Source organism: Lycorma delicatula, chromosome 12 (assembly GCF_047948215.1).
Source record: "Lycorma delicatula isolate Av1 chromosome 12, ASM4794821v1, whole genome shotgun sequence".
NCBI classification, from domain to species: Eukaryota; Metazoa; Arthropoda; class Insecta; order Hemiptera; family Fulgoridae; genus Lycorma; species Lycorma delicatula.
Genome location: NC_134466.1, coordinates 75,933,650 through 76,077,828, shown reverse-complemented (window position 1 = coordinate 76,077,828; position 144,179 = coordinate 75,933,650). Strand labels below are relative to the sequence as shown.

Genomic DNA, 144,179 nt, shown 5'->3' with positions numbered 1-144,179 from the left:
TAGAGAGATAGTTAAATAAATCACTGGACCAATCTTTTACCTTCAGAAAATTTAAATAAATTGCTCTGTGTTTCATCCTTCCAGGACCAATAGTTTTTTAGTTATTTTTTTTTCTATAAAGCCTTACAATCACAAAAATAGGCGTGCACACCATAACAAAATGGTCACCACAGGTAAACTGCTTAAATAAAGAATTTAAAAAAAATAGTTTTAAGGTCAGGATAAAAGTGGGTAATTTTCAATTTTTGTTGAACTGGTCAAGCAACCAGATTATGTTTTTTTGGGACACATTTTTTATATATATATGTGTGTGTGTGTGTAATAAAAATTATTACAAAAATAATTGTTACAGAGATGATCAAACATTACATGTACTTCTTTATATGTTGGGAAGGAGCACATGTGCTGATATTCAGTCAATATAACAGGTAGCATTTAAGGCGTAGGTAGTTGCCAAATTGTAATAAAACATTAAATCCAGTGCATTACGAAACAATCCCCCTGTCTTCTGAAATGAGTATAAAAAAGATCTTGACACTTAAAATATTTTATTAACTCTTCTAATTTTTATTTTTTTCCTTTAATTTTGATGCCATCATCTATATTGATGTATAATATCCAATAAATATTCTGAAATATTGATTTCTTGATTATATCATGATGTATAATAAAGCTTTCAAAGAGCTTTAATTCATTATAGGAATTGTTTATTTCTATCTATGCTATTTTATCCTGGAATTTAGAAATTTTAACTTCAGGTTTTGATAGAGCATCAAAAAATGTAAAAGAAAGGGCCTTTTTTTTATTTATTTTTTATTACATCAAGAAGTTGGCCAAAATGGTGATCAACTGTAAAGTCTAATCAATTTTTTTTTCTAATTAAAAATTTTGACAGTGCATTCTTAACGATTATCAAAAAGGTGATTAGAAATGTGAATAAACAACCTTCTATCTCATCGAGAAGTTGTTAAAAATAGAAGCCAAATTATACACGTATTTATAACAATAATCTACAAAATTAATTAAAGTTTTTCTAGCAATACAAGCTTGCACATTATCAGTTTTCTATTATGTCTTTTAGTTCTTGATCATATTTATTTCTTTCTCTCTTTTAGTTTTTTACAAGATTAATTTCTCCATGAAGTTCTCATAAAGGTAATTTCTAGTAATAAAAATTTCTTCTACTTCTATCTTACTCATTATGCTATCGTACACAGCTTATTAAGGCGCTAAAGATTATTATAAATCCATCAACATGTTTGTTTATAGAAAAACTACTATTCAACTGAAATGTCACAAAATTTCATGCTTCTTTTCAATTACACATGTAACAGAAAAAAATAAATAAATTCACTGAATTTCAACTTCCACTATTAACTGAACATAGTATGTTCAGTTAATTTTTTACCTCTCAGCAACAATGTGACATATATTTTTTACTTTTCCTGAGTTACTATTATCAAGGATAAATTCCACAACTTTTCAGGTATTTTATGTTATCCTGTAACATTCTCTGACCATCAATTCTCTTAATTTCTTTAAATGTGGACACCCTGTAAAATAATTATAAATATTTTATAATAATATATAAAAAATAAATACCTTACCGGCTTCTTTACTGAATCTACGCATACAGACTCTCCAAGATAATTATTATTACAAATCACACGTGTAATTTCAAAATCATCATCAGTAGTACAACTTCGATCAGAGATTTTAATTACTTCTTTATCATTATCATTACAACTAAAATTTTGTTCTGGTGATATGATAAAATTTGATAAATTTGAACTAATATCTTTTGATACATCACTATTGTACTTTGTAAGTGAAAGAGATGAAGTCACACATGAACTTGTTGAATTAAAACTGATATTGCTTAGGTTTTTATTTTGATTGCTGTTAAGAGTAGATGACAAATACCTTATAACACTTTGTTCGTAATTATCTGAATCACAATCTTCTTCTGATATTATTAATTCCTATAAACACAAATGTGTAATATTAATTTTAAATCGACAAAAATTATAGAATAAAATTATTAAAGTTATAAGGTCATAAGCTACCTTAAACAAAAACATTCAAAAAATAAAATAAAATAAAATAAAACTGGGGTATTGAGCTGGAATGATTGTTAGTCTCTGGTATAGCAGGAAGAGAACAGCGCCCATTCATAAACAAGCAAGAATAACTCTTACTATTCAGATAATGAACATACATGATCGTTTTTTTTTAATTCACTTTTGCACTTTCTTGATGACACTTGTAGCATTCAGATTAGTATACAGCTTGCAACTGCATTTTCTTTCTATTACAGTACCGATTGTAATTATAATTTTGCCTAATTGTAATATAATTCTGATTGTCTTAATTATAATGACTGGTATATTCTTTTTATTTCTTATATTCTTTGTCCTTGGGGGAAAAATTTGTCATATAGTTATTATAGGCATTTTTATTTAAATTTATCATTTAATTACTGTAATTTACAAAATTACATTGAAACAAAAAAAAAGCAGACATTGCATAGTGAAGCCAGGGATATACAAAATTAATTGATAAATGTGATGAAGAGGATCATCTACGAAAAACTGAGCAAATATTGAAAAAAAGAAACTTGCATAGATCGACTTATACCGGAATATCTGTGCAAACAATAACCACAATAAATAAAGAAGGAACTGAGGCCAGGTTATCTAAATTGTCAATGCCAGGGAAAATTTGCCCAAGAAATGAAAATCTGAAATTTTCCTGTGATAATTTTGTTGGTCAGTAATCAGTAATCCAAAATACAGTCTCTGAATTTTATACGATTAGAAAAATAATTCCCACTTTATGAAACTGTTACCGGCCATAGGGGAAAAAGTTAATTTTCACTATGGAGTCCATCCATTAACCATTAACAAGACTGCTGCAGCAAATGGGTTTTCGGTAGAGAAAGTGCACTAAATGAAGAAAAGTAATTATTGAGTGACAAGACATTGTGAACTGGCGGGGTAGATTTTTACATTCTATTAAGAAATAGAGTGGGAGGTAAATCTATCATTTACCTAGACTAGTCGTGGGTTATAATAATTTGACCTTCAATAAATGCTGGCAAAGTGAGGACATAGAAGATGTAGTGACCGATCCTAGTTCATCGAACAGGCTTATTATTTTTCATGCCGCCACAAAAATGGATTTATTGAAAGTGCAGAACTTATTTTTAAAGAGGGTCAATCAACTGGCAATTATCACAGCCATATAAATTCAGTGAATTTTGAAAAATGGCTTAGTGAAAATATAATGTCAAACACTCCGGAGAAAAGCATTATCATTTTAGACAACACACCATCCAAATAAATAAGAAGCTATCAAAGAATAGCTGAAATGAAAAACTAGCTTTCAAAGAATGACCTCCTGTTCTGAGAAGGTATGTGAAAATTTTAGCTACACTCAATAATTGAACAATGCCAGAATGAAAAGACGTACAGGATCAATGAAGTATTAAAACTGAATGACCATTCTGTATTGGGACCTCCACTGTACATGTGCAAGTTAAACGCCACCAAACTCATTTGGATAAAACTAAAATGATTACCGAAAGAGAAAAGTGTGTCCAGAGATTTATCTCTGACAGACTTGGAAGATGTAACATGAGAAGCCATTAATTCTGTGAACAAAGAAGACTGAAATAAAAATTTTAGACATGTGGAACACATTGAAGAAGATTACTGAATGAAGATGATCTAATGGAAGACATTGCAAATTTTGTCAAATCAGTGAATGATTCCAGCAAAAAAAACACTACTGACTGTGATGATGTCTATAGTGATGTCAATGATGTAACTAGTGAAAGCAACCCACTTGCAGAAATTCTTTTCGAACAAGAGCCTAAACAAAGAATACTGGCGACACCTTTCTCATTCCTTTCCCTCATAATCATATCTTTTTCTTGATTAAAAAAATTAAATTGTGTAATACATAAAAATATAGACTAATAAAAAATTTAATTTATTAGAAATACTAAAAAAGAAAAAAATATATAAATATAAAAACGTAAATAATACATTAACAATATTTATTTATTTTGTGTGTGTGTGTGTGTGTGTGTGCTATACCTGCACATAGAATGGTAGAATGAGGAAGTCTGATAGAGAAAAAGAGAGAGAGAGAGAGAATGATAGAGACCTGAATGGTAGGGATAGTGTGTATGAAAGAAAAGCTGATGATTTTATAAATGTACGATAGGTAATGGTTTTGTCACATAACCTTCATGCACACAGGAATTAGCTGCATTCCATAGCCTGGTAATCATTCCAGCTCGCAACAATAAATGGTTAAGAGAGAAAAAAATTATATAATTGTGTAATACTGCATAATGTTCATTTAAACATAAATATAAAATAAATTAATATTCTACTAACTACTTGATTATACCAGGAGGAAGGTGATATGTTTTTTGTGCCTGTAAGTTCAGAATGGCTGCACTAATTTCATGAAATAGGTATCAAACAAATCATTACAAACACACAATTACAATATGAGGGGTGTTTGATAAGTATGTCAAGAGATGACATTTGTAGTACAATATTACATCATTATTAGCTTACCGAATCTTTGCAGGAGCGTGTGTGTGCATGTGCACACACGCTCCTGTAAACACACATACAATTTCAATCATTCTGTTTTCGGTAATCATTTAAATCAAACAAGCATTGTGATTTGTGAAATATTAATGAAAGAATTTTGTATGGTGATCAAACATTATTTTTTGAAAGGTAAAAAAATAGAAAACTTAAACCAAGCTGGATAAATATTATGATGAGTCATAATACACAGAGCTAAATATTATAATGAGTCATAATACATTTCTGCAATTGACTGTGGTCGACTGCTTAAGACTAAGTTGCTGCACTAACATCATCTTATACGGATGGAATTTCAGGTCAGCATGAAGAATTCATCATACACTTCAATCAGAAATGGATGTCTCGCTGCTGAACGTCGTGGAGATCGCGTAACAGCTAACCTTACAGCGTTAATGTTTTCAGGCGCTCAGTCCGTTTTTGTCCTGTGTTTTGACGATGTGTACCTAAAATTCTTCACCCATAATAATATCGTATTCCTACTAGGAACAGACGCATGTCGATTTAAATTGAAATGGCTGCGAAATAAATGCTGTGTTACAATAACGGAATCATTATTTTTAAAATAGGTTTCAATCACAAACGCTCGTTGTTCACCTGACCACGACATACTGGCTACTGAAATAGCATGAATAGACCTGTCAATGTACAACACTCCCGTCTTCTCATTGACAGAGATGCCAACATAACAATTACTAAAAAATCGTCAGATTTAGATGCCAGACCCTGTATTATTAAGAGTCAGCACTATCGATTCAAACAGTTTATAAGTAGTGGTTTGGTTGTTTTCATTGTGATCATTTGAGCACAAATGTAAATGAACATTTCAAATGGCCAGTTGATATTACTACTGGAAAGAATATTGAAAAAATTCATAATATGGTGTTGAAGATTCAAAGTATGTAAAATTTCTAAGACATATCAAATGATTGGGTCATAATATTTTACATGAATATTTACAACGTGAAAACTGTTTGCAAGGTGGGCAACATGTTCGCTTATGATCAACCAAAACTGTAAACAAGTAAACATTTCTAAGGACAGTTTGGGAGCTATTTCAATGTACTCAAGAGATCTGTTTGCATGATTTCATAACAGTTTATATAATTACTGAACTGAAACCTTGACTGAGTATTACAGTCCAACAACGTGCTCCCAGTTAGACGAAAGCCTTTCTATCAGTAGGAAAAATTATTCCCATTATTTTTTGGAGTGCTTGTGACATAATCTTCATCATCTTTCTTGACAAAGATAAAATCATAACCAGATAATATTACTCATGTTTTGTGGATCATCAAAATGAGGAAATAAAAAGCAAAAAACCTAATTTGTGGACGTTGTGAAAATGATGGTTCTTTTCATAAAGACAATGCATCGACTCACCTTTCTGCAAGTAAAACGGGAGAATTGTTTGAATTGCATTATCAAATTCTTCTCCATCTCCCTACTCACCAGATTTAGTGTATCTGGACTATTATTTGTCTCCAAATTTTATAAGTGGCTTGCTACTTCTTCAGAAAGAGATAAAAAAAACCGATGTGAGGTGATGAATTCATCTGCCAATTTTGAAGAATTATATAAATCATATTATAAAGATGGGATCAAAAAACTTGAAAATCATTGGACTAAGTGTATAGACTTGAAAGGAAATTGTTAAGAAATGAAAGATTTTGCCTTAAAAATTTGAATGTTCTTTATATATGAACACCTCTTATAGGCAATTGGAAATGACATGTAAATGGAATTTTCTCAAATTCATACAATTTTTAAAGTTATCATAAAATGTAAAAAATAAATGCACTTTAAAAATAATTTCAAAACATAATGAAGACTAAAAGTATACATTACAACTGACTAAACTCATTTTATAAGAGATAGATACATGGTTCCTGAGATTATTATGAAATGAGGTGAATTTTATTTTTGTGTCATACATTAAAATTAAGTTAACTATCCAGAAAATAACTTTTATAAGAAAATTTTATTGCACTAGAGTTTTTTAAAGTAGAGAAGTGAAGTTGTTTACATGTTTACGCAAACACTACCTTTCCTCTCTCTCTCTTTCTCTAATAACCAATTAAATCTGCAAATATTTGATAAAATGTAATTTATGTTCATATTACTTTTGAGTTACATGTTACATCAATCTTAAGTCTATTTTACTGGTTTTATGGATTATGCATGAACGTAAAATGTTTTAATGAAACTTGTTCAGTGAACTCATTTTAAATAAACGTAGCCATTTACATGATTGAAATATGCAAAAAGCTGCTACTATTTTTATGCTGAATTATCAGTGAGTGAACCACCTACTGTTGGAGAAAAATAAATTTTTAACATTTGTTTAAGATGTGCAAACAAATGTACAAACAAAAAAAAAAAAAGGTAAAAAATTATACTTGCTATTATTATTTTTTGCTCATGGTATATTTTTAATAAAAAATTACAATAATAATTATTAATAAACATAAAACACTATACATCTTTTAAAGTAACTTTTTTGAAATATCAAACAACAGTTCCTTCCTCTAGCTTGTAAGAACAATTTTTACTTTCCCGCTTATAGCTTTATTGTTGCTGCAGCAACATAACTATAAAAAGAAAATATAGTAATAGGCCAAAATTTTAGATACTGAAGTTTATACAAGTGTTAACATTTCAAAACACCCTTACTCCAAACAACAAAAAAAGTTATAGAAATTTTTGGGTGATGGTATGTATATTCATGTGTTGACCTGTATTAAATAATTAATAATATCTCCACACTGGTTTAATATAAGTTTTTAAAAAATAGCTAAAACATTTTCTATACGTGGTGGGGGGGGGGGGGGAACTGACAACATTAAATTTTGAAAAAATTAAATTGGGAAGGTAATTTTTAATTTTACACTTTTTAGTGGTTATTGTAAATTGAGCTTTAGTATGGTGGCAGTATGACAGTATTTATTAAGTTATTTAAGATTCCAAAGCTTTAAGTCAATCGGATTTAGGGGTGGAAAAATATTTGTGATCAATGGGTTTTTGAAATGAGGCAAAAACTGCATAGAAATGTTAATAAGTTTAGACTTAATAGTTTTTGCCTAATATATATCAAAATCATAATATTTAAAAAAAAAAGGGAAGTTCCATCAGACTTCAAAAAGAGGGTTATAGTCATGATACCAAAGAAAGCAAGAGCAGATAAATGTGAAGAATACAGAACAATTAGCTTAACTAGTCATGCATCAAAAATCTTAACTAGAATTCTGTACAGAAGAATTGAGAGTGGAAGTATTAGGAGACCAATTTGGCTTCAGGAAAAATATAGGGACAAAAGAAGCAATTTTAGTGCTCAAATTAATAGTAGAAGGAAGATTAAAGAAAAACAAACCAACATACTTGGCATTTATTTTATTTAGACAGGGCATTCGGTAACGTAGACAGGAATAAAATGTTCAGCATTTTAAATAATTCGGTTTCTAGTACAGAGATAGAAGACAAATTGCAGTAATAATTAAAGAACATAAGAAAGAAGCTGTAATAAAAATGGGAGTCGGACAAGGATGTTCCCTATTCCCATTACTTTTTAATCTTTACATAGAACTAGCAGTTAATGAAGTTAAAAAACAATTTACATTACAAGGTGAAAAGATAAAGATGCCACGATTTGCAGATATAGTAATTCTAGCTGAGAGTAAAAATAAAGATTTAGAAGAAACAATGAGCGTGGATGAAGTCCTAATCAAGAACTACCGCATGAAAATAAACAAGAAAACGAAAGTAATGAAATGTAGTAGAAATAATATAGATGAACCACTGAATATAAAAATAGGAAAAGAAAAGATTACCAGTAGAAGAATTTTGTTATTATGAGCCTTCATTCAGAAATATAATTTGTTTACATCAAAAATTAATTTAAACGCCAAGAAAACTTTTTTGAAAGTATATGTTTGAAACATAACTTTATATCGAAGTGAAACTTGGACGATTGGAGTACCCGAGAAGAAAAAATTAGAAGCTTTTGAAATGCAATGCTATAGGAGAATGTTAAAAATCAGACAGCTGCATAAAATGACAAATGAAGAGGTGTTGCAACAAACTGATGAAGAAAGAAGCATTTGAAAAAAATATAGTTAAAAGAAGAGACAGACTTATAGGCCACATATTAGGGCATCCTGGAATAGTTGCTTTAATATTGCAGGGGCAGATAGAAGGGAAAAATTATGCAGGCAGGCAACATTTGGAATATGTTAAACAAATTGTTAGGGATGTAGGATGTAGGGGGTATACCAAAATAAAACGACTGGCACTAGATAGGGAATCTTGGAGAGTTGCATCAAACTAGTCAAATGATTGAAGACAAAAAAAAAATCAAAATCCCAAATTGATCTAATTCCAATTTGATCTAATTTTTGATCCCATTAGACAAAGGGAAACCCATATCCTGTACTTTTTTTATAAACTTCAATTTTTTATCCTTATTAAATAAATAAATAATATTGAACTAGAATTAATCTGATAAATAAACCTTTAAGTCCCAAAAAGCAAAAGGGCTGAATAGTATTGGTATTTGAAATTAAAATTTTTATTATCAAGATTAATAATCCACCTAATATTAATATAAACAGCATGGGATGGAATTTTTTAAAAAAAAAGAGCGTCTCATGAGACCTGACTTAAGAATTCTAGAAATCTTTTATAATTTCTGATATTTTATCTATTTTTCAAGCTGTGATAGTTATGAAAAATGTTATATGAGCTAGCTATTGTACAAGTGGGACAAATGGATTCCAAATTGTTTAAACATTTTGAGTTTTTTTTTATAATTATACTTTTAATACAGCACAATTTTTAAGATAAAAAAATTTAATCAAGGGGGTCAAATAGGACCCAAATTTTTTTACTGAACATTTTTTTTATTGTACTATTATAAATATTGCATAATTAATATTTGAAAATTCCATGGCATATTTGAAATAAAAATCTGTCAAGGACAAAGCCATGAAAGTTCTGGCAACCCTTTCCTGGATTTTTCTGTTGTTATTTATTACATACTGTAGATGAATTTTAGTAAATTATCTCATATACAAGAAATAAAATTTAAAATAATCTTTTATGTGATTAACTTCTATTACTGTGAGGAAAACCAAAGTATGAATAATTCATTCATTTAAAATAAAAATTCCTGTAAACTTTTCAAAGAGATAGCTCAAAATTGATTCTGAAACAAGAAAACAAATGTATTATTAAATCAATAAATACAGTTTGAATATTTATTTTTAAAAAAGTATTTAATATTTATGAAGTCCCTGTAGCAAAATTTAGGTAGAGAATCCTCCTGTTACAAATTATATAACTTTTTTCTTTCAATATAAAAATATTAACACTTTCATTAGAAGTATCAACAAAAAAAAAAAAAAAAAATAGATAAATAAAAATGTAGCAAGATTATAAATAAAAAAGTTAATGAATATTTTGAACCAACATTATATAAAACATAAGATGATTATATTCAAATTTCAAGAAATTTAAACTTTTTTGGCATGACTTAATGGCATATACAATTTTATAGTCAATACTTGTTACAATAACTTGAATTTTCCTTAGGTCTAAAAAAAAATTACTAGTTATTTTTTTTTTAATTTCACCTTTGAATAGGTGATCTCAACCAGCATTTATATTTTATAGATGTAACAGAAACCTTTTAAACTGAAGAATATACAAAACCCAATTAAATCTATTTATTTTATTTTACGATAGCAATAGCCACAACATAGCTGACGCCATATATCAGCTGCTGATATATGATGAATTTTTGTAGCACATGTGAAATAATCTATTCCTTAACAAGATTCTAACCTAGAACCTCCAGATGAAAGACAATTATGCATCGATTAAACCATGGAGATAAAAGATAATTAAACTAATTTAATTATACTTACTTTCTTATCGACTGTATTCTCTTTACAAGAATCTTCCTGTTTCGTATATTCAGAACTATCAGATGCCGATGATGAAGATAAAACTATATCTTTAGGTGTATCATGTATTGTACAATAATCCAAAGGCTTAAAACTTTCATGACTATAAATGTTACTTAAGTTTCCATCAATTTTAACGTTAATATTTATATCTCCTCTTTTGTTATCATCATCATTTTCTTCACTGTTATCATCATCATTATCTGATGAAGATAATAATTTTGATGAAAGTATATTATTAATCAGATCTGAATTAATTTCTTCTGTAGATGTTGGTATAATAATACTAGTGTTCCCTTTTGATGAGCAGTTGCTGGCACCAGTACTACTATTAACAATAGTAGATGAATTTAAATCTATTTTACTATTATTAAGTAAAGTTTTTTCTAAATATTGAAGTACATTTTTTTCATAAACATCTGAATCACAGTTTTCTTCATCTGACATCAAATCGTCAATCTGTACATATTACAATAGTAAAACAAATTATCTTTCCTTATACAGTATGAGCAAGTAACAATGTATGCAGAAAAAATATGAACTAAAAACTTCTAAACAAGTACAGACGGGTTGCAAGCATTTATTACAGCTGTGCATGTAATGTATATTAATCATTATTTTCTATTATTAACAATATAACAAATTTTCATTATTATTATAATTATTGTTGTTTGCTCGAACAAACATCAAACTCCCATTTTTGAATTTAATTTTCAGGAAAAATGTTGGTAGAAGTTTTTTTCCACCAAATAAAATTTTATCACTAATAAGAAATAATCTTGAAATTTATTTACATAATTGCATAATATTATAGATATTTTTTATTATACTATCATATTAATATTCTATTATACTATTTTATAGTATTACACATACTTTGTTAAATTTTATAACTAAATAGAATAAAAAAAAATATATAAAAAAACAGTGTACAAAAATTTTAGTAAGAAACATTTTAAAATGACTTCAATTTTTATTTAAACTGTCTTTCTACATTTTCATGAAAAAAAAATTGCATTACTTGAAAAATTTACTACTTCACAAAAATTCACTCACAGAAGATGAACACTAAACTGACACCATCATCACTACTGCTATCTGAAAACAAAATGTTGTTTACATTATCTGATTCTCCCCCCACAAAATAACATCTTCAGTTCCATATGTATTGGTAATGCAATATTTTTTAAATCCTCGTCTAATGTTATCTGGTGTTATCAAGTTACACTACTCAATAATTCATTCACATAATAAGCTCAAGGAAGGCTTTTTTATTCTTCCACTAGGAGTTAGTTGATGACTTGCTTTGCATTCAAAAATTACAATTTTTTTAAGATAATTAGGGTGAGCTGAAAAGTTTCTGACAGACAAAGACGACAACAGTAATTTTTTTGCTTTTATTTTTCAATATAATCTCCACAAAGATTACCACACTTTTCATAACGGTGCTCTAATGCGGTTATATCAACTTTATGAAGAGATTCATTGAACTTCTCAAAGTATCCATTTACAGCATCAATGACTTCCTTGTCGATCTCAAATCGTTAACCACCAAGCCATTTTTTAAATTATGAAAATAGAAAATAGTCACTGGGTGCTAAATCTGGTGAATAAGGCTATTGGAACTTCAGTTTGTTGATTTTAGCCATTACAATGATTGACAAATATGTTGGTGTATTGTCATGGTGAACAAGATTTTTTTCGTTGGATGTGATCATTTTTCTTTTTACTTTGTCGCTCAAATGTAAACAATAATGTAAATTTCATTTACTAAAAACAAAAAAAATTATTCTAAAATTTTGGTTAAACAAAAATTTGAAAAATGCAAATTTTTCTTTGGTCGGAAAGGTCAACTTTTCACTTTTCATTCTGGTTTCTTCACACGTACTTCCATCAGAACTTAAGAGATTAACTGTAAATTTTTAAAAGTATTTTTTGAAGAAAACAGTTAAAAGTCATAATTTTTACAGATTTAATATAAATTTATTGGATAGCTTTTAAAAATGCAGTTTAATGGTTGTTACTTTTTACTACCTAACTACCAATTCTTGGAACTAGATTTAAAAATTTAATGCCTTTTTCAATCTGTGAATGAATTTTGAATCTGTGAATTTGATTTTTCTGTATTTATTTTCAAATTTCTTTCTTTCTCTTGGGATCAGTCCTTCATAAATTTATTCACTTTCATTTAGCTATATACGGATTCCCAGGAGGTGTTAATAGTTCTATAAATATTAGATTTACTGAATTATTTTTTTATTAGACAATATGTTAAACAGTTTATCGTGAACAAAATGACACAACATTAATTTAATTCAGTCGATAAACAGCTTAGGTATGGTTGAAATTATTAAAATTCAATTTTCCTTATCTGTACGTTGCAATCTCTTCAACTAGTGAACAGTAAGCAATCCCCCTATGACACAGTGTGTTGAGGATGATATAATATGACATGTAAATGAGATGCAGTCTTGTAAAGACTGAGGTCGACCATTCCTGAGATGTGTGGTTAATTGAACCCCAACCACCAGTATTCACATCCATAACATAAAAGCAACTAACTTTTACTAAGATTCAAATCTCAGAACCTTCGACTTAAAAAATCAGCTGTTAACAACTGATTAGTGACGATGAGTTAACACCCATTTGCCCACCAGCCTGGTGGGCAAGTTGTTAAAATGGATGCAAAAATTATGCAGTTAAACAATTTTGTGCTTCTCTTCACTAACTAACAACAGAAATTATTATTATTTCAATATAACGGAAAAGAAAGTGAAAACAGGCACAAAATTATCAGAGTGCATAATATTTTTGATAGATTTAAAAATTTTCAGCCTAAGCTGAATAACCAATTTGAACCATATCAACTGATTTGAACTAATGAGGTTAAGCATTTTTTTATACACAATAAGAGAGTTAACATAAATCAATAAAACTAACATTTACGAAACTGTTAAGATTAAAAAACTTTAATGGTCATCATTTAAAAATTTATTTATATTGCAGATGTTGTTGTGTACATGTATTCTGAAATATCTCAATCCATTTTTAACAGATAGAACATTTGTCTTCATAAATGCTTTTGTTCATTTTTACATCGAACCAGTCACTTAATTTTGGCCAACACTTGGGCGCCTTGAGAGATCCCATGAACTCCTTATTTATTTTCTCATTTAAGAAAATTTTTCTCTTCTGACAAATACACACTCTTGATAAAAAAATCACTTCAATAGAAAAAAAAAAACTAACAACAAATTCTATTCAAAATGAAATCAGTTCAATGAATATCTTCTATGAAACCAACAAAAATCCATACAAATTAGATTTTTTCCTATGGAACTGGTTTTTTTTTTGTATAATATTTGGGTTGTCCTGAAATGATTCTTTTTACTTCCTTGTACAAAGTAAAGAAGTACTGTGATCACAAAAATTTCGGTTTTCAGATTTCAACAGAAATATCCATTTTGACCATCCATGAATCCATTTTGACTAGTTTCAGCGTGACATCTGTACATACGTATGTAACTTGCATAACTCAAAAACGATTAACCAGAGAATGTTGAGCTTTTGGATTTAGGACTGTTGTAACATCTAGTTGTGCACCTTCCCTTTTGATTGCAACCAACTGAACCAAAAACTCTCAAAATCCAAAAAAAAATTGGTTTTTGAACTTTACTGCAAATGAGACCTCATTGAGAGATTTTCAATGATATATCATAATTTTCATTGGTTCCTGAGTTATAGCTAAATAAAATTTTAATTAATGATATATTTGGATCTTACAAGGGGAAGGCTTGAATCAGACTTAATCAACTTTTTTTTTAACTTTTTTTTTAATTTAGATAAATTGATTAATTAATAAAATTAACCTCTGACTGTAAAAAAAAAAATTATGATAATAATTCAATAATAATAATAAAAAAAGAAAATATGAACAACATATCAGAAGTTATTAATGAAATAAAATTTTATGTACTTTTCATTTTAAAAAAATGTGTATATGTAATTTAATAAGCATACAAGGAAGTCATGTGGTGTCCACACCAGATTTTTTTAAATTTGTTAGGGATTGGAAAGGCTGTTGGATTGCTTTTCTAAAAATTTGTTAAACATGTTTACCTCCCTATTAAAAATTATAACCTTCATAAAAATAATGATTCATTGAAAAAAAGTTTTTTTTGAAAGCTTATTGTAAAGGTTGTTGAAAATGATCTTGTGTCGTGGCAAATTGAAAAAAAATTATTTCTGTTTACCAAAATTTTTTGTTTGAAGGGAATATTGCATTTCCGGAGAATTGTTTTGGTAAAGAGTTCCATCCATTCAACAACTACAATGAAACCTCTCAATATTTTTGATTAATTTAGTTTTTTTTTTTTTGTAAATAAATTGTTTATTTTGATTATCCTTTGCATGGAAATACTTTTTTCTTACAATTTTTTTGATAATAAATCTGAAACCAATGTTTTCATAAAGAAGGGATTCTTCTGTAAGGAAAAGTAAATTTCCTTGAAATAATTTTTAACGGGAGATTGTGAAATTTTAATTTTGAGTTTTTATGCTTTCTGGTAAAATTTACCACATAATAAAATTTTTCTAGGTAAAATATTAAAGGGTTCAATTTTTTTTTTTGCCTTTATGTTAAAAATATTATTTTGTTACAAAATACAATGAAATATATAATACGTAGCTAAAATTACCTGAAAGGTTAATATATTTTATTAAGTAATTATTTAAATAAAGATATGATTTGTAAAATATATTTGAATATCATAATTATCATTAAAAAAGTAAAAAATAATCTTGTTATAAAAAAATGTTTTAGCATTTTTAATTAAAACTTTCAGTACTCTGTTATAAATAAAAACCATTTTCCAAAACTTCCCACTACAAAAATTACACTCAATGAATGAAATTAAAATCTGGATGGAAAGCTTGTCAAAAACATTTATTCTACAATAAACAAAACAAAATAATACTCATCCAAAACTATCAAAAAACATAATTCCTTACAAAAAAGCAGTCTAATCTTATTATCATAAAAAGCATTAATTAAATTTCCTCCTATTAAAAAAAGGCACTATAATAAGAGCTTTTGCCACCCAAAATGCCTCCAGTAAACAAATAATCTATTAAAATAAAAATTTAGAATGAGTATGATGACCCAAATTATAAAAAATTAGTTTATTTGGTGATTATAGCAGATTAAATCAATAACAATGTATCTTTGCAAACTTCAATTTGCTGGTCTTTCACAACAGACATAACTTTTACATAGAAAATAATAAAATTTGGGAAACCTTTTGAACTGGAGGTAAATGACACCCGTCAGTGTGCTATCAATTTGCCACAAACAAATATGCTTGCGCCTTCCATATAATGGTAAGATAAAAAAAAAATGTTGTAACTTACACTGTCATAGACGTCATCACCATCATCATCATTGTCATCATTATTATCACCACTGTTGTCATCATCATCATCACAGTTGTCATTATTGTCATCATCATTATCAACATTGTCGTCGTCATCATCATCATCACAGTCGTCATCATTATCATCGCTGTTGTCATTATCATGATGAAAATCTTTACATTTATTATCAATATATGCTATTGTTGTATCGGTGGTTAATTCCTTTTTCTTTGTTTCCAACTGTGATAAATAAAGCAATGTTTTTTCTTCATATCCATCAGTATCTGAACTACTGTCAAACAAATCCTCACTCCTAGCACTATCCTGCTGCTGACTGTTTGTCATTGTATTGTTAAAAATGCATTCTGATATTTATTACACACCTGAAAGACAACAGAAATCCCACTTGTAATAATTAATAATAACTGTATGTTAAAATTACTTTGAGATTTCATTCGAAATCAGAATTTTTTTGACAAATTATGAGCAATAAATAAATCTGAACAATAAATAAACTTCCAAACTATAATGTAGAAATGAAAATTTTATTACTAGGAAAAATAAAAACACATTTATAAATTCAAAAATATAAACAAGTGAATAAATTAAACATTTAACATTTTTTAAATATTGATCTACATGATTCATATTTACAGGCACCAAAACAATGAACTGACAACTTATTTTTTAATCTTTTAAAACAGTTTCAACTTTTTGAGGGAACCCCAAGAGATAATGATATATTTCAGACACAGTACACATAAACATAATAAATATTTAATAAAGATAAACTTACATTTTGATACAAGTACAAGATAATATGGTTCGATTTTGTTACAAATTATATCATTTGATCACCCCCAAGAAAATTTGTTATCTAATAAAACCACCAGAAATTTCACTTTATGGAAAATAGAAATAATACTGTTATACTTAATGGAAATTTTATCCAGAGTTTAGCAATAGTTACATCTACCTATATTCCAATAGATTCTCTTGATAACAGTAGAGTAAGGTTAAGTGCCAAAGTTATTTCAATTTTATAAATATCAAATAAACATTATTTTAAGCAATAATATTCTTGACTGAAATAATTTTTTTAAACAAGCTTAGTAATAAAATTGAAAAAAGTATTGGTATTATTTTGATAGCTTGTACTATGAAAAAAATTTTCTTAAATCAGATTATAATTAAATAAAATAAACTAATTTCAATTAAAAAATGTTTAAAAAAGAATTTTATAGAATAAAAAACTTCAACTCCACTAATACTTATATAGATGTAACATTCCTAATTACATGGTTAGAATTCCCATTAATGATAACAATAGTATTTCTATTGCCTTAAGAGAAATTTCAGGCATTTTCTGTTTTTTCCCCAATGTTTTTTTTTTTTATGTTATGTATAATGTATTAGTAATTGCTCATGTTTAAACATGTCTGGTTACCTAGTACAACATTGCACAATATTACTAGACATTGGTATCGCTGCCTGTAATCTGTCTCCATCTACTTATTGCGGTGTGAAGATGTTTAGTCTGAGAAATTGATTCAAAAGAGAAAGGTGTTGAATTTTTGTAACCGAAAGGGATTCTTCATAACCCTTGGCATTGCAGTAACGGGCATGAGATGATATTACATCTATCTGATAAAAATGATAGATGGACGTGTAGCAAAACTGGTTGCAGGACTGAAATCGGTCTCAGAAAGAATACTTGGTTACAGAGAAGTAAATTAACATTTGAAATTATCATTTTATTTATTTCTTAATGGACTAAACAATACACAACCACCACTTACTGTAAAGAAGAATTAGGGATAGGTTTTGATGCTGTGACTGACTGGAAGAACTACCTGCACAAAGTGTGTGCAGACAGTTTAATACAGAATCTGGTAATAACAGGTGGTCCAAACACAACAGTTGGAATAGATGAATCCTGTTTCTCCAGATGCAGATACAATGTTGGATGGATTTATCCATAGCAATGGGAGTTCAGTGGGATTTGTTGAGAAACTGAAGTGTTTTTGTGCGTGGTTCCTGATCATACGGTAGACTCACTGTTAAAAGTAATTTGTGAATATATTGGACAAGGCACAACAATCATATCAGATATGTGGGCATCTTATCAAGGTATTATGAATATTTTGAAGATGAATTTTCAGCACCTTAGAGAATTTTGTGCAGTGTAGAGAATTTTGTGTATCTGCAGGTGGGGGGCTCACACCCCACAAGTGGAATCAATGTGGTCTTCCGCCAAATTATGAAATAGAAAGGCACTAATAGGATAATGTTAGATTCTTATCTATGTGAGTTTATGTGGAGATGTCATCGGGGAAATGATTTTTTTGAGCAATTACTACAAGATATAAATGCTTTTTGGCCTACCAGTATAATAAGTGTGTGGTAAGAGTATTATAATTATAAGTGTTTGGACTCCCAACTATAATAAGTGTCATATACTTTTTTAATGACTCTAAAAACAGTATTGTTATACATTTTTTACAAGTAAAACATCTAATTTTAAAATGTCAATAATGAAATGAAATAAAATAGCGTAGAACAATTGCTTTATTAAAAACTTATTACATCTGATAACATTTAATTTTTAATGTCAATATAACAATTATTTTCTTAATGAGTTTAAATAGTTATTCTTAAAAAAAAATCTGTTGTGGGGGAGAAACAGAAGAGACCTGAAATTTTTGGATGTTTTATTAAACAATAAATTCTCTTTGAATTATCACATTGATTTCATTTACAAAATAATCAAACCGTATATGTTGCTTTAAACTGTATTAATAAAAAAAACTAAGCTTGTCATTATTATTTATTATGACTTACGCATATATTGCCATCTAAGGTACATAATTTCTTTGGGTTCCCTAAAAAATCAGAACAAATTTTCAAGGTATAAAAATATCAGGGCTGTTAGATCATGGTTTGCTGTCATAACTAAGAATCATGTACACCAATATATAGAAAATTAAAAATTTTAATTTATTCATATGTGTTACACATATGAATATTCAATCTTTGATAAATAAAATAACAAGTCACAAACTTAAAAAAAAAAAAAATCAATATCCACCTCAGTCAAACTGGTAACAGCTAATTAGATTACAGTCAGCATAGCTAAAGCTGTAACAGATAGCATCAAACAACCCAAGAGTCGCTGGAAAACAATAAAAAGTATAATAATTGTGGCTGAGAAAGCAATTTAAAAAGCTGGTTACCGTGGGGGGAATAGTCTTCCAAATTGGCTACTTCATCAGTCAGCAGACAGTAATATTAACAGCGATGTCAATTTTTCCACCTTGAACTGGCCGACAGGTCTGGGCTGAAACTGGTAGTTCATTGGTGGATCTATTTGACTTCAAAATGGGGACTCTCCTGTTTGTGGTAGATACATCCTACCAAACCAGATTACAGAACTGTTTTCGGGTAACTTGACACAATATTTCAGCTTGCCAAAAAGGATTGTTTATTAAAATGTTACAATTTAATACATTACAAAACCATTTAAAACAGTCTTCCCACAAATTTATTTAAAAGATTTTCTTTTACAGGAACAATCTTTCTTTGTTGAAAAATTTTTAATACAATTTTAAAAATTAAAAAAATATCCCTTAATTTTCTGCTTCTCTGTTCAATATGTATATTCATATTATGTACTCAAATAATTTTAATTAAAGCTGTCTGAAATGTGAATTATTTTGTAGTTATTTTTACACTTAGTATCTTGATGTATTTAACTAAAGATATTGTACATGTATTTGTACATACTATGAATTGTAATACTGTACATTTATTTACTCTTGCTTCTATAAAATCTTTTTGAAGTTCAAAACTGTTTTTTTTTTTAGTATCTACCTTACTTTTTCTTATAAAAAATGCATCATCATAATGTGGTAGCTCTTTTCTTTCAACAATTTCCTTTACATTTAGATGATGCTGAATTGGTTCCTTTTTCAGATCAATGATTCTATTAATGTACCTAAACTTAACTTTCATCTGGTGTATATACATTGTTAAGTACACTTTTTAAGTGCTTTCGTAAACAGTAATTATTACAGCAGTCCTCTTCCTAAGTGTGACATCCATTATTAAAAATGTTTTACTTGCAAAAAAAATATTTAAAAAAACATAGAAAGGAATCTGATAAAATAACTGGAAAAAATAACTGAGCACTTTCTGATCTATGAACTAACCTCTCGAAACTTTGTAAATATTACCAGCTATATTTGGTGGGAAAGAACTGAAAACGGGTTGGCCAGTTATGAAATACAAAAATACTATAAATGTTTCAATACTGTATGATTGCTTCCCAGAGTTATTTGTGTAACAGAATTGTTCTCTAATATTTGGTTACATTATTGTTGATTTATTACTGAATGGGGCCATCAAAAATAACTGCCAAGAAAGACATGCATATTGTTACAACAATGGTCATATAAAAAATAAGTGATAATTCCACAGTATATGTTAATAAAAGCTTATGTACAAAGCAAAGAAATAATGATGGACATATAGCAGGTAAATTCTGAGGAATTTGCAAACAAAAAAAAAAGAATCCTTACTGCAGATTAATTTTGACAAATCTAACATTTATTCCATTTTTTATGTAAAATACTACCACTGTAAAAGAATATTTGAATTAGCTGGAATTCCAAAGTCAACCTCGGCTACTGGTTAGTGGTTCCAAAGAGAGAGATATATGTACAAAATAGCAAAAGAATATGGGAAAGTGCAAAAAAATTAAACAATCAGCACTAAGTACAGCACAGTACCACAAACTTGATTTTTATTTAGAGCATTACAAGAGTAGAAAAGCATTGCAGACACTTTCATAGCGTTTCTCAGTGCTAAGAAAGATTTCTGATCTTCGTCAACAATAATCCACAATAAATGTCATAAAACAATTTAATTACACATGTAACTCACAGAAGCACAATATTCACACAAAATTATTTTTTTTAAAGAACTACTGTTTTGAAAGTATCAAATTTTCATAAATTAACTGAAGTAAAGCAACAAATCAAGTTAATGTAATTTGTTGGCAGTCTAATAATTACGGACATATTCAGAATTAATAAACTATTCCAAACTTTCTGTATTATCTTAAATAAATAAACAATAATCCAATAATATACCTTAACACAAGTCCAAACAGTAAACCACAAAACATCTCACCACTTTTAGGTTAACTGACATAAACAGTTCACTTAAATATACATTTAATTATAATCTGATTTACTAAAAACAAAACGTTAAATTAAAATTAATGAAATGGTATAAATCTATAAAAGACGAATCTCATTTAAGTTTGTTGTACCTAACCTCATTTTTACAATCAAAACAATGTGGCCCACAATCAACTGATTTAATTCGTTAAAAAAAAAAAAAATTCTAAAAATATCAAGCGCGCAATATTGACGTAACTATGCGGACTCAAGAACCATACATTTGAAATGTAAAATGTTCATTACTATCTAATTCCTTTAAACTATTCAAGTTCATAGACACTGTATGTGATAAAACCAACGGCTAAACCATTAAGATAAAATCATATAAGACTAATTACCATTTTAAGATTTTGTTGAAAAATTCAATACCCGACAGCTAATTAAACAAACAACATACTCTGACGATTAAAAATACGTTGAATGTTTTAACCTAATAAATTAGTTTATAATATTGTAACCTACCCTGCAGTTCAAGTACGACACTAAAAACATTCTATTAAATTATATACCTTTGAATCAACCAATAGTTCAGCGAGTTGATTTTACTTACCCAAATGCTTGGAAAACCATAAAATTAAACCAAATGTTTATGATGACTGTGTATTGCAATAACGTAGAGATTTTTATTTACGTAACAGCAAACACATATATGTTTCAAGAATATATATTCATATTTACACTTAATCTCCAAGAAGAAATATTCCATTTCCTAAGATAAGTGTTGTAGTCTGTCACGGAATATCTTGATTGTGTAGAGACGGTTTGTTAATCGAATTCCCTATTTTACCCATTGTTTTTTTTCTATTATAAGATAGATTCAATTTTCGAGTTCCAGACGTTGAGCGTTAATTCGGTTGGAAATCCTGTTTCAAAGAATTTTTAAAATGTGGAATCAGAAGAATGGTGTGAAGATGTTCATTGCCCTTTTTGAGGAAGAGCGTAAAATTTCTAAATCTACTTACAGTAATGTAACGAACTGAATCAAAGCTTCTCGTATATCAATCAAAAGATGTTTGAGTTCCTTCTGTCCATTTGATATTCAGCTGTGAAATAAATAAAAATTCAGAAAGCTTTCGAAGTACACATGGAGAAATTTCTAAATATGATTTTCAAGTAGAGAAAATCTAAAGACAAGAAAAATATATACAGGACTATAGAAAAAATGTGCTGAAAGCGAAAAAAATCAAGAAATAAAATGATCGAGGATGAATAAAGAACACATAATAAAGTCGTAGTAGAATTATTGACAAATGTTCGTAAAGTTAACGTAGCGTTAAACTCTAAGATGATCGGAAGTAAGACGGCACAATGAACAGATGCAATACAGATCGAAGCCAAGAGCCAAAGCAGAGAAGGAAGTAAAGGATGGTAAAGCTAAGTGGGAATTAGATATTATTCGGATTAAATGGATACGTACAGAATCCCTAATTCCCAAGTATATCTTTGATACCTTAGAATGAAAACAAATAAATGACCATGTAGTTCTTAGAGAAACTGCGGTAAAAATTATACAAAAGCAACACGTGGATGTAAATATCAAATTGTGTGAAAGGCATTTTTGTCACAAATCAAATTTCAATCCCATGAATTTAAACATTATTATTTTGTTTGCAGATACGAATTATTTTGTTGAGTACCAAATGACAATGAAATACAAAAAGTGAGATTAAAATTTACTTTTTGTTGGTTCGAAAAAGCCACAGTAGGCATAAGAACTGATTTAAACAAGTCCTACCTATCTATTTAAAATAAAATTAAAAGAATTTCTTTTACGGAAACAATATTACTCTGTCAGTAAATTTTTATATAATACTAATTTAAAAAAAAATTCTTTCGGCACGCCGGAGGCGGAGGTAGATTTCACCAGTGCTAAGGAGGGGATAAAAAATATTTCCACTTAAAGTTAAGAAAAACTTCAAATTTACTTCATACAATAATGGTTGCATGTGAAAAAAGTTTCACATGTTTAGCATACGACAAACCCCACCTTCTTACAATTCCAGCAATATTTTGGTCATCCTTTTCATAAGGGCTGGTCATATCAAAAATCGTTTCAGAGAAAGGTTTTAGGTAAAGTTTGGAGGACTAACGACCAATTTAAACAGATTCAATACTCAGCCTATTAAGATAGGTATGATTTTTTTTTTGTCTTCGAAACCCCATTTTCTCCACTCCCTTGTTGGTGATATCAAAAAGCTTTACTTAGATAGGTTTTAGGCCCTTATCCAAAGAATAGTAGGAACTTTAAACGAACGTGATATTTTACTTAATAAGAAAGTTATAGCGTTTATTATTTTCTCGAAAAATCCCCCCTCCCTATTTCCACCCCCACGGTTCGATTTTGCCTATTAACGAACTCAACCAAGATTTTGGGTTGTTATATTTTATATATAAATTTGAAAGTGATTGCCGCAAAATTACGGCAGTTATCGTGTCCACAAGAAAGTGAAATATATATATTTATATAAATGTATAAATAAATTTTTGAAGTGTAGGTGGTTTTGGGGTCTGGGGAATGTGAAACGCGAAGATATGTCGAAAGTTTTCGGAAGTCGAATCATGGTATCAATTACTTCTTATGAAATCTATCTAAAATTAGGATGAGTCCCGAATCGGAAAAATGGTAAATATTTCAATCAAGCCGATAGAATATTTTTAAAAAAAATCATTAAAAATCGTGAAAAAATCCACGTTTAAAGTCCTTAGTAGCTTTTTTCAGTTTATAAGGTCCCACTGACAACACGCTTAAAATGAACACTCTGTGTATAAAAACACTGAATTTCTTGGAATCCATTTAGATTACGATAACGATGAATCGATATCGTCCAGCTAATGGTAAAGTTTTATTAACTGAACTCTACCGATTAGCGTACATAATTTTAAGCGCCTTACCGTATTGCATTCCATGAAAGTGAATCGGCTTTATCTATTAATTTATCGATGTCAGTTTTAGCCATATATATATATATATATATATATATATATATATATATCTGTGTGTGTGCGCGCGCGTGCGCGCGTATTAAATGCTGAATGTTTCATTAAATCGATTAATATTTTACAATTATTTGGTTTAAAAATAAAATCATACAAAAATAATGTATGCAAATATAAATAATGTACAAATTGAAAATATAATAACCTCTTCAAACAGTAATTGTCTATAATTTGAATCGTTCCGGTATATACTAATAATACTACAAAATAATGAAATAATTATCGATATTAACAGAACGTTTCCCTTTAATGGTGGATTTTTAATATTTTTTTCATAGGGTCCGGCATATAAATCTGACGATTTTGTAGTAATTGTTATGTTGGCACCACTGTCAATGAGAAGGCGGGAGTGTTGTACATCGACAGGTCTATTCATGCTATTTCAGTATCCATTATGTCGTGGTCGGGTGAACAACGAGCGTTTGTAATTGAAGCCTATTTTAAAAATAATGGCTGTTGTAACACAGCGTTTATTTCGCAGACATTTCAATTTAGATCGACACGCGTCTGTTCCTAGTAGGAATACGATATTGTTGTGGGTGAAGAATTTTAGGAACACATCGTCTGCTTTAAAAACGAAACTGAAAACATTAGCGCTGTAAGGTTAGCTGTTACGCGGTCTTCACGACGTTCAGCAGCGAGACATGCTGCTGCGCTAGCTATTTCTGATGGAAGTGCACGACGAATTCTTCATGCCGACCTGAAATTCCATCCGTATAAGATGATGTTAGTGCAAATGATTGGGCGTCTCGCAAAGCAGCTTGCGAGGTCTTCCTCGAAAATATCCACCAGGATGCCATTATTCTTTTAAGTGACGAGGCGCATTTTCATCTGTCAGGATTTGTGAATAAACAAAATTACCGTAATTGGACTTCGCATAATCCACGGCAAATTCTTGAAAACCACTTCACAGTCAATATGCTACAGTGTGGTGTGCGGTTTCAAAGATCGGCATAATTGGCCCGTATTTTTTTGAGGAGTTAAATCGCGAGTAACAGTAACATCTCATCGATACGTAAACATGTCTGCAACCGAAACCGAATAACTTTCAAGGACATGAAATTTGGTTTCAACTGGACGGTGCCACCGCCCGTACGGCGAGAATCGCAATGTATGTTCTGCGAGAAACCTTTCCTGGACGTTTGATTTCCCGATTTAGCGACATTCCTTGGCCAGCGCTTTCACCTGATCTGGCTGTTTGTGATTTTTTTTCTGCGGGGGTATCTCAAACATAGTCTTAAGCAGTCGACCACAGTCAATTACAGAACTCAAGGAGGCCATTCAACGAGAAATTGAAGCGGTTCCACAAGTGATGATTGAGCGAGCAATGTCAAATTTTAGAATGAAGTTAAGTGAGTGTGTGAGGAGTAATGGAAAACATTTGAACGACATAATATTCAAATAAAAAAATCTATGTAAGTAATTCACTATAAATTGCAAAAATTGATCTTTAAGTTGATGTATTAAATGTTTTAAAAGTACGAAACACAATTTAATTGTTATCCCTAAAAATCGTCAGGTTTATATGCCGGTCCCTGTATTAATAATTTGTTACCGAAGAAGGCTAATATTGTTGTAAACATTTCAGCTACTGAATTTTTATATTTACTCATATTTACATATTAAAAAAAAAAAATACTTTACATGGAAATTATTAAAACAAAAATATTAAAAATCGGTTCCATTTTTTTTGTAAAAGTTTTAATAATATTTTAAACCTGAAAATAGATAGAATAAGATTAATTGAGATTTTATAATAATTTCCTTAGGATTATAAAAAATAATAGTCGATAAATTTAATTTTTAAATAAATTATCGGGTATTTAATTTTTTTTTTTAAATTGGAGATATTTAATTTTTAAATAAAAGCAGTTTATTTAAGAGTAATTAAGTGTTTATGAACATCTGTAACTAATGCAGTGCATATAAAAGAGAATAACATGGCGTATTCCACCGCTTCTGATTCCCGTTATACAGTTTAATTATAATCAAACTATTCATGGAAATACTGCTTAGTATTGTTAAAAAAAAATAGACTTATTTTCTCCCAAAGGCATTGTCTTAAAATTTGTATTTTAATAAATTTCTGTTTGAAATAAATAACTTTGGAATTATTTTTATACAAAAAATTTGATCACTTCATATTTTTTGAAAAATCAAAACAAAAAATAAGTATTTTAAAAGAAATTATAAATAGATTACTTGATATATGCATTCATAAAACCCGAAAAATGAAATAGCCGAAATAAATAACCAAAGTGAAATAATAATGTGTAATTATCTAATTAATACAAAAATGTAACTCGCTGGTTTGATCTAATGGTGAACGCGTCTTTCCAAATCAGCTGATCGGGAAGATGAGAGTTCCAGCGTTCAAGTCCTAATAAAGTCGGTTATTTTTACACGGATTTGAATACTAGATCGTGAATACCGGGGGTTGGGTTTCAATTAACCACACATCTCCAGAATGGTCGAACTCAAAGACTGTACAAGACTACACTCACACATATCATCCTCTGAAGTATTATCTGAAAGGTAATTACCGGAAGCTAAACAGAAAAAAGAAAGAAAAGTACAAAAATGTGCTTCCCAAATCAGCTTATTTGCAAGTCGACAGTTCCAGCGTTCAAGTCCTAATAAAGTTATTTATTCTTATACGGATTTGAATACTAGATCGTGGATATCGGTGTTCTTTGGGGGTTGGGTTTCAATTAACTACACATCTCAGGAATGGTCGAACTGAGACTGTACAAGACTACACTTCATTTACAGTCATACATATTATCCTCACTCATCCTCTGAAGTATTATCTGAAAGGTAATTACCGGAGGCTAAACAGGAAAAACAGAAGAATATAAGAATCTAAGACTAATTCTAGTTAACCCCCCTCCTATTTTTGGGGGTTTGAACAAGACAAGTTACCATCATAAAATATCTTAGCTACCTTACGGACACAAAACTTATGTAAAAAATCTCTATTCTTTTGACCGATTGACGTAAAAATTAAATGCTATCAATGTCACATATAAAAAAATGGTGCAAAATTTCATCCTAATCGATTCATCTAGTCTGGAGATATCAATAAAAATAAAAAAAATAAAAACAGGCTACTGTAGAATAATTCAGAAGGATGCGTACAAATTCTTTTGGAATTTTTCTATCTTGAAATTTTATTTTTTTTTTGTTAGTTTCTTCTGAAACGAGAACATTTATAAAAACCCCTACATGCAAAATTTCATCCGATTAGATTATTTTCTTTTACATAATACAACTATAATAATATAATATGCTTAAAAAGACATTTAAATATTTAATTTTACGTAAAATATTATCTTAAAAAGTGAATAAAAACCATTTAAAAATTAAATGTTTAAAGAGACATTTGAACATAAAAGAATATAACAGAAATATTTTTAAAAAATTTAAAGAGCTACAGTAGAAAAGAAAGAAATATGATTTTTTTAACTGAAACTGACTTTTAAACAAAAAATTATTAAAAATTAAAAAATAAATATGTATTTAAAAATTAAATTAAATTTACTAAAATAAGTTACGTTAGATTTATAAAAGAAATTAATATTAGTAAAATTTTTAACTCCGTATTATTCTATTCTATTCTATAAGCATAACTTTTGACACCGTTATGTAAAATGATAATAATACTGAGATACATTTTGTAAGTATATATATATATATATATTAATACAGAGTGTTTCTAAAATGGTGGGCTGGCTATACTTTTTCGGTTTGTACTTGTAAAGCTAAACAAAAAATATCCTTTGGAAAAATGGCAATTTCTCCTTCGTTCTCCCAATGTCCGCCATTTTGTTATTTTTAGATAAAAATTTTTAATCTCAAGTTCGGATAAACGAATCACATTAATATTTGGTTAGCGTCTTGGTAATGAACTTTTAAAAGTACAAAAAAAAAAAGTGGAATTAAATACCTTCGCAAATTGCAAAATGTCGTTCATTTTTATTTTTCAATCCGTTATATCTCTGTAAATATTAGTTTTATGAAAATTTATGCTATTTGCTAAAATATTAAGTCTTTTATTTTGAACAAAATCACATTTCATGTTTTAAAATCGGTTAACAAATAGCCAAATTATGGCAGAAAATTGATGTTGTAATTTTGTGTCTGTTTTCATGTCCTCCACTTTACGTTCAATTCGATTAAATATTAATTGTTTTAATTTATTATTAATTCTGGTATTGTAAATTATTATCAAATTAAGTAATAATTTTTTCACAATAATAGACCTAATAATTAAAAAATAAAACAACTACCTGGAATAATCTTACGTTAATTATTGTAGAACATTAGGTGCAATTAAACAGTTAACAATTGTTAAAAATTATCAGAAATCTTCAGTTTCCACCATTACAAATTGACAAGTCTCCAGTCTTTTTCTGAGAGTTTGTTTAACCGTTCAAAAATTCCGGTAGTATTCGTAATTTCTTGAAATTCATTTCGGATTCTTTGATGAAAATCCTTAATGTTGAATCGAATAAACAATAATATTTTTCAAATGGCCCCACAGGTAGTCAGGAGGGTTTAAGTTAAGTGATCAGGCAGGCCAGGGCACTGGCCCGCCGCGGCCTCGCATTTTTCATGGAAAGTTACATGCAGGAAATCTGATATCGACTGACTGAAATTTGTTGGAGGTCCATCGTGGTGAAACTAGATAGTTCGTCTTAATTGTAGAGGTAGGTCTTCCAAAAGATTTGTGGACGATTTTCAGTTAAATGAGCAAGATAATTTTCTCCATTTAAACGAATCGGTAGAATGACAGGACTCAAAAGATAGTTATTAGAAATACCTGCCCATATGTTCAGGTAAAATCTTTGTTGATGGCTACTTTGGAAGGTACCGTGAGGATTCATGTCTCTCCAGATACGCTAATTGTGATAGTTTTGGACACTATTCCTGTTGAAGGAAGCTTCACATTTACATCGTTAACATGATCAACAGAATAGTCGCTGTGTAAAATTATTCAAAAGTGAAAAATTAATATCAACTGTTTTATTATTATTATTTAATATTAAATATTATTGTGAAAAAATTATTACTTAATTTGATAATAATTTACAATACTAGAATTAATAATAAATAAAAACAATTAATATTTAATCGAATTGAACGTAAAGTGGAGGACATGAAAACAGACACAAAATTACAACATCAATTTTCTGCCATAATTTGGCTATTTGTTAACCGATTTTAAAACATGAAATGTGATTTTGTTCAAAATAAAAGACTTAATATTTTAGCAAATAGCATAAATTTTCATAAAACTAATATTTACAGAGATATAACGGATTGAAAAATAAAAATGAACGACATTTTGCAATTTGCGAAGGTATTTAATTCCACTTTTTTTTTTGTACTTTTAAAAGTTCATTACCAAGACGCTAACCAAATATTAATGTGATTCGTTTATCCGAACTTGAGATAAACATCTTTTATCTAAAAATAACAAAATGGCGGACATTGGGAGAACAAAGGAGAAATTGCCATTATTCCAAAGGATATTTTTTGTTTAGTTTTACAAGTAGAATCCGAAAAATTATAGCAAGCCCACCATTTTAGAAACACTCTGTATGTGTATATATATATATATATATATATATACCGGGTGATCATTTGATAAGTTACCACATTTATTATTCAACAGATATCAGTCCCATCGTATTTCTGTTTGCAGGCATGTATACCATTGTCGGGAGGAACCTTTTTAAAATAATTTTCAAAGGGGTGGAACCTACCCCAACTCAAAAATCTTAAATGGCAATGGCAACATTTAATTACATTAATTGACAACCCGAAAAATTAATAAATTTTGGAGAAAAGAAAATTAAAATACGCCCACTCCTTCGCTCGCTAGGTGCGTAAAACCTTATGGATTAGAACTTTTTTTAAATTTCAGTACAACAAAACCTACGCGATAAAATTATGCGATATAAGTTGTTAAACCGTTTGAAATAATCATGATCTATGGATTAAACTGTGAAAATTACTTTATAAATTACCAACACAAAATTTTCGCCGTTAACGCTTCGTCTTCCAGTTAGTTATACATTTAAAAAATAACTCACTTTAATTTCTGTTCCAGATAAAATAAAACCGTAGAAACATAAATTAAAGAATAAATTTGATTGCTTTATTCTGAAAAATTGAATAAAATGGATTCTAAAACTGTATCTAATATTTTACTTCTCAGTGAATTTTTATATTTGTTAATATATTTTTTTGTTTAAAATTCTCAATTTGATTTAATTCTTATTTTTTTACTTTTTAAAGGATTTTTTTAATTTGTTTCCTTTTTTTATTAATGTTAATATTAATATTAGTTAAATAAAAGCTTTTTTAACAAATAATTTTTTATATGTAATCAAATATATTTTTGTAATTTTTTTATTTTTATTTAGTTAAACAACATTGACCAAAACGTGGCAGAAAAATTCAGTATTCCAAATTTATTTGACCGAGATATTTCTTGGTTTTAAAGATATATCAAGTCGTTCAGTAGAATGACGCCGGCGAGAGTTTGTCCGACGGCGGAAATACCGAAGACTTATTTACTCTGACCAATTCCGCGGAACTGAACGCAAAGATGGCGGGAGTTTCATTTCTCCCTTCGAGAACGCAGAGCCTGGACAATGTCCCTTGCTGCTGTATCTATCTATTATTCGGGCGTGTTTATGGGTTTATTTTAACGTCGGGTATGATTTTTAATGGTTTCTTTTAGTTTTACGGAAGGATTTTGTATAGCGTTCCGTGTCCGTTCATATCCAGCGTTATCACACCCGATTCTGGGTCGGTCCGCAGGAGGCTAGGCTTTTTAAAAACCCGTGCTCCCGACGTGATTCCCCTTCAGTCCGTCCACTGAAGTCCTTTCGGTGCTAACGCTTTATTGGCTAGCAGGAACACGCCACAAAGGGGCATTGGTTATTTGGAGGGAGCAATGCGCCCCCTTCTCCGGAGGAAGTCGCAATTGCTGATTTAATTTGATTTAATTGTAAGTTATGTACTCCTGGACTCCCGTCCGGGACGCTGGGTCGCTTAGACGGTATTCTATCTTCTTCATCTTCTTCTCCTTCCGATGACCTCTTCGTTCTTCTTTGGCCTGCACTTTCCGAGAATTTGCAGTAACCGAAGTTACATGCCATTAGCCTTGAAATTCCCGTGGCCCCGAAGGGCTGAACGGGGAAAAGTGCAGGTTTCTTCTTTCTTCGTTCTACTGTTCAGTCAGTGGCCGCTGGGCTGCTGTCTGCTGGGCTCGTTCCCTCTTCTTCTTTCTTGAAAGGAAAGGGAATAGGGAACTTACAATTTTTTATGATACCTATTCGCGATCGCGGTTATGGGGCGGCGATCGCCTGACCAATTCCCAAATCGACATTTCAAAATTTTTTAAACTGTTTAAAATAATCATTTTTATGAAATAAAGCTACATATCATCGCAGAAATAATGTTCTTAGTGAATATAGGGTTTTCCGATAAATATGTGATAATCTTTGTAATTTCACGTTTTTTAATTTGAAAATGTGAATTGTTGAATTTTGATTTTCGATGTTTTCAATTGACGGCAAACTCTCGCTGAAACCTTAACAATTTTATTGTTTTGGGAGTTTGGATTTATCCGGAAACAAAGACATTTGAAACTTAATTTTTTGTTTCAATTTATATATTTAAAAAAAGTGATTTTATTATTATTATTTGAATGAGCGTGTATCAATAGCTATTGGTGATTAGCCCAAAATACGCAAATTGATTATGAAAAAATACCAGGCTTGAACGGGATTCGAATACGGGACCTGCACGAAATGCCGAGGCGTATTCAGCTACGGAGTTCGGCAAAATTGATTTTGTTTCTTAATATTGTGCAATATTGAAAATAAATCTTATTTTAATTTAATAATATAAAATTCATAGTTTGTTTGCCAAGTTTCGATCTGTTTTGTTTAAATAAATAAAAATAAAATTTCCTGAATTGATTTTTATGTTCGGTCGACGTTATTTACACAGATTTTCTCATAATTAAATTCTTTACAAGTTTTTTTTAATGGAGATTAAAAAATATACATCAAACTGAAAAAATAACATTTTGACGCTAGTTTTTTTATTTTTTATAGTAATTTTCTAAAAAACGTTATCTTATTCCAGGAATATTTTGGTCATCAGTTGCCGTAAGGGTTGGTCATATCAAAAATTGTTTTATTATTAAGTATTAACTACTTTATTTCAATAATTAATTTTACCTTATAATTTTTTTTTGTTTAATTTAAAAAATGAAAATTGTGGTTATAACTTAGGAGAGGTTTGCGAAATGGCAGTAAATCCGTACTTAAATGTAAGGTACAACAATGCTTACGTTAATATGGTAACAGTAAGCTAAATATTATTTATAACCGATTTCTTTTTAAAGCAAAGAAGTAATAAAAGCATTAAGTATGGCAAGAAGATACCAACTTTTATGCATTTTCATAATGACGTTCCAAGAATTAAATATAAGATAACATAGAAAGAAGTAAAATCATTGAATACATCGAATAAATTCGTTTCATCCACTGTGAAACTTTATTACAGAGAATAATAACACTGATAAACATAATTTTTGTTTCCTGACATGCGATACATGAACTGTTTTTTTTTTTTTTATGCTGAAAATGGATATGATCTCAGAATCTTTCTATCACCCCACATTTTTGAAACATTTTTTTAATTTTAATTAAAGGATTTTTTCATTTTTCAACGTATAGATATCATTTTAAGCTCCTATATTGTATTTTGTTAGCTCATTTTTTATCGTTTAACTTTGTTAACATAATTTGTAAACTATAAATAAACAATACTAGACAAAGATTTAAATCATAGTAGTCACATATTATGGCATCATATCTAATACTGAAGAGCGAACCTTCATGGACAAGATTAATCATATCTTTGCTGAAAACATAGCTGTGTTGTTTGTATTAAGCACTGGATTTAGGAACGAATTAATTTTGTTCAGTATTATTGCCGTCTTAAGTTTGTTAACAGTGCGGTGTCATAATGCCTCGAAATTGTGTAAACGATGTGAATGCCGTTTGTTATGTATGTGGTGAGTTTACCGTAAAATCAAATAGAAAAAACATTGATCAAGACAAGACTCCTCATATAGTATGCAGTAATTGTTCTGTATATTTAAGAGGGTGATTGAAAGGTACACCGAAGGTTTTGCCATTTGATGTACCTGTGGTTTGGCGTGAATTAAAGGATCATGTAACCGATTGTTACTTTTGTTTAACAAGTGTGTCTGGAATTTAAAAAAATAATCTAAACATACTATAAAATATCCTTCATTGCAATCTGCAATCAGGTCTGTACCTCACAGTGAAATTATTCCAGTCCTGAATGTATGTTTCGAAAGCAGCGATGAGGAATCAGGCAGTACTGAAGAAGACAATGAATTTGATTTTAAATTAGCTTCCAATAAGCTACATCTTATATCACAAGGTGAATTAAATGACTTGGCTAGGGATTTAAATTTATCAAAAACATCAAGCTGAATTCTTAGTATCAAGACTGTAAAGTTGGAATTTACTTTAAAAAAAAAAATACAAAAATTTCAGGCTTTCGAAGTCGACAAAAAGAACTTTCTCAGTACTTTATTGATGAAAATAATTTGGTTTAGTGAACAAATATTGCAAAATTATAAATTTTACAATTTTAACTACATTTTCCCTTAATTTTTTTGAAGCGTAATTTATTTAAAACTAAGGGTGATATAAAAATTGTATTTAAAGATCTGTAATGTACGCAAAAAAGCAATTCAAAAAGTGGTATCACACTTAGAGAAACATTAACATTTCTTTTTGTGTATCGGTGCTATAAATTATACTAATCGCATTTAACATATTGACATATATGTCAATATGACGTATTTTATTATTATCAGTCACGTGACTTACAAAACCAAAAGCGGGAGGTGGAAGGGTCTCGTAAGTGGAATAGTCTAGGGCCTCTGTTCATCTAAATCCGGTGTGTTTAAGCATCATGTTTAAGCGTCAGAGTCAAAACGTACACGATTCTACTTAGTCATAACAACAAAACTGTAATGTGTAAACGTGAAAATGTGCTGGTGTCGCCTTTGTGATAATTAGTATGCAAACAATTAATTGGCTGTTTGCTGACTGCAATTCGTAAGTAAAATATATATTTTCATCATCGCTAGACGTCTTAGATACCAATGTGGTATGCTAACTGTTTATCTAAAGCAATAATACTTATACTGTTAATGCCTGTTTATCTCTGTCAATATTTTGGCCTTCATTATCCAGTTATTGACTTGCATCCTTATGCCCAGATTATCATTTCGTAATATAAGCCTAATACTAAAACCTAAATAGTATTTCCTTCCTTCATGTTATGTTCTTTGAAACGCTTCCTTTACGAAAATATCTAATCTTAATTAATTTTGTTATTTTTATAATTACACAAAATGTCTGATACGAATGAGGGAGCTAATGAAGGCAAATGTGCTTCAAGCTCAAATAAAACAAACAAATCTTCAAAGGGATACACTTGGGTTTCATAACGCGAATTAAAAAGTTAACGGAATCGTTTAGTACGGAAGATCAAGAAGTTGAACTGTTAGAAATCAAATTCGATCGTTTAATCTCAACCTGGCATAAATACGATAAGGTCCAAACATTTTTAGAATATAATGCTGAAAATTAAGACGCAGAAAGGGAAGAAACGGAAGACATATCCTATAATCTTCATACGAAAATACAAAAAAAAAAAAAAATTCTAACTGTGAAGGGTCATTACCCTCAAAAGCGTCTAATTCGCTTAAAATTAGTAATATTTGTACAAAAAAGGATTAATCGATCACTCTTCCTCAAACTGAACTACGAAATTTAATGGTTCTTATGAGAATTAAGTTAGCCTTTATTCGGGTTTTCCGCGCAATTGTTAATAACAATAAGTTAACATTAGTCCAAAAATTTCATTACTTAGCATCATCCTTGACGGATTCTGCTCGGCAGTTCTGTCACTTACAGCCGACAATTATATGGTTGCATGGAGCTTACTTGAAGCGTGAACAACTGTTACGTAATATCTAAACATGCTCGCGAAATATTGGATATACAGAGTGTTCCCAAAGAATCTGCCACCGACTTGGCTAATTTTATCGATACAATTTCTAGTAATATAAATGCCATAAAGGCATTAAAAATCGATTTGAACTACGCAGAATTAATATTAATTAAATTATTTGCACAACGCTTAGATCAATCGGCTGCACGATCTTGAGAATAAATTTTGACAGCAGATTCGTTTCCATCTATCGATGAATTTATTGTTTTTCTTGAAAAATGAAGACAAATGTTAGAAAGCTCTGCCCCCAGTATTTCAAAGAAATTCACGACAGAAATACTTCACCTTCTTTGAAAAATCAATCCAGGCGGGATAAAAATAATTCTTATCAGGTGCATGCTTATATTATTACAATTAATTTTCATTGCCCGTATTGCAAACAATCTCACCTACTGTATAGATGTGTAAATTTTCTTAAGTTGCCTACTGGCGGTAATGAAAAAGGCACAACTATGCTTTAATAGCATTCACAATGTTAAGGATTGTTATAATTCGCATTGTTGTAAATATTGTAAGCAAAAACACCATTCAAATTTACTTGATAAGCGATAATTTGAAATCGAGTGTAATCGTAACTCTACGGAAAATAGATCAAAGGGCAAAAATGAAATTGACAACAGATGCACTGTTCAAGACGACGTTCTTAATTTTAATACAAATGCAGGTAGCAATTATTATAATCTAAAAATTCAAAGTGTAACTCCGATTTTACTTGCTACGGTCGTCGTTAGGGTTAAATATTCGGACAATGGATTGCAATCCTTCCGTGTGTTACTTCATGCCGTCTCTCAGACCAATTTTACTACCGAAAACATGGTGCAGCGCTTAAGACTATGCGAGAAGACCGATCTCCGGAATAAATAACATTTCCGCAACGAAAAAATATAGCGTAAATATTAACTTGTACTCCCAACTATGAGCATTATTAAATATTATTACTTCTATTAAATATTTTATTCTACCGCGTGTTACAAGTTTGATGCCCACTGCATGTATAAATACAAACACGTGGAATCGAAGTTTGTGAGCTTGCGGATAGTAATTTTATTACACCCGGTAACGTAGACGTGTTAGTTGGATCAGAATTATACTTACATTTAATTAAAAAGGGTCAAATCAAGAAAGGGGAAAGTTTTCCAGTTATTCGACAAACTAAATTAGGTATAATAATTGCTGGAAGGTCAGGGTTACGAAAGGGGGGAGGGATGACGACCGGAAGCGTCACAAGGCGGGTGTATTCCGCTACGGGGTTGGTATGCTGTTAATTGTACTTCTCCGAAAAGGTGCTACTAAAGAATGCGGGTACCGGACGAAGACAATATGGGATTAAGTTTAATCTGTCGAGAGCAACAAAAGAAAATCGAAAAGAATCACATAGGATATGCCAATAATCAATACTTAATATTTGTTGAAAACGAGTTCGATCTCAACATCAGGAAATTATATAAAAATAATTTAAAAAAAAATGAATAAAGAATTCATTTCACCTATTCCTAAACACTCTAGAATTATAAATTACAAATTATAGAATTACCTTCATTTATATAAATTTGTAACTAATAGCCGGTTTTTGGAATCTCCTGATGAACGATCTCAAACAATCGCTTATTAATGAAAATAAGTAAAAATTAGAATTAATATTATAAAAGCTGATAAAAGGAAGCGTTATATAATACGTTTGATAAATTAGTCATTGAAGAGAAGAATTCACGATAAAAGGAAGGGAAGGGAAGATCTTTGACTTTCTGTTTGCATAAACAATGATTTTGTTTTCTGCAGTCAACATATGTTGATTTTATAAGTACAACTGACGCTTTCACCTAATCAGAACCTTTTGTACGCGAGAGGATTATTTTGTTTCTAACACAGGTGTTTTTACGCTAATTTAGAGAATGCTGTCATTTTTTATAGTGTTACCACATACCTGCCTAATTTAATATCGGCGGGCGAACACGGTGATAACTCAGATGCGAGCTTGCGTAGTTTACGGACGCGCTGATACAAGAAATACAGAAAACATAAGCAATCCATTAAGAAATAATAATATTACTGTTTTTAATAAATGAAATCATTCATTTAAAAGAAATTTTTCGACCAAATAAGACCGTATTTAGGTTTAAATAAAAAATAGATGCTAATAAAAGTGTAAAAATAATAAAAAAATGGATGCAGCAAACATAATAAAAAAATTAAAATAAAACTAAAGAAACTAATTTTTGTAGAGCATAAGACAAAGTTTTATGATGATGTAAAGTCAAATATTGTACTCAAATGATTTGCTGGATCTCCAAGAGAACAAATTTTCGATAAATCAAAAAAAAAAAGAACTGTTAACCGAGCAAGTAAAATAACAAGAGTATTGATGTATATATCTTTGCTTACTTGGATCTGGAGTTTTATAAAAACTCCAAATCAAAGAGAAGCAAGATATACAAAGTAAGCAGGAATACGAATAACAAAACATTTTCTTTGTTGGCGTTTCATTATTCCACTATACAAAAAAAATCTGATGTGGACACCACATGACTTCCTTGTATGTCGATTAAATTACATATACACATTTTTGCTGCACTTCATTTAAACTTATTTTATTTGAAAGTGAGATACGATCCTTCAATTCTTTAATAAACTGGACAGTTACACAATTGCTAAAGTATTAGTTTTTACTAACATCAAATATTTATACAATCATTAATTCAACAATCTTACCTGAAACATTAGGTTAGAGTAAAAGTCCCTTGAATACACTTTAAATATTGTTTATCAAATAATCCAATAATAAAAACTGATTATTCTACACCGTAAGGTTGAAATTATTATTTGTAACGAGTATACAGGAGATCACTAAACGAAGTAGTTTAATTACTATTAACTTTTATTTATACGACACACCAGAAATCTCAAACTTCTTTTAATTTTTTGTTAATTATCATTACTGATTTAGTGTCATAATTATTAGAAAATTATTACTTAATCTGATAGTATTTTTGTCACAAGAAAAAGACAAAAACATATCGCTAAAACGATAGGCTCTGTAAACTCATTAGAATTAACAATAAATAAAAACAATTAATATTTAATCGAATCAAACGTAAAGTGATGGACATGAAAATAGACAAAAAATTACATCAAAAATTTTCAGCCATAACTCAGCTATTTGTGAACAGATTTAAAAAAATTAAATAGCATTTTGTTCAAAATAAAAAGTTTAATATTTTAGCAAAACATAAATTTTGATAAAACTAATATTTATGGAGATATAACGGATTGAAAACTAAACATGGCCACCATTTTGTAATTTGTGAAGGTAATTGCTAATTTTAAAGCTTTATTACCAAGACGCTTACCAAATATTAATGCGATTCATCTATTCGAACTTGAGATATAAATTTTTACATAAAAATAAAAAAATGGCTAACAGGGGGAGAATGAAGGAGAAATTGCCATTTTTCCTAAGGGTATCGGTATCTTTTGTTTAGTTTTACAAGTAGAATCTGAAAAAGTATAGCCAGCTCACCATTTTAGAAACATAGTGTATATAATACGGCTCTTTTTACACTGTATGGATAACTAATATCACATCCCAATAAAGATAGAAATTTTCGTATTTTATTAGTTAATTAAAATATATATTTTTATTTTTAAAATAAATCATTTGCTTTATTATACTGAAAAAATAACAATCTTCTTAATTAATATAGCCAAAATTTGAGTTGAGAATTAAATATAACCTATAACACATTTTTATTAATTTATATAATACAATTTATTATTACAATGGATCGTTTGAAAAGTTGTCAGGCTCACACAGAGATGGCATATGACTATAACCAGGGTTCCCAACCCTACCCCTGCGGACACAATGACACCAGTTGACCAACTTCTTTGTGCTCACTGCAATGAACTTAGTAAAAAGAAATCTAATTCAAAATTATCATCGGATTTGACCTGATAGCGATTGGATTCTGTGTTCAAATGCAGCCATCCAGACACCTTCCCTTATCTTACGATACTTTAGAAAAACTTATCTTTCATGTAAAGGTCTAGAAGAGATCAAGATGAAAAAGTAGTGTAGAGAAATAAAGAAACTTGATAAGTGGGGGTAGCGATAACAGTACTCGTTATCACTGCATTCTATGATTTTTAAGCTTGATAGACAACACAAAAAAATATTTGAATGCCAAAAATGATCATTTCTATGGACTAAATGATTGTTGCTGGCCGGTGGATTTTTTACTCTCTCACAGACATCATGTAAAAATTGAATCCTTTAAACTCGGAGTCACAGGAAAAAGACAAAAACATATCGCTAAAACGATAGACTCTGTAAACTCATTAAAAGTAAAACTGGATTCTATGAGTATCAATCGAGGATGGGATATTTTGTGCGTTTCCAAAATATAAAGAAATTGGTAGGTGATAGTGAATTTAACTGGTCATAAAGTTCTTCAAATACTTGAACAATTTGAAAAAAGATTTTAACAAGCTGGTTTTTTTTAATCAATCCTATTACTCGTAGAGTATAATAGAAATGTGTGTATATTCAAGTAAGAACTAGGGCTAGAAACTTGGATCTTCATAATGATATTATGCTAAACTCCTACGTATCAGATAAGAACTTTTGTAATGATATTATAATATCAAAATGTAGATCTCGACTTGCTGATGACCATCCTGTTGATTGTTTACAAACGGAAGGAATATCATCAAACTGAACTAATTACGAGGCACTGGCCAACGAAATGCAATGTCAGATATCACATTTACTTTTAGATTGATATTTTTTATATTTTTTTTTGTATGCAATATGAACTTTATAAACATTCATTTAACTCAAAATTAATTTCTATTTTAATAGTTAGAATTATAGATAGAAATAAATACAAGTTTTTGTATTATGAACCACACCCAAACATAAATTTTCTTTGATAAAATATATAGTACCCACTGCCCTGCCAGTATTTTAGAATATATTGATATAATAAAACTGTTATATTGATGTAATAAAATTCAAGGTTGAGAATTTTAACCAAGAAAGAACAAAAAAGAAAAGTTTTTACCCCACCTCTTTACAGGGGTTTGATTAAGATCAAACACCATATTAGAAAATACCTTAGCTATCAAAGTTGAATTAAATTAAGCGAAGATGTGCACTGACCAAGTTTTTAAGAACAGTCTTATTAAATGTTTTTAACTTATCTTTATTTTATAAATAAACATTACTTTTCTGGTGAATATGGCTAGAATAGCTATATTGAAAGGGAAAGTATAGTGATATATTAAAAGGGAAAGTTTGTGTCAAAGATAGGTATCCGGTTTTTTATTGTAAATCTTTATGTATTAGGATTCAACTAGTTCATTTAGACTTAGAACAGAATTATTTGTAAAGATTTTTTTTTAAATTTGACGTTTCAAAATTTTAATTTAATTAGATTAAAAATTATTTTTTTTAAAACTTTTATTCGAATGTGACAAGAAAAATTATAGTTGCACATGTTGGGGTCTCTTGTTTAAAATTTTGATAGATTTAAACAATTCAATTCTGTTACACGATGTACACATCTAACGGACTAAACAATAAACCAATATTTATTTCCAAGCCGATATAGAAAACGTTTTTGAAACATAATTAAATAAGATTAACTGTTGAATGATTTCAAATGTATATGAAACAAATAAATTACAATATTAAGCTTATAAATTATCTGTACAATCTTTAATTTTATCTGTTGTTCTGGTTAGTTTATGCTTCAGACATGAAATGTTTATAACTATATTCATACTATCATTATTACTAGTATTGTTGTTATTTTTATAACAAAATTGATCTCTGTAGCGGAGTGGTATCATCTCTGAAATTCATTGGGAAGGTTCTAGTTTCGAATCCCAGTCAGGATTGGTATTTTTTTCATTACATATACAATTACTATCATCCACTGTTACTGGGTGACATCCCCATCGCATCTTCGCCGGTGTATCACGGTTACCTGCGTTTCCCATCATGGTCAACTTTTTTTAATTTTATGTTTTTTAGTCAGTAACCAGAGGCTGGTGCAGCCAATCACATCAAAAAGAGTGACAGTGACTGTATTTGTTGAGTCGCCGTGTTGTACACCGTCAGCACTTTTGATATTCACATGAAGATTACACACATAAAAATCAAGTAGATTTGTTACAGACAAATTAAAAAAATAGTAAATTTCATTGTGTTACTCAAGTTGAACCTCTAAACTCAGAATTTCAAAGAATTCTTTCTTAGTGTTCAGTTACACTGTTAGAAAAACGTGCATATAAATTTCCATCAATTAATCTTCGTTAGTGATTTTTGGATGTTTATTATTTAATGATTCACAACATGTTATTTTATATTTATAGATATATGTGCATACAGTTTTTAATATTATTTCTTAATTACTTTTAATATACTTTTAATGAAGATCTTTGTAACAATGTCTTAAACTTGTAGTTTTAGTTTGTTATGGATTAATAATAGGTAGTCTAAAAACTACTGAACATTTTGCACTCCAAACAGTTAGTGTCCTAAATCTCAGGGTATATGAATCCCACTGGGTTAGGTCGAATATCATTTGAGAGCTGGCAGTTGAAGCTAGTAGATGTACAAAAAATGTTGGAATTCTTGTACGCGGACGTAAGGTATTGCGCTGTGAAGATGAATGGACTTTCTGCAAAACTGATGAACATTTTACAATTTTTATTAGCTAAAGATGCAAATGCTCTGCAGGCCCATGAAGAAACTTCTGTTGTTTATAGGCAAGGTACATTATCAAAAGCAACCGCCAAAAGATTGTTCTGCTTTTGTTCTGGAAATTTTGATGTCCAAGATGTTCCTTGCAGTGGATGACCAACCACAGAAAAAGTGAATGATAATCTGGCATAAGTCTATGCATGTAAGCCTTCATAAAATTCCCAACGACCTAACACCCATCACCAAACATTGTTAAACCAATCGGAGAAAGCTGGCAACAAAAAGAAACTCGAAGCTTGGGTGCCACATGACTGAGAAAATTTATCAAATTTCTATCTGCGAATCTACTGAAACCTAACAAAATTTAGCCATTTCTGAAGCTGGATGATCATCAGTGATGAAAAGCGGATAACCTAAGACAAAAATGTGCAAAAAAGATTGTGACCGAAGCGAGGAAAAACTCCATAGTCTGTGACATAGCCTTCACTGGAGAGGAAGATTATGCTGTGCATTCTGTAAAATTGGAAGGGCATAGAGCATCACAAGCTGCTGTCACCAGGCAGTACGATAAACTCAGAACTACTGTTGAATTTAGTGCGATTGCAACTAGTAATTCAAAAGAAATGGCCTGAATTGGTCAACAGAAAGGATGTCATACACCATGCTGATAACCACCAGACTACGTACATCTTTAACGACCTGTCGGCAATCGAGAGAACTTGACTGGGAGGTTTTGATGCATCCACCATATAGTCGAGACCTACCACCATCAGCATATCATTTGTTTTAGTCTCTGCAACAACTCCCTGAATGATATTAAATTAGTTTCAAAAAACGCCTGTGAAAACCATGTGTCACAATTTTAAGAATAGAAACCATAAAAGTTCTATAGCATAGGGTATATGGTGTTCATGGAAAAATGGCAGGTTATAAAAAAAAATGATGCAGTAGTCTCAAAATGTTATTTTCAATAACAATAAATGTGTGTTCTCAAGTTTGGCCTCCAAAGGATCGATACTTTTTAGACAAACTGATATAATGGAAATTTGAATCACAGTACATAAGTTATTAAAAAACTTTATTAATAGAATTGTACATACATAATGATTCCAAATGATTTTATTTATAAAGTAATTAGTTTTGAATAGTGTATATAATGTACAAAAAAAAACCAGTACGAATAGAGAGATGTGTTTTTAAATGACAGCTTTGACTAGAAGTTTTTTATAAAAATTACACAAGAATTTCTTTTCACCAGTATAAATAACAAATGTGTTTTAAAACAACCCCTTTGATTAAATGTTTTCTTACAAAAATTACAGGTGAAATTTTTTCACCAGTATTAACACAGAGATGCAATTTTAAATTACCTGTTCGACTAAATGTTTTCACAAGTGAATTTTTTTTCACCAGTATGAACAGAGAGATGCCTTTTTAAATTACACCTAAGCCTAAATGTTTTCTTACAAAAATTACAAGTGAATTTTTTTCACCGGTATGAATAGAGAGATGTGTTTTTAATTGACCGCTTTGACTAAAGGTTTGTTTACAAAATTTACAAGTGAATTCCTTCTCACCAGTATGAATAGACTGATGTGTTTTTAAGTTCCAGCTTTGAGTAAAAGTTTTCTTACAAAAATTACAAGTGAATTTCTTCTCACCAGTATGAATAGAGAGATGTGTTTTTAAAGTATTGCTTTGAGTAAAAGTTTTCTTACAAAAATTACAAGTGAATTTCTTCTCACCAGTATGAATAGAGAGATGTGTTTTTAAAATATTGCTTTGTGTAAAAGTTTTTTGACAAACATTACATGTGAATTTGTTTTCACCAGTGTGAATAGAGAGGTGTGTCTTTAAACTACCTTTCCAACTAAAAGATTTTTGACAAAAATTACATATGAATTTCTTCTTCTCAGCAGTATGAATAGATAGATGTCTTTTTAAATGGCAGCTTTGACTAAAAGTTTTTTTACAAAAATTACAAGTGAATTTCTTCTCACTGGTATGAATAGAGAGATGTCTTTTTAAATGACCATTTTGACTAAATGCTTTCTTACAAAAATTACAAGTGAATTTCTTCTCACCAGTATGCATAGTGAGGTGAGTTTTTAAAGTAGATGCTTGACTAAAAGATTTTTGACAAAAATCACATGTTAATTTTTTTTACACCATGAGTAGATAAGTGTGACTCTAAAGTAGATCTCTGAGCGAAAGACTCCTGACAAAAACCATATGTGTGAATAGGAAGATGAGAAGATATGATATTCTTTTCTGTAACGGTTTTTTCCGTAATTTGCAAGCAGTTTTCTTTAAAAGAAAATCTGTTGAAATCATCATATTCTTTACAGATGACATTATCACATATACAGTTATTTTTTAATTTATTGCAAAACACACATTTTGAAGTATGTAAACTACTTTCAGTACTTCTTTCCTCCACATCATCGACAGCATCTTCATTAAGATCCTAAAAAAATTAACAAAACTGTTAAGTTAAAAATCTATCAGAAAACTTTATTAATTTTAATAATGCCAACTATAAATTGACAACTATACTTTAATATTAATATTTCACCTTCATATTTAAGCAACTACAATATGTTTGTTTGTAAGTAGCAAAAGTAAAAATTTCATTAGTATAAGCAGTTAAAATATACGGAACAAAATGTAACAATCCCCAAACTATGTGCTACATAGTATAGAAACTAAACCTGGTCAACAACAGATAATTTTATAAAGGCAAAAAAAACAAATATAAAAAAAAATTACTGTGGTTTAGTTCTGTTAATATTAACTGAAAATAGAAATCTGGCATATAAGTGTACATATTTTCCAAACTCATCCTAGATTAAGATATTGGTCATTACATTTCTTCTTAATAAATCAAACAGAGAAGAGTAATAAGATCAGTTTATAAATTTTATTAATTTTAATCCACTGGAAGAATTGAATGAATGAAACGTAAGAAACCAGGTTAAGTATTGAAAGTGTGATTCAAGTTAATAGTGAAAGAATTATATACTAAAGATCCAAAAATATTAAATTACCGTGAAAATGTCAAACAAAGGGATCTTAATTTCTTTTTAATCCATTCTGATAAACAAAAATGAGAATGCCATGAGAAAAGCAATGTCTGCTGCAATAAAAGTTGAAATAATTGTAAATTACTTTATCTGCAAGAGTGAGCTACACATTTCTTGAGAAATGTTATGTTTCTAAATAACGTATATTCACATTCACACCAGAAGTTTGTAATGAATGCAATATACAACCTGCTGAGTAATAAGTTGTACATAACTATTATTTTTTTGACAAATTTTGGTCTAAGGATATAACTCAATTTTGTGACAGAATATAAAAGTATACTTCTGTAATTCCATAGTATTTAATAAAAATAATAAAATTAAAAAACTTAACTTTTTAGATGTCTTAATTAAAAAATTTTTTAATTGTTTTCTGATTTTAAGAAATCACACAAATAAAAATGCAAAATCACACAATTAAAGTAAAATCATTAATAAAAATAGGAATAATCATATTTATTATCTCAGAAATAATATTTTTCCTATCATTCTTTTGAATACGACCAACAAAATTTAGATCTTTTCAAAAATTACAAAATTAATTAATCTGCAGCATTAAAAATGGACATTGGTGTTATCTAATGAACATCATGTCGGGTCAATTGTGAATTCGTTATAGCATCCAACTCTACAGTTCATTGTCGAAGTTTGGCAAAAAAGGGAAAGAACTCCTGCAAAATTTTGACCAAACACTGTGATAAAACAGTAGAATAGCATCTTAGCATGTAATTAACACTTGATATCCAAATTTGGTAAGACTCATTTAGAAAAAAATTAGTTAATTATGAAGTTATTTATTTTTCTTCATCAGTTAATATTGACAAAATTTACAGTAATGATCAAACCCTTTACAGCTCACACAAAGATACAGACTTTTTTTCACAGCTATTTTGATGTCAGAATATTTTGAGTAACATGATTGGCATCTTTGTAGACAAAATATTCAGCAATATCATATTCTATCAATGTAAATTCATTGTTACCATCCAACCTGAAAATTTATCATTCTAAAGTACAAGCTATAACAGCAAGTTCATAATCCAGTGCATTTGAAAAGTAACTACACACCTACATAAACATGATTATAGGTTGAGGGATTTTATCCAGTGCACTATAAGTAATGTTTTCTACAAAGGTTGGTAATTGTGTGCAGTTAGCTTGCATGAGCCAAACAGGATGTCTGAACATAAGATGTAATTCTTTGTTGTCACTGTTTGTCATTGTCTTTGAATGACTGAGGCTGTCTTTCTATGTACACACACAACAGTGATTTTTATCATTTAATACATGTTTTGTTAATAATTTTAGGATGGTATCTCAGAATGGATTTGACAACAAGCTTTGATGGTGATATGTAAAATTATGTGAAAGTCATAGCTTCAAATTAAAAATTTGATGTATTGATAACATATGAATTTTGATTGTTCACCAAAAAATCCAATAAAAAACCGAATATTTTACACCGTAAATAAAAAATTAAGGTCGAAATTAATTTTTGTAACCCGTATACAGCTCAGTAAACAAAATAGTTTAATTATTACTAACATTTATTTACACAGCATGCCAGAAATCTCAAACCTTTGTTAATTAGAAACTCACGAGATATGAATAATACTGATTTATTAATACAAATAATAAAGGGACTTTTAGTTTATCCTAATATTATATGAGTGCTGAATTAATTATATAAATATTTGATGTTAATAAAAACTAACATTTCAGCAATTGTGTAACTATCCACTTTATTAAAGAATTGGAGGATCGTATCTCACTTTCAAATGAAATAAGTTTAAATGAAGTGCAGCAAAAAATATGCATATGTAATTTAATAGGCGTACAAGGAAGTTATGTGGATCCACATCAGATGTTTTTTAATTATAAATCTCTTTATATAAATTATCAACATAATTTATCGCGGTTGTAAGTAACTTAATATCAGATGTTGTATCTATACTTTTACTTGTAGAGTGTAATATAAATGTGCATACATTTCAGAGCTTGTTCAAGTAAGAACTGGGGCTAGAAAGTATGGATCTTCATAATGACATTATGCTAAAATCGTATATATCAGATGAGAACGTTTGTACTGATATTATTATATCAAAATGTAGATCTCAACTCGCTGATGAGCATCCTATTAATTGTTTACTAACGAAATATCATCATACTAAACTAATTATGGGCCAATGAAATGCAATATTGTATATTACAGACTTAATAGATCGATATTTTTTATGTATTTTTTTTTTTATGTAATATAAACATTGCAAACATTCATTTACCACAAAAATTTAAATAATATTTCTGTAATTTAATGGTTATGTTAATAGTTAACTACATCCAAACATAAATATGTTTTGATAAAATATATGGTACCAACTACCCTGCCAGTATTTTAGAATATGTTGATATAATAAAATTAATATATTGTAATAAAATTCAAGGTTGAGAATTTGAACCCAGAAAGAACAAAAAATAAAAGTTTATCCCCCATCTCTTTACAGAGGTTTGATCAAGATCAAACACCACATTAAAAAGTATTTTAGTTATCGAAGTTGAATTAAATTATGTAAAGAAATGTAGTTACCAAGTTTTCACAATGATATTATTATTATTATATGCTTCTAACTTATCATTATTTTCTAAATAACTAATACTTTTCTTGCGAATATGCCTAGAATATCTATATTAAAAGGGAAAGTTCATGTGAAAGATAGGTTATTGGGTTTTTTTTTTTTGTAAATCTTTACGTTTCAAGGTCCACTTAGTTCATTTAGACCAAAAAACATGATGTATGTATGTATGTGTGTGTGTCGCACTGCTTTTTGCCTTATATTCAGGATTGACTGAACTGATTTTCTTCAAATTTGGCTCAAATATTTCTATAAATGAAAATTTATTCAGAAGGTGGGGGATATCACAGAAAAATAGATTTCAATTTTCTTCAGTGGCATTTTAGAGAAAATTTATCTTTTTCTTTTCAAAAAAATCAATTCCTACCTCTTAAGATTGAAATATATTTTTTTGTTCTTATGTTCTATCTCCTTTGGTTTAAATATTATTCAACATTTTTGAAGAATTACACTTCAATATATATGCGTACATTTTTTATTTTAAACTAATTATTTATTTCCATCAATTAATCTTCGTTAGCGATTCATGGATGTTTATTATTTAATGACACACAACATGTTATTTTATATTTATAGATATATGTGCATACAATTTTTAATATTCTTTCTCAATTAGTTCTAACATACACTTAATTTAATGAAGATCTTTGTAACAATGTCTTAAACTTATAGTGTTAGTTTGTTATGGATTAATAATAGGTATTCTAAAAACTACTGACCATTTTGTGCACTAGATAGTTTATTGTCCAAAATCTCACGGTATATGAGTTTTACTGGGTCAGGTCGAATGTCATTTGAGAGCCGGCAGTTTGAAGCTAATAGATATACAAAAAAATGTTGGAGTTCTTATACTTGGACATAAGGTATTGCGCTGTGAAGATGAGTGGACTTTCTGCAAAACTGATGAACATTTTACAATTTTATTTCGTTAAAAACGCAAATGGTGCACAGGCCCATGAAGAACTTCTGCTGTTTATGGGCAAGGTATGTTATCAAAAGCAACAGCCAGAAGATTGTTCTGGCTTTTGTTCTGGAAATTTTGATGTCCAAGATGCTCCTTGGAGTGGATGACCAACCACAGAAAAAGTGAATGATATTTTGGCAAAAGTCTACACATGTAAACCATCTGAAATTCCCAATGACCTAATACCCATCACCACACAATGTTAAACAATTCGGAGAAAGCTGGCATCAGTGATGAAAAGTGGATAACCTAAGAAAAAAATGTGCAAAAAAGATTGTGACTGAAGTGAGGAGAAACTCCAGAGTCTGTGGCAAAGTTCCCACTGAAAGCCAAGAAGATTATGCTGTGTGTTTCGTGAGATTAGAAGAACATTGAGTCACAAGCTGCTGCCACCAAGCAGTACCATAAACTCATAACTGTATTGTTGACAATTAGTGTGATTGCAACTAGCAGCAATTCAGAAGAAATGGCCTGAATCAGTGAACAGAAAGGATGTCATACACCATCCTTATAACTGCTAGACTGCGTACATCTTTAATGACCTGCCAGCAATCGAGAGAACTTTACTGGAGGTTTTGATGCATCCACCATATAGTCGGGACCTACCACCATCAGCACATCATTTGTTTCAGTCTCTGCAACAACTCTCTGAAAGGTGTTAAATTAGTTTCAAAAAACATCAGCGAAAACAATGTGTCGCAATTTTAATGAATAGAAACCATAGAGGTTCTATAGCATAAGGTACATGATGTTGACAGAAAAATGGTAGAAGAGTATCAATAAAAGATGCATGTGGTCTCAAAATGTTATTTTTTAGTATCAATAAATGTATTCTCAATTTTGGCCTCCAAAGGATCGATACTTTTTAGACAAACTGATGTAAAGGAAATGAATCGTAATACAAAAGTTATTAAAAAACTTTATTAATAGAATTGTTCATACATGATTCCAAATGATTTTATTTATAAACTGATTAGTTCTGAATACTGTATTCAATAATATATAAAAAACAAATCGAGAAATACATTTTTTAATGACGGTTTTGAAAAAATGTTTTTTTTTTTTAAATTTAAACATGAATTTCATCTCACCAATATGAATAGAGATGTGTTTTGAAATAACCCGTTTGACTAAATGTTTTCTTATAAAAATTACAAATGAATTTTTTCTCACCAGTATGAACACAGAGATGCAATTTTAAATTACTCGTTTGACTAAATGCTTTCACAAGTGAATTATTTTACACCAGTATGAACAGTGAAATGCGATTTTAAATTACACCTAAGCCTAAATGTTTTCTTACAAAAATTACAAATGAAGTTTTTCTCACCAGTATGAATAAAAAGATGTGTTTTTAAAATACCAGTCTGCTAAAAGTTTTTTTAAAAAATTGCATGTGAATTACTTTTCAACAGTGTAAATACAGAGGTGAGTCTTTAAACTACTTTTCCAATTAAAGGATTTTTGACAAAAATTACATGTGAATTTCTTCTTCTCACCAATATGAATAGAGAGATGTGTTTTTAAATAACTCTTACTACTAAAAGTTTTCATACAAAACTTACAAGCAAATTTCTTCTCACCAGTATGAATAGAAAGATGTGTTTTTAAACTACCGCTCTGATTAAAAGTTTTTTTACAAAAATTACAAATGAATTTCTTCTCACCAGTATGAATAGAAAGATGTGTTTTTAAACTACCACTTTGATTAAAAGCTTTTTTACAAAAGTTACATATGAATTTCTTTTCACCAGTGTGAATAGAGAGGTGAGTCTTTAAACTACTTTTCCAACCAAAGGATTTTTGACAAACATTGCATGTGAATTTCTTCTTCTCACCGGTATGAATAGAGAGATGTCTTTTTAAATGACCATTAGTATTAAAAGCCTTCTTACAAAAATTACACATGAATTTCTTCTCACCAGTATGAATAAAGAGATGCGTTTTTAAATGACCGTTTCGACTAAAAGCTTTCTTACAAAAATTACAAGAGAAATTCTTCTCACCAGTATGAACAGTAAGATGAGTTTTTAAAGCAGATGGTTTACTAAAACATTTTTGACAAAAATGACATGTAAATTTTTTTTTTACAACATGATTAGATAAGTGTGACTCTAAAGTAGATTTCTGAGCGAAAGACTCCTGACAAAAAACAGATGTATTACTAGGAAGATTAGAAGATATGATGTTCATTTCTTTAACTGTTCTTTCTGTAATTTGCAAGCAGTTTTCTTCAAAAGAAAAAGTGTTGAAATCATCATATTCTTTACCGACGACATTATCACATATACAGTTATTTTGTAATTTATTGCAAACTACACATTTTGAAGTTTGTAAACTACTTTCAGTACTTCTTTCCTCCACATCACCGATAGCTTCTTCATTAACATCCTAAAAAATTAACATAACTGTTAAGTTAAAAATCTATCGGACAAATTTATTAATTTTTATAATGCCAACTACAAATTGACAACTTATACTCTAATATAAAATAGCTTATCTTCATATTTAAGCAAGCACAATATATTTGTTTTTAAGTAGTAAAAATAAAAATTTCATTAGTACAAACACTTAAAACATAAGGAACAAAATGTAAGAAACCCCAAACTATCTGCTACATAGCATACAAACTAAAACTGGTCTGACAGTAGACAATTTTATAATGGCAAATAAAAAAAAAAATATATATATAAAAAAAAATTTACTTAAGTTTAGTTCTGTTAATACTTGTATTAACTGAAAATAGAAATCTGGCAATAAGTGTACATATTTTCCAAACTCATCCTGGATTAAGATATTGGTCATTAAATTTCTTTGTATAACATCAAACACAGAGAAGAGTAATATGATCAGTTTAAATTTATTATTAGATTTTAATCCACTGGAAGAATTGAATGAAATGAAAAATAAGAAAACAGGTTAAGTATTCGATGTGTGATTCAAGTTAACAGTGAAAAAATTATATACTGAAGATCCAAAAATATATAATTTGCCATGAAAATGAAAAAAGTTTTTTTAATCCATTCTGATACACAAAAATCAGAATACCATGAGAAAAGTAATGTCTGCTGCAATAAAACTTAAAATAATTGTAAATTATTTTATCTGCAAGAGTGAGCTACACATTTCTTGAGAAATGCAGTTTTTAAATCACGTATATTTAGATTCATACCAGAAGTTTGTAATGCAATTTATAACCTGCTGAGGAATAAGTTATACATAACTATTTCTTTTTTGACAAATTTTGGTCTTAGGATGTAACTCAATTTTGTGAGAGAATAGAAAAGAATTCTGATAATTCCAGACTGTTTAGTAAAAATAATAAAAGTAACAAAAACTTAACTGTCTTATTTAAAATTTTTTTAACAGTTTTCTGATTTTAAGAGAACATTATGAGGGAAAATTGACATGCAGCATTAACAATACACATTTGGTGTTACTGAGTGAACATCATTTTGCATCAATTCTGAATTTGTTGTAGCATCAACGCCACAGTTCATTGTATCAAGATTTGGTAAAAAACTCCTGCACAATTTTGGCCAAACAATGTGATAAAACTGTACATTAGCATCTTAGCGTGTATGAATACCTGATATTCAAATCTCATAAGACATCACTTAGAAAAAATTAGTTGATTATGAAGTTCCTTATTTTTCTTCATTAGTCAATATTGACCAAATTTGCAGTAATGGTGAAAACATCTCTTTATACACAGATTTATTAAATTTCATTGCTAAGATCTCTAAAATTGGTTAATAGGGCGAACCAAACACTGAATTGATGTTTGTGTTTTATGGTAAATTGTTAAAGAAGGAGGGGGAATTTTTCACAGCCTTCATAGCTCACACAAAGTCACAGACATTTCATTCACAGCTATTTTGGTGATATAATATTTTTAGTAACATGATTAGCATCTTTGTTGACAAAATATCCAGCAATATCACATTCTGTCAATGTAAATTCATTGCTACCATTTAACATGAAAATTTATCATTCTAAAGCACGAACTCTAACAGGAAGTTCATAATCCAGTGCATGAAACGTAACTACACACCTATATAAAAATGATTACAGGTTGAAGGATTTTATTCTGTGTACTATGAGTAATGTTTCCTACAAAGTTTGATAATTCTCTATTGTGTGCAGTTAGCTTGCATGAGCCAATCAGGATGTCTGAACACAAGAAGATGTCACTATTGACATCTGTTTGTCACCGTTTGTTCATTTCTTTGAACGACTGAGGCTGTCTTTCCATGTTTACAGCGAACAGAGAATATTTGTCATTTAATACATCTTCATAAGCATGGAGTATATACAGACAGTGAAAGACTAGTATTTTAGTAGATTTCCAGGTACACTGGTTCCTAATCGATATAGTATAAGAACACAAACTGAGGACTTTGGGGAGATTGGTTCAGTAAAGAAATACAAGTGAAGTGATAGACCACCAGTACTTGAAGAAAAAGCTAAGACATACCTACTAGTATGCGACATAGTCTCAGCAAATCTGTGCAAAAGTTAGTTCAGCAGAAAAAACAACTGTAAAAAGGCAATTTGTTAAATGGTCAGTCTCGTCCCAAATAAAGCGATTCAAAAGTTATTGGCCAGAAACTGTTAAAAGTGAATTCAATACTGGGAATGTTTTCAACAGTTTCTAGTTTATGTTTATGAACTGCCTACAATTTAAGCACAAATATAATTTAAGCTGCCATCTAATACAAATTAAATTCTCTGTGAAAGGAAACTTTAAGAAGTTTTCCTTGTTTTGAGAAAGCTGATGTGTTCTATGGCTTCAAAGAGGCAAGTTTTGTTTTGCTAAAAAGATACTAACATTTCAATCCATTCCACTAATTTTCAGATTTATATTATGCAATACTCATATTACTATTGTATAATCATTTTATTATAATATAATTATTGATTATAATTTAATATACATGAAAAAATGATTCTATCAATGAGTACTGAAAAACCCTAGAAAAATGACATAAAACCACATTAAAAATCCCTAGGAACCCTCAGAAACCTCAAATACCACACCAAAACCTCTATATGAAATATAGATCTTGAAAAGTAACCTCAAAGACCAATAGGAATGGATTTAGGAAGTATAATATTTCCTATGTTTATTCATATATGTGTTTGATGTATGTTTCAACAGCAATAATACAACATACGTTGTCTGTCAGGAGATAAACAATTTGTTATGTTACAGAATTTATGGCTGTGAAACATGTACAGCACCGTAAGAGATCCATCGAAGTAGTTTTCTGAGGACAACAATGTTCATTACAAAGCTGGTTTCTATGAATAGATTATAAATTTACTTGCAAAAATCTATCAACTGCACTTCAGTAGGTATGTTGTGTGATGAGCAACAGTATATTTTGACACCATGAAAAGAAACCACGAACCTTTTATAAAACCTGGCATGACATGTTTATTCTTTTTCAAAAGCAATGACTTTTCAGGAGTGACTTGTGACTCATGTCAGCTCAGCTACAATCCTCCACATACTGTTTTCACCATTTCTTTTACGCTTTTAATCAATGTATCTAGTGTTAAACAAGGATGCTAAATATTAAGTAGGTCATTAAACAGTAAATGAAAATATCTTACTTGTCTAGATGTTGTCAGTTTATCATCTATCTCAGCAACAGGTGCAAACAAACATTCTGTTTGCTCAATTTCATACTTGATTTCTTTTTTAATATTGAAGGATAATGCATTTTCATCCAAAAATAAATTATCAGTTTGTGCATTCAAACTCTGCAACAAAATATAAAGTAATAATAATTTATTAGCTTTATAGAGCTGTAAAACATTTATTCTTCTTACAATCCTAAAATAAACTGATTTTCACAGCAGTAACTCATCTGTGTGAGTGGTTCTATAATAGTATTCAACTGTCATCTTTCAGTATATAATCACACTTTACAGCGCCAGAGCATATAAATAATGAAGACAATGACATTAAACTAATAGATTAATAGAAAAATGTGTGCGCCTAAGCACCATCTAAATGGTTTGGTAAGACACAGCTAATTAGTGGAAACATAAAGAAACACATCAATCCTGTTTGAAAACAAAAAAAGGAGTGGTCTAGAATGGGGATTATCAAAAACTATAATAAAGGTTCTCGTAACTGAATATACTTCAAAAAAGCAAGGATAGAATTGTATTGTTTTACTATTACCTTTGTAAACAGCGTTGAATCTAGGTATAGAATGAATGATCTATAGGCAGCTTTGTGTACAGGATGAGAAATCAGCTCACTGTACTTTCTTTGTTATGAATTGTAAAAAAATATTTATCTACTCTAAAATGGTATGGCAATCTGTTTCATCAAAGGTAATTACTTCCACTATTAACAAATTTTTTTTTACACTATTAGTCAAAATATATCATGTTAACACATGAATGCTGAACAATATGTGGGTAATACACAGTAAATAAAAATATCTTGCTGAATAGAAAAGTTGAGAATTCTTACAATAAGTAGTTTTAACTTCAACAAAGTTAAAATAGAAAAAACTTACTTGTTTAAATATTGTCTGTTTATCAGATGGTTTGGCAACAGGTACAAACAAATATTCTGTTTGCTCTTTTTCATGCTTCATTTCGTTTTTGATACTGAAAGATAATGGATCTTCTTCCAAAAATGAATCAATAGTTTGTGCATCCACACTCTGAAACAAAATATAAAGTAATAATAATATTTTATTATAATAGTGGGACTTAAAATAACCTAGGTTAATGAAATAACACTGAAACATAACAACTGATTAAGTCTAGAGCTTGGAGCTAACTAAAATGTCAAAGATAACACTGTGGAACAATGATTTAGTTTCCTGAGAAACTACAAGTGAAATGATTAAAACATAACTGCTAAATACCAAAAATCCTTAAATTTTATTCCAGTCACACTTAGTTTTCAAGAAATACATCTATAGCTTTTTTTTTTAATTCTGTCTGATGCAAGATTCACAAAACTTTATAAATTTTTTTTCTTACTAACAATTATAATTACAATCGATTCTCCTGTGGAGCCATAATTAAGTTTTAAATAAGTAAGGCAGTGGGTCTGGAAATTAATATGGAAAAGACAAAATACTTTAAAATGGCAACAGGAGGAAGGTGGAAGACTGGTTCGAGAACTGTCATTTAACGATGTGACACTTGAAGCAGTAAAGGAGTTTAAATATTAAAAAAAAAATAAGCTGGATAGCAGCTGGAAATAAAGCATATTTTCTCAGCCTGAGGTCAAGTTAGTAACACATACATTACAAAATTAAAGCCTGTAGAAACTTACGGGTCAGGGGCCTGGTCATGATGAGACATTGCTATGGGTTTTTAAAAGAAAGATTATGAGAAGAATTGTGGAATCTGTAAGAACTGAGGATGGGTGGCATGAAGCGATAACAGGGTATATTGTGATGAGAGTGCGAGACATCAAGCCATGCAGGATAAGATGGTTGGCATATGTGACAAGGATGGGGAGAATCGTAGAATGCCTAACGCGGTCAGAGGGGAAATGTTTAGAACAAGAACACATGAAGGCCTAGAAGAAGGTGGATAGAGGATGTAAAGAGTGATTTAAGAGTCCTGGGCATCAGGTAGTGGTGGATAAAAGCAAAAGACATGGTTCCAACAGGCCAAGGTTCACATTGTACTGTAGTGCCGGTGAAAGAAAAGTAAGTTTTGTTTTTTCCTTACAGGTAGTGTGACTTGCAGATTTTCTCAAAATTGACTGAAATTACATTTCAGGTGTGGTGGTTTGTCCACTATTGCGACCATATGTGACTTGTGTTGTAAGGCCTTGATATTTTTTTATTAAGCTTTCCCACTGCCAGTTAAATATTGAATTAATTTTTTAATATTAATTTGATAAGTCTAATTCATGACTAACTTAAAGATTTTAATTCAAGTTAAAACTTTGAATTAATAACAAATAGGTAAAATACATGAATAAAAAAATTAAATAAAATGCTATGTAGAAAGCTTTATAATGAGAAATAAAGGAGTTATTACCAGAGGTATAAAAATAGGTTAAATGGTGAAACAAGTATAATTTTTTTATACAAATAAAAAAATTGTCATTGTCAGTGGAAACTAGTTAAGCCCCTCATTTGTTCTTATGTTAGTATGAACAAAATAAATAGAATCATAGTAACTTAAAATACATGAGACTGAAGTAGATACTTTTTAGCAGTATCTACTTTTGATACTTTGATACTGTATTTGATAAAAGTATTTGATACTTTCTAGTTACAATGGAAAAATAATGCGTTATTACTTGTATGTAATATTTATACGGACTTGGTTACGGTAACGATTTTTAATAACTTTCACATACCATACTATATGAATTGTATATTTTTATCCCTGTGATAAAAATTAAGTTTATAAAGTAATGTTCAATTGCAAGTAAAATCTGTGTTAGCTCTGATAAGTTTACTTTCGTCATAAAAATGCCAAAGTTGCAAATCTGTATCTAGATCTGCAAAAGGCATTCAACATGATAGAACATTATAGATTATTATTTAAAGTGGAAATAATGGGGATAAGAGGAATCTTATGTGACTGGTGTAAATCAGACTTTGAATTTAGAATTTGAGTATAAGAATTAATGATAAAGTTTGAAGTGCTGTAGGATCAGTTAAACATGGACTCCTGCAGGGATCAACATTAACCCTAATTTTATTTTTATTATACAAATGGATTACCTGCTTAACAGAAACCTCTGAGGAATTTAGTTTTTAATTTTCCATTAACACATCACATTATTACATCGGAAAAAGTTATGAGGTGGTAGCAGATTGAATTCAACTTTATTCAAATAAGGCGATTGCTTGCTGAAAATAGAATTTTGTTAAATGTATCAAAAATTAATTCTGTTGAAATCAATGAGAGTAGAACAATTAAAAATACCACCACTGTTTGCCTGAAGAAAGCTAACTCTGCCTGTCAGAAAGTTAAAATAGCTGGTAATGTAGATTATCTTTAAATAATATTAGACTGTCAATTAACATGGAAATATTTTCTCCATGTTAATTCATTCTTATTAAAGATAAGAATATTTATAAGATTTAGTTCATTCTTATTAAAGAATGAAATAAATCACAGCATAAGGAGATTTTATTTTTTAAGTTGATAATATCCAACTTACACTATTTGAATGTTCTATTGCCATTAATCAATTATAGTATAGAGTTTAGATAGAACATGCAATATGGTCATTGATTAGTAATTAGTTGTACACAAGCATTCAATAACAGTAATTTCAAAACAGTATGAATTTAACATCATTCTTGTCCAGTTCGCCACTACATGTTTCCAGGATTTTAGCATACAGCTGGGAAACCAGATTTAAAGATAAATATAGACGTTATAAAATTAAAAATTTTTAAAAACCCACAAATGTTATAAATAAATAATAAAAAGCAATATTGGTAATATTATTCTTTGTATTGTCAGTTTTAGAGAATAAGAATCTTTTGCAGCGATAGATAAAAATAACAACTTCATCAGCTGTGATTATTACTACTAAATTTTAACATGTCTTCTTGAAAGTTTGGGAATAACAACAATATTTTATGTTATATTCTGGACAATTTATGATGAAATCCAATAGGAGGACAATCTTTCATTAATTAAGAAAGCTAATTTTGGTTCCCTGGTCGGAGACCAGAACAAACCATGCACCCCACATATGTGTTGTTCAACTTGTGCAACTGACCTTCGAGCATAGCTAAAAAGATGTTCAATGCCTTCTGCTGTGCCTGTCATCTGAAGGGAACCCCATGATCACAATTCAGATTGTTACTTTTGTCTCGCAGTGGTTGAGAGTCATACATCCAAAAAAAAAAACATTTGATCACATACCCCAATATACTATCAGCTTAGAGATGTGTAATGCATGATGAAACCTTAATTAACTATTCTGAAAAGGCCAACAAAAGATGATCTTCAGAGTGAAGGATCAGAGAATTTAGAAATGCATCAAATTACTGAAGATGCTGAGGATTATTTGCCACCAGTAAGTAACAGGTCTGCAACTTCTCATATGAAATTGAATGATTTTATTTGTGATCTTGACTGTCTTAAAAAAAGCAGAATTCCTAGCTTTCAGACTACAATAATGGCATCTATTGAAGGAAAATGTCAAAACATCTGTTTATTGTGGTGAAAAACATATACTACTTTTTTTCTTCAAAGGATAATATGGCCTTTTGCATAGATACTGATGAAATTATGAAATACCTGGGATGTGAATGTAAACCAGAACAATGGTGACTGTGTTTATAGATGCTTCAAAGACAAGTTTGAAAGGATTCTACTTCATATATGAGAAATGTATATCCAAGTGTATCTGTTTTCCGTGTTATAAATATGAAGAAGTCATATGAGACGATGAAACTTTTACTTGATTTTGTGAATTACAATACTTATCGATGGAACATATGTGGTAACTTAAAAGTTATAGCATTGCTTGCTGGTATGCAGCTTGGTTATACAAAGCATAACTGTTTCCTATGTTAGTTTGATAGAAAAGCAAAAACATCCCATTACATTGTAAAATAATGGCTTGTGTGCAAACACATGAACATGGGACAAAGAACATTTTACATAAACCACTTGTAGATCCATTAAGTATACTTGCCTCCTCTTCATATCAAACTGGTTTGATGAAAATCTATGTGAATAAATTATGTGGCCATAAATCAAGAACTAAGAGGACTCAAATTACCTACAGGAGAAGTTTCCTAAAATTAGTGATGCCAAAATAAAGGAAGGTATCTTCTTCATTGGGCCCAGATACGAGATCTAATGGAAGATGTACATTTTGATACGTTGCTTCAGCGAACAGAATGGGAAGCTAGGAAAGCATTCAAATCGATTGTCAATAACTTTCTAGGAAAACACAAAACACGTAATTACAAAGAGATAAGTGACAATATAAATGAGACATACAGAAATATGGAATGTAATAAGTCTTTAAAGATGCATTCAGCACAGAAATGTTGCTTTTCCAAGAAACCTTGCAGATGTTTGCGATGAACTTGGTGAGAGATTTCACCAAGAAATATCAAACATAAAATGTCTTTACCGTCTTAGCAGATGCAAGGAAAACAGCCTATTTACATAAATATGTTTAGTTTTTTTTTATTATACTTGTTTGAGAATACTTCAAAAGTCTATCGCCTTCAGAATCATTCTGAATATCTGTCTCGTTAATGAACAATTTCCCCTTTGGTAACAGGGTGAAATTGATTTGGTCCCAGATGAGGCTTCTTTATTTCACAAAAAAATAAGTAAGGTTTACTTACCTCTTGTTACTCATATGTGATTATTATTTAATACATTATTACAGTAATTACTATTATATTTAGTTATATAAGAGAGATTATCTCTTAAGTAAAGGTTTCATTGTAAAACAATTTATTCTGAAAACTTTGAATATTTGAACTGAATATTTTCTATTTCTCTTAAACTACATACCTTATACTATTTCTCTAAATAATGGCCACATGAATTAAGATATTTATTGTGGCGATCCACCAGCTTCAATATACCCTCATCATATTCTTCTGCCGGCAGTCCATTTAGCCAGTGAGTAACAACATTTTTAAGTTCATTGTCAGCCGCAAATTGCTTACCACTCAAAAATTCTTTCAATTTTCCAAACAAATGGTAATCAGAAGGAACTAAGTCCAGACTGTATGATGGGTAATGGTAAATTTTCTATCCAAATGTTCTCAGTAAGTCATGTGTCGGACCCGCAACATGTGGACGTGCATTGTTGTGTGCTAGGATGAAGTCGTCAGTAAGTAGCCCAAGTCATTGATTTTGAATGGTGTGCCGTAACTTACATAGAGTTTTGTAGTAGCTTCTGCATTTATAGTCATTCCTCATGGCATGAAATTGATCAGCAGTATGCCAAACCAATTCCAAAACACTGTGGCCATCAGTTAGCATACAAAAGACTGTGGCTTGACCTTTGTTGTTTTGATTGGTGATTGAGGATGATGGCATTCATTTGACTGCCGTTTTCTCTCTGGTGTGTTATACAAAATCATGTTTCATCATCAGTAACAACTGAATTAAGGAACTTAATTTTTACTGTGTAGTACGCCAAAAATCCAAAGCAGATCCCCTTCAGACTTTTTTATGATGTTCCGTTAAGATGTGCAGCACTCAATGTGCACAGTCCTGTCTAAAGCCTAAATGGTCATGAACAATGCGATCAATAACAGCTCTTGAAGTATCAGGAAAAAGAAGGGTTGGGTTGGAAATCACTGAGCGACGATCTTTTCTGATTTCACCACTGATGTGTTTCAATATACCTTCGGTGATTATCGAGGGTCTCCCTGAACGTTCATCATAAAAACTAATTCTGTTATTTCTAAAACTTTAACACAATTTTCGGACGTTTCTTTCATTCATTACATTATCACCGTACACAGCAACCCACTGCCTATGAATTTCAGCTGGCTTAATGTTTTGATAATTTAAAAAACGTATGACTCCACATACTTCACAGTCGATGGCAACATCAAATTTCCTATTCATTTTATAACATAATAACTCACACGTAATCAAAGATACTATAACACGACTGTTTACGCCGTTTGCGTAAAGTTGTTTTATTCTAATGAATTCAAGGTTATGGTGTTAGCTTATTTCTATCACGCATTATTTCATTGCTGTTTAATCTTAATGTATATATTTGGCTTAGTGTTTTTTATTCTCAACTAATTTCAATATTGTCATAGTTCCTAGAAGTCTATTTCTCTTTGTCGGCCCTGATGTCATTTCTTCAACTTGCGTATTCAGAATTATTTCTTATCTGTCTTACGTAATTCTTTAGTACTTGCTTGTAAATTATTTTTGTTATGTCTTCGTTCTCGAATTCAAACACGTTTTCTCTAATCGTTCTCATACTAACACTAAGACACTTCTCTTCTTTTTTACACACACTCTCTCCTGTCCACTGCCTAGCTGTGGTTTCCCCCTCCTTTCACTCATGCTATCTTTTCGTCAGAGTAGACCAGACTTCACCATGTAAAGACGTCTATGACTTTTCGCTCTCCAACTTTGTGCTAATATTTTCATCGCATTCATACTCGCATACAAGTTGCGGTATTTCTCTGTCAAAATTATCTCTAGTTCTACCCGTCAGTGGTTCGTTATTTCACCGATCTTTATGTTTTGTTTTTGCCTCGTTTCTTTGTCAAGTGTAATCTTCACATTCTGTACATTACTTCTATGCCGAAAGTGCTTCAATTACTACAAACTGCCAATTCTATCGACGCCGAATCTTCTCTAGCTGCTGATTACATTCTCATCGATGCAGAATCTCTCTAAACTCGTTGCTACATTTTTGAGACGCCACGTCCTGCTCAACCTCTAAACCACGTTCTCACCCCCGTATTCCTGATACACCACTGCGGACTACGTCCAGGATTACTGTATGTATTCATTTACTTTCATTCACGAGTTCGTCTCTTACTAATATTTGTGTGCTACAGGCAAGTTCAATTTTCATTATTTACTACGTTAAACAGTTATTTTATCATTAAAAATTTGTGGAACATTCAATTCATCATACCTTATGCATTTTCAATTTCAAGTTTAGTTTATAAACCATTTATTCACTTAAGTACAGTCACGACAGGTGATTTATATAAGGCTGTGTCATCGTTCAGCGCTTAAATAATTTCAATTTGTTGTTATTGTAATTAACTCTATCATTTATTCTTGTAACTTGTTAATCGCTGAGATTAATTATTTTCTATTCATGAACTGTATTCATAATACTTCTCTTAAATTAACCTAAAGCAAATTAATCCTAATGTGCAGTTATGTTTTAGGACTTCTTTGTAATTTTATATTTTCAAGAATGCTTATTTACCAAAGTGAACTCTATTTATATGTTTACTTATTTCAATTTGATTATTGTAATTAATTCTTTTTGTACTAGAATATCATTGTGGCCTTTTTTCTATACTAAACTAGAATTACATGTTTTAGTTATTTAATGACTAGTTTGTTGTTCATAAATCAGGAAAGACCAGTGCCAATAATTAGGATTTACTGTAATTTATTTTTCTAAGTTAATGACATCTGTTCATTGCTAATTTTTCAATATTACAGCATATGTCAGTAATGTAATAGTTTTCCAGTCAGACTATGTTTATTGATGTTTTTGTTTTTCTAATTATATAATTGTAAATCTCATTTTAATATTATTATTACTGATATGCTGATTTCAGTTGATATTTCTTATGTGAAATTAAGTTATGTTTATTTCATAATTTCATTTAATTTAAGGTTATGCTTTAACATAAGTTCAGTTGTTTTACATAATTAAAGTCCAATTTCTTTTGGAAAATACGAGGTGTGTGTTTTTTGTTAACTTTACCCAACAACGACAAAAATGCAGTGTGTACATTACTAGTGTCGTCATGAATGAAAAATGTTTACCAACCTTAAGGAGAGAAATTTTCCAGCGGTTTTTACTTTAGAGATATCCCTCATAAATATACTTAAGACATGTAAATAAAACACACTCTTTCACTCCCTAAAAACTGTGTAAACATAGTCTTAATCACTAACAAACACATCTGCCTAAATATATTTCATGTATAGGTTACTGAGTGTCAACAGATGACAGCACATGAAAGGAATGTGTATTAGTATTCCTACTATGCTGCTGCAGTATTCATAAACATTCATTACAGGCCACAATATGTATAAAAACAATGAAATAAGGTTGTGACTTAGGAATCACCACAGATCCTCATAGCTTGTACTTTAAAGTGGTGTGAGGAACAAATGAGTACCTTGTGACAACCAATGTGTTAATTATTTTATTATTCTTGTTTGGGAATACTTTAAAATTGTCAGATCCTAAATATTGCTTGAAATTTTCTATACATTCTATTTGAACAATGTACAAATTAAAGTGAACACTCTTATTTAGTGATTTATATTTAATTAGTAGTAATAATTAATTTGAAAGCATCAAATAAATTATAGAGAAAATAAACATCCTTTGTTTAATCTCACTACATTTTCTTTGTACCATATTGCAGTAGAAAACATTTGTATATTGTAAAATTGGCAAACCACCACACACTCTATTAATAACTTTTTTTTACGCTACAAATCAGAATATCTCATGTTAAACACGAATGCTAAACTTACATGGGCCATAACAGTAAATAAAAGAATGCTGATGCATAGAAAAACTGAGAATTCTTACAATACATAGGTTTTATATTTTTAACTTCAACCAAGTTAAATTAAAAATAGCTTACTTGTTTAAATATTATCTGTTCATCATTTGTCTTGGCAAGAGGTACAAACAAGAATTCTGTTTGCTCTACTACATGCATGCTTTCTTTTTTAATAGGCAATGATAATGGATCTTCTTCCAAAAATGAATTACCAGTTTGTGCATCCATACTCTGCAAAAATATAATGTAATAATAATATTTTATTATAATAGTGGAACTTAAAATAAGCATGATTAATGAAATATTACTGAAACATAACATCTGATAAAGTCTAGACCTTGGAGCTACCTGTATTATCAAAGATATTTTAAGATATGTTATGGATCAACAGGTGTTCCAAAGCACCAACCTATGTCAGTTATATAAGCAAACGATTTATTATAAAAATAATGTATGTTTTAATAAATACCACAAGAAAACCAGTTTTATGGAATAACTGAAAGACCATAGAATTTCTAAATTAAGAAATTAAATACAGGTAACAAGAATAAAGGTCAATTTAATTTATTATCTAAAAATATTTTGCATAAATGCAGATGTTTTAAATAAACAAACACAATTAAACATTATGTAAGTATCACGCCTAGGCAATTAATATTTATAAAATAGAAGAAAAGTTAGTTCTTACAGAATAAAAAAATTTGGAGAAACAATACCAAAAGAGTAAGTTGCCAGAAACATAATATCAAGTAGTATTCCATGAACTATTAGAAGTTTGTGAGTCAACTGAGGTGTCATATAACCTGACCCTAGTTAAAACTTCCTCGCACAACCATCCTGGATTGTCAAATACCAAGGTACTTATTTATCTCTTAGCATAATATGACAGAATATTTCAATGTTATACCATGTTTCTAACACAAGCATAAACTCAGCCTGCCTTGTTTCATTGACCAGCTACTTTCGCTCTTTCCATGTTCATTAAATCTGAAAAAGTAACGTGTCGTGTGAAAACTTCTAAAACAACAGCCTCTCAAACCCCTTTATCAAGCTTTAATAAACACAAAGATTTTTTGGAAGAAAATTTCAGGGAAGCAAGCAATTAACTAAAAATCTAAATTTATTAAAGTTTCTGGTAATGCCAAACTGCATATATCTTGTGTGGTACACAGAAGCCATTGTGAAAAGGTTAAAAATTTAGTAGAAAAATATGCGTTTACCTTTTCTTATAGAAAGTTTACAAGAACCTTCTACAACCATCTTACAGAGAATTGACCAATCAGAACCAGAACACCAACTTTTAATTAGAAGTGAAATTTATATGTAGGATATGATTTCAATTGCAAAAACACAAGCAGATGGAAACCTGCCTAATTTCCATAAATATATTTAATGTTTTTATTACACTTGTTTGAGAATACTTCAGAGTATTTCACCTTCAACATCATTCTGAATATCCGTCAAGAAAGGAACTTGTATTAGTATTCCTGCTGTGCCATTGTAGTGTTTGTAATCGTACATTGTAGGCTACAATATATGCAAAAACAAAGAAAAAAGATTGTGATTTTGAAACCCCCATGGATCCTCAAGGCCTATACTAAACTGTCGTGTGAGTTCCTTGTAGCAGCCAAAGTGTTAAGTTATTTATTATACTGGTTTGAGAATACATCAAAAAAGACAGATGACATAACATTTTGAAAGACAAATATTGCATAACATTTTCTCTAAATTACATTTGAACAATGTACAAATGCAAGAGAATACTTAGGATTTTATTTATGTATACTAGTTGGTAATAATTGACTTGTAACATCAAAACATTTAAAGAGAAATTAGATATAACATCCTTTATTATCATTACCGTTTATGACCGCAAAGGATCGCTTTAGTTACTCCATTATTCAAGTCTCATCATTGGGACTAGTTGGGCCTTGTGGCCCTACCAGTACTTTTTCATATGTTCCCATCTTTGTGCCCTTTCTGGTATTAAAAATGTTTGTGTTGTGAGTTTTTTCATGTGAGTGTGAAACGAGTGTTTTTGTTCTTGATTTTCTTGTTTAATTTTATTTTATCTGTGGTGTAAGGCCAATTTCCTTCAGATCCTCTCTTATTTCTCTCATCCACCTGCATCCTGTCTTGGTGATTTTCAAGTGAAGATTGTACTGTATTAGCTATTTCAAAGTCTTGAATCTTACATCCTCATGATATTCCAAAGAAACCTTGTCTCTTCTTACGCAAAGTATCAATGACTGGTTCTAATTCTTTATACATGACTTAGCTGAGAACAATCCACCACTGCCCGTCTTTCTGGTACTTTTTATTGATCAGGTTCTTCCAATTCTTCTTTCAATTTTCGGGAGTCTGTGTCTTTGATCATTTATTCACGTGGAAGAGTGTTTCTGCTGCAAAAGTGGCTTCTGGCTTTATAACTATGTTGTAGTGTAGTTGTAGTTAATTGACAGGTACTTTTTATTGTATCGGGTTAATTTTTTAGCTTCAGCTGGTTTGTTTCATATTATTTGGGTCAAGTTTTTTTAATTTAGGTTATCTTTATTATTTCTCATCAGTATTTAAATCGGGTAACTATTTTGATTTTATTACAGTTTATGTTTATTTCTTTTAAGTTGTTGGTTTTTGGGACATATTTTTGTCTTTACGACTGATATTTTGAGGTCAATTTTATTTGGAATGTTTTGAAGTTCTAATATCTGTGATTTAGCTTTGTCGATATCATTTTCTAGCACTGCCAAGTCATTGTCGAAAACAATTTGAATTGTTCTGATTTTTTGGCCAATTTTTACTTTTGGGGGCATTTTTACAGCTACTCCCTCATTACCATTTCTATAACCCAGTTGAATAATAGTGGTGAGAGCCCATCACCTTGGCACAGTCGTGTTATGTTTTCAAACTATTCTGAGAGCTCGCCTCTGAATTTTACCTTCGAGTGTTTGAGAGGGTCAGTTTTGTCATGTTTTATCCAAGGCGACATAGAACTTTTAATATGAATTCTCTGCGTTTGCAGTCATAATTTCTTGAAATCTACAAATTCATCATGTCTGGAGTTTCTTTTTTGTTGTAATCCATTATGAGCTCAACACTCATGAACTGGTCTGGACAAACCACCATAGTCTGAAACCTCCCTAGTATTCTCCTAGTTCTTTCTCAAGTTGTGAACTGATCCTGTTTAGGATGATTCTTGAAAGAATTTTGTATGTTGTATCTGAGAGATACAACAGATTGTGGTTTCTGCAGAGATCAATGAGTCTCTGTTCATTTTTGATTTATTTGGGCAGGTCATTTTACGATGATGTCGCCATATCTTCTTTCTCTGCCTAGTTGTGTTGAAGTCTCTGATTAATTGTTTAACATGGTTTTTGGGGATGTTATTTATCATCAGGTCAACTAGATCCCAGAAATCTTCTGTTTCTTTATGGTCTTTTGGAAAGTTATTTTTATCATTAATAGGTGCATTGGCATTTATTATAGTATAGATTTCAGTAAATGCTTTTAGGGAGTGTTTATATTGTTGGGGATTCTGACTTTAATTCTTGCATGGAGTTAATTTTGACTAAAAAGAATGTTCCAAACTGTGGGACATTTTTCATCATCATTCTCTTCCTAACACCTTTGTAGAGAGACTACATCCTTAGGAATCCATGGTGTCCTGGTCTGTATTTCTTATTTCCTGCAGACCCATGATGAGGATTTTGTGCCAGTTATATGATAGTTATTATTTTTAGTTTACCAGTCTGCATGAGCAAATTTACATTGTGTCTGGAAATGTAGGTTATTTGCTTTGGTTATATTTAGGACTACATTTTTCTTGTTCGTGTGTGTAGTGTTGGGGTATTCCAATGCCTCCAATTGCATGTTATCATCTAAGTGGCAGCCCGCAGTATGCGAATGCTGCCTTTTCTGAACTCTGGTGTTGCTTGGTCCAGATGGAGAAGAATTCCTTAAAAGACCTTTCATGGCTGACTGCGGAGGGGGTCACTTATGGTGGGACTAGGTTTTGAGTTACAACTCTACATGTGATCTAGTGAGGTACAATTTGATTACAAATAAAGCTGTAGAGTTTATTTACAAAATTCTCCCATTTGTTCCAGATATATTTAGGCGCACTTCGTGGAGGGTCAATTTGACCTTCAAGTTGTTACTTTAGAAAAAATTTAAAAATTCTAATCCAAAAAACATTATGCTCAACACCTTCTTTATTGCAAATAGTCCTACAATGTGGGGAGAAACTAAAAAACCAAAACTATTAGAACAGATGCTGATTGTAATCCCATGTAGACTATCTACACTTAACAACTAACTGCAAAATACAATTTACATCTACTAAATTTTCTTTTACTTTTGTTCTACGTTAACATACTAATCAACCTATTAACTTTTATATCAGTATTCAAGGGAAGAACTTCCATAAAGTTTTTACACTGAAAGAAAGGAAAAAGCCTTTTAAGTTTAAGAGGGCCTCCATACATTTATTGCAATGCTACACAGAATCCAAAAGCTCAAAAAACATCAATTTTTCTTACAGTCATAAAATAAATTGATATTCACATAAATAACTCATCCAATGAGTACTTCCATAACAGTAAGCAACTTGCATCTTTCAGTATATAATCAGATTTCATAGCGCCAGAACACAGATTTATTGTAGGAATGGTATTAACTAAATCAATCAATAGAAAAATGTTTCATCTAAGCACTCTAAATGTTTGGTAAAAGATACACTTGTGGTGGAGACATATAAAAACATATCAATCTTGTTTGAAAATAAAAATGCAGTGACCTATAATGGGGATTATCAAAAACTATAACGCTTCTTGTAACTGAGCATGCTTCATAAAAGAAAGGATAAATTTGTACTGTTTTAATACTATCATTGTAAACAATGTTGAATTTGAGTATAAAATGAGTAATGTTTAGGCAGCTTTTTTTTATAGCATGCGGCATCATCTCACTGTATTTTCTTTGTTACATATGGTAACAAATATTTATCTATTGTAACATGTTAGGGGCAATCTGCTCATCAAAGATATATACTTACCTATACTGCATTAATAACTGTTTTTTACAATATAAATCAAATTATCTCATGTTAGACATCAATGCTAAATGATAAGTGAGACATAAACAGCAAATAAAAATATATTGATAAATAGAAAAACTCAGAATTCATACAATAAGCCGGTTTTATATTTTTAATTTAATCAAAGATAAAATAGAAAATAGCTTACTTGTTTAAATACTGTCTGTTCATCATCAGTCTTAGCAAGAGGTACAAACAAATATTCTGTTTCATGCATGTTTTCTTTTTTAATAGGCAAGGATAAAGGATCTTCTTCCAAAAATGAATTACCACTTTGTGGGTCCATAGTCTGTAAAAAATAAAAATTAATAATAATATTTTATTATAATATTGGGCCTTAAAAGAAAGGTGGTTAATGAAATATTACTGAAATATAACATCTGATAATGTCTCATAATAGCAATAAGGAAATGTATTGATGATATCAAATATATTAGCCAAGTTAAAAAAGCAGAAATAAAATACCTAGAAAGGAGTGGATTACTACAGGAATAAAACACTCCTGTATGAGAAAAGAGTTACTATATAAGAAATGGAAATAAGAGTCCAAGAATGAAAAATTGAAAACTGAATGAAAAACTATGATAAAAACTTAAGGAGAGTTATAGAAATGGCTAAAATTAATTTTCATAGTAAATTAGTCAAAAAAAATTGTGATAATAGTAAGAATTTATGGAAATTTATTAACTCAAAAAATGGAAATAAGGTAAATAAAATTAATGGTATAAATTACATTTATAATCATAGCAAGAACAAAACTGAAAACCCTAAAGAAAAAGCGAATATTATGGATATATATTTCTGTGGAATAGGAGATATTTTAAGCAAAAAATTTTACAACTGTTGAATATGAGTGTAACACTATCACCTACAAATGAAAAAACTATATTTAGGTTCTGCGCTATATAATAAATTACATAATGGATTAGATAAAATAATCCAATGCTCATTACATTTTTGTACCTAGCTAAAGCATTTGACTCTGTATACCAACAAATGTTGTAGGAAAAGAAAAACTTTAAAACATATGCAAACTTATTTAAATAACAGGCAACAGAATGTTAAAGTTGGAGTAGCCATAAGTGAACATCGGAAAATATCAATAACAGTTCTGCTAGGTACAATCACAGAACCCCTATTACTAGTATAACAATGATGTTCTTATGGATATGCCTGAAAGTGTGGTTTTGTCATACGCATATGATGCAGCTATAATTGTGACAAGCAAAAATCATATTGAAGTTAATAGTAAAATGAATGAATAATTACACAATATTTCAAATTTGCTGGCCCTGAATAAGTTATCACTGAATGTAGACAAAACAGTATTTATGTTCGGAACCTACAGTAATAGTGAACCCATGGAAATGAATGTAAAAATCAGTTTTTTTTTTGGGGAGGGGGTGAAAAACGTTTTTACGTTATTGCATGGAAAACAAGAATATAAAATATGAAATCTAATAATACAACCATAAAAATTAAAAAAAATAAAACAAACTCGAAATTTAAAAAATTTAAATACAAAAGCAAAAATATAAACTTAAATTAAAATAATAAACACAACACATATAACTACTATCACAGCTGACATACTAAAAATTTAATTATAACCAATATCACAGATTAAAACTTATCTACTGTCACAATTAACAACTTTATTTACATATATATATATATATATATATATATAAAACAAAAATAAGAAATTAAACAACACTACTAAAAAGTATTTAAAATACTAACACTTCAAAGAAATAAAAACACCCGACCCAAAACTTCTTTGTTATTGCCCAGGATTCGACAAATGTTCCTGGGCAATTTAAATTTACAATGCAAGGCCGCATAACGCATGTGATTTACAAGGATGTGACGCACAGTCAAGGGACAGTTGCATCATATGCATACTGGTGCATTTACTGCTGACATCAGATACCTGTGAGTAGCTCTTGCGTGTCCTACCTGCAATCAGCAGGGGACCACTTCCTCATGGCGAATTATTCTTATGAGAAATGCTACGGCAACACAGAACTTTTAATGTGCCAGAGTTTGTTATCTACTGCAGATGTTCAGTCATCTTGCCACTTTGCGTGAAGAGTAAGTTTTACGTAGCTAATAAAGGTGGATGCAATAACATGGGTAGTGAAGGCTGTGCCTTTAGCAATGAAATCTGCATGTTCATTACCCAGTATCCCCATGTGGCAAGGGACCGATCAGAAACTCACCTGTATGTTGCGATGATTCAACTCAGCGATTGTATTGTACATTTCCATGACGATAGGATGTCTGGAATAAAACTTCTCTAAGGCTTGGAGAGCACTACACGAGTCGCTACAAAAAAGGATATGACGGTACTTAGGGTTAATAATTTGAAAGCCTTATTTATAGCATATAATTCAGCAATAAAGACACTCGTAATACCAGGTAGACTAAACATATAGGTTTGATCATTAACAATAAATATGCATCCAATGGTATCATTCTGTTTCGATCCTTCCGTGTATACTACTGCATCAGGGTTTGTCTTGGAGAGAATATAGCGAAACATTCCTAAAAGAAAATAGGTGGTGTTGATTTGTTATTGTATATCATGAGGTCAAAAATAAAATTTATATGGTTGATTCTCCATGCAGGATATGAACACAGATATATTGGAAAAATAGAAGGTGCGTCAACATTTATAAATGCGGTAAATAAAATGTAATATGCAATAATAACTGGTCTGTGATCACTACCACGCAAGTCATCATAAACAGACCAATTAAGATAAGGGAGTAAACTCAGCAAGCATATGAGTGGTCGATGTAACAGATGATAATCCATCATTCAGAACACAAAGGTCCAAGTCTCACACTGTTTATCATATATTGTTGAGAGGAGAAAAAATATGAGCCCCAGGAAATATGGTATGCATTGAAGCCTCCTACTATTAATGATGGTGATGGGATTTGCATGAGGATATTTGATATTTTTAGACTACTGAACTCAGAGTTTGGTGAGAGATACTAATTGCAGATATGCAATTTGAAGGGGACAGAGATGTTCACAGCAACAGCAGGTGTAACAGTAGCTAGTGGTATCCTTGTACCTGACACCTGATTCCGGTGAAACGAGATTCCATGTTAAGGTGAAAAAGGTTGAATATAGTAAATATTTAGGAATGATTATTGATTTCAACTTGAAATGGGATAAACACATTGAGTATATAATCAAAAAGACTAAGTACCTAATATTTATATTTTATAAACTATCGAGAATCATGAACAAAAAAACGTTAAGTATAATACATTACAACTTTTTCCACAGCTTAATAAATTACAGAATTATTGCATAGAGTGGCGCATACAAAACATGCACATACTTAATACACTCCCTCCAGAAAAGAATATTGAGAATAACTAAAAATAATTTTAGTGAGAAATTACCGATGAACATTGAACAGATATTTTCTTATCATCATTAAATTACAAAATTAATTCATCGATTTCAATAGTACAACAAGAAATAAATGTATTCCAATGCCGAGAATAAATATGACCTTCAGAAGCAGTTATATCAAAGCTATAAAAATATTTAATCTACTGCCAAATGATCTCAAAAGATTGGTAGGAAATAAAAGTACCATAACAGAAACCTTAAGAAATGGATTATAATGAGTATTCAAGTTTTATGTTTTGCTTAAATTTTAACGATTTAACTTATTAGGTGCCCTAGTTGGATTTTTTGAATTCTATGCTTAAAAGGATGATGTATGGTAATTACTGTTGGAAATATTTATAAGATGTATATCTCTGCCTCCTCTATGAATCATGAGACCTTGCCGTTGGTGAGGGGGCTTGAGTGCTCAGGGATACAGAGTAACTGGACCGAAGGTGCAACCATATCGGAGAGGTATCTGTTGAGAGCCAGACTAAGAAATGATTCCTGAAAGAGGGCAGCAGCTCTTTCAGTAGTTGTTAGGGGCGTGAGTCAGGACGACTTAAACGGCCGTATCAACATCACTCAGTCCTCTGAGTACTGCGCAGCTGAAAGCAATGGAAAACTACAGCTGCTTTTTTTCCAAGAAAATGTGGCTCTCTGCATTTTCACATAGCAATAATGGAGGCGCCTTCCTTGGTAAAATATTCCGGAGGTAAAATAGCCCCCCGTTCGGATCTCCGGGTGGGGACTACTAAGGAAGGGGTCACCAGAAAATTAAAAAATAACATTCTACGAGTCGGAGCGTGGAATGTTAGAAGCTTGAAAAAGGTTGGCAGGCTAGAGAATTTAAAAAGGGAAATGGGTAGGACAAATGTGGATATAGTAGGAATTAGTGAGGTTCGGTGGGAAGAGGAAGGCGATTTTTGGTCAGGTGATTTTAGAGTAATTAACTCAGCGTCAAATAATGGGCAGGCAGGAGTAGGTTTCGTGATGAACAAGAAGATAGGGAGGAGAGTGGAGTATTTCAAAACGCATAGCGATAGAATCATTGTAATAAGGATAAAATCAAAACCTAAACCGACAACGATTGTTAACGTCTATATGCCTACAAGCGCCCATGATGATGATGAGGTAGAGTGTGTATACGAAGAGATTGATGAAGCAATTAAACACGTAAAAGGAGATGAAAATTTAATAGTAGTTGGAGATTGGAATGCAAGCATTGGAAAAGGCAAGGAAGGAAATATAGTGGGTGAATACGGGCTGGGCAAAAGGAATGAAAGAGGGGACCGACTTATAGAGTTTTGCACGAAGTATAATTTAGTAATTGCCAACACCCAATTTAAAAATCATAATAGAAGAATATACACTTGGAAAAAGCCAGGCGATACTGCAAGGTATCAGATAGATTATATCATGGTTAAGCAAAGATTTAGAAATCAACTCGTTGACTGCAAAACTTACCCTGGAGCAGACATTGATAGCGACCATAATTTGGTGATAATGAAATGTAGATTGGGGTTTAAAAACCTGAAGAAAGGTGTCAGAGGAATCGGTGGAATTTAGAGAACCTTGAGGAAGAGGAGGTAAAGAAGATTTTTGAGGAGGACATCGCAAGAGGTCTGAGTAAAAAAGATAAGGTAGAAAATGTAGAAAAAGAATGGGAGAATGTTAAAAAGGAAATTCTTAAATCAGCAGAAGCAAACTTAGGCGGAATAAAGAGAACCGGTAGAAAACCTTGGGTTTCAGACGATATATTGCAGCTGATGGATGAACGTAGAAAATATAAGAATGCTAGTGATGAAGAAAGTAAAAGGAACTATCGGAAATTAAGAAATGCTATAAACAGGAAGTGCAAACTGGCGAAAGAAGAGTGGATTAAAGAAAAGTGTTCAGAAGTGGAAAGAGAAATGAACATTGGTAAAATAGACGGAGCATACAGGAAAGTTAAGGAAAATTTTGGGGTACATAAATTAAAATCTAATAATGTGTTAAACAAAGATGGTACACCAATATATAATACGAAAGGTAAAGTCCTTTACCGTCTAAACAAAGATGGGTGGAATATATTGAAGAGTTATACGGAGGAAATGAATTAGAAAATGGTGTTATAGAGGAAGTTGAGGAGGATGAAATGGGAGAAACAATACTGAGATCTGAATTTAAGAGAGCATTAAAAGATTTAAATGGCAGAAAGGCTCCTGGAATAGACGGAATACCTGTAGAATTACTGCGCAGTGCAGGTAAGGAAGCGATTGATAGATTATACAAACTGGTGTGTAATATTTATGAAAATGGGGAATTTCTATCAGACTTCAAAAAAAGTGTTATAGTTATGATACCAAAGAAAACAGGGGCAGATAAATGTGAAGAATACGGAACAATTAGTTTAACTAGTCATGCATCAAAAATCTTAACTAGAATTTTATACAGAAGAATTGAGAGGAGAGTGGAAGAAGTGTTAGGAGAAGACCAATTTGGTTTCAGGAAAAGTATAGGGACAAGGGAAGCAATTTTAGGCCTCAGATTAATAGTAGAAGGAAGATTAAAGAAAAACAAACCAACATACTTGGTGTTTATAGACCTAGAAAAGGCTTTCGATAATGTAGACTGGAATAAAATGTTCAGCATTTAAAAAAAATTAGGGTTCAAATACAGAGATAGAAGAACAATTGCTAACATGTACAGGAACCAAACAGCAACAATAACAATTGAAGAACATAAGAAAGAAGCCCTAATAAGAAAGGGAGTCCGACAAGGATGTTCCCTATCTCCGTTACTTTTTAATCTTTACATGGAACTAGCAGTTAATGATGTTAAAGAACAATTTAGATTCGGAGTAATAGTACAAGGTGAAAAGATAAAGATGCTACGATTTGCTGATGATATAGTAATTCTAGCCGAGAGTAAAAAGGATTTAGAAGAAACAATGAACGGCATAGATGAAGTCCTACGCAAGAACTATCGCATGAAAATAAACAAGAACAAAACAAAAGTAATGAAATGTAGTAGAAATAACAAAGATGGACCGCTGAATGTGAACATAGGAGGAGAAAAGATTATGGAGGTAGAAGAATTTTGTTATTTGGGAAGTAAAATTACTAAAGATGAACGAAGCAGGAGCGATATAAAATGCTGAATAGCACAAGCTAAACGAGCCTTCAGTAAGAAATATAATTTGTTTACATCAAAAATTAATTTAAATGTCAGGAAAAGATTTTTGAAAGTGTATGTTTGGAGTGTCGCTTTATATGGAAGTGAAACTTGGACAATTGGAGTGTCTGAGAAGAAAAGATTAGAAGCTTTTGAAATGTGGTGCTATAGGAGAATGTTAAAAATCAGATGGGTGGATAAAGTGACAAATGAAGAGGTATTGCGGCAAATAGATGAAGAAAGAAGCATTTGGAAAAATATAGTTAAAAGAAGAGACAGACTTATAGGCCACATACTAAGGCATCCTGGAGTAGTCGCTTTAATATTGGAAGGACAGGTAGAAGGGAAAAATTGTGTAGGCAGGCCACGTTTGGAGTATGTAAAACAAATTGTTGGGGATGTAGGATGTAGAGGGTATACTGAAATGAAACGACTAGCACTAGATAGGGAATCTTGGAGAGCTGCATCAAACCAGTCAAATGACTGAAGACAAAAAAAAAAAAAAGTATATCTCTGGTTTTTTAATTATTAAGTTCATTTTGTTTTAGTATGTAAGTTCCAGTCCTGCGAACAGGTAATCACTATTACCTCTGCAGGTGTACTGATGTGTATTAACTGATAAAATAAATAAATAAATTTATACATAGGATATGATTTCAACCGAAAAAGCACAGCACAAGGAAACATCCCTATTTCCATAAATATGTTTAATGTTTTTATTACACTTGTTTGAGAATACTTCAAAGTATTTCACCTTCAGAATCATTATAAATAATCTGTTGTTGATCATGACTAATTTCTCGTTTGCTAAATAGGCGAGTTTGACTCAGTATCTGATGAGGTTCCATTATTTCACAAAAATTATTTAAGGTTTTCTTATCTCCTGGCTACACAAATATGATTAATTATTCTATGATAAATGATAGAAATTACTATATTTTTAAGGACATTAATATACTTATAACATGTAAATAATACACACTTCCTTTACTCTGTAAAAATTGTAAAGATAATCTTAATCAGCAACAAAGATTATCTGACAGAACAGATTTCATATATAGGTTACCAAGGGTATCAACAGATGACAGCACATGAAGGTAATGTGTATTAGTATTCCTACTGGGCTATTGGGGTCTTTGTAATCATACAACACAGTCCACAATATATATAAAAACATTTAAATAAGGCTGTGAGTTAGCAACTACCATGGATCCTAATGGCCTGTACTGAACAGTTGTCTGAGGAACCAATGCAAGTGAATACTTATGTGCAGATTTTAAGTTAATAAGTTACTAATAATTAAATTGAAAATCCATATAAATCATACAGAAAATAGAAATAACACATCCTTTATTGCATGTAAAAAAGAGTTGAACAATGTAGATGTCAATTAAGAAACGAATACCACTGAATTGTATTTACTATCTGGTCATTTAGTCACTGTTTTCACTTAACACTAAAATGTAGATAAGACTTTCTTTCTACTGAATTTTCTGCTATTCTTGTTCTACATTTACATACCAATCAACCTATCAACTTTTATTTCAGTACTCAAGAGAAGAAATTCCATAAATTTTTCAGACTGAAAGGAGGGAAAAAGCCTTTTAAGTCTAAGAGGGCCTCCATTCATTTACTGCAATGCTATACAGAATCCAGAAGCTCAAATAACATAGTTTTCTTACAGTCATAAAATAAATTGATTTTCACATAAATAACACATCTGTTTGAGTGCTTCCCTAATAATATGCAACTGGCATCTTTCAGTACATAATCAGACTTTATAGCATAAGAAGATAAATATACTGTAGGCATTGGAATTAATTAATTGAACAATAGAAGAATATCTGCATCTAAGCACAATCTAAATGGTTTGGTAAATACACAGGTTTCTGGTGAAAACATAAAAAACACATCAATCTCGCTTGAAAACAAAAATGCAGTGACCTAGAATGGGAAATATCATAATCTATAAGATTATCAGAATATCAAAATCTATAATAAAGCTTTCCATAACTGAACTTGTTTCATAAAAGTAAGAATAGCTTTGTACTGTTTTACTACTATCTCTGTTGAATCTGGGTACAAAATGAATGTTTAAGGCAGCTTATTCATAGCATGTGGCATCAGCTTACTGTATTATCTTTGTTATGTATTGTTGTAACAAATGTTTATCTACAGTAAAGTGTTAGGGGTAATCTGTTCATCAAAGCTACTCACCTACCTATACTCCATTAATAACTATTTTTTACACTATACATCAAAACATCTCATGTCAGACATCAATGCTAAATGATATGTGGGCCATAAACAGCAAATAAAAATATACTGATAAATAGAAAAACTGAGAGTTCTTATAATAACCAAGTATTACATTTTTAACTTAAAAAATGATAAAATAGAAAATAGCTTACTTGTTTAAGTACTGTCTGTTCATCATCTGCCTTGGCAAGAGGCACAAACAAATATTCTGTTTGCTCTATTTCTTGCAGGTTTTCTTTTTTAATAGGCAAAGATAAAGGATCTTCCAAAAATGAATTACCACTTTGTGCATCCATACTCTGCAAAAAGTCGGTTATGTACAGAAATTGCTTATAATAAAAATAATCTATGTTTATAACAAACACCACATGAAAAACAGTATTTAGTGGCATTACTGAATTATCACTATATTTCTAAATCTCAAAAAATATACATGAGTTAGCAATAACAATAGAGGTCATTATTTTTTATTAACTAAAATGATATGATTTTTAGCAAAAGAAAATTTTCACTTGGTATATCAGCTTTCATGCTTAAATAAAATAGTATTATTACACGATTTGTAAGTAATGGAAAGCAATTTAGTTGTAAAAAGAAAAAACTTAATTTTTACATATTCAAAAAATTTACATATAGGCAAGAATCTTCAATGAATGTATTAGAAGGGCCCAAATGCAAAGGAGGTGTCCTAACCTGACTCTAGTTATAACTTCCTTACACAACTTTGGATTGATAAATGGCAGCGTAAATAAATACATCACATATTTTTCGGATGAAAATTTCAGGAGAAACAAGCAATTAACTAAACATCAAAATTTATTATACTTTTTCTAGTAATGGCAGGCAGGATACAATTTGCGTGATACACAGAAGCCATTTTTTTAAATTTAACTACTTCTACAACTATCGTATAGAGAATTGAACAATCAGAATCAGTACACTAAATTTTAATCTATAGGGTATTTTATCTGTAGGGTATGATTTCATATATGATATGATTTGAAGAAGCCTATTTCTATAAATATGTTTAATGTTTTTATTATACTTGTATGACAATACTTCAAATATTTCGCCTTCATAATCATATTGAATATCTCTGTTAATGACAAATTTCCAGTTAGCTAACCAGATGAGGTTCCTTTATTTCACAAAATATACATATGGTTTAAATACCTCGTAGCTACTCAAACATGATTACTTATCGAATGGGTTATAATAGAAATTACTATATTATTATTTTTAGGTACATTAATATACTTACGACACGTAAATCGCACACACTTCTTTCACTCTGTGAAAACTGTAAACATATTCTTAGCAGTAACGGAAAGACTTGTGTACTAGTCGTTCCTTCGATTCGATTCTTTGTACTGCACAAAAATATCGAGAATCGGTTTGCGGGAGAAACCTCTTCTGTTTTCGAATATCAATAATGAATTGGATTGGTTATATGATGAAATCAAATCTTTCTCCATTACCATTCGATTCGTCTATCTTAGAAGTCGAACAGAAGTGTGAACAGTGATGAACCGCTAAACATCGGTGAAAAAGAGAAAAGAGCATGCGTATTTACAGTACTCTTGGTTTCGAGGACTACTTTCTTTTTTGGAAAGGAAAAGAATTGTTGAACGAGAAATGATTCTTTCTTAGAATCAAATCGGTTTCTGAAGAAGAATCATTTATCCTACTACTTACCCTAAATCACTGACAAACAATTACGGGAAGAGTTCGACTAAAATTAGTCGATTATTAAAATGAATCGACTAACTTAATATAAATATTAATAGACTGATTTTGAAAATTACTCGTTATAAAAAAGAATTTACGGAAGTTTAGTTCTTTTAGTTAATATTAACTGAAAATAGAAATCTGGCAATAAGTATAGATATTCTCTAAAACTAATCCCTATATTAAGATATTGGTCATCAAATTTCTTCCTATTAAATCAAACACAGAAAAAAGTAATACGGTCACTTTAAATTTTTTATTAGATTTTAATCCACTAGAAGAATTGAATGAATGAAAATAAGAAAACAGGTTAAGTATTGGATGTACGATTCAAGTTAATAATGAAAGAATTATATACTGAAGATCCAAAAATATATAATTTACCATGAAAATGTCAAACAAAGGGCTCTTAATTTCTTTTTAATTCATTTTAATACACAAAAATGAGCGCCATTAGAAAAGCTATGTCTACTGCAATAAAACATGAAATAATTGTAAATTATTTTATCTGCAGGAGTCAGCTACACATTTCTTGAGAAATATCTTGAGTTTCTAAATCACATATATTCAGATTCATACCAGAAGTTTGTAATGCAATTTATAATCTGTTGAATAAGTTATACATAACTGTTTCTTTTTTGACAAATTTTGGTCTTAGGATATAACTGAATTTTGTGAAGGAATAGAAAAGTATACTTATGATAATTACAGTGTTTAGTAAAAAGAATAAAAAAAAATGTTAATGGTTGAATGTATTATTTAAAAAAAGTTTTAACCGTTTTCTGATCTTAAGAGACCATTATGAGTGTGAATGCTTCTATAATAGTACTCTACTGGCATCTTTCATTATATAATCACACTTTACAGCGCCAGAACAGAAATATTGAAGGTATTGGGATTAAATTAATATATCTCTAGAAAGTATCAATGATTGGTTCTAATTCTTTGTACACAACTTTGTTGAGAAAAATCCACCACTGCCCGTCTTTCTGGTACGTTTTATTGATGCAGGTTCTTTCAATTTTCTGGAGTGTGTGTCTTTAATCGTTTATTCACGTGGAAGAGTGTTTCTGCTGCAAAAGTGGCTTCTGGCTTTATAACTATGTTGTAGTGTTTTATTACATTAATTGACAGGTACTTTTTATTGTACCAAGTTAATTTTTGATCTTCAGCTGGTTTGTTTCATATTATTTGGGTCAAGTTTGTTTTATTTAGGTTATCTTTATTATTTCTCAGATGTATTTAAATTGGGTTACTATTTTCACTTTATTACCGTTGTTTATGTATACTTCTTTTAAGTTGTTGGTCTTTGGGACATAATTTCTCTCTTCACAAATGATATTTTGAGGTCAATTTTATCTCCAATGATTTGAAGTTCTAATATCTGTGATATAGCTTTTTAGATTTCATTTGCCTGCACTGCAAAGTCATCGGCGAAACCAAGTTGAATTGTTTTGATATTTTGGCCTATTTTTACTTTTGGGGGCATTTTTATAGCCATTCCCTCATTTCTATAGCCCAGTTGAATAATAGCGGTGAGAGCCTATCACCTTGGCACAGCCATGTTTTGATCTCAAATGGTTCTGAGAGCATGCCTCTGAATTTTTAAGGATTTGAGAGGGTCAGTTTTTATCCAAGGTGTCTTACAATTTTTAATAGGAATTCTCTGTGGATGCAGTCATAATGTTTCTTGAAATCTACAAATGTTATCACCATGTTTGTTTCTTTTTTTGTTGTAATCCATAATTAGCTCGACACTCATAAACTGGCCTGGACAAACCACCAGGGTCTGAAACCTCTCCAGTATTCACCTAGTTCTTTCTTGAGTTATGAACCGATCCTGTTGAGGATGATTCTTGACAGAATTTTATATGTTGTATCTAGGAGTGAGATTCTCCTGTAATTATTAGGATGTGTTTTATCCCCTTTTATTATGTAGTGGATGGATGAGGGCTGTCAGCCAGTGTTCTGTGATCCAGGTGTTGACAAGCTGTGTATGAAGGGCAATTTTTGCAAATGTTCTGGATGTTTCCAGATCTCTAAAAAGTCTGATCTTATCTGGCTGTTTTCTAGTTCTTCATCTCGCCCAATGCTTGGTAGACTTCTTTCACTATGGGAGGGTTAATGTTTTCTGATGGTATTGAAGTTTAGGAGTTTTGTCGATTCTTCACAATTTTGAAGTTTGTTGAAATATTTAGCAAGGATTTCTATGTTGCCTTTATTGTTATCGGCCAGATTACAGTTTTCATTCTTTATTAATAGGATTGGGGAATTGTATTTTTGGACCTGATTTTTTTAAGTAGTTTCTTGCCTATGTTTTATTGAATTTTTTTCCTTTTGATTTCGGTATGGCATTATGGCATTCTCCATATGGTTTCTTTTTTTCTATTATTATATTTTGGAAGGATGTTCCAGATTTTTGGGATGGATGAAATAACCATACTTCATGTTTTTCTCCATTTTGCTGTTCCACCATTGATGATTTCTACAGGATTTTATTGGTGCTAATTCTCCTGCGATTTGTTTAAGGTTGCTTACTAGATCTTTGAGTTAATCAGTGATTATTATTTTTTCGGTTGCTTTATGAAAATTTTCATTCCTGATCCGTTGGGTAGGTTCCATTTTTCTTTTAGTTTTGGGGCTTTGATTTATTGCATTCTTTGGGGAGTAAATTTAATTTTAATTTTGACTATATAGTGGTCTAGGCTTGTATATTCTCCAAGCCTAGAGGTCTAGGCTTGGAGAACTTCTCTAAGTGGGATCTGGGTGGAGGACCACCACAAGGATCTCCTTGTGGTGGTGTTTGTCCATGTATCTAGTTTCCATTCTCTTTTAGTGTAGTCGAGGTGTTTTCAGGTTTTGAAGTTCCTGTTGAAATATGATTTCGACTTTAGATTGTTGTTTCTGCAGAGATCAACGAGTCTCCGTCAATTTTTGTTTGTTTTCTTTTGGGCAGGCCATTTTCCGATGTTGTTGCCGTATCTTCTTTGTCTGCATAATTGAGTGTTGAAGTCTCTGATTAATTGTTTAACATGATTACTGAGGATGTTATTTATAGTCAGGTTGACTAGATCCCAGAAATTTTAGGGAGTGTTTATATGGAGGTTTATTTGGACACTGACTAAAAATGTGGGATATTTTTCATCATCACTCTCTTCCCAGGGATACCTTTGTAGAGCGACTATATCCTTCAGTATCCATGGTGTCCTGATCTGTGTTTCTTATTTCCTGTAGACTCGTGATGAAAATTTGTGCCAGTTATTTTTGGTTTACCAGTCTGCATGAGTGAATTTACATTGTGTGTGGAAATGTAGGTTATTTCCTTTGGTTAGATTTAGGATTTTGTATTTCTCTTGTTCGTGTATGTACTGTCGGGGTATTCCATGCCTCCAATTGCATGTTATCATCTAAGTGGCAGCCCACTGTATCCGAATGACGTCTTCTCTGAACTCTAGTGTTGCTTGGTTCAGATGGAGAATTCCTTAAATGACCTTTCACGATTGACTGTGCAGGGGGTCACTTATGGTGAAGCTAGGTTCTGAGTTACAACTCTGCAAGTGAAGTTGTAACGTTTATTTACAAATTTCTCCTATTTGTTTTGGATATTCATGCGCACCTCAAGGAGGCTCAATCGACTTTTAATAAAGTAGTTATTTTAGAAAAAAAGTTACAAAGTCTGATTCAAAACGTAATGCTCGACATGTTCATTATTGCAAGTAGTCCTAATACAATGTGGGGTGCAACTAAAAAACCAAAACCATTAGAACAGATGCTGATTGTAATCCCATGTCATCTATCTGCACTTAACAGGTAACTGCACAATACAATTTACATTGACTTTTGTTCTATGTTTACGTACCAATCAACCTATTAACTTTTATATCACTATTCAAGGGAAGAATGTTTCAGACTGAATTGAAGAATGTTTCAGACTATGTTTTCATAATGTTTCAGAATGAAAGTTGGGAAAAAGCTGCTTAAGTTTAAGAGGGTCTCCATTCATTTTTTGCAATGCTATACAGAATCCAAAAGCTCAAAAAAACATCAATTTTTTTACCGCCATGAAATAAATTGATTTTCACAGAAATCACTTATCTATGCGAGTGCTTCCATAACAGTATGCAACTGGCATCTTTCCGTCCATAATCAGACTTGATAGCGCCAGAACACAGATATATTTTTGGAATGGCATTAATTAAATCGATCAATAGAAAAATGATTGCACCTAAGCACAATCTAAATGGTTTTGTAAAAGATACACCTTTGATGACAAAAAATTCATAACATATTTCTTTGCCTTGGTGGCAGAAATATAATGAAGTAAAAGAATTAATCTGTTTTTTCCTTTATGGTTATCTTTAATTCACAACCTTACCCTACTTGTGGGCAAAGAAATAATGAATATTTATAATATCCTAATCTTTAAGGGAAGTAGGGCCTCAATCGATGGCTTAAAACTTTCCCTGGGATTACATGAGTATATCCTGAAAATTTGGTAATAATTGATTGGTTGAATCTCAAATATGCAATAACAAACAAACAGACAGACAAACGTTTATATATACATAAATATATATTTTCAAATAACTGTGACCTGGTAGATTGAGTGTGTACCTGATGCATGCAAACATTAGCCTTCAACCTACTAACAAATACCCCCTTTGAATTTTGAAAATCGGACGATTGTGCAGATATTATAACACCACCATTGCACCTTTCAAAACAGTACCCAAGGAGCACCCTATTTGTTACCAGTTGATTGTGACAGTAGGACTTTCAGTTTATTAATAATAAATAGTAGTCTGCTAACAAGACACTACTAAATTAAGTCAATAATTACACTGCATTGACATTTTCTATCTCGCAGCTCATCATTTACATTTAACTGAAAAAGTGCAGTGTACTATACCAATTAAACCTAACAATTAGTGATATGAAATAATAGTACCCATATTACTAATAAAAAAAATGACAAATATCATTAAAAATATAATTAGTAACGTTAAAATTTAATTTAATTTAGATTAAATCATCTTGTCGATAAAGTAATACTCAGCGACGATTCAGTTCTTGTGAAAGTACAAAATTTCACTGCATAAAACAAGGGTTTGCATTCAAAACCATATCGCTAAAAAGATAGGCTCTGTAAAGTCATTAAAAGTAAAACTGGGTTTTATGAATATCACAATCAAGGATGGGATATTTTATGAGTTTCCCAAATATAAAGAAATTGGTAGGCGACAGTGAATTTAACTGGTCATAAAGTTCTTCAAATACTTGGAACAGTTTGAAAAAATATTTTAAAAGACGGTTTTGTTTAATCAATTCTTTTACTCGTAGAATATAACAGAAGTGAGTGCATACATTGTAGAGCTTGTTCAAGTAAGAACTGGGACTAGAAAGTATGAATCTTCATAACGATATTATGCTAAAATTGTGCGTATCAGATGAGAACTTTTGTACTGATATTATTATATCAAAATGTAGACCTCGACTTGCTGATGAGCATCCTGTTAATTGTTTACTAACGGAATATCATCATACTGAACTAATCATGAGGGATTGGGCCAATAAAATGCAATATCAGATATCACATAGACTTTTATATATAAATATTTTTTTTTTTTTGGATGTAATATAAACTTTTTAAACATTCATTTAACACAAAAATTTTAAAAAAAATTTCTATGTATTTTAATAGTTAAAATTATAGATAGAAATAAATAATAGTTTGTGTATTATGAACTACATCCAAACATAAATTTGTTTTGATAAAACATATGGTACCAACTGCCCTGCCAGTATTTTAGAATATGTGCATATAATAAAATTAATATATTAATGTAGTAAATTCAAGGTTGAGAATTTGAACCCAGAAAGAACAAAAAATAAAAGTTTATCCCCCATCTCTTTACAGAGGTTTGATCAAGATCAAACACCACATTAAAAAGTATTTTAGTTATCGAAGTTGAATTAAATTATGTAAAGAAATGTAGTTACCAAGTTTTCACAATGATATTATTATTATTATATGCTTCTAACTTATCATTATTTTCTAAATAACTAATACTTTTCTTGCGAATATGCCTAGAATATCTATATTAAAAGGGAAAGTTCATGTGAAAGATAGGTTATTGGGTTTTTTTTTGTAAATCTTTACGTTTAAGGTCTGACTAATTCATTTAGACCAAAAAACATGATGTATGTATAAATCTCGCACTGCTTTTCTCCTTATATCTCAGTATTGACTGAACCGATTTTCTTCAAATTTGGTTCAAGTATTTCTATACATGTAAATTTGTTCAGAAAATGGGGGATCTCACAGAAAAACAGATTTCAATTTTCTTCAATGGCATTTTAGAGACAATTTTATTAACGCTAATTTAATATCTCGTTACTGAAATGGACTCATCCAAATCTGAACATCACGGCGACGCAGTAGAACACTACCGATAGTAACAACAATGCAATCATAACGTTCAGTGTATTGCTAGACACAAGATAGTGTTTTCGCTAGATGAATGTGTTTTCATTGTCGAGTCGTACTTCAGTACGAAATCAGTGGTTGCAGTGCATGATTTGTTTCACCAACAATTACAATTTGAAAACACATTTACAATAACAAAAACAATTACAATTACGACCTTATCGCATTCAAACGGTTCATCGACTTCTTGAGCCCGACAAAGAAAAACGGCTACAATATTGTCAATGGTTCCGTCGATTTCTACGTGAGGGAATTAATGTTATAGATTCGTTATTTTTCACAGATAAAGCACGGTTTCATTTGGATGGCTACGTAAACAGCTAAAACAGTAGAATTTGGAGTGCTGAAAATCCCCACGTTTATCACGAAAAACACTTACACCCGCAGAAGTTGGGCATGTGGTGCGCGATGTCGCGGAAGAAAATTATCGGTTCTATTTTTTTCGAGTACACCATTAATGCAGAACGATATCAGGATATTTTATTTAAATCTGAAAAAGTAACGTGTCGTGTGAAAACTTCTAAAACTACAGCCTCTCAAACCTCTTTATCAAGCTTTAATAAACACAAAGATTTTTTGGAACACAAATTTCCTCAAAGAAAAAGCCTACAGGAACAAACTCTGAACACTTGAACAATTGAAAGTGAATATTGAACAAGCTGTATTAAATATCCAGCCACAAACTGAAAAAAGTTGCAAGAAACGCTGTAAAAAGTATTGAAGCTTGTATTCAAGAAGATGGCGGCCACTTCCAACATTAAGGTAATGTTGGAACATGTTATGTTGTTATGTTCCAACATAAGGTAATGGATGGTAATAATAAAAATTACATTTACATTTACACATGCATTATATTATTTCAATACCTACCAATATAAGGTTGGATTGCGTTTTATATGGGACACCTTGTATAAATAAATATTTTTCAACAAATCAACCCCTAACTCTTAAAATTGAAATATATATGTTTTTTGTTCTTGTGTTCTAGAGAACTTGACCGGGAGGTTTAAAATGCATCCACCATATAGTTGGGACCCAGCACACGGTCTCAAAATGTTATTTTTCAATAACAATATACATATTCTTAATTTTTGCCTCCAAAGGATCATAAACTTTTAGACAAACTGATATAAAGGAAATATGAATGATGTAGTTTTGTAAGTTATTAAAAAGTTTTATTAATAGAATTGCACATACATTATATAAATGATTCCAAATGATCTTATTTATAAGCTAATTAGTTTTGAATAGTGTATTCAATAATGTAAAAAAAAGCAGCAGGAATAGAGCAATAAGTTTTTAAATGACAGTTTTGACTAAATTTTTTTTACAAAAATTACATATGAATTTCTTCACACCAGAATCAATAGAGCTGTGTCTTAAAATAACCTCTTTCACTAAATGTTTTCAGAAGCCAATTTTTTCAGCCAATATGAACAGAGAAATGCTTTTTAAAAACACAGTTATAATTGAAAGTTTTCTTACAAAAATTACAAGTGAATTTCTTCTCAACAGTATGAATAAAAAGATGTGTTTTTAAACTACCTCTCCGATTAAAAGTTTTTTTACAAAAATTACAACTGAATTTCTTCTCACTATGAATATAGAGATGCGTTTTGAAATGACAACTTTGACTAAATGTTTTCTTACAAAAATTACAAGTGAATTTCTTCTCGCCTGTATGAATAGAGATATGTGTATTTAAACTACTCTTTTGACTAAATGCTTTCTTACAAAAATTACAAGTGAATTTCTTCTCACCTGTATGAATAGAGAGATGTGTATTTAAACTACTCTTTTGACTAAATGCTTTCTTACAAAAATTACAAGTGAATTTCTTCTCACCTGTATGAATAGAGAGATGCGCATTTAAATTACATTTTTGATTAAATGTTTTCTTACAAAAATTACAAGTGAAATTCTTCTCACCAGTATGAACGGCGAGATGAGTTTTTAAAGCAGATGGTTTAGTAAAAGATTTTTGACAAAAATGACATGTAAATTTTTTTTTTACAACATGAGTAGATAATTGTGACTCTAAAGTAGATTTCTGAGCGAAAGACTCCTCACAAAAAACAGATGTGTTAATAGGAAGATTAGAAGATATGATGTTCCCTTCTTTAACTTTTTTTTCTGTAATTTGCATGCAGTTTTCTTTAAAAGAAAAACTGTTTAAACCATGATATTCTTTACCGATGTCATTATCACATATACAGTTATTTTTTAATTTATTGCAAACCACACATTTTGATGTCTGTAAACTACTTTCAGTACTTCTTTCATCCACATCATCGATAGCTTCTTCACTATGATTCTAAAAAAATAATAAAACTGAAAAGTTAAAAATCTATCAGAAAACTTTATTAATTTTAATAATGCCAACTATAAATTGACAACTATACTTTAATATTAAATATCTCATCTTCATATTTAAGCAACTACAATATGTTTGTTTGTAAGTAGCAAAAGTAAAAATTTCATTAGTATAAGCAGTTAAAATATAAGGAACAAAATGTAACAATCCCCAAACTATCTGCTACATTGTATACAAACTAAAACTAGTCTGACAACAGACAATTTTATAATGGCAAATAAAAAAAATAAAATTACTGAAGTTTGTTTTCTTAACATAACTTAAAATAGAAATCTGGCAATAAGTGTACATATTTTTGAAACTCATCCCTAGATTAAGATATTTGTCATTACAATTCTTCTAATTAAATCAAACAGAGAGAAGAGTAATACGATCAGTTTAAATTTATTATTAGATTTTAATCCACTGGAAGAACTGAATGAAATGAAAAATAGGAAAACAGGTTAAGTATTCGATGTGTGATTCAAGTTAACAGTGAAAAAATTATATACTGAAAATCCAAAAATATATAATTTGCCATGAAAATGAAAAAAGTTTTTTTAATCCATTCTGATACACAAAAATCAGAATACCATGAGAAAAGTAATGTCTGCTGCAATAAAACTTAAAATAATTGTAAATTATTTTATCTGCAAGAGTGAGCTACACATTTCTTGAGAAATGCAGTTTTTAAATCACGTATATTTAGATTCATACCAGAAGTTTGTAATGCAATTTATAACCTGCTGAGGAATAAGTTATACATAACTATTTCTTTTTTGACAAATTTTGGTCTTAGGATGTAACTCAATTTTGTGAGAGAATAGATGTTTAGTACAAATAATAAAAGTAAAAAAATTTACATCTTTTCAGACACAACAAAATTAATTAACCTGCAGCATTAACAATACACATTTGGTGTTACTTAGTGAACATTATTTTGTGTCTATTGTAGATTTGTTGAAGCATCAATGCCACCACAGTTCATTGTGTCAAGACTTGGTAAAAAAACTCCTGCACAATTTTGGCCAAACAATGTGATAAAACTGTACAATAGCATGTTAGCATGTAATTAATACCTGATATCCAACTTAGATAAAAGATCCCTTAAGAAAAAATTAGTCGATTATGAAGTTACTTATTTTTTCATTAGTCAATATTGACCAAATTTGCAGTAATGATGAAACTATCTCTTTATACATAGATTTTTTAAATCTCATTGTTAAGATCACTAAAATTGGTTAATAGGACAAACCAATCGCTGAACTGATGATTGTGTTTTATGGTAATTTATTAAAGAAGGAGGAAGAATTTTTCTCACCCTTCATAGCTCACACAAAGCCACAGACATTTCTTTCACAGCTATTTTGGTGACATAATATTTTGAGTAACATGATTAGCATCTTTGTAGACAAAATATTCAGCAATATCACATTCTGTCAATGTAAAATCATTGCTACTAACATGAAAATTTATCATTCTAAGGCACCAACTCTAACACGATGTTCATAATCCAGTGCATTTAAAAGACACCTATATAAAAATGATTACAGGTTGAAGGATTTTATTCCGTGCATTATGAATAATGTTTCCTACAAAGGTTGGTAATCCTCTATTGTGTGCAGTTAGCTTGCATGAGTCAATCAGGATGTCTGAACACAAGAAGATGTGGTTCTTTATTTTCACTCTTTGTTCATTGTCTTTGAACGACTCAGGCTGTCTTTCCATGTGCTCACAGAACAGTGAATATTTGTCATTTAATACATCTTTATAAGCATGGAGAGTATATACAATCAGTAAAAGACTATTACTTTATTAGATTTCCAGGTACACTGGTTCCTAATCGATATAGTATAAGAGCACAAACTGAAGACTTTGGGCAGATTGACTCAGTAAAGAAATATGAATACAGTGATAGACCATCAGTACTTGAAGAAAAAGCTAAGACGTATCTACTGCTATGTGATGTAGCCTCAGCAAATCTGTACAAAAGTTAGCTAGGCAGAAAAAACAACTGCAATAAGGTAATTTTTAAGAAGCTCAGTCTCATCCCATATAAAGCGATTCAAAAGTTACTGGCCAGAAACTGTGGAAAGTGAATTACATGCAGGCAATAGTTTTAACAGTTTCTAGTGTATGTTTATGGACTGCCAACAATTAAAGCTCAAATTTAATTTAAGCTGTTATTTAATACAAATTAAATTCTATGTGAAAGGAAACTCGAAGAAGTTTCCCTTGTTTTGAGAAAGCTGATGCGCTCCATGGCTACAAAAAGACAAGTTTTGTTTTGCTAAAAAGATAGTAACATTTTAATGTATTCCACTAAATTTCAGATTTATATTATGCAATACTCATATTACTATTGTATAATAATTTTATTATAATATAATTACCGATTATAATTCAATATACAAGAAAAAAAAGGTTCTATCAATGAGTACTGAAAAACCCTAGAGAAATGGCTTAATACTACACTAAAAATCATAGGAATCCTCATAAACCTCAAATATAACTCTAAAAACTACACATGCAGTACAGATCCTTAAAAAGGTAGCCTCATAGACATTTAGGAATGGTTTTAAGAAGTATAATATTTCTTACATTTATTCATATCTGTGTTTTATTTATGTTTCAACAGCAATAATACAACACGTTGCTTGTCAGGAGATAAACAATTTGTTATGGCTGTGGCACATGTACAGCACTATAAGAGAGCCGTCAAAGTAGTTTTCTGACGACAACACTGTTCATTACAAAGCTGGTTTATGTGAATAGATTATAAATTTACTTGCAAGAATCTATCAATGCATTTCAGTAGTATGTTGTGTGATGAGCACAGGATTTTTGACACTATGAAAAGAAACCAGAAAAATTTTATAAAACCTGACACAAAATGATTAACCTTTTTCAAAAGCCATGACTTTTCAGGAGCGACTTGCGACTCGTGTCTGGTCAGCTACAATCCTCCACCACATACTGTTTTCATCATTTCTTTTACGTTTTTAATCAATGTGTCTAGTATTAAACAAGAATGCTAAATATAAAGTAAGCCATTAAACAGTAAATGAAAATATCTTACTTGTCTAGATGTTGCCAGTTTATCATCTATCATGGCAACAGGAGCAAACAAATTTGCTGTTTGCTCCGTTTCACGCTTGATTTCTTCTTCAATACTGGAGGGTAATGGATCTTCATTCAAAAATGAACTACCAGTTTGTGCATTCATTCTCTGCAACAAAATAAACTAATAATAATTAATTATCTTTATAGAAGTGAAAAATATTTATTCTTCTTACGATCGTAAAATAAACTGATTTTCACAGCAATAACTCACCTGTGTGAGTGCTTCCATAATAGTACGAAACTGGCATCTTTCTGTATGTAATCACACTTTACAACGCCAAAACATAGAAATATTGAAGACATTGGCATTAAATTCATAGATTAATAGAAAAATGTCTGCATCTAAGCACCATCTAAATCGTTTGGTAAAAGACACAGTTAATCGGTGGAAACATAAGGAAACACATCAATCCTGTTTGAAAACAAAAATGCAGTGATCTAGAATTAGGATTATCGAAAACTATAATAATGGTTCTCATAACTGAATATACTTCAAAAAGCAAGGACAGAATTGTATTGTTTTATTATACTACCTTTGTAAACAACGTTGAATCTGGATATAGAATGAATAAGGTTTATCCAGCTTTGTATATAGGATGAGACATCAGCTCACTGTATTTTCTTTGTTATGTATTGTAAAAAATGTTTATCTTTTCTAAAATGGTATGACAATCTGTTTTATCAAAGGTGCATTACTTATGCACCTATTGCAATAGTGCAATACTTGCACTATTAACAAAATTTTTTTTCTTGCACTATTAATCAAAATATATCATGTTAACACATGAATGCTAAACAATATGTGGGCTATAAACAGTAAATAAAAATATCTTGCTGAATAGAAAAATTGAGAAATTCTTACAATAAGTAGGTTTAACATTTTTAACTTCAACAAAGTTAAAATAGAAAAAAAGCTTACTTGTTTAAATATTGTCTGTTTATCATATGGTTTGTCAGCAGGTACAAACAAATATACTGTTTGCTCTTTTTCATGCTTCATTTCTTTTTTAATACTGGAAGATAATGGATCTTCTTCCAAAAATGAATTAATAGTTTGTGCATCCACACTCTGAAACAAAATATAAAGTAATAATAATATTTTATTATAATAGTGGGTCTTAAGATAACCTAAGTTAATGAAAAATAATGACTGAAGAAGTCTAGAGCTTGGAGCTAAATATACTGTCAAAGATAACACTGTGGAACAATGATTGTGTTTCCTGAGAAACTACAAGTGAAATAATTAAAACAACTGTTAAATGTCAAAAATCCTTAAATTATTTCAATCACCCTTAGTTTACAAGAAATGTATTTTAAACTGTTTTTAATTCATATCTGAGATGCAAGATTACGCTTTACAAAATGTTTTAATTTTTTTTTCTCTTAATAACACGTACAATTACAATCTACGCCTCTGTAAAGCCATAAGTAAGTTCCTGTCAAAAGCACATAATAAGGGAGTCCTTAAGAAACCCCCAAAATAAGTAACACATAATAAGTAGTTGCAAGTAAACTTAAAGTTTAACATGAAATTTCTAGTTCAGTCATATATCACAAAACATTAAGTTCAACACCATATAGTCCACAAGAACAAACAATAAAAAGAAAAAAAAACAACAATAAAAAGAGAGAGAAGTTACAAAGAAATTACATACGACACCAGTAAACTTGATGGCGTTAGATTCCAAACTGTTACACAGACCCTAAGTCGAGTACATCGGCACGTCTCAACTGTCGGACGTCCCTGCTGTTATCGAAAAATTAATTGCAAAGTGGTTTACATGATTTTCAAGCCTCTGCCGGTGTTTGACACTGGGCTGTTGTGCTATCTAACAAACTGACCTTGTGTAAAGATAGAAAATAAAGAAAACTATGGAGAGGGTGAGTGATGACCCTGGATAAAAAGAAAACCCTGGATTCAGGATTTTGGTGGCTGCAGTAATTTTCAATTTGGCCATTGATAAAGTTTTAAAACCTCTGCAAGCAAATGGAAATGTTTTCCATAAAATGAAACAGGCATGTGTTTATGTTGATGCGGTTCTCATCTCAAGAAATGTTCACACCATAATAGAAATATCTAAAATATTACAGGATGAGGAAAAACACAGTGGGTCTGGAAATTAATACGGAAAAGACAAAATACTTTAAAATGACAACAGTTTGATTGGCATTCCTGCCACCACCGGTCGCCGTAACGCATAAGACCGAATGTCTGTGTGACAAATGGCTACTGAGCCACAAAACAGTTTAGCGACCAGTGTCCTAACTAGCTCCTAGAGCTAACCTAAAAGCGTGAGTGGAATAAGCATGGTTGTTCACTAATGTGACCATACGTCACTTGTGTTGTAAGGTATCGATATTTTTTATTAAGCTTTCCCACTGTCCAGTTAAATATTGAATTGTTTTTCTAATATTCATTTGATTAGTCTAATTCATGACTAACTTACAGATTTCAACTAAAGTTAAAAACTTTGAATTAATAACTAATTTGTAAAATAAATGAGGACTCCAATTACCTACAGGAGAATTTTCCTAAAATTAGTGATGCAAAAATCAAGGAAGGTATCTTCTTCATTGGGCCCCAGATAAGAGATCTAATGGAAAATGTACATCTTAATATGTTGCTTTCTAAGAAAACACAAAGGACGTAATTACAAGGCTATAATTGACAGTATGAATGACGCATATACAAATATGGGATGTAATATTTCTAAAAGACATATTACATCCCATATTTGTATTTCAACACAGCCATGTAGACGTTTCCAAGAAACTTTGTAGATGTTTGCGATGAACATGTTGGGAGATTTCATCTGGAAATCTCAAACATGGAACGCCTTTACTAAGGAAAATCAACATCAACAATACTTGCAGAATACTGTTGGCAGCTGAAAAAGAGATACTGTATACACACACACACGAGGAAGACATACGCAAAAAAATTCAGTGAGGCATGTAGAATTAATAATTCCAGTTTACAAGAAAGAACCTTGTACAACTATCTTATAGACAATTGAACAAGGGCCTCCCTGAACATTCTTTATCATGCAAACTAATTCTGTTGCCTCTAAAACTTTCACACCAATTTCAGACGTTTTTTCATTCATTACATTATCACTGTACAAAGCAACAAACTGCTTATGAATTTCAGCCGGCTTAACGTTTTGATGGTTTAAAAAATATATGACTCCACGTATTTCAGTCGGCAACAACATTGATTTTCTTATTCATTTTATAACGTAATAACTCACATGTAATCAAAGATACTGCAACGTGACAACTTAAAGACAACAATGCAATTTGTGCATTACTAGTGTGACAATGAATGACACAGGTTCACCAACCTTAAGGAAAGAAATTTCCTAATGGTCTTTCCTTTACAGATATCCCTCATAAATATACCACGACATATAAATAAAAATCACTTTCACTCCCTACAAAGTGTAAAAAAAATCTTAATCACTAGCAAACACTATCTACCTGAATAGAGTTCATATACAGGTTACAGAGTGTCAACAGATGACAGCATGTGAAAGGGATATGTATTAGTATTCCTACTGTGCTGCTGCAATGTTTGTAATCATTCATCACAGACCACAATATGTATAAATTCAATGATATAGAGAAAATAAATTTAACATATCCTTTATTTAACCTTTGTAAACAACACTGATTCTTAGTATAAATCAAATAATGTTTTGCGAGCTTTGTGTATAGGATGATGCACCAGCTCATTGTATTTTCTTTGTTCCATATTGCAGTAGAAGATGTTTATATACTGTAAAACAGTATTGTAAAATTAGCTCCCCACACTCAAACAATTACTTTTGTTTTACGCTATATATCAGAATATCTCAAGTTAAATATGAATGCTAAAATTATATGGGCCATAACAGTAAATAAATTATCTTGACAAGAGAAAAATTGAGACTTCTTACAATAAGTAGGTTTAACATTTTTAACTTTAATCAAGTTAAAATAGAAAATAGCTTACTTGTTTATATTGTCTGGTTTTGATTTTTTGGCCTATTTTTACTTTTGGGGGCATTTTTATAGCCATTCTCTTATTAGCATTTCTATAGCTCAACTGAATAATAGTGGTGAGAGACCATCAACTTGGCACAGTCATGTTTTGATCTCAAATGGTTCCGAGAGCTCACCTCTGAATGTTTGAGAGGGTCAGTTTTGTAATGTTTTATCAATAGTAACTTACAATTTTAATAGGAATTCTCTGTGGATGCAATCATAAGCTTTCTTGAAATCTACAAATGTTATCACAATGTCTGTTGCTTTTTTTTGTTGTAATCCATTATTAGCTTGAGACTCAACTGGTCTGGATAAACCACCAGCATCTTAAACCTCTCCAGTATTCTCCTAGTTCTTTGTCGAGTTGTGAACTGATCCTGTTCAGGATGATTCCTGAAAGAAATTTGTATGTTGCGTCCAGGATTGATAGTTCCACATTGTGCAGCATAAATTTGAGGTCTTTAATGTTGCACACCAGCTGGCCATTTACATTGATATGGTTAACAGACGAAGGGCCTTTTCAGGTACAAATATTGACATCACCATCGGTAGGGTCATCCTGGCAGGATCTTTGACTGGCCTGTGGCCACGACTGTTGTAGCGATCATCGGTTGATAATTTTTGACATAGCAGATGAGGTGCGTGATGGCCATGAGGGACCCTTTCCTGTTTACCAGGGACGCTTCCTGCATAGGAAGGCGGATTGGCCAAAATTCTACTCTTTGCTGGAGTTCAGACTGGAGATTTTTTCTTGAGACCTTGACGGCCTGCCATTAGATGTCCTGGCAGAAAATTTCACTTCTGCGGTGGCGGAAGTGGCTGAAGCTGCCATTCTTAGAGGCACTGGCCCAGAACGTATATCTGGTTGGTGGTCTCCTGACAGCAATGAAGCAGTCTGTAAATCGACTCAGAAGGGCTGCCAACGAAAGTGTGATGCCAATCTGAGGTGAAGGGTGATCTTGCTAAAGGGCTGATTGGCTGCTTCCCAATGAATCCAGGTTTTGATGGCTGGTCTCCCCATACAGCACATTACTGTTCAAAAATACCTGGGTGCTATCCTTGATGTAAATTTTCAGTTCAAGGAACATCTACAGTATGTGGCAAAAAAGGTCGCTGATGCTTTTTATGGAATCTGTACAGTCATTCATCCCAATTGGGGGTTGAATTACCGTACCATGTGTATCCTTTAGAAAGGTGTCAGTGAAGCTATTATGCTGTATGCTGCGCCTGTCTGGGCTTGCCACAAGACTTTTAGGTATTACACGGATATTTTGTTGCCGGCCCAGACTCTTCTTGCTGGCTGTTATAGAACAGTCTCGTGGGAGGCAGTCTGTGTTATAGCCGAAGTCAAACCAATAGATATCTTGGCTAATGAGCGTAGGGATCTCTACAAAAGTCTGATCTTCTCTGGCTGTTTTCTAATTCTTCATCTCACCCAATGCTTGGTAGAGTTCTTTCACTATGCAAGGGTTGATGTTTTCTAATGATGTTGGTATTGAAGTTTAGGAGTTCTGTCGTTTCTTCACAATTTAGTACTGAAATGTTGAAATATTTACTAGGATTTCTACGTTGCCTTTATTGTTATGGGCCAGATTACAGTTTTCATTATTTATTAGTAGGGTTGGGGAATCGTATTTTTGAAGTAGTCTCTTGACTGTGTTTTATTGAATTTTTCTCCTACTGATTTCAATAAGTCTTTATGGGATTTTTTTTTTCCTTAGGGTTCAGCTGGTTTCTTTTTTTTCTTTTACTAGATTCTGGAACGATGTTTCTGATTTTTGGGATTGATGAAATAGCCGTGCTTGATGTCTTTTCTCCACTGTTTCGTCACATTTGCTGTTCCACCATCAATGTTTTCTGCAGGATTTTTACAGGAAATAAAAGTATCTTGATGAAGAGAAAAATTGAGAATTCTTACGATAAGTAGGTTTAACATTTTTAACTTCAACCAAGTTAAAATAGAAAATACCTTACTTGTTTAAATATTGTCTGTTCATCAAGAGTAACATTCTAGCAACATAAAATAAAGGAGTCTTCCATGATCTATTAGAAGTATGCAAGTCAAAAGGGGGTCTAACATGACCCTAGTTACAACTTCCTGAAAAAACAACCATCTTGAAACTGAAAAATACAGTGTTTTTCAAGCAGTCTAATGTGAATGAAATTTCAATGTTATACTGTGTTTTTAACACAAGCAAACTACTCAGTATGCCTCATTTTACCGACAAGCTTCTTTCTCTACTCATTAATCTGCTATAGTAACATATGACGTAAAAACTTGTAAAACTGCAACCCTTTCATATGCCATTATCAGCCATTAATAAACACGTTACAGATTTTTTGGATGAAAATTTCAAGAGAAGCAAGCAATTAATCAAACATGAAAATTTATTACACTGTTCCCGGTAATTCCAGAGTCCAAACATTTTGCGTGGTACACAGAAGCCATTGTGAAAAGGTTAAAAATTTAACAGAAATATCAGATTATCTTTTCTTATAGAAAGTTTACAAGAACCTTCCAAAACTATCTTATAGAGACCTGAACAACCAGAACCAGTACAACAAATTTTAATCAAAAACGTTAATTTTAGAAGAAAATTAAGGTAAGGTATGTCAGGCACGTTTGTTTAGTGCTCTGTGATATTGGCCAATTTAAGTGGTATTAAGTGCATTTTTGTGAAATATTTTGTTTAACTTTTAGTACTAAATAAGTGGAATGCATAGATGTAATGTTTGTTTTAATCTGGCCATTAATTTTTTATTGTACTTACATTTGAAAATTTGAGATGGCATCGGGGGGGATTCAACCTCCTGACAAGCAGTGTGATCAATTTTTTTAATTACATCCTGAACAAAAAGTTGCAGTAATAGTGTATTTTTTATGTGGACGAATATTACATCAAAGTGATATTTTGAAAATAAGAGGAACCAAATATATATGTTATACATGAGTAATTTGTTCGGAGCATAATATAACCTCAGAGTATGATGATGAGTCACTAAGTGATTGCAAGAACAGTAATAGCCGAGATTAAAAGTCAAAAGCAAGTTGATATCAAGGCACAAAAGCTAAAGAACTACAAAAAGGATCTTGAGACACACCTAATACTACAATAATAAATGAAGATGCAGAATATGAAATCATGAAAAAAGAAGAACTATTACTAAAACAACTAAACAAGGGATTAATCTATAAAAATTCACACTTATAAGATACAAAAAAACGAACAAATAAGTAAATCAATTTTTGTACAAATAACTAACAACATTAAACCTCAGACAAGAAGAGTACCGAGAATAATAATAAAGAGAATAAACAAGGATGATCATACTGACATAAAAGGTAAAGCAACACAATACATGATAAAAGATGAATCTATTCAAACTAATTAAATTTACATGAGGAATGATAATGAAATGGTAATAAGTTGTATGAATGAAAACAGTAGATTTAAAACCAAAAAAATTCTACAAAATAAATTATTTAGTGCTTTTAAACATCAAGTGAAACAATTACTAAAACACAAATAAAAATAGTTGGAATAGATAATGATGAAAAAACAAACAATAAAAAATTGAACAAGATATAAATGATAGGAATTTAAGCAATTTTATCCCCAAAGGCAAAGTTTTACACATGTGCAATAATAAAAACACTGGAATGGATACAGTTATTACGGAAGTTTCACCTGAAATTTATACACATCTAAGAGAAAGCAACAATCAAATTTTTGAAAGATATCAAAATTGGAGAATTTATGATATGATAAATGTTAGGCCATGCTTGCTCTAAGTGTGGTAGATTTGGACATACTGAAAAGAAATGTAGAAACGAAGTTATATGGCTTAAGTGTTCTCATAAAAATGAAACTAATATGTACTCGTGTCAATAAGTAAGGTGTCCAAACCGTATTTATAACAATAATAAATACAAATCTAACTACAATATTAATCATTCTGTCATGTACTTGAACTCATGTCAAATTTATAAGAACACAGTAAAAAGTTTAATTGAGATGACTGGTTATTCTGCGACACCTGAATTACCATTATGGAACAATAAAAATACAGGCACATTGACCAAAGGTAACTGAACAGATGATACCTACTACTATATCCACAAATAGTCTACTTTGTGACTTTATACAAGCAACATTATTGTCCATCTGCATAAATATGCAGTGGTCAGCGGAAAAGAGGATACAACTGATTTACGTGACAATGGAGAATAGGATAGATGTTATTGAAGGTATACAACACGACAATCTTGTGAGAGAAAAAACATATTGTGATCTTGAAACTCTCAACAGAAATATACATAATGATGATAGATTAATACTATACATACCTAAACATAAATTTAAATGCCAATTATGAAAACCTTGTTTTTTATTGAGAGTTTAAGAAAAATATCCTTATATTATTGTTTGTACTTAAACTTGTAATCTTGAAAATCTTGGATATTTTTGTTTGGCAGGATATAGAATATATTACAATAATAGTAGGATTAATAAATCGGATGGTGTTGTTATATATGTGAAAGGAAATTTAATGGATAATACTGAAACAATAGAAATAGACAGACTTAAAGTTCTAAATACAAGAGTGAAAATTGATGAGTTGAGCATCTTTGAGGTATCGGACATATATATATATATATATATATATATCCCATGATATGCCTAAACTTGAATTTATCAATAATATAAAGAAATGATTAATTCAGAAGAAAAATCTCAAAAATCATATAATCACTGGAGACTGTAATATTGATTTGCTAGAATATGGGGATATAAATCAGGAACTTTTAAACGATTTTCTTGGAAATAGATATATACTAAATTTTCACGGGGTAACAAGCCTATCCAATAATGAAAACAATGGATCCTGCATTGACAATATGTTTGTAAAAACCAGATAATTAATCTTGACGACATTAAACTTGAAAGCTTGATGACCGACCATTACCTGTTATTTGGAACTTAGAATAAATTGCAAACAATAAAAACAACTGGTATAAAATACAATTTAAATTATGGCTAAATCAAAAATTATGCTGAAAGAGTTAAACGGAATAGCATAAGGTTGATGTAGGATCCAAATGAAGCAACCGATGGTCTCATAATGGCAATAAGGAAATGTATTGATGATACCCAATATATTACGCAAGTTAAAAAAACAGAAATAAAATACCTACAAAGGAGTGGATTACTACAGGAATAAAACACTCCTGTATTAGAAAAGAGTTACTATATAAGAAATGAAAATAAGAGTCCAAGAATGAAAAATTGAAAACCGAATAAAAAACTATGATAAAAACTTAAGGAAAGTTATAGAAATGGCTAAAATTAATTTTCATAGTAAATTAGTCAAAAAAAAAAGTGATAATATTAAGAATTTATGGAAATTTATTAACTCAAAAAATAGAAATAAGGTAAATAAAATTAATGGTATAAATTACATTTATAATCATAGCAAGAACAAAACTGAAAAGCCTGAAGAAAAAGCGAATATTATGAATATATATTTCTGTGAAATAGGAGATATTTTAAGCAAAAAAATTTACAACTGTTGAATATGAATATAAAACTACCACCTGAGTGAATAAAACAATATTTATGCCCTCTGCTATATAACTAATAAACTATATAATAAATTAGATAAAAATAATCCAATTACAGTTACATTTTTGGACCGAGCTAAAGCATTTGACTCCAACAAATTTTGTTGGATAAGCTTTATAGATATGGTATCAAGGGAAAAACTTTGAAACATATAGAAACTTATTTAAATAACAGGCAACAGAATGTTAGAGTTGGAGTTGACAAGCGTGATTATAGGAAGATATCAATAGGAGTTCTGCAAGGTGCAATCATAGGAGCCTTATTACTTGTACTGTAAAACAATAATGTTCTTGTGGATATGTCTGAAAGTGCAGTTTTGTCATATGCAGATGTACAGCTACAATTGCGACTAGCAAAAATTGGATTGAAATTGAAAGTAAAATGAATGAATACTAAACAATATTTCAAATTGGCTAGCCCTGAATAAGTTATCTGTGAATGTAGACAAAACAGTATTTATGTCTGAAACCTACAGTTTTTTTTTTTGGGGGGGAAGTAAAACGTTTTTACGATGTTGCCTGGAAAACAAAAATATACAATATAAAATCTAATAAAACAACAAAAATTAAAAGAAAAAAAACATAAACTAGAAATTTAAAAACAAAATTAAAAATTAAATCAAAATATAAATTACAAAAGCAAAATAATAAACTTAAATTAAAACCTTAAACACAAAACATACAACTACTATCATAGCTAACATAATCAAAATTTAATTATAACCAATATCACAGATTAAAGGTTATCTACTGTCACAATTAACAACTTTATTTACATATATATAAAACAAAAATCAGAAATTAAACAACACTACTAAAAAGTATCTAAAATACTAACACTTCAAAGAAATAAAAACACCTAACACAAAAGTTCTTTGTTATTGCCCACGATTCGACAAATGTTCCTGGGCTATTTGAAGCTGCAACACAAGGCCGCATAATGCATGCAATCCACAAGGATGTGGTGCACAGTCACAGGGTAGTCGAATCATATGCATACTGGTGCATATACTGCTGTTATCAGTATATGCACCAGTATAGCTACCCATGAGTAGCTATCATGTGTCCTACCGGCAACACAGAACCTTCAATGTGCCGGAGTTTGTTATCTACTGCAGCCACCCAATCATCTTGCCACTTTGCGCGAAGAGTTAAGTTTTGCACAGTTAATAAAGTAGAATGCAGTAACACAGGTGGTGAAGGATGGTTGACTACATGTGTCTTTAGCAGTGGAATCTCCAGGTTCATTACCCGGTATCCCCGCACGGCAAGGGATCGATCAGAAACTCACTTGTATGTTGCACGGTCCAACTCGGCGATTGCATTGTAGATTTTGGTGACAATAGGATCTGGAATAAATCTTTTCTAAGGCTTGGAGAGCACTACACTTATTGCTACAAATAAGGATATGATGGTACTAAGGGTTAATGATTTTCAAAGCCTTATTTATAGCACATAATTCAGCAATAAAAACACTCGTAACACAAGGTAGACTAAACATATAGGTTTGGTCATTAACAATAAATGTGCATCCAATGGTATCATTCTGTTTCAATCCATCCATGTATACTACTGCATCTGGGTTTGTCTTGGAGAGAATATGGTGAAACATTTGCTGAAAGAAAATAGGTGGTGTTGATTCTTTACTGTATATCATAAGGTCAATCAAAAAATTTATAAGGTTGATTCTCCATGGAGGATAAAACACAGATATATTGGAAAAATAGATGTGTCAACATTTGTAAGTGCAGTAAACACTGGATACAAATACCTATAGGTGCAGTATAATGGTGGACGGTTTTCATATCTTTGAAAACAAGGATTTCCAAGAACTGCGTCAAAAGCCACGTGATTTGGGTGTCCCTGTAGATAGGTAAAATACGATGCAAACCCAGTTCTATCTATCCCAAAGTGACAGCTCACTGCAGTAAACAAGGCTGCTTATGACCGGGGTTGACCTAAAAACAACTGTAGGTAGTCGAAAGAAAGAATCATGTACAGAATCCAGCATTTTAAGCACGGTATTATGAGCTGAAGAGTAGGCGACATAACCATAATCCAAACAGGAACAAACTAAGAAATAGTAAAAACACAACAAACATGTCCAGCGGGCACCCCAATTGGTATTGCAAAGGACTCATAACATATCTAAAAATTTGAAGAATCTCATTTTTAATTCTTTGATGTGTTTCACCCACGTAAGACGGCTGTAAAAAAATAAACCTAAAAATCTGACATCAGTAGAGATAGCAATTACCTCTCTACTGAGAAAGAATTGCAGAATAAAGGGGTACTGCAGGCAAGAAAAGTCTCACATTTTGTTTTCTCAGATGAAAATGTGAAGGAACAACCTTCAAGATGCAGTATTCTGTTGTAGTCTCTCTGCTGTGGCTGTTGAACAGAACACAATATATAAAGGATAATCATCAACATGTAAAGAACATGAAACAGGCATCTGCACACATTCAGTAATATTGCTGATGGCTATAGAAAATAAGGTGGCAGCACTTAATACACTTTGTTGAGATACTCCATTTTCCATGATGATGCTACCCCAGAGAGAATCTCCAACATGAACAAGGGGAGTTTGGTCATTTAAGAAACCCCTAATAAAAGCAGGCATATCGTCCTTGACTCCCCATTATTTGAGGGTGGTTAGAATACCACATCGCCAGGCCATGTTGAACACCTTTCTCATATCAAAGCAGATAGTGATGAGGCACTGGTGTTACAGGAAAGAATTTTGAATAGCCGCTTCAAATGACACTAAATGGTCAATGAAGGTTCGCCTTGTCAGAAATCATACTGGTATTTGGCATGACAACAGCTTCTGACCAGACAAATGGGAAGATTTGTGCAGAGAATAATCATTATAAACGTTCAATAGATGTTGTAATGCCGAATGAGGAAGGTATGACTGCATACCAAGACGAATGTTGTCAGGTCCACAGGATGTGTCACCTGAGGTTTTAAGTGCATGTGACAACTCATTAAATGCGAATGGAGCATTTAATTCACCGACAGAATCACCAATCTTCAACGATTATACTTCCATCTGTATCTTGTACCTCTGAAATTTATTACTACGTGTTGAAATGAGAGATACCGAGTGAATAGTATTTGCTAAGGTCGTTGCCAGTGCAGAAGGTGATGAAAGGAGCTCTCCTTCATGATTAAACTCAAAAATAGATTGTTTTGGTGACCCACAAATTGCACATTGTGTGATCCATCATTCAGTAGACAAAGGTCTAAGTCTTGCCTCACACTGTTTATCATATTTTCTTGAGAGGCGCAGAAAGTTGAGCCCTAGGAAATACGGTGGACATTGAAGTCTGAATATAGTAAATCTTAAGGAATGTGATTACTGATTTTAACTTGAAACGGGATAAACACATTGATAACATAAACAAAAAGACAAACTAGGTATTTAGTCTTTTTATATTTATATTGAGTCTAATTATATTTTATAAGCAATCGAGAATCATGAACATAAAAATGTTAAGAATGATTTATTACAACTTTTTCCACAGCTTAATTAATTACAGAATTATTGCATGGAGTGGTGGATACAAAATGGGCACAAACTTAATTCAGTCCCTCTAGAAAAGAATACTGAGAATAAGTAAAACTACTGTTAGTAAGGAAATACCCATGAATATTAAACAGATGTTTTCTTATCAATCATTAAATTAAAACTACATTGAATTACAAAATAAATTCATCAATTCCAATAGTACAACAAGAAATAAATACATTCAATGCTGAGAATAAATAAGACTATTAGTTTCAAAAGCAGTTATATCAACGCTATAAAAATATTTAATCTAGTGCCAAATGATCTCAAAAGATTAGTAGGAAATAAATGTATCACAAACAGAAAACTAATAAGGAATGGAAGGAAATGAGTATATAAGTTTTATGTTTTGTTTACTTGTTAAGGTGCCCTAGTAGAATTTTTTGAATTCTATGCTTAACTGGATGATGTATGGTTATTATTGTTGGAAATATTTATAAGATGTATATCTCTGGTGTTTTAATTATTAAGTTCATTTTGTTTTAGTATGTAAGTTCCAGTCCTGCAAACACATAATCACTATTAACTCTACAGGTATATTAATGTGCATTAGCGAACAGGTAATCACTATTAACTCTGAAGGTGTACTAATGTGTATTAACTGATGTATATTAACTGATAAAATAAATAAATTTATACAAAGGATATAATTTCAATAGAAAAACACATGCACATGGAAACCTGCCTATTTCCATAAATATTTTTAATGTTTTAATTACACTTATTTCAGAATACTTCGAACTATTTCGCCTTCAGAATCATTCTGAATATCTTTCTGCTGTTGTTCATGACTAATTTCCTGTTTGCTAACAGCATGAATGACTTGGTACCAGATATGGTTCCATTATTTCACAAAAAATACATAAGGTTTACTTAGCACTTGGCTACTCAAATATAATTAATTATTAAATGGGTTATTATAGAAATTAATATATTTTTACATATATTAATATATTTACAACACATAAATAATACACACTTCTTTCTCTCTGTAAAAACGGTAAAAATAATCTTAATCACTAACAAACACTATCGACAGATGACAGCACATGAAGGTAATGTGAATTAGTATTCCTAAACCCTTCCTTTAAAACTTACATATAAATTAACTTAAATCAGCAATTGTGACTCCTCCGGAGAAGGGGGCGCATTGCTCCCTCCATATAATTAGTGCCCCATTGTGACGTATTCCTGCTAGCTTATGAAGCCTTAGCACCAAAAGGACTTCAGTGGACAGTCTGAAGGGGAATTACGTCGGGAGAACAGGTTTCATAAGCCTAGCCTTCCGCGGTCGGCCCATAAAATGGGTTTGATAACGCTGGTTTAACAACGGATTGGAATGCAATTAAATCCATCCAAAAAAAAAAACTAAATATTAAATAAGACAAAACTTGAAAAATTAGACCCGTCACTTAAAAAACCTTTTAAAAACACGCCCGATTGAATCATCCAGCAGCAAGGGACTCTGTCCAGGTTCTGCGATCCGTAGGGAGAATCTATAAACTCCCGCCAATTTTGCATTCCATTCCATAGTATTCCTACTGTGCTATTGGGGTCCTTGCAATCATACTTCACAGTCCACAATATAAATAAAAACATTGAAATAAGGCTGTGAGTTGGCAACCACCATGGATCCTCACGGCCTGCACTGAACAGTTGTGTAAGGAACCACTAAGTTCCTTGTGGCAGCTGTGTTAGTTATTTTATTATACTGGTTAGAGAATACTTTAAAAAAGGCAAATCCAAAATATTGCATGAAATTTTCTGTACATTCTATTTGAACAATGTAAAAACACAAGTGAATACTTTTATAAAGGTTTTAAGTTAAGTTACTAATAATAATTCATTTGAAAATTCATATAAAACATACAGAAAATAAATATAACACATCCTTTACTGCATGTAAAAAATTAGTTCAACAATTTTCATGTCAATTAAGAAATGAATAGCACTGAACTGTATTCATCTGGTCTATCTACACTTAACACTAAACTGTATATAAGAATTTTTTTCTACTATTGTTCTACGTTTACATACTAATCACCTATTAACGTTTATATCAGTATTCAAGAGAACAAATTTCATAAAATTTTCAGACTGAAAGGAGGGAAAAAGCCTCTTAAGTTAAAGAGGGCCTCCATTCATTTATTGCAATTATATACAGATACTAAAGGCTCAAATAACATGAATTTTTCTTACGATTATAAAATAAATTGATTTTCACAGAAATAACTCAACTGTGTGAGTGTTTCCATAATAATATGAAACTGGCATCTTTCAGTATATAATCAGGCTTGATAGCGAAAAAATACAAACATATTGTAGGCATTGGATTAATTAATCTATCAATAAAAGAATGTATGCACATAAGCACAATCTAATCGGTTTGTAAAAGACACAGGTCACTGGTAGAAACATAAAAATCTTGTTTGAAAACAAAAATGCAGTGATCTAGAATGGGAAATATCAAAAACTATAATAAAGCTTCTCATAACTGAACTTGCTTCATAAAGGCAAGAATAGCTTTGAACTGTTTACTACTACTGTAAACAATGAATAATGTTTAGGCAGCTTTGTTTATAGCATGAGGCATCAGCTCACTGTATTTTCTTTGTTATGTATCATTGTAACAAATGTTTATATATCATAAAATGTTAGGGCAACTGTTCATCAAATCTATTTACCTCCTTATACTCCATTAATAACTGTTTTTTTACACTATAAATAAAAATATATCACCTCAGACCTTAAGGCTAAACGATATGTGGGCGATAAACAGCAAATAAAAATATATTGATGAAAAGAAAAACTGAGAATTCTTACAATAACTAGGTTTTATATTTTTAACTTAAACCAAGATAAAATAGAAAACAGCTTACTTTTTTAAATATTGTCTGTTCATCATCTGTTTCAAGAAGAGTTACAAACAAATATTCTGTTTGCTCTGTTTCATGCATGTTTTCTTTTTTAATAGGCAAGGATAAAGGATCTTCCTCCAAAAATGAATTACCACTTCGTGCATTCATACTCTGTAAAAAATATAAAGTAATAATATCTTATTACAATACTGCAATTTAAAATAAGGGTGGTTAATGAAATATTACTGAAATGTAACATCAGATGAAGTCAAGAGCTTGTTACTAACTAAATATTAAAGATAATTTAAGGCATATTATGGATGAGAATGCATTCCAAAACACCAACCTGTGTCAGTTATGTATAGAAATCACTTACAATAAAAATAATCTAAGTTTATAACAAACACCACATGAAAAACAGTGTTTTATGGAATAACTGAATGATCACTGAATTTCTAAATATCGAAAAAACATACAAGAGTAGGCAATAAAAACAGAGGTCATTGTTTTTTTACCTAAATGATACAATTTTTAACAAAAAATTTTTTTACTGGATATATAGGAATATGTTTAATGTTTTTATCATACTTGAAAAACAATCCATCACAGTAATTCGCCTTCAGTAAGATACTGAATATCTCAGTTGTTCATGACAAATTTCCAGTTTATTAACAAGGCGAGTCTAACTTGAAACCACATGAGGTTCCTTTATTTCACAAAAAATTCATAAGGTTTTCTTACGTCGTAACTATTCAAATATGAATACTTTTGGAATGGGTTATTATAGAAATAACTATATTATTATTTTTAGGTATATTAATATACTTACGACACGTAAATAATAAACACTTCTTTCACACGCTTTGAATACTGTAAACATTCTTAATAGCTATGAGAAGCAGTTATGGGAAGGTCCGTGAACGAGTGGTTCCTTTATACTGAACGAAAGAATCGAGTATCGGTTTGCAGGAGAAACCGATTCTTAACAGTGAAATTAATTGGCGACGGGAAACCAAATCTTTCTCAATTACGATTCGATTCATAGCAATCTTTCTTATGCACAGCTTGTAGTGGGGGATCCTCCTACCATACCAAATTCTAGCTTGCGTTTATTTTATTTATTTATTGTTTTCCACACTTATTAAATCACCATCACTAATGTTTATTGAACATTCGACAAATTTATTACTTCCGATTATAAAATATTTTCTTTAACTGTGTGAGCTATTAACTGAGTCAATTTTAAGCAATTAAATTTTATCTGAAAGCCCCATAAAACATATTTTGTTTATCAACTACAGCGAAATGAGAGCCAAATAATTTTTTTTTTTTCAACTCATTAAAAGTATTTATCTTTTTTTCTGTTAATCTTCGGAAGCACCGTCAGGAATTACTTCAGAAGGTGATATGTATGGGTGTAAATGAAGTGTAGTCATTACAGTCTCAGGTCGACCAGCTCTGAAATGTGTGGTTAATTGAAACCCGAACACCAAAGATCACCGGTATCCACGATCTAGTATTCAATTCTGTGTAAAAGTCTTTAGTAGGAAAGCCTAGTCTTTACTATTCAAAGCCTTTACTAGGAATTGAACCTTAGAATTCTCGACTTCGAAATCAGCTGATTTGCGTAAACGCGTTCGCCACTAGATCAACCCAGGGGGGGGGGGATAAAAGTATAAATAAGTACAAAATTTATCTTAACTAATTTCTCGAAAGCTATAAATGACAAAATAATATAACTTGTACCGTACCTTATTTTTGAGCGAGCCATTGATTCCGTCTTGGATTTTTTTTTATCATATCGATGTTATTTTATATTTACTTTGGTGTTATTACTAATACGCGCACAGTTACTTACACAGGCACACAAACTTCATAGTATTTTACTTATAGAAATATTTTTTTTTCGAAATTCTTTGATTTCTATTTCGCTTTTCTGTTAACTGTCCCGCTTTTGAAAAAAATCGTTCATAGGGAACAGAGGTTGCAGGAACGAAAAGTCTAGTTTGCATTACTTTAAATAATCTTGGATAAATTAACCGCTTATCTTTCCACCAAGAGGATTTTGTGTTCTTGAGATGAGCGGTTCATTTATATATATATATATATATATATTTTTTTTTTTTTTGTCATCAGTCATTTGACTGGTTTGATGCAGCTCTCCAAGATTCCCTATCTAGTGCTAGTCGTTTCATTTCAGTATACCCTCTACATCCTACATCCCCAACAATTTGTTTTACATACTCCAAACGTGGCCTGCCTACACAATTTTTCCCTTCTACCTGTCCTTCCAATATTAAAGCGACTACTCCAGGATGCCTTAGTATGTGGCCTATAAGTCTGTCTCTTCTTTTAACTATATTTTTCCAAACGCTTCTTTCTTCATCTATTTGCCGCAATACTTCTTCATTTGTCACTTTATCCACCCATCTGATTTTTAACATTCTTCTATAGCACCACATTTCAAAAGCTTCTAATCTTTTCTTCTCAGATACTCCGATTGTCCAAGTTTCACTTCCATATAAAGCGACACTCCAAACATACACTTTCAAAAATCTTTTCCTGACATTTAAATTAATTTTTGATGTAAACAAATTATATTTCTTACTGAAGGCTCGTTTAGCTTGTGCTATTCGGCATTTTATATCGCTCCTGCTTCGTCCATCTTTAGTAATTTTACTTCCCAAATAACAAAATTGTTCTACCTCCATAATCTTTTCTCCTCCTATTTTCACATTCAGCGGTCCATCTTTGTTATTTCTACTACATTTCATTACTTTTGTTTTGTTCTTGTTTATTTTCATGCGATAGTTCTTGCGTAGGACTTCATCTATGCCGTTCATTGTTTCTTCTAAATCCTTTTTACTTTCGGCCAGAATTACTATATCATCAGCAAATCGTAGCATCTTTATCTTTTCACCTTGTACTGTTACTCCGAATCTAAATTGTTCTTTAACATCATTAACTGCTAGTTCCATGTAAAGATTAAAAAGTAACGGAGATAGGGAACATCCTTGTCGGACTCCCTTTCTTATTAGGGCTTCTTTCTTATGTTCTTCAATTGTTATTGTTGCTGTTTGGTTCCTGTACATGTTAGCAATTGTTCTTCTATCTCTGTATTTATCCCTAATTTTTTTAAAATGCTGAACATTTTATTCCAGTCTACATTATCGAAAGCCTTTTCTAGGGCTATAAACGCCAAGTATGTTGGTTTGTTTTTATTTAATCTTCCTTCTACTATTAATCTGAGGCCTAAAATTGCTTCCCTTGTCCCTATACTTTTCCTGAAACCAAATTGGTCTTCTCCTAACACTTCCTCCACTCTCCTCTCAATTCTTCTGTATAAAATTCTAGTTAAGACTTTTGATGCATGACTAGTTAAACTAATTGTTCTATATTTTTCACATTTATCTGCCCCTGCTTTCTTTGGTATCATAACTATAACACTTTTTTTGAAGTCTGACGAAAATTCCCCTTTTTCATAAATATTACACACCAGTTTGTATAATCTATCAATTGCTTCCTCACCTGCACTGCGCAGTAATTCTACAGGTATTCCATCTATTCCAGGAGCCTTTCTGCCATTCAAATCTTTTAATGCTCTCTTAAATTCAGATCTCAGTATTGTTTCTCCCATTTCATCCTCCTCAACTTCCTCTTCTTCCTCTATAACACCATTTTCTAATTCATTTCCTCCGTATAACTCTTCAATATATTTCACCCATCTATCTACTTTACCTTTCGTATTATATATTGGTGTACCATCTTTGTTTAACACATTATTAGATTTTAATTTATGTACCCCAAAATTTTCCTTAACTTTCCTGTATGCTCCGTCTATTTTACCGATGTTCCATTTCTCTTTCCACTTCTGAACACTTTTCTTTAATCCACTCTTCTTTTGCCAGTTTGCACTTCCTGTTTATAGCATTTCTTAATTGCCGATAGTTCCTTTTACTTTCTTCATCACTAGCATTCTTATATTTTCTACGTTCATCAGCTGCAATATATCGTCTGAAACCCAAGGTTTTCTACCAGTTCTCTTTATTCCGCCTAAGTTTGCTTCTGGTGATTTAAGAATTTCCTTTTTAACATTCTCCCATTCTTCTTCTACATTTTCTACCTTATCTTTTTTACTCAGACCCCTTGCGATGTCCTCCTCAAAAATCTTCTTTACCTCCTCTTCCTCAAGCTTCTCTAAATTCCACTGATTCATCTGACAACTTTTCTTCAGGTTTTTAAACCCCCAATCTACATTTCATTATCACCAAATTATGGTCGCTATCAATGTCTGCTCCAGGGTAAGTTTGCAGTCAACGAGTTGATTTCTAAATCTTTGCTTAACCATGATAATCTATCTGATACCTTGCAGTATCGCCTGGCTTTTTCCAAGTGTATATTCTTCTATTATGATTTTTAAATTGGGTGTTGGCAATTACTAAATTATACTTCGTGAAAAACTCTATAAGTCGGTCCCCTCTTTCATTCCTTTTGCCCAGCTCATATTCAGCCATAATATTTCCTTCCTTGCCTTTTCCAATACTTGCATTCTAATCTCCAACTATTATTAAATTTTCATCCCCTTTTATGTATTTAATTGCTTTGTCAATTTCTTCATATACACACTACCTCATCATCATGGTCACTTGTAGGCATATAGATGTTAACAATTGTTGTCGGTTTAGGTTTTGATTTTATCCTTATTACAATGATTCTATCGCTATGCGTTTTGAAATACTCTACTCTCCTCCCTATCTTCTTGTTCATCACGAAACCTACTCCTGCCTGCCCATTATTTGATGCTGAGTTAATTACTCTAAAATCACCTGACCAAGAGTCGCCTTCCTCTTCCCACCGAACCTCACTAATTCCTACTATATCCACATTTGTCCTACCCATTTCCCTTTTTAAATTTTCTAGCCTACCAACCTTTTTTAAGCTTCTAACATTCCACGCTCCGACTCGTAGAATGTTATTTTTTAATTTTCTGGTGACCCCTTCCTTAGTAGTCCCCACCCATAGATCCGAACGGGGGATTATTTTACCTCCAGAATATTTTACCAAGGAAGGCGCCTCCATTATTGCTATGTGAAAATGCAGAGAGCCACATTTTCTTGCAAAAAAAAGCAGCTGTAGTTTTCCATTGCTTTCAGCTGCGCAGTACTCAGAGGACTGAGTGATGTTGATACGGCCGTTTAAGTCATTGTGACTCTCACCCCTTACAACTACTGAAAGAGCTGTTGCCCTCTTTCAGGAATCATTCCTTAGTCTGGCTCTCAAACAGATACCTCTCCGATATGGTTGCACCTTCGGTCCAGCTACTCTGTATCCCTGAGCACTCAAGCCCCCTCACCAACGGCAAGGTCTCATGACTCATAGAGGAGGTATGAGAGATTCGTAGAGGAGGTTATATATTTATCTAGCTCTAAAATTTCTGCTACTGTTGGGTTTGAATTAGTTAAAATTGGCGTTACTTTTTTATCAAAATCTACCCATGCAGTTGAAATGGACGGTTCAATAATTCCTTGTTCGGTTTTAAACCTATCGCCTTGTTCGATCTGAATACTAAGAACTTTCTGTAAAAGTTTTGTGTAAGCATTTTGGTAAGATGCCTCATCTTTAAAGCCTTGTTTTTTAAAACGAGGATCCAATAGCACGCTTTCAAGCAAAATATTATTTTCAGCATCCTTAAATCTATGTTGCAGTTGGTCTAACACCTTGTTACATACTTTAACGATTTCAGAAGTTTGAGTAGATTTAATCTTAAGTACATGTCTTGTCATCGCTCGCGCCAATAAAAAGATATTTGAAATAGTGGCAGTTTTTTGAGAACTTATTTTAACAGTTATCTCTTCAAACATTTTCAATAATTTGCACATTTCAGCTATGACTGTCTACTCATCTAATGAAATATTATTTAGAATAGGATTTACCAAAGCGATAGTCGAAATTAGTGGTTCTTTTGTTTCTAATAACCTATTAAACATGTGCAGGAGTGAGTTCCATCCGGTAGGCACTTCCTGTTTTAATTTTAATTCTTTAAAATTCATTTGTCGCTGCATGTTTTGCAGTTTGGAGGCAGCATGAGAACTTCGTTTAAAGTATTCGACAATTGCTTTCGATTTTACCACAAATGTTTTTACTTCAGACATTGCTTGGAGAATTAAATTTATTGTATGCGCTAAGGAATATGGCGTAGCTGACAATTGCGAATAGCAGCTTTTAAATTTGCTGCATTGTCACTAACAACCGCTCCTATTTTGTCAGTAATAGCCCATTCATTGAATTTACCTTGTAATTCAATGGCAATGCTTTAAGCCGTATGTTGACTACAGATTTCCATACAAGTAACTGGATTTTTAAATTACAATCATGGTCAATAAAATGGATAGTTATGGACATATAATTATTATTTAAAATTGATATCCAATTTTCAGTGGTTATTGCTATATTTTATGACTTCATTGAATCTCACAAGAAATTCTATCATATAATTGTGGAATTAAACTAGTTATAATTGTTTTCCGAAAAGGAAGCAAATAGGGGTTTAACATGTGAACAAACGTCTTGAATTATCAACTCCTGGGTGTTTAACTCTAATATGACGAAACAGATCGTCCCACCAGCATAGGATACTGAACTACGGCAAAGATTACACAAAGCTTTTCCAGGGCTTGCTTCGGAAAAGCAAGTCCAGATGCGACTTCTATTTCTGCAGCTCATGTTTATAAATTTAAAAACAAAATATTCTATTTTAAAAGTGCTTATAAAATACCTAATTACGTAAAAACTAATGATTTAAAAAAATAATACCAATAAACATTTAGAAAAAAAATCGTCTTCTGATTAAGTAAAAAAATCTTACGAAACTGTGTAGGGCCAAATATACAAACTAAAATCACAACTCTAAATAGAACACGCATAGATTATGCACCATGCAAACAGAATCGACTGTTGTCTTTTTTCCCTCTACTAAGAATAATTGTAAAATATAACTTCAGCATGATAGTATGTGTAAAAGAACGACAGTAATTAATATTGTGCAATATAGCTTCCCGCCCGAATGAAATTAAAAGAAAAAAGAATAATGATGTCAGATAGAATGTGCGCGTAACAGTCTAAATTTTCGCTTTTCTGATTAGCTATGAGGTTTGTCGATATAAGCTTGTTTTCGTAAAGGAATCGAATGAGAGATGAAATAAGGAGAATCGCTTAGTAGCTGAAGATAATAGAGCATGCATATTAGAAGTGACAGGAAACTAAAGATCGTATTCAATCGAAAAAGAATCAGATGTTTACTTAAGAGTCGAATAAAGTTGAAAAGAGAAGAATCGAAGACATTTAGTATGTATGCATCAATTGAGTCGAACAGCAGTATGAAGAGATGAACCGCTAAACTTAGCTGAAGAAGAGAAAGAGAAAATGCGCATTAGAGTTTACAGCTTTGGTAGTGGTGTGAAGGAAAAGAATCATTGAATCGGACGAATGATTCTTTTTACGAATCCTTTCTGAGAATTGAATCAAAAGAATCGATTCCTTTCCTCTTGGCCGGTACTGGATCGCTTCGAAAAACCACAGATTACGGCCCTCGTTCTGAAAACAACGCAAGCAGGACTAGAGAGCATTTTCTTGCTCGTTACAGGGACTTATGACCAGGAGTCGTTGCCACCTTTCAGCCGCGATGATGCGGGTCCGCGTCGATAAATCAGCACCTCGATACCTCGGCAAAAAGTGGAAATGACGAATTGGTGCTAAGTCTTAGAATTAGTGCTAACTGTGGTAACAGTCTATATCCAAAGAAGCCCGACACTGCTGGAGGGTACACACACAACTAGACAGCCCGAAAATAGATGAAACTAGACACAGACCTCTGGACGCACTCAAGGAGACCAGAGGTATATAGATTGAACAAATATTTTTTTTCCTTACCGCTGTATCTTTGACAAAAACCATGAGTTGATACAATGTCTTTCATCGGTCGCATTTGTAGCTGTAGTAACCTGACTGTTATCATGCCACTTAAGTCAAGGTAAAAAAATAGTCATGCAACAACTCTTCTCATGTTGAATTATGATAAAATCCCCTTGTATGTTTTTTAAATCTTTCAAAGGTCTTTTTCCAATCCTGTCTAATCAACTTGTTCCGATAATATTCAAATCATTACTCATCACAGTTCCTAATGGAGGTAAAAAATGATCAGTATAAATTGTTCTATTAGGTGGTATGAAATTGAGCCAGAGTTTTTCTGTTGCAGGAGTTCCAAGTCTTTTTCCTGGACTACCGTCTTCATTACCAGGATAAAAGGAAAATCCGGTCACATATTCTTTTTGAGTTGCAGATATCAAAATTTAAATCCAAAACGGATCAGTTTCCCTCTTATGAACTGTTTAATCGGATTGTTTCCATAATAAGGTTCCAGCCCTTAATCAAGTGAAAATGAAGTGCCAAATGACCGAATTAGTAAACAAAGTTTTTCTTAAATCTTCTAGTAACTCTTTAATTACTCTGAGACTATATTTTGAGCAAACGTATGACAGGCATGCGAGTTGTACAGTATTTTGGATGAGACATAAAGCGACGTTCCCGCAGTTGCTAATATTAGGTACAAAATATTTACACATTTTCGGGGCCCATAATATTACGACTATAGTCGTAGTGTCAAACCAGAAAATGATGATAAGTTTTTAAATAAAATTGTATAGAAATAGACAACTGCAGAAACGCCTGTTTTCATCGTAATTTATCTAATAGGTACATCTTTAATGTTACTTCTTGAATTTTTAATGATATTTCTCGTATTTTTTTATTAGTATATGGGTATTATTAATTTATATTACTATTTGTTTGGTTAAGTATGGTACCGTACGTTTTTAGTTAGATGTAAATGATGAACTGCGAGATAAAAAATGTAAATGCAGTGTAATTATTCACTTTTTAATTTAGTAGTGTCTAATTAGCAGACTATTTATTATTAATGAACAGAGAGTCTATCGTTGTGTGAGATGGGTTTGAACTGAATAATACAATTAAAAAATGATACAATAAATAAAATATAATAATATAATTAAATTATGTTAAATAAAATAATAATATTAAATGAATTTAACAAATTTCTGTTTTTAAATAATGGGCTTCCCGTGGAGACTGTGAGGCTAGAATGGTAAAGTATGCGAGGTTAGACCTATCGTCACATCAACTGGTAACAAATGGAGTGCTCCTTGGGTGCTCTTATGGAAGGTGGAATGGGGATGCTGTTATATCTTCGCAAACAATCATCCGATTTTCAAAATACAAACTGGGTATTTGTTAGTAGGTTGAAAGCTAACGTTTGCATGTATCAGGTACACTCTCGATCTAACCGATCACGGTTATTCGAAAATATATATACTAATTTTAGTCGAACTATTCCCATGTATGTCGGTGATTAAGAATAAATGGTGGGGTAAACACGATTCTTCTTCAGGAATCGATCCTTACGATTTTATTCTCAGAAAGTATTCGTAAATCAAAATCGTTCGTCCGTTCAACAACTCTTTTCCTTTCCCCTACTAACAGTACCGTAAACTCTAACGCCATGCTCTCCTTCCCTTGTTCACCGATGTTTAGCGGTTCATCTCTCTTCATACATCTGTTATACTAAAGTGATGCATTTATGCATACCTACTAAATGTCTTAGACTCCTTAAGAAAGATTTGATTTCCTATAGCCAAACCAATTCATTGTTGAGAATCGTAAACAGCATCGGTTTCTCCCGTAAAACGATTTCGATCCGTTTGTGCAATATAAAGAACCGATTCTAAGGAACGACTCGTTCACAAGTCTTCTCATTAGTGGTGGGATAAACGATTCTTTATTTGTCATTCTGAACAATCAAGACTTAGAGGCCACATACTAAGGCATCCTGGAATAGTCGCTTTAATATTGTTAGGGCAGGTAGAAGGGAAAAATTGTGTAGGCAGGCCACGTTTGGAGTATGTAAAACAAATTGTTGGGGATGTAGGATGTAGAGGGTATACTGAAATGAAACGACTAGCACTAGATAGGGAATCTTGGAAAGCTGCATCAAGCCAGTCAAATGACTGAAGACAAAAAAAAAAAAACAATCAAATGAAACATTAAATCTCTATACAAACTGTTCCTGATTCATTAAGAGATTAACTTGTTTTTGTAAATGATCCCTTTCTAATTTATATTGTATTTGCAGCTAAAACGTGTCTATTCAAAGAGTTTAAGGTTATCGTCCATTATACTGTACAGCCTTCTTCGACTTTCAATTCCTGAAAGTAAAGTAATTGATGTGTTAATTGAAATTTTCAATGTAATTTATTTGCATTAAATTTTTGTCAGCTCTATTCTTATGGTAGTTAATTGATTTTATTATTTTGCATATTATGTCTAATTTATGGGGAAAAGGCATTCACTGCCAAGGGAAAGAAATTATACACAACATTTTTAATTGCATGGCAGGAGAAGCTGCAGTTGGAATGTTTGTTTGTTACCACAAAAAATTTGTAGAACATGTTGCATCTACCACAGGAGTCTCAAAAAGAACAGTTTAACAAATTACTGAAGAAATAACTTCGGAAAAAAATTCATTCATTCTCACATATTAATAAAATGCAAGAAGGAAGTGACAAACCCGGACAGTTTTGATCAGAGTGCCATACGACATAGTGTTAAAATTTGAATTAAATGAGGGCTCCTTGCCTTCTCTAAGGAAACTTACCGCAAAACTAAAAAGTGATCTGGTATTTAATGGGCAAAAGAGTTGCTTATGAACATTTATATTAAGCATGCACTTCAAATGGAAGAGAATAAGAAATAAAAGAGAAATTCTTATTGAAAATCATGATATTAAATACAAACGGTTGCGTATTTGAATAAAGCGTAAATTTGACGTAGACAGAGTTGAAGGAAGACCAATCGTCTACGTTGATGAGACTTATATTTTAAGTTTTCATTGCCAACAGAAATGTTAGCAGCCATCTAATGCGCCTGAGTGTTTTATTGTGCCAATTTCAAAAGGAGAAAGCACAATAATTATCCATGTCCGTAGTGAAATGGGATTCGTTCCCAACTGCTTGACAGTATTTCAACTGTGATAAAAAAATTATCGGTTGATAAAACATGAAAAGAATTAGAAAGTAGTTCTTCAAATGATAATAATAAAACCAAGGAATAAGGTGTAAAAATAACTGAAAATAAAAAAACGATAATGACATCAGTAAAAAAGACACAAACACCAGCAATAATAAAACTAAAGTTACCAAACAAAATTCAACATCTGCTGACAATAGCAATTTAAAAGTGAAACAAATCACTGTCTATATAATCCAAAAAATTTTAATAGATAATGATAAAATTGATAAAGAAAATGATAAAAAATCCAAATTTTATTAATGAAAATTACAAATATCTCAAAAATGGTTGGTCCTAGCGATCTGAAAATTTTTTCAATCCTTCCAGTCACTGTGGTACCAATCAGATGATAATATTTTCAGGTGCCCCAGCGGCACTGCTCAGAAATTGGTGAGGGGGTGCCATCATAATATCTCGGCAACTGCTTGTGTGATTTTCACAATTCAAACGTCATATGTATCAGCAGGTTGAGCACTAACTGTTTAACGCATCGGGTATACTCTTGATTGATCGGATCTTGCTTATCTGGAAGTTAAATGGTTTAGCCATAATATTTTGATGGCACTCATCCACCGTAAAACGTACCGATCCGATCTTACGCTAAACACGCCTTAACCTGTGCACTAGTGCACAGGTTAGGGCAGTTGTAAACTGCACTAGTGCTATATATATATAAAACCTTTTAAAAACCACTCTTAAATTAAACACACTAAAAGATAAAAAATAATTTTAGGACGGTATCTCAGAATGGATCTGACAACAAGCTTTGATGGTAATATGTAAGATTATGTGAAAGTCATAGCTTCAAATTAAATATTTGATGTTTTGATAACGTATGAATTTTGATAATTCACCAAATAATCCAATAATAAAAACTGAATAGTTTACACAGTAAGGTAGAAATTAACATTTGTTACTAGTATACAGGAGTTCACTAAACAGAATAGTTTAATTATTATTAACTTTTATTTACATGACACACCAGAAATCTGAAGCTTTTGTTATCAGCAATTTGCAAAGATATGAATAATACTGATATAATAATACAAATAATAAACGGTCTTTTAGTCTATCCTAATATTACATAAGATTGTTTAATTAATAATTGTATAAATATTTGATGTTAATAAAAACTAATATATCAACAATTGTGTAACTGTCCATTTTAATAAAGAATTGGAGGATCGTATCTCACTTTCAGATCAAACTAAGTTTAAATGAAGTGCAGCAAAATGTGTATTAATTTAATAGGCATACAAGGAAGTTATGTGGTATCAACATCAATCTTTTTTAATTAGAAATCACTTTAAATAAATTATTAACATAATTTATCGCGGTTGAAAGTAACTTAACATCATCAGATAATCTATTTATAGCAAAAATACTGGAATTAAAACAATAACCCAATATTAGTACAATGAATAAATCATTTGTATTGTATATTATTATTATGCTTTTACGGCCAACATGGGACCACTTAAGTCAATTTTAGTTGGATCTTTTCTGAGAAAAGCGTGTTATTTTACTCTTTCGAGCTGCCCAGTATTTCTTCATCCGTTCAGATCTTGCTTTCTTTTCTTCATCCGTAAACACCCTCTTCGTTGTATTTTGTCGTTTGTCTGTCTTTTGTTTAAATCTAATGCTTTTATCTTTTAGCTTTGTAATTTTTCCAGTTTTATTCTGTAGGTCAGTCAGGGTGTATTGTATATATATTAATAAATATTTTTATATTCATAATTTTGTGATAATGGTAAAGTATAATCTTTAATCTGTACATTTTTTCTACAATTAATATATTAATGTATTGGTTGGTTTATAAATATAGTGACTACTTGTAATATCAGCAACAATTGAATAATTTTTGTTTTTGAATTGATATCTTTAATGTTTTTATCAGTTATTGATTTCCCGTCGTCCGATTTCTTTGGCCCACTGCAATGCACTTACTAAAAAGAAATTGAATTCAAAATTATCGTCGGACGGTACTCGTTATCACTGCATTTTGTGATTTTTAAGCTTGAATGAGAAAATAGAAAAATATTCTAATGCCAAAAATTATAATTTCTATGGACTAAATGACTTGCTTACCAGTGGATTTTTTACTTTCTCACAGATATGTAGAAATTGAAACCTTTAAACTCTGAGTCACAAGAAAAAGACAAAAACATATCGCTAAAACGATAGGCTGTATAAACTCATTAAAAGTAAAACTGGGTTTTATGAATATCACAATCGAGGATGGGATATTTTATGCATTTCCCAAATATAAAAAAAATGGTAGGCAACAGTGAATTTAACTAGTCATAAAGTTCTTCAAATATTTGAACCGTTTGAAAAAAGATTTCAACAGGCGGCCATCAAGCCAATGTTTTTTTTAATCGATCCTTTTATTCACAGAGTATAATAGAAATGACTACATACATTGTAGAGATTGCTCAAGTAAGAACTGGGGATAAAAGTTTGGATCTTCATAATCACATATGCTAAAGTCCTGTGAATAAGATAAGAACTTTTGTACTGATATTATATCAAAATGTTAATCTCGACTCGCTAATGAACATCCTGTTAATTGTTTACGAATAGAATATCATCATACTGAACTAATTGCAAAGGCACTGGCCAATGAAGTGCAATGTCAGATATCAAAATGACTTTTAGACTGATATTTTTTATATTATTTTATTTTTCTTTATGCAATATGAACTTTGTTAAACATTCATTTAACACAAAAATTAGAAAAAATATTATCCCAGAAAGAACAAAAAAGAAAAGTTTTTCCCTCATCTCTTTACAGGAATTTGATTAAGATCAAACATCACATTAGAAAGTATCTTAGCTATCGAAGTTGAATCAAATTATGAAGAAATGTACTTACAAAGTTTTCAACAATGATTTTATTATATGTATTTAACTTGTTGTTATTTTATAAATAAATATTACTTTTCTGGTGAATATGGCTAGAATAGCTATATTAAAAGGAAAAGTGCAGTGATTGGGATTTTTTTTTGTAGATCTTTATGTTTTAGGTCCAACTTGATCATTTAGCCCAAAGAAAACATGATGTATATACGAGGTATGTGAGAAAAGGAATGAGATTGGTAACACTGTGAGCGATCTGGCAACTCTGTGTCTACCGCTGTGCTAGACCGGTTTGTTCATCCTTTCTACATGCTCATTACGAGTTTCAACTCTGTTTAGTCAACACATTATTTTTGAGCAGCGCCATCAGTGAAGTTTTGTTATGAAAATGTAGCAACGGAATTTAGAGCGACGTTGTGCAAACAAGTTTTGTGTTAAACTTGTGGAAACCGCGAGTGTGACCTTTGAAACGTCGAAACAGACCTATGGGGAACATTGCTTATCAAGAGCACTAGTTTTCTGCTGGCACAAATCATTTTTGGAAGGCCGAGAACAAGATCAACTTCGCTCAGGCAGACCTTCAACTTCAAAATCTGATGAAAACGTTGAGCATTGAGGGTTCTTGTGAGATCACAAGAACAATAAGGATGATGAGTGAACAGTTAAATTTAAACACTTTTACTGTGCATCAAATTATGACAGATGATTTGGACATGTGAAAGGTTTGTGCGAAATTGGTGCCGAGAAACTTCACAACGGAACAGAAAGGCAATCGAAGAAACATGTGCGTTGATCTTCTTGAGAGGATTGACAACGACCAAGAATTCATCAATCGTGTGATCATAGGTGATGAATCCTGGATAATTGAGTACGATCCTGAAACAAAGCGAAGAATGGCACACTCAGTCATCTCCTCGACCGAGAAAATGTCAAATGAAAGATCAAAACCATGCTGATTTGTTTTTTGACAGTAGGGGTATAGCGCATAAAGAATTTGTTCCTCCAGGACAAACTGTCAACCAAGTGTTTTACAAAGGTGTCCCTGAAAGGCTCAGGAAAAGGGTGATTCGCCTGAGACCATACATTGCAGACTAGTGGATGCTTCATCATGACAATGCCGCATGTCACACAGCCATTTCCATCAGGGAATTTTTGACCTCAAAACGCGTTCCTACGGTTCCTCAACCCCCCTATTCACCTGATTTGAGTCCTTGTGACTTTTTCCTTTTCCTGAAATTGAAACATGTCTTAAAAGGACGTCATTTTGGAACTCTGGAGAATATTCAAAAGACTGTGACAGACCGATTAAAAACCCTACCAGTTGAAGGCTTCCAGCACTGCTACCAGGAGTGGGAACGATGACTCCGCCGCTGTATAGCTGCCCAAGGGAACTGCTTTGAAGGGGATAATATTGTTGTTTGAAAAAAATAAAAACTTTGGTAAGTAAAAAGTCAGTCTCATTACTTTTCTCACATACCTCGTATGTGTGTCACACTGCTTTTCACCTTTTCAATCTCAGGACTGACTGAACCGATTTTCTTCAAATGTGGCTCAAATATTTCTATACAGAAAAATTTGTTCAGAAGGTGGGAGGGTATCACAGAAAAACAGATTTTGATTTTCTTCAGTGGCATTTTAAAGAAATTTTTTATCTAAAATGCATATATAAATAATTTTTTTCAAAAAATCAACCTCTACCTCTTAAAATTGAAATATGTTTTCTGTTCTACCTCCTTCAGTTAAACATTTTTTGAAGGTTTCACTTAATATATAAATGTGTACATTTTTTGTTTTAAATTATAAACCTTAACCAAAAATGTAGAAAATATATTTTGAAAATTTTACTTTTTTTAATTTATATTACAATTATATTATTATTATATAATAAAAAAATAATTATATGTAATAATACGAGTATATCGTAATAAAAGCTGAGCAGGGTACTTTATCAGCAACGTAATCAGGAGAGTCATGCGATACCTTGTCAACTTTTTAAATAAATTGGATAAGTTTTAATTTTGATTTTTGGTAAAGAAGGATTTTAGATTTATTTTCCTATTGAAAATATACCTACAGCAATTATTTTTACAACTAAATAAAGTCTTATATAATCAAATCCAAATTAAATTCTTACCTGATTAATTTTTATCTTAACTTTTACTCTTAATGCATAATGTGAATTATTTCTTATTATAACCAACAAAAAAAAAAATTATATATATATGTAAAACCTTATATCTTGGCTGACGAAAAAAGTAGAAGTTGTAAAGTTTGAATTCATTTTTATGTATTTATATTTAGATATATAATCATATATATTATGTGAAATAAAATACTGTAAATACACAGAAATAGATAGTTTTGTTATGTCAATGAAATATTTAAATAAACGCATTTTAAAAATTTAGCAGGGGAATGGTTACCCATTTTTATTTTTAAAAGTCAAGGCGTTTTAAAAATTTAAATGTACATAAATTTGAATAAAAGTACACAGGTTTTTAATATTTTATTTTTTTTTGTATTGTATTCTGTGTAGTGAAAAATTATTTTTTACAACATTACCAGAAGTTATGCAGCTTATTATATGAATGATTTATGCGTTCCATTTTTAATTTCATGGGTAAGTAGTTATACAATATACCACCACATAATAGAAAGAATCAGATCAATTATTTTATCTCAAAAAATAAAAAACAATTTTAATATTGAAAAATTTGGAAGGATGTATGTTTTTGTTTTTTTTTGTTTTTGTAAGACCGATCTGGATGAAAATTTGTTGAAGGGAGCAAAAATTTCATATCTCAACATTTACTTGAAGGGTAGGCAAATTTAAAAAAATAATTTAATACCCCTGACAGCAAGATGCTTTCTGATGATATTTGACTTTATTCAAATCCAAATGAAGTGGTATCTGATGAAAACACTTTTTTAATTTTTTTTCTAGTTTCTTGATACAATAAATTCTTATACTAACTAGAGAATTCAATTACTTTAGTATGTCACATTGGTTATGGATTTTTGAAATTTAACTTTTGGGAGGATAAGAAGCCTAATTTTTTTTAGAGAGTTATTTTCATTGAGAATAAATTAACTTTTTTTTTGAAAATTTTCTAAAAAAATGTTTTGAAAATCTGAATATGGGTCATTGATGTCATTTCATTCTTTGTTACAATCGGTCAAAGATGCAGGAAGTTACGATCCACCATGTGTTCTGTGTTTTAAAATGTCTTCTATATAAAGTCTTTTAATAGTGAAAATCTCAGTAGGCAGAATTTTACTGGCTTTACCAGGTAAGTTATCACACTCTGTGTGGATTTTTTGAAATTTGCGCAGAGTTAGTTGTAGTGAAGATTGTTTTTAACAATTTGAACAGTTTCCAAAAATTTAATTTATTTAGTTTAAAACTATTTTTTAAATAAATAATTTAATTCGAATGTGAAAGGAAAAATTATAGTTACACATGCTGGGGGTCTCTTGTTTAAAATTTAAAAAAACTACAGAACCGCTTTACCAATATCTATAAAGAATTTAAACAATTCATTTCTGTTACGTGACATACATATCTAATGGACTAAACAATAGACCAATATTTATTTTCAAGAAAAAGTTTTTGAAATTCAATTAAATAAGATGTAAAACTGCTTTAATGATTTTAAATGTATATTAAACAAATAAATTACAATATTAAGCTTAAAAATTATTGGTACAATCTTTAAAGGCCATTTATTTTAAATATAATTTATTTTGTAATCTGTTGTTACGGATAGCTTATGTTTTGACTTTGTTGGATTATCAGAATTGAAATTTATATTTATACTATCACTAATACTAGTATTTTTGTTATCATAACAAAGCTGATCTCTATAGCGAAGTGGTAACATCTCTGAAATTCATTTCTAGTTTCAAATCCCAGTCAGGCTTGGTATTTTTTTCATTACGCATAAAATTTATTATCACACATTAGTAACTGTTACTGGGTGCCATCCTCGTCATGTCTTCACTCGTGCATCATGGTTACCTGTGTTTCCCATTGTGATCAATTTTTTTTTTAATTCTATGTTTTTTAGTCAATTTACCAGAGGCTGGTGCAGCCAATCGCATCGCACATACAATTAGAGTGGCAGAGGATGTGTTTGTTGAGCCACCATGCTGTTCACCATCAGCGCTTCTGATATTCACATTAAGATTACATACACACAACACAAACTCAAGTAGATTTGTTACAGAGTAATTCAAAAAATAGTAAATTTCATTGTTAATCAATTTTTAAACTTAGAATTTTAAATAATTCTTTCTTAGAGCTCACTTACACTGTAAGAAAAATGTGCATACAAATTTCCACCAATTAATATTCATTAATATTAATTTAGGAGTTGATTATAAATGACTCACAACGTTATTTTACATTTATAAATATATGAGCATATAGTTTTTATAATATTCTTTCTCAATTACTTCTACTATACTCTTAACTTAATGAAGATCTTTGTAACAGTGTCTTAAACTTGCAGTTTTTTTTTACGGATTAATAATAGGTAGTCTAAAAAGTACTGAAAGTTTTGCACACTAAATAGTTTAATATCCCAAATCTCTGGGTATACAAGTCGTTGTGGATCAGGCCAAATGTCATTTGACAGCTGGCAGTTGAAGCTTGTAGATGTACAAAAAATGTTGGAATTTTTACATTTGGACGTAAGGTATTGCACTATGAAGATGAGAACTTTCTGCAAAACTGATGAACATTTTACAATTTTATTTTGATAAAGACACAAATGCCTCGCAGGCCCATGAAGAAACTTGTGCTGTTTATGGCCAAGATGATGTTATCAAAAGCAACTGCCAAAAGACTCTTCAGTCACTTTTGTTCTGGAAATTTTATTGTCCAAGATGCTCCTTGCAATGGATGACCAACCACAGAAAAAGTAAATGATGTTCTGGCAAAAGTCTAGGTATGTAAATCTTCATGACATTGCAATGACCTAACACCCATCACCAAACATTGTTAAACCATTTGGAGAAAGCTGGCTACAAATAAAAGTTTGATGTTTGGGTGCCACATGACCTGACTGAGAAAACTTTACTAATTTCTATCTACGAATCTTTACTGAAACATAATCATTAATTAAGCCATTTCTGAAGTCGGATGATCAGCAGTGATGAAAAGTGGATAAGCAAAGACAACAATGTGCGAAAAAAAAGATTGATTGAAGTAGGGAGAAACTCCATAGGAAGATTATGCTGTATTTGGTAAGAATGGAAGGGCATCAAGCATCAAAAACTGCTGCCACCAAGCAAAAGACCTGTACTGTCGACGATTAGCATATTGCACCTAGCGATTCAAAAGAAACAGCCTGAATTGATCAACAGAAAGGGTGCATACACCACGCTAACCGCCAGATCGCATACATCTTTAACGACCTGTCAGCAACTGAGAGAACTTGACTGGGAGGTTTTGATGCATCCACAATACAGCATGGACCTAGCTCCATCATGATATCATTTGTTTCAATCTGCAACAACTCGTTGAATGGTATTAAATTAATTTCAAAAAAAGCATGTGAAAACCATGTATCACAATTTTATGAACAAAAACCACAGAAGTTCTACAGCGTAGGGTTTATGGTGTTAATGGAAAAATGGCAGCAGGTTATTGAAAAAAATGGTGCATGTGGTCTCAACATGTTATTTTTTCAATAACAATACTTGTAATTTCAATTTTGGCCTCCAAAGGCGTAGCGCTTTTTAGACAACCTGATATAAAGGAAATATGAATCATGTATACAAGTTTATTACAAAGCTTTATTAATAGAATTGTACATAATACATAATATAAATGATTCCAAATCATCTTATTTATAAACTAATTAGTTTTGAAGAATGTATACAATGTTAAAAAAAAAAAAAAAACTAGACACAAACTGTAAAGACCCTATGGCAAATAGACAATTTACACTAAAAAAATTACAGGAGAATTTTTTCTAAGTATAAAGAGAGAGAAAGAGAAAGAGAGAGAGAGAGAGAGAGAGAGAGAGAGAAATGTTTATAAATTATCCCTTTGACTAAAAGCTTTTTACAAAAATTACAAATTAATATTTCCTCACCAGTATGAATAGAAAACTTTATTAATAGAATTATACATACATTATATAAATGATTCCAAATCATCTTATTTATAAACTAATTAGTTTTGAAGAGTGTATACAATGTAAAAAAAAAACCAGCCACAACCTGCAAAGACCCTATGGCAAATAGACAATTTATACCACAAAAATTACAAGTGAATATTTTCTCATCGGTATGAATAGAGAGAAGTGTTTATAAGTTATCCCTTTGACTAAAAGTTTTCTTACAAAAATTACAAGTGGACTTTTTCTCAGTATGAATGGAGAGATATATTTTTATATTACCCATTTGACTAAAAGTTTTTTTAAAAAAATTACAAGTGAATTTCTTCTCACCAGTATGAATAGAGATGTGTTTTTACAGCTTTGATTAAAAGTTTTTTTTTTACAAAAATTATAAGTGAATTTTTTGCAACCAGTATGAAAATAGAGACGTGTTTTTAAACTACAGCTTTGATTAAAAGATTTTTACAATAATTACAAGTGAATTTCTTCTTACCAGTATGAATAGAAAGATGTGAACTTGCACTCAGAGATCTACTTTAGAGTCACACTTATCTATACATATTGTCAAAAAAAAATTAAGTGTGACTCTAAAGTAGATCTCCGAGTGAAAGACTGCTGACAAAAGCAGGTGTGAATAGGAAGATGAGAAGATATGATGATCCTTTCTTTATGTTTTTCTGTAATTATAAACATTTTTCTTTAAAAGAAAAACTGTTGAAACTATCATATTCTTCACCGATGACATCATATGTAATTATATTTTAATTTATTGCAGACCACACATTTTGATGTCTGTAAACGACGTTCAGTACTTCTTTCCTCTACATCATCGATAGCTTCTTCACTAAGATTCTAAAAAAATTAATGTTAATTGTTACATTAAAAATTTATCAGAAAACTTAACTGAATTTTACAATAATTTTTATAATGCCAACTAAAAATTGACAAATTATATTCTAATATTAAATATCTTATTTTCATATTTAAGCAAGCATAATATGCTTGTCTCCTTTTATGAATCATGAGACTACCGATGTTGAGGGGACTTGAGTGCTCAGTGATACAGAGTAACTGGTTCGAAGGTGAAACCATAACAGAGAGGTATTTATTGAGAACCAGACTACGGAATGATTCCTGAAAGAGGGCAGCAGCTCTTTCAGTAGTTGTTAAGAGCATAGGTCAGGAGGACGACCATATCAACATCACTCAATCTTCTGAGTACTGCGCAGCTGAAAGCAATGGAAAACTATCGCTGCTTTTTTTTTCCAAGAAAATGTAACTCTGCATTTTCATATAATATAGATATAGGCACCTTCCTTGGTAAAATATTCTGGCATAGATTTCACAATGAACAAGAAGATACGGAAGAGAGCAGAGTATTTCAAAATGCATAATGACAGAGTCATTGTAATAAGGACTAAATCAAAACCTAAGCCGACAACAATTGTTAACATCTATATGCCTACAAGTGACCATGATGATGAGGTAGTGTGTATATGAAGAAATTGACAAAGCAATTAAATACATAAAAGGGGATGAAAATTTAATAATAGTTGGAGATTAGAATGCAAGTATTGGAAAAGGCAAGGAAGGAAATATTATGGCTGAATATGAGCTGGGCAAAAGGAATGAAAGAGGGAACTGACTTTTGAGTTTTAACTTTTGAGACGTATAATTTAGTAATAGCCAACACCCAGTTTAAAAATCATAACAGAAGAATGTACACATGGAAAAACCCACGTGATACTTGCAAGGTATTAGATAATTATATCATGGTTAAGCAAAGATTTAGAAATCAACTCATCGACTGGGTTCAGTTTTTGGTCAAGGTTGCAGACACAATGTTGTTCGAGAAACCACAGTTTTGCCAATTTCAATAACAGGCTAGGATTTGTCAACAAATCAGTGAATGGTGTTATAAACAACATACCCCAAGGTTGTTTATTATTACAATTCTGACCTGTGTGCGAATGATGATGTCAGCTGTTTGTCGGTGAGTTCTCTTCGTGCGTTGGGTGTGTAGCTGTGTACATTGTTTTTTTTTTTCAATAAATCGTCGGGTCAAGCTCTTTACAAGATTTAAGTTCTCTAAAGACTTTATTTACTTTTTACTTACTGCTTGCGGCTGTTTCTGTATTGTCGCATATAATATACAAAAACTGAAATTACATTATTTTTTAAGTAAAGTTGTGCTCGGTAAGACTGGTCGTGCTGTAAGTTACTTACGTGTTTGAATTCCTGTTTTTTATTTTTTTTATTTTGTGAATGCAATGTTTATTTAATTATTCTCAAGTCTTCTGTTCTTTTAGCATAAATGTTATTTACCATATTGTTTTCCTTTATTACAGTTCATGCATAAACTCTTCTTGCGTTTCTGGTATAATTATAAATTTAACAAACTTTAAATAATGTTGATTTGCTGTTTTATTTTTTCTCTCTTTCATAATCACTACCATCAGATCCTCTCAGAACAGACTACAAAAGCTTACCCTGGAGCAGAAATTGATAGCAACCATAATTTAGTGATAATGAAATGTAGATTGGAAATCCTGAAGAAAAGTCAGATGAATTGGTGGTGGTGGAATTTAGAGAATTGGTTTGAGGAAGAGGAGGTAAGGAAGAATTTGGAGGACATCACAAGAGGTCTGAGTAAAAAAAGATAAGGTAGAAAATGTAGAAGAATGGGAGAATGTTAAAAAGGAAATTCTTAAATCAGCAGAAGCAAACTTAGGCGGAACAAAGAGAACTAGTAGAAAACCTTGGATGTCTGAAGATATATTGCAGCTGATGGATGAACATAGAAAATGTAAGAATGCTAGTGATGAAGAAAGTAAAAGGAACTATCGACAATTAAGAAATACTATAAACAGGAAGTGCAAACTAGCGAAAGAAGAGTGGATTAAAGAAAAGTGTTCAGAAGTGGAAAGAGAAATGAACATTGGTAAAATATAAGGAGCACGCAGGAAAGTTAAGGAAAATTTTATGGTACATAAATTAAGATCTAATAATGTGTTAAAAAAGATGGTACACCGATTTATGATACGAAAGGAAAGGTCGATAGGTGGGTGGATATATTGAAGTTGTATGGAGGAAATGAATTAGAAAATGGTATTACAGAGGAAAAAGAGGAAGTCGTAGAGGATGAAAGGGGAGAAACAATACTGAGATCTAAATTTAAGCGAGCATTAAAAGATTTGAATGGCAGAAAGGCTCCTGGAATAGATGGAATACTTGCAGAATTACTGCGCAGTGCAGGTGGGGAAATGATAGATAGTTCATACAAACTGGTGTGTAATATTTACGTAAAAGGGGAAGTTCCGTCAGACTTCAAAAAGAGTGTTATAGTGAAGATAGCAAATAAGGCAGGAGCAGATAAATGTGAAAAATAAAGAACAATTAGCTTAACTAGTAATGCATAAAAACTGGAGGAGTGGAAGAAGCATTAGGAGAAGACCAATGGTTTCAGGAAAAGTATAGGGACAAGTGAAGCAATTTTAGCGTTCAGATTAATAGTAGAAGAAATATTAGAGAAAAACAAACCAACATACATTTATAGCATTGAAGATTTATGGCATTTATAGATCTAGAAAAGACATTTAATAACATAGACTGGAATACAATGTTCAGCATTTAAAAAAAATTAGGGTTCAAATACAGAGATAGAAGAACAATTGCTAACATTTACAGGAACCAAACAGCAACAGTAATAATCGAAGAACATAAGAAAAAAGCCATAATAAAAAAGGGAGTCCAACAAGGATGTTCCCTATTCTCGTTACTTTTTAATCTTTACACAGAACTAGCAGTTAATGATGTTAAAGAACAATTTAGATCCAGAGTAACAGTACAAGGTGAAAAGATAAAGATGCTATGATTTGCTGATGATATAGTAATTCTAGCTGAGAGTAAAAAGGATTTAGAAGAAACAATGAACGGCATGGATGAAGTCCTACGCAAGAAATACCGCATGAAAATAAACAAGAACAAAATGAAAGTAATGAAATGTAGTAGAAATAATAAAGATGGACCACTGAATATGAAAATAGGAAGAGAAAAGATTATGGAGGTAGAAGAATTTTGTTATTTGGAAAATAGTATTACTAAAGATAGACAAAGCAGTAGTAATATAAAATGTTGAATAGCAAAGGCGATACAAGACTTCAGTCAGAAATATAATTTGTTTACATCAAAAATTAATTTAAATATCAGGAAATCATTTTTGAAAGTATATGTTTGGAGCATAGCTTTATATGGAAATGAAACTTAGACAATTGGACAACCTGAGAAGAAAAGATTAGAAGCTTTTGAAATCCGGTACTATAGGAGAATCATCTATACAAGGCAATTACGAATTATAAAATAGAAGTAAATTTACAGATGAGAAGCAATACTCAAAGAGTAAGACGAAGATAACATAAAATCAAATAGTTCTTTCATGAACTATTACATGTTTGTGAGTCAAAAGGAGTGTTCTAACCTGACCCTGGTCATAACTTCCTTACACAACCATCTTGGATTGTCAAATGCCAGGGTATCACGTATCGATAAGCATAGTACATCATAACATTTCAATGTTATGATGTTTCTAACACACGCATACTACTCAGCTTGCCTTGTTTCAGACAAGCTTCTTTCCCTCTTTTTCTGTTTATCAAATATGACATAGTAACATGTCATGTGAAAACTTGTAACTGCAGCCTCTTATATGCCATTATCAACCCTTAACAAACACATTACAGATTTTTTGGATGAAAATTTCAAAGCAAAACTTCTAAATTTAGTACACTATTTCTCATAATGTCAGACAGCATATATTTTCTGTGGTACACTGAAGCCAATGTCAAAAGGTTAGAAATTTAATAACAGAAAAATATGAGATTCCTCTTCTTATATAAAGTTTACAAGAAAGAAACTTGTACAACTTATCTTATAGAGAATTGAACAATCAGAACTAGTACAAACAAATTTTAAACAAAAATGAAATTTATATGTAGGATATGATTTCAACTACAAAAAGACAAGCAGATGAAACCTGCCTGTTTTCATAGATATGTCTTAATTTTTTTATTATACTTGTTTGAGAATACTTCAAAGTATCGCCTTCAGAATCATTCTGACTACCTGTCTCATTGCTCATGAACAATTTCCTGTTTGCTAATAGGGTGAGTTCGACTTGGTCCCAGATGAGGTTCCTTTATTTCCCAAAAAATAAGTAAGGTATACTCGCTTATTATTACTGAAGAGATTTCATATATAGCTTACCGAGAGTGTCAACAGATGACAGCACGTGAAAGGAATGTGTATTATTATTCCTACTATGCTGCAGCAGTATTCATAAACATTCATCACAGGCCACAATATGTATAAAAACAATGAAATAAGGTTGTGACTTAGGAACCACCACAGATCCTCATAGCCTGTACTGAAAAGTGGTGTGAGGAACAAATTAGTACCCTGTGACAGCTAATGCGTTAATTATTTTATTATTCTTGTTTGGGAATACTTTAAAACTGTCAGATCCTAAATATTGCATGAAACTTTCTGTACATTCTATTTGAACAATGTACAAATGCAAGTGAAAACTTATTTAGTGATTTTTATTTAATTAGTTATTAATAATTAATTTGGAACTTCAAATAAATTATAGAGAAAACAGATTTAACACGTCTTTATTGCAAGTAAATAATAGTTCAATGTAAACATCAATTAAAAACCAAAACCACTGGATTTATTCACCATTTGGTCTATCTGCTCTTAACAGGTAACTGTATAAAAAAATTTGTATCTACTGAATTTTGTGCAACTCTTGTTCTGTATTTACATACACCAATCAACCTATTAACTTTTATATCAGTATTCAAGGGAGGAAATTCTGTTAAGTTTCAGACAGAAAGAATGAAAAAGGCCTTAACAGTTTAAGAGGGTCTGCATTTATTTATTGCCATGCTATACAGAATCAAAAATCTGAAAAACATTAATTTTCTTATGGTCATAAAATAAACAGATTTTCACAGCAATAACTCATCTGTGAGAGTGCTTCTATAATAGTATTAAACTGGAATCGTTTAGTATATAATCACACTTGATAGTGCCAGAACACAGAAATAGTGTAGGCATTGGCATTAAATTAACAGATCAACAGAAAAATGTTTGCGCCTATGCACAATCTAAACGGTTTGTTAAAAGACACAGTTAACTGGTGGAAACAAAGAAACACATCAATCTTGTTTGAAAACAAAAATGCAGTGACCCAGTACTGAGATTATCTAAAACTGTACTGAAAAACCCTGGAGAATGTTTGTAAGAAAATGATTTTTGCCATAATATATTATACTGCATAAATCATTACATTTTATTTTATAAATCCTAAATAAATTAAATGAATCAGTGTTATTGTTTTTTAAATGTTTTATTGTAAGGTTATTTGTTATCATTAATTTTAGGTATATTTTCAACAATGCTATCAGTAAATGAATATTTAAAATAAATGTTATCAATTTTCTGTGTATTATTTATCGGCTCTAAAGTTATTTATATATTATCAATTAATAATTAACTATATCAATTATGAATTGCAATCTGTTTTATGTTATTCATTTCTGTGTTAATTTTTATTGTGTGGATTGCTCTATTAATTATGTTTGTATGTGTTAATTTTGTGAGAACAAGGATGATTTGATTTTCTATGGATTGTAGTTTTATTGGCAGTGGGTTTCCTGTATAGTGAAGTGATAATTTGATTATTTTCATTAATTTCAATACAACATCTACATAGTTTATTGTTCTATTTATGTCTATTTCAAAAGTAAATTAACAATTTTTATAACATGAATTGAGCTTAATTAAAACTACGAGGTGTTCATTATATAAAACAGGATTATAAACAATAAGAAACATCAACATAAAGAGTCCACAATGTGATATTATGTGTGCGATTAATGCCATAAACTCTTTTATTTTCAAAATCTTGTAAGAACATGATAGCCGACAAAGGATATCCCATCGGCAAGGTATTTTCCTGTGTATAACACTTGTCATTAAATTTATGTAGGATTCCACATTTTAATGATCCTACAGCATTTCAAACTTTATCATTAATTCTTATTCTCGAATTCTAAATTCAAAGTCTGATTTACACCAATTCCATTAATTTAATTTTAAATAATAATATATAATGTTCTATCATGTTGAATGCCTTTTGCAAATCTAGATAGAGATTTGCAACTTCATCATTTTTATTTGTTCCCATATAATATAAACTGATGAAAGTAACCTTGAGATAAAAGTTAGAATCTCCTTTTGTTAAAGTGGATCTACAATAGCTTGTTTTAATAAGAACGCAAACTCAATTTTCAAAGGATAATAAATTAAACAGGTAAACTAATTTATCTGTAACTTTAACAACTACCTCGTTCGTTACTCTTCTACTCAGCTTAGCAGAGCTAACACAGATTTTATTTGCAATTGAAAGTTACTTTATAAATTTAATTTTTATCATAGGGAATAAAAATATACAGTTTACATAATATGGTATGTGAAAGTTATCATAAAATGTTACTCCAACCAAGTCTGTACAAATATTACATACAAGTAATAAATAATTCTTTACTTTTTCCGCTGTAACTAGAAAGTATCAAATATTTTCAGCAGTATCTACTTCAGTCTCATGTATTTTAAGTTACTATATGATTCTATTTATTTTGTTCATACTAACATAAGAACAAGTCAGGTGATTAACTACTTTCCACTGATTATGGAATTTTTTTATTTGCATAAACAAATAATACTTATTTCACAATTTAACCTATTTTTATACCTCTGGTAATAACTCCTTTATTTCTCATTATAAAGCTGTCTACATAGCTTTTTATTTATTTTTTTTCATTCATTTATTTTATCTATTAGTTATTAATTAAAAGTTTTAACTTTAATTAAAATCCTTAAGTTAGTCATGAATTAAATAAATATTAAAAAAGCAATTCAATATTTAACTGGACAGTGGGAAAGCTTAATAAAAAAATATCAAGGCCTTACTTACATGCATCATCTTATACATATTGTATCTTACAACATTTTTATTATGGTCTGAACATTTCTTGAGAGAGAACCGTACCATCAGCATAAACACACACCTGTTTCATTTTATGGAAAACATTTCAATTTGCTTGCAGAGTTTTTAAAACCTTATCAATGGCCAAATTGAAAATTACTGCAACCACCAAAACCCTGAATCCAGGGTCATCATCCTGTTTCTCTCCATTGTTCACTTTAAAAGATTAACAACTTTATTTCCTAACTTTACACAAGCTGTGGAATTTTCCATGGTCATCAAAACAAGCTTTATCAATTTACTTACTATGCCATTTTTGAGCAGTAAGCAGTATTTTCTAATGAAGCTAGGGTAATAGCTACTGTAAGACTATACTGTACCATGTTTCAAATTAATTGAGAACTGAATTAATTGAAATTTAATTAAAACTATCCTTTAGAATTAGCCATTAACATAAGACTTGAAAATACCAATTTTAATAGAAAATTTAAAGAAATAAAAACTAAAAATTTCAGAATTTTTCAAGCGATGTAATTAAAATTAAGAAAATTGAATTCCATCACTTTACGTTTCTACAAAAATATATTCAATGTAACTTCAATATCATTAAATAGAGAGCTTTTACTACACAAGTTTTACTATGCCCAAATTGATCTTTTGGTCTAATGAAACTTTTAACTGATATTATACAAGGTGCAACAATAAAGTAATGAGACTGATGCAATAAAAGTTTTTACTTACGTTTTTAATCAGCTGTAGTGTCATTTTTCTTCAAAGTACTTGCCAGTTCCCTTCTGCTTGCACACACTTACTTCAATGCTTCTGCCACTGCTGGTAACATTTCTGGAATTCTTCTTCTGGAATATTGTCTAAGACCCTTGTCATAGCCACCACTACTCAACACCGAGAGATAAGTCAGATGTACCGCTGAGATTGTTAGTGGCGGCAAGATCAAGGTCAAAGATGGAATGTCTATAAATGCTGTAGGGTAGCACATTTTTATAAAAAAAAATCAGTCTCATTACTTTATTATTGCACCTCGTTTAAACTTTGACGCTTGTGCATAGAAATATGAAATGGACATAAACTTTTCTTTTAAGAAAAATTAACTGTTATATATTATATAAGCTGAAAAATATAATAATGCAAATTCTAAATATTATTTTCAGAATGTTTTTGCAGAAGATATAATCAAACTTTGCAAGTCTACATACTGTATCCAGTAATCCTATTAGCTATGGGTTCACATGATCAGACATTCATTATACTCAACAACAGTTCAGACAGTCAGTTGCAGCCTAATGTAATCTGATATATCAAAATGGATTATTTATTCATTTTAATTTTTATATTCAATCACATGTGTGCTTGTGTGCACACGCGTACATTTATTTATTTTTTGGATCTTTTCTGTTTTTCCCCCATAGTGATTTTTTTTACATTATGTAATATATTTTATCCTACACTCACTTTGCTCGCTAACCTATTTTTTTTAATTTCTACTTGTCAATTTTATTCAAAACGGGTCTTTCAAATGTACCCGAGAGATCCAATATAAGCATTATGCTTATAATTATAAATATAATCTTAACCTACGCTCGCTAACCTTGAACTAGCAAGTAAAGTGTGCATAGGTTAAGTTGGTTACCCATTGGGTTGGTCTAGTGGTGAACATGTCTTCTCAAATCAGCCGAATTGGAAGTCAGTTCCAGAGTTCAAGTCCTAGTAAAGTCAGTTATTTTTATATGGATTTGAAAACTAGATCGTGAATACCGGTATTCTTTGGTGGTTGGGTTTCAATTAACCACACATCTCAGGAATGGTCGAACTAAGACTGTACAAGACTACATTTCATTTACACTCATACATATCATCCTCATTCATCCTCTGAAGTAATATCTGAACAGCAATTATCAGAGGCTAAACAGGATAAGAATGAAAGAAAAAGTTAAGTTGGTTCAATTATATTCATAATTTATTTGCAAATACCTCCAAATACCCACTGACTTAAAAAAAAATATAGATATGAAACATAATACGTAACATAAAAAAAAAAACTAATGTGTGGGAAAACAGAAAAGACCCTTTTTTGTTTCATGTGCAATAAAAATTGTAATTATTTTGTATGTTTGTGTGAATTTAAGCATTTTTATGTTTTGATACAATCCAAATGTTGGTTTGTATCAATCAATACTGAGTGATTGTATATAGTATCAGAAGTGTAAAGAAAATAAAGAAATGACAACACAATAATTAAGCACATTACAATAAAAGATTATATGCAGTATATGCGTGTTCTTGTTTAAGTTATTAAAATTACATTTAAGAAGGAGACTGCTGGTCATCAATGTGTGTATTTATTTAAAACATTCTGCAATAGGTTATGGGCCCAAATATTTAACTGAAGGGAGGTATGGAGGTAGTGAAAATTTTTTTAGTTGTGACCATGTAGATGAATACAAAATCACAGCAGTTTTGTGGTTAGATAAAACGTTTGGAAATTCCAGATGAGAGTAGTACTGATGGGTAAAGTTCTCTTCGACATTATCAATGGAAAAATACACAGAAACTAGATGCTTTGAAAGCTGTGAAATTAAAAAGTATGAAATATATGATACATGCGCATGAACCGAAGCCTTTGTTGCATGTTCTAATGTGAAACTGCAAATCAAATGTGGATTAAACTGAAAACAATATATGCTCATCAATCGTGAGAGTTCACCTACTACAGCAACAATCATTGATTTTAAATATGAAAATGATGTTATGGCCTTTACTCTCAAACGTTTTTCTCATGGAAAGGCTGGGTAAGAACTATTCAAGTTCTATGAAAAATAAATAATTTGTGTGTAATTTTTGTTTTAAGAAGGGTCACATATTAAAAAATTGTTGGTTTTGTCAAAACAAATTGTCAGAGGCAAAGAAATAAATAATTTAAATGAACGATTAAAGTTAATTGGAGTTTCTGAGGTGAACTTGGATACAGGATGTTATCTTGATAGTGGAGCTCTGAACATATGTGTCATGATCAAAATATTTTGGAAAGTATGAACAGCTTAATGAAAAGTAAGAACAAGTGATGGTTCACTAATCAGTGCAATTGTTACAGGTACTGTTTTTATTAAATAATATAATGGACAAAAGTTCATAAATATGAAGATGAAAAATATGCTATATGTACCTCATTTAATGATGAATCTTATTCTTAATCCTTGTAATGTATGCAAGGTGTGTATGTGGGAGTAACACCAAGCTCAACTCATTATGGATTGTGAACTGGTTTTCCATATTACACGTTGTATACATAATTGAGTTTCCATCAACAGTAAAAACAAAGTAAATAAGTACAGAATAATCTTATAACCAAAATAGATTTAAAATAAGTTATCTTTTATATCAAAACAAATCAATAAGATGGAAATTACACCTTTCCATAAGATGGAAGCAAGACCCTCCAGTCAAGTTACCAGTTGAGATTAACGACAAGAAATTTATCTCACCCACAACTGGAATCTTATATACTTTTGATACTAGATCTATGTATTAGAAACAAACTTATTGCGATTTCTTACTTTTTTTTTGTTTAGCCTCCAGAACCATCGTAAGGTATTATTTCAGAGGATATGTATGGATAATTGAAACCCAACCACCAAAGAACACCAGTCTCCATTATCTAATATTCAAAACCATATAAAGGTAACTTCTAAGATTTGAATCTTAGAACACTTGAATTCAAAATCAGCTGATTTGCGATGACAAGTTCACCACTAGACCAACCTGATGGTCTAGTGTGATGGGTCATTGTGATTTAATAAAATTTAGTACATGTAAACACGTTCCATATCTTTACTATGTAGCAAAACTATTTTGAGATCTGGTCTCAAACAATGAACTCCGACTGAGGAATGAAACACACACACTATTTACTATAGAAATGGAAAATACAAATTGATGATACCATACTTCACCTTCTGACGACTACCATCAATTTTGTCATTTATACACAAGAAAGCAGTTTATATAATAGATCAGTAACATCCATTTCTTGTATTCGTTTCTAAAAGTTTGCCATAAACCAGCTACCTTTTTGAAACTATGATAGACAAAATAGTTGATACCAGAAACAGTAATCATGATGCAAGATATATTTATGATAGATAGTTAACCTCAGTAAAAAAATATGAGAATGGAAAGAAGAAAATAATAACAGCTATAAATACAATGAATACATTTACGAATTACACCAACAGCGAATAATAACTAAAAACGTTTTTACCCCTATTATAAATTACAACATAACTTAATCAAAATATGCCTGAAAAATTAATAGCCATAAAAAATTTAAGTTAAAAATAAGAAAATCAAACTCGGCATTAACAAAAATGTGGGGAATTTTGTATCTGTAAAGTGGTTTACTTACAAAAATAAATAAATTCATTAACATCTGTAAGGAAAGCCAAAATCAATACTTTCATACAGAAAATAAATTGGGAGGTGAAAAATTAACTGTTTTGTATAATACATCACTTTACAGTGATATTAGAAAATTCGATTTCAATTATTCTGACTAAATAAAAACGCATTAATTAGAATAAAATCGTACAAATTATTTTTAAAACATTCATACCTGTCCGACATAGCAAGCACTTTCACATTTATTCTACGTCACCGAAGAAAAATTATGCATTTTGTACCTTAGCAATTCCTGTTTTTATAGTTTGCTATTTAAATAATGCTTTCATAACTGGTAATTTTTCAATACTGTACGCATAAAGTTCATAAATAAGAATCTACAACGAGAACTATTCACGTCTATCTGTTAATACATCCACCATTTAACTTTATATTTGGATCGAGCACAGCATCGGCTCACTGACCTCTATGAATTAAATGGAATTGGTAAAATTTGGATAATAAACTAGCGCCACTAAATTAGTGGTAGAACTAAACAAAATGAAACGGCGCATGTGCAGCGAAAATTAAGAGTAAGAATAAAACCACGTTTTAAACCGATGCATATGTATTCGGATTTATATTTTGAACACTGATTTCTATATAAATTTTCTATAACTGTCCGTAAATTTTTGCTTGTGTTGCGAAAATGACCGTTCTTTTGGTTACCTGACGAGTAAAATAAACAACCTACTATCCTGACTATTATCGCGCAAGCGTACAATGGTTTTATTTAGTTCCCAGCCGCTCATTCTGTAACGCTAAAGTAAACTTAAATATTAAAGACTTAACTGTATTTTAGTTAAAGTGCCCTATCCAGTTATAGAGATCAATCAATGTATCGGCATGAGTTGTCTATTTAACTGATCAAATTTTTAGGAATAACATCATCCTTCAATTAGCAAAATTTTGTATTTTATTTCATCTTAAAAAATAAAAAAAAACTTTCTGATATCAGTCTAATAAAAACCCTGTAAAATATATAAATATTTTTAACAATATAATAAATGTAATAATGGAGAGCCTCTTCTTTATATTTTTTCTGTTTAGCCTTCTTTATATTTACTCTAATTTTAAACTAACACTTAACTAACTGAATTTTAAAATACTTTGGATCGTTGAAATTTTACTCATGCTTTAATATTCAGTCACTTCTATAATTACCTAGAATGATAGAAATTTGAATTTAGAATTGATAAATAAGTTGAAAATTGTTAAAAGCAATGGCTGGTTAAATTAATTACCACAAAACCGCACTTGGAACGAATGAATTATAGATGATACTAAATGAAACCATGTTTGAAGTATTAGTGTAAAATTAGAAAAAAAATTTAAATTTTATTTTTTAATTCAATATTTTACTTAGTGGATCTATATAAAAATTTTCAAAATAATACAAATCAAACATTATTAATAACAATCACATGTATCACTCTGGCGCCTTCTTCTAATCTGTTAAAACAATTTCTTTGTTGGTTTCATAATAAATCTAGAACAGATAATGATTAAATTTTAATTAGACTCCTGAAAAATTTTTCAGTTGTAAGTATTGAAATTATTATATCAAATAGACAATTTTGTAATGCCTTGCAGTAAAAGAACATCTCATTCCAAAGTATTTCAACATAGAAACCGTTTTTAGTGACATATAATTGAAAATGGGCAGCTAGTCATTGAAGGATTCATTGTAATCCCTTCTTTAGAGATACTCGATGGTATTTCTGTACACCATCTAACATGTAAAGGATTTAAAAACCTTATGTTCTGACTGTTGGAGTCTTCTAATGGTTTCATTTGGTGTCACATCCATACATTACCTAACCGCTATAATGCGGCTCCTGGCATGGTAATCTCATACACCACCTCAAATAGAAAGGATGTAAGAATCTCACCTTCTGACTACTGTATTATTCTGGTGTCATGCTCGGGCTACCCCCAAAAAAAGGGGCAGAACACCTTTGGTATTACAAGATTTCTCGTCTTGTGTCAATCATGGTGGTTCATCAAGGACATCGTAAAGCCTTACACCCTATGAGGTAGGATCCTCTGTGCAGATGTCTCTGAGATGCTCAGACACGGCGGTCCTTCCACAAATATTCTTGAATATAAAGACATCAGCCTTGTTACTAATATTCGTATATGATTTTTTTTATAATTTTTGTTTAAACTGCCATTTAGACTTTAAGACTATACATTTTTGCTTATGGTGTGTTGGATACTTGGGTACTTTGAAGCCATTCCTTTGGAAGCACATCTTTAAATTGCAGAGGTTTCTTTTTACTTTCTTGTACAAAGTAAAGTAAAGCAAAGTAAAGTAAAGGAAATATTTTGTGAAAAATTTCGGTTTTCAGATTTCAACAGAAATATCCATTTGGACCAACCCTGAATCCATTTTGATTATTTTCAGTGTGACATATGTGTGTATCTCGCATAACTCAAAAACGATTAGCCATAGGATGCTGAAATTTTGGATTTAGGACTGTTGTAATATCTAGTTGTGCACCAAACCCTTGAATTGCAATCAACAACAAAAAGTGTCCAAAAAAGCTCAAAATCCCAAAAAAGTGGATTTTGGACTTTTTCTTAATTGCAGTAATAAGCCCTCATTGAGAGCTTTTCAACGATTTATGAAAAGTGGTACTTATTTTAATTGGTTCCAGAGTTGCCAAATAAAATTTTAATTAATTAAATATTTGGATCTTAGAAGGGGAAGGCACATTGATTAAAATCCAACTTCATTTCCAACTTTTTTTAAAAATTTAAATGTATTGATTTATTAATAATTATTAACCTCTGATTTTTTGTGAGAAGTACAATGTATATCTCTGTCTTCCTAAAAACCAAAACTGTTTTAAAGCTTTCTATCAAAAGTGAAAATGTGCTTTATTTGTGTTATATAATCTACTTTACTAGGCTATCATTTACAATTTTTTTTTTTAAATAACTTTTTTTTTGTTAATAAATGGGAATTATGTTAATTTCATTATTATTAATTGGCTTTTTAATACATAGTTGACCTTTTAATAATTTTTTTATAAATTTGTATTCTGTGTGAAATGAATTTTAATTTTTGAATTATGTTTTGTTCTGAAAGGTAATTTTTGTTAGACTATTTTTTATCAATATTAATTTTTATAAGTAATATATTATTATATATCCAGTAATGCATTACTACTATAATTATTTTTGAACGATTAAGTATTTTTTATTTCAGCATGTGACTGTTTTATAAATTAAAGTAAGGTATAATTTCTTTTTATTTATTTTTTAACACATGCTCATTTTACTCAGTATAATCCTAACCAGCACGGTCATGCTGGTTAGAATTTTTCCTTATTTTATAAATAAACCCTAACCAGCATGATTGTGCTGGTTGCTTTTCATGGGAAATAGATAGAAAATATTTTTCTATTATTTTTCTGTTATTCAGAGGTAGACAACAGGTAAAGAACATTAAAAAGATGTGATGAAATTACTAAAAATCTTTTCAGGGTGGAAAGGGTTATGAATATGTGGTTGCAATTAAAAATACAAATGGTAATTGAAAGAAAAAAATTTTCATTTTACAACAGAAAATCATTTCTACTTTTCTCATAAAATGGTTTTCTCATAAAAAATTTTTACTTCACTATGTATCATTGCTAATACAGCATTTACCAGTAAACATAAATGTGTTTACAGTAAGGTAAATTTATGTCTACCTTAAAAAATGTGTATTTACCTCACACTTTTAATATTGTAACAATTGGTATTTTTATGAGATTGTATTTTTTAACATGTCTTAATTGTCAGAGATAGCAGCACAAGACTATTGTTAAGAAACAAAAACTGATTCTAAATTA

General features: G+C 30.8%; 2 protein-coding genes across 3 annotated transcripts in view; both read right to left on the bottom strand.

Moving 5' to 3' along the window:
* LOC142333222 (uncharacterized) overlaps positions 1-21,678 on the bottom strand; it is a 44,209-nt gene extending 22,531 nt beyond the window's left edge. The window contains exons 1-4 of one of the 2 annotated variants that reach the window (XM_075380209.1): positions 21,582-21,678; positions 15,998-16,383; positions 10,550-11,047; positions 1,608-1,982 (exon numbers count right to left, since the gene is read on the bottom strand). In XM_075380209.1, the coding sequence (XP_075236324.1) occupies positions 1,608-1,982; positions 10,550-11,047; positions 15,998-16,345 (1,221 nt within the window). In that variant the 5' untranslated portion in view covers positions 16,346-16,383; positions 21,582-21,678. Of the gene's footprint in view, positions 1-1,607; positions 1,983-10,549; positions 11,048-15,997; positions 16,384-21,150; positions 21,484-21,581 lie in introns of those variants that run through there. The other variant, XM_075380208.1, reaches the window with a different exon arrangement.
* Positions 21,679-49,280: 27,602 nt separating this feature from the next.
* Positions 49,281-108,628, bottom strand: LOC142332814 (uncharacterized). The gene is made up of 12 exons (XM_075379429.1): positions 108,539-108,628; positions 107,731-107,880; positions 92,548-92,697; positions 91,585-91,749; positions 87,581-88,466; positions 79,199-79,350; positions 78,090-78,236; positions 69,257-69,397; positions 64,095-64,244; positions 55,311-55,460; positions 54,391-54,540; positions 49,281-51,162 (listed from the first exon to the last, which is right to left on the bottom strand). The coding sequence occupies exons 1-12, from the start codon at positions 108,587-108,589 to the stop codon at positions 50,173-50,175; spliced, it is 3,282 nt and encodes a 1,093-aa protein (XP_075235544.1). The 5' UTR covers positions 108,590-108,628; the 3' UTR covers positions 49,281-50,172.
* Between the last annotated feature and the right edge of the window lie 35,551 nt (positions 108,629-144,179).

What these genes read in the sequence shown, in the direction of transcription:
- LOC142332814 (XM_075379429.1), bottom strand. Translation starts at nt 108,589, where the DNA reads ATGTTTACAGTATTCAAAGCGTGTGAAAGAAGTGTTTATTATTTACGT. An exon ending in GCATTTCTCTGTTCATATTG is followed by an intron (nt 79,351 to 87,580) that starts GCTGAAAAAATT and finishes ATTCGAAAACAG; the next exon opens with AAGAGGTTTCTCCCGCAAAC. An exon ending in AACAGATAATATTTAAACAA is followed by an intron (nt 55,461 to 64,094) that starts GTAAGCTATTTT and finishes ATTTTGTTTCAG; the next exon opens with AGTGTGGATGCACAAACTAT.